The sequence below is a fragment of the Eulemur rufifrons genome, chromosome 30 (genome assembly GCF_041146395.1).
Source record: "Eulemur rufifrons isolate Redbay chromosome 30, OSU_ERuf_1, whole genome shotgun sequence".
Taxonomy (NCBI): Eukaryota; Metazoa; Chordata; class Mammalia; order Primates; family Lemuridae; genus Eulemur; species Eulemur rufifrons.
This window is the reverse complement of record NC_091012.1, coordinates 36,377,809-36,493,990: the sequence shown is the minus strand read 5'-3', so window position 1 is coordinate 36,493,990 and position 116,182 is coordinate 36,377,809. Positions and strand designations below refer to the sequence as shown.

Here is a 116,182-nt window from a genome sequence, read left to right as displayed (position 1 = left end):
TATTCGTTAGGTTGTCTATTTGCAAGTTTTCTGTCTTTTTGATATAGGCATTTATGGATATGAATTTTCCTCTCAGGACTGCTTTAGCTGTGTCCCATAGATTTTGATAAGTTGTATCTCCATTGTCATTTAATTAAAAGAAACTTTTGATTTTCATCTTGATTTCTTCCTTTATAGAATAATTGTTCAGGAGAAAGTTGTTTAGCTTCCATGACTTTGAGTAGGAATGAGGGTTTCTGTTTGGGTTCATTGTTACTTTTATTCTGCTGTGATCTGAGAAGATGCATGGTATAATTTCTATTTTTTTAAATTTTTTAAGACATGTTTTATGTCCTAGGATATGGTCAATCTTAGAGAATGTCCCGTGAGCTGATGAGAAGAATGTATATTCTGTGGACTTTGGGTAGAATGTCCTGTAGATGTCAGTCAGGCCCATTTGTTCTAGCATTCTATTTAAGTCCATTATGTCTTTGTTTATTTTCTGTTTAGAGGATCTGTCCTGTACTGTCAGTGGGGTGTTAAAGTCTCCAGCTGTTACATTATTGTTGTCTATCATTTGGTTCAGATCAAGTAGGGTTTGCTATATGAATCTGGGTGCACCTAGGTTGGGTGCATATATATTGAGTATAGTCATGTCTTCTTGTTGAATTGTGCCTTTAACCAGTATATAGTAACCATCTTTGTCTTTTATTACTTTTGTTGGTTTGAAAGCTAAGTTATTGGAAATTAAGACTGCCACACCAGCTCTCTTTTGGCTACCGTTTGCTTGAAATATCGATTTCCATACTTTTATTTTCAGTCTAAATGCATCTTTGCAAGTTAGGTGAGTTTCCTGAAGACAGCAGATACTTGGTTTGTGTTTTTTTATCCATTGGGCCAGTCTATGTCTCTTGAGCGGGGAATTCAAGCCATTCACATTTATTGAGAGAACCGATAAGTGGGACAGATTTCTGTTCAGCTTGTTGGGTAGAACTTCATTGCTATGTTTTCTCTCTTGAGCCATTGTGATATCTGGAATTTGATCTTTAGCTCTTGAGTAGTTTTACATTCATGGGTCTTTCTTGTGCTGATCCGTGTGTAACTCTCTTTTGACTACTTCTTGGAGGGCTGGTCTTGTCTTGGTGAATTCCCTCAGCCTTTCTTTATCTGAGAATGTCTTAATTTCTCCTTCATATGGAAAACTTAGCTTAGCTGGGTACAAGATTCTAGGCTGGGCATTATTCTGTTTCAGAAGAATGAGAATGGGGCCCCAACCTCTTCTTGCTTGTAAGGTTTCAGTTGAGAAATCTGGCATAATTCTAATGGGCTTTCCTGTGTATGTTACTTGTTTCTTTCTCCTTACAGCTCGAAGAAGGGACTCTTTAGTGGATATTTTGGTCAGCCTGATGACTCCGTGGCATCGTGTTTTCCTATTTGCTATGAATGTCCCAGGGGTCCATTGAGCTTCTTGAACCTGTATGTCTAGAGTTTTAGCAAGGCCTGGAAAATTTTCCTCAATTATGTCTTCAAATAGCTTGTCCAACCCTTGCTTATTATCTTCTTCACCCTCAGGAATGCCAATAACTCTCACGTTAGGTTTCTTCACATAATCCCACATTTCTTGAAGACTCTGATCATTTCTCTTATTTCTTTGTTCTATCTCCGTGACTGACTTATTTAGTTGGAAAGAGTTATCTTCAATCTCTGAGATTCTTTCCTCTGTTTGATCTACCCTGTTCTTGAGACTTTCCACAGTGTTTTGTAGCTCTCTGAGTAAATTCTTCATTTCTAGGAGTTCAGTTTGGTTTTTCTTCAATATTTCAATTTCTTTAGTGAATTTTTCTTCCACATTCTGTATTTTTTTTTTTGTGGTTTCTTTGTGTTGGTTATCCATTGTTTCTTGTATATTATTCAGCTTGTTTATAATCCATAATTGAAATTCTTCCTGTAACATGTTGGTATTTTGAGTCTGGTTTGTGTCAAATGGTTGAGAGCTGGTATTTCTCTTTGGGGGTGAGATTTCCATTTGATTCTTTGTGCTCCCTGTGTTTTTTCACTGGGCCCTTCCCATCTAGATTTATCGTTGGATCTTTTCTTACAGTTTTAGTCTGGTTAACAGCACACTTTGTACTCTGTTCTTAGGCTGTGAAGCAGTCTCGGTATGTTGCTTCCTTTGTCAAGAGGGGGAGACTGTTCTGTATTGTTTAGAGTTTTTTCTACTTCAGTTGGGGGGCTGCTTCTGGTGGGTCCAGCCCTAGGGGATTGGAGTGATCCAAGACCGCTTTGGCGAGTTATGACACTGTGTTGTGGTCTTTCAGTAAGCAGGCAGGGTCCATACTAGTTGCAGACAGAAATTCTCTCTGTTTGTTTGTTTTTTGTTTTTTGTTTTTTTTTTCCCCTTTGGTTCTTCCTCTATAGGGGTGGTTTCTGTCTCTTTCCGCAGGAAAGATACTAGCTACGGGGAGTGGATGGTGCCCTTGCTTGCTCAGCGCCCCAGCTGCTGCAGCTCCCACGGGCAAATGTCTGCCCTGGCCCAATGACCCCGGGGACCAGGCTCCACACTCTCGCGTTTGGAGAAGTACTCAAGGGCAGGGCCCCTATAGAGGGTCCACGGACCAGGGGAGGGAGCCGCCTAGGGAGCCTCCTGGCACCCTATGGCTCTGCAGAGGCTTGGCTGTGGGCCCCAAGATGGTGATCGCATGCCTGCAGATCGCCAACGCTGTGGGTGACTGCTCAGGGTCCGGCAGGTACCAGAGCCGGGCGCCTGGCGAGTTCTGAAGCCCGCCGTGGCTCCTCGGCTCAGACTCTTCTTGCTCTGTGTGTCCCACGTTGATTCTCCATGGATTCACACCACTGTTCTTGTGGGGGAGCAGTCCTCTAGCATTGTGGTAGGTCCGGAGCCATGCCTTCCTCTCCAGGAGCATGAATCCAGGCATTCACCACCACTCCGCCATCTTTTCATGATCCAGTATTACATTGTTTTTGATACTATGGTTATTGGAATTGTAGTCTTCATTTCGTTTTCTTTTTTTTAGTTTTTTTTAAAGTATTTATTGATTGATTGATTGAGACAGAGTCTCACTCTGTTGCCCGAGTGAGTGCCGTGGCATCAGCCTAGCACATAGCAACCTCAAACTCCTGGACTCAAGCAATCCTCCTGTCTCAGTCTCCAGAGTAGCTGGGATTACAGGCACATGCCACGATGCCCAGATAATTTTTTGTTTCTAGTTTTCGTTGCTCAGCTAATTATTTTTTCTATTTTTAGTAGAGACAGGGGCCTTGCTCTTGCTTAGGCTGGTCTCAAACTCCTGAGCTCAAGTGACCCTCCCGCCTCGGCCTCCCAGAGTGCTAGGATTACAGGCATTAGTCGCTGTGCCTGGCCCTTAATTTCATTTTCATATTGATCATTGCTCATATACAGAAATACCACTGATTTTTGTATATTGTTCTTGTATCCTGCAAACTTGCTTTACTGCTTTATTAGGTCTGATAGCTGTTTTGGTGAATTTCTTAGGATAGTCTATATACAGGATCATGTCATCTACACATAAAGACAGTTTTAATTCTTCCCTTCCATGTGGACAACTTTTATTTGTTTTCTTGCCTTATTGTTCTGGCTACAAGCTCCAGTACTATGCTAAGTAGAATAGGTAGGCATGGACATCCAATTGATCTCAATCTCAGAAAGAATATATTTAGTCTTTTATCGTTCAGCCTGATGTTCACCAAAAGTTTTTTGTAGATGCCTGTGATGGTGAATTTCTTTTCTTTTTTTTTTTTTTTTTGAGACAGAGCCTCACTCTGTTGCCCTGAGTAGAGTGCCATTGCATTAGCCTAGCTCACAGCAACCTCAAACTCCTGGATTCAAGTGATCCTCCTGCCTCAGCCTCCCAAGTAGCTGGGATTACAGGCACATGCCATGACACCCGGCTTATTTTTCTATTTTTAGTAGAGACGGGTCTCCGTCTTGCTCAGGCTGATCTCAAACTCCTGACCTCAAGAGGTCCTCCCGCTGGGCCTCCCAGAGAGCTAGGATTACAGGTGTGACCCACCATGCCCGGCCAGAGAAGAGAAAATCTTATTGCTGAGGTCAGATTTGAAAAGCAAGAAAGAACAAAAGACTATTGTGTTACTTAGAAAAAGATTGCTGTACATAATTAGGATTTCATATTTTGTTACCAGTTTAAGTATCCTTGCTAAATTTTTGGTATTTATGAAACTTTAATAAAGTCATATACCCCTTTGATAAAAAGTTGATATTGATGCAGAAATCTCAGTCCTACACCCCACGGTGTCAAGGGAAAAAATGAAAACTCTCCACTCTCACCATATCATAGAATATATGAATGATGAGAACAATACTGAAATGGAAGACTTAACCCTCAAAATGTTTTTTTTTTTTTTTGAGACAGAGTCTCACTCTGTTGCCCAGGCTAGAGTGAGTGCCGTGGTGTCAGCCTAGCTCACAGCAACCTCAAACTCCTGGGCTCAAGTGATCCTCCTGCCTCAGCCTCCCAAGTAGCTGGGACTACAGGCATGCGCCACTATGCCCGGCTAATTTTTCTATATATATATATTTAGTTGTCCATATAATTTCTTTCTATTTTTAGTAGAGACGGGGTCTCGCTCTTGGCCAGGCTGTAACCCTCAAAATGTTAAGCCTATGAAATCAAGCTATTCAATGGCTGCCTGACTATATGAAAGTGATAGATGTGGATAGAAGGGGAAGACCCAGAGTTAACAATCGACCAATGGGGCAGGCAGACGGAACTATAATACACTGTGATAAATGACAAGTCAGAGGTACACATAGGGTATGGGGAGCGTATATACCAGCGTCACTTAATCCAACTCTGTATGTGTGTTGGGGGTGTATGTGCGGGGTCGGGGCGGGGGACTGTCAGGGAAGGTTTGCTGGGAAAAGTAACTTCCAAATTAAGAGCTGAACTACACAAGCAAGTTTTCAACCAAGAGAAAGGCAGGAGAGGGGGTGGCAGGATCGGCAGAACATACTATACCCAAGGAACAGAAGGATCTTCCTTGTCCAAAGGCTAGAGATAATGGCTCCTTAGTGTAACTGAGAATCATTCTCTGGAGCAGGAACAGAGTGGAGTATAGGAGTGGAGCCTCCGCCCAGCATCCTCCCACTGCCACTGAAGTTTGATACCAGAGAGGTGTGTGTGCATAGCGGGTGAGGTCATGCAGATCTTCCTAAGCAAAGGTAAAGAGTTTGGACCTAATCCTTAGGACAATGGAGAGCCAGTAGAAGACTTTTTTCAACTTTTATTTTGCAACAATGGTAGATTTACAGAAACAATGCACAAACAGTACAGAGAGGTCTCTTATACCCTTCATCTAATGTGAACTTCATCTAATGTGAACATCTTACATAACCATGATATGATGATCAAACTAAGAAATCAACATTGGCACAATACTATTAACTAAACTACAGGCTGTATTCAGATTTCACCAGTTTTTGCATTAATGTCCTTTTTCAGTTGTAGGATCGAATCCAGGATCCCACCTTGCATTGAGCTGTCTGTCCAGTGAAAGATTTTAAAGAGGAGAGAGGCATGATCAAATTTGTACTACCAATTTGGGAGAAAGTTATTTAGATATGGGGGATCTGGGGGGAAAAAGTGAGTCAAGGCAGGAAGCTCAAGGGGTAAGCTAAGCTAGTCTGGCCCTGTCAGCACACAGCATGAAAGGTAGATGTGCTCTGGAGCTGGCCTACTTGGCCTACCATGGCACATTAATTCCCTTTTTGAGGTTCCAATATGCTGATTTAGAAATGTGGCTTAAATAGAGCATGATTTTGCTGGATCACAGTATGCCTTTGTTCTACTACTTAATTTTGGTATGTACATATTGAAATGAACTGGAAAGAGGATGGGAACTGTACCCTGGACACCTCTAACTCCAAATGATCAGAAACTTGAAAAAATTAACCATTAAAAACCTAGCAGTTGCAATTGTGTTTTATAAATTTTCTTTTCTTTTTTTTCTGTTTTTTGAGACAGAGTCTCGCTCTGTTGCCTGGGCTAGAGTGTCGTGGCATCAGCCTAGCACACAGCAACCTCAAACTTGTGGGCTCAAGCGATCCTCCTGTCTCAGCCTCCGGAGTAGCTGGGACTACAGGCACGCACCACCAGGCCTGGCTAATTTTTTTTTTCTATTTTTAGTAGAGACAGGGGTCTCACTCTTGCTCAGGCTGGTCTCAAACTCCTGAGCTCAGGTGATCCTCCTGTCTCAGCCTCCCAGAGTCTAGGATTACAGGCATGAGCCATTGCACCTGGCCTATAAATTTTCTTTAATGTGGCCCAAAGTACCTACTTTTGTAAAGTGCTATTCCTTGTTTTTCTCTCCTTTGCAAAATTGTTTGAGTGACACTATGTGTCATAAATTTCATGGTTAAATCTCTCTAGGTATCATTCTCAAAGGTATTGCTTAACTTAAGATTCATATACTTTACTCAATCTTTTACTTGACTGCTTCTGAAATATTCTTTTTTTTTAAAAAAAAATATTCTTAATTGATATAGTTAGAAATTTAACAGCTAAGCCGGGCACGGTGGCTCACGCCTGTAATCCTAGCACTCTGGGAGGCCGAGGCGGGGGGATTTCTCGAGTTCAGGAGTTCAAGACCAGCCTGAGCAAGAGCGAGACCCCGTCTCTACTAAAAAATAGAAATAAATTATCTGGACAACTAAAAATATATAGAAAAAATTAGCCAGGCATGGTGGCACATGCCTGTAGTCCCAGCTACTTTGGAGGCTGAGACAGTAGCATCACTTAAACCCAGTAGTTTGAGGTTGCTGTGAGCTAGGCTGATGCCACGGCACTCTAGCCTGGGCAACAGAGCGAGACTCTGTCTCCAAAAATAAAATAAAATAAAATAAAATGAAATAAAATAGAAAAAGGAAATTTAACAGCTACATCATAAAAGGAGTTTATTTCTTTTTATTATCAAACACTTTATATTTCCTTTTAATGCCATTATATTCAAGAACTACATTAGGGTTCAGAGGAGGAGGGGGAGGAAAAAAAAAAAGAACTGCATTAGATATCAGGAGGACTGCTTTCTAGCCTCAGCTTGGTCATCTTTTACCTACATGACCTTGGACAAGCAAATTAACTTCTCTTTGTCTCAGTTACCCCACATAAAATGGAGAGATCAATAACTAACCTGCCTATCTGACATGATTATTGGGAAGATCACATGAAACAATGAATGGGAAACTTTGCAAACTACACTACTACATTAAAAGAAGGGGTGAGTATTATTATCTTTGTCATCTACACATACTCTCACCATTTGATTGCATCCTTTCTTGATTTCTAAATGAGGTAAAATATACAAAAATGCCCATGACAGTGCAAGTTACATGGTGTTCATTCATTCATCTTTTAATTTATTTTGAATCCATGTATTGTGCTATTAGTAAGTTCCTGGGTCTGCACTAGGGATATGAAGACAAAGAAGAAATGCAGCCTATGCTCAAGAAGCTTACTTCCAATGGAGGGAGACAAGTAAGCAAATAAAATGAATAAAATATTTTCCACTCTTCCACCAAAATAGCCCTAATGGTACAGCAGGGGGAACCTATGTCTCCCTAGAGTTTGGGGCATAGCCTACATTAATAAATTAATTTCTTTGAATGTTATCATTCAGAAACCTTGCAAGTTTTGCACTCCACACCACAATATAGGCCCATTTGTTTTGTCATTGTTTTTGTTTTTCTTTCTTTCTTTCTTTTTTTTTTTTTTTGAGACAGAGTCTCACTTTGTTGCCCGGGCTAGAGTGCCGTGGCATCAGCCTAGCTCACAGCAACCTCAAACTCCTGGGCTCAAGGGATCCTTCTGCTTCAGCCTCCCGAGTAGCTGGGACTACAGGCATGTGCCACCATGCCCAGCTAATTTTTTTTTCTTTCTCTATATTTTTAGCTGTCCAGATAATTTCTTTCTATTTTTAGTAGAGATGGGGTCTCGCTCTTGCTAGCCTGGTCTCGAACTCCTGACCTCGAGTGATCCTCCTGCCTCGGCCTCCCAGAGTGCTAAGATTACAGGCGTGAGTCACCGCACCTGGCCTTGTCATTGTTTTTTACACAACAATCAACCAAGTGAGGTTTATTCTGGAAAAACAAGGCTGATTCAATACTTGAAAATCAATGGGAAAAAAAGAAAATCTATGTAATCCATCATATTAATAGTCTTTTTTCTTTCTTTCTTTTTTGAATTTTATCCATTTTTTTACATCAACTGATATGATAATGTTTTGTCTTAATACTATTAATATGGCTGGGCATGGTGGCTCATGCCTGTAATCCTAGCACTCTGGGAGGCCAAGGCAGGAGGATCGCTTGAGGCCAGGAGTTCAAGACCAGCCTGAGCAAGACTGAGACACCATCTCTACCAAAAATAGTAAAATTAGGCAGGTGTGGTGGAACGTGCCTGTAGTCCCAGCTACTCTGGAGGCTGAGGCAGGAGGATCACTCGAGCCCAGGAATTTGAGGTTGCAATGAGCTATGATGACTGCACTCTACCCTTGGAGATCAAGCTAGACCCTGTCTCAAAAAAAAATGTTCACTGTAGCATTATTAATAAGTATAGGAACATATAACACATATTTCCACCCCCTAAATTCAATATCCAGTGTTGATAAAAATTTTCAGCAAACTGGTAAGAGAAGGGAACTTCCTTAACCTGATAAAGGGTGGCTACAAAAAGCCTACAGTTAATATCTCACTTAATGGTGAAAGACTGAATGCTTTCCCCCTAAGATTAGGAAGTCCACCCTTATCATTCCTACTCAAATATGGTATTGGAAATCCTACCCAGTGCAACAAGGTGAGAAAAAGAAACAAAAGGCATACAGATTGGAAAAAAAGAAATAAAAATGTCCCTATTTGCATGTAACATGAGGTGTACAGGGCTGGTCAGAGGTGGCAGGCGGGGAGGGTGGTACCTGTCCTTGCCTGTCTCACAGGCCTTGGTGTTGGGGAAAACCGGATCTGCCCAGTGGATGACTCACACAAGGCTGCCCAGGGGCTCATGTATCTAGCAGAGGGGTGAGGGGGCAGAAGATGAACATGGTTAGGATGGGCCTATTGACGAATTCCTAGAGCCCCCGAAGCACACAAAATAGGCTGGAATGGGCCACCACACTTCTGGAAGGTGATTGTATCACCCACATCAGCTGAGTAGCCCATGGTGGGTGCATGATTCATGTGGATGGTGCACAATGCCTGCTCCATCTCTGGGCCCAGCTTGGTGCCTAGCAGGTGGCTGAAGCTGGTGACAATGATATACTGGTGTCCCCAGGAGAGTGGCATCTTGCAGCCTTCGGTGATGCTTCAACTTCTTGAGGTTGACAGGCCAGTGGAAGTGGCCTCCCACAGGGAGCCTTAATGGAGGACCTCAATAGCACTGTTGGAGTTTCTCACTAGCAGTGGGCTTAGGGGAGGAGGCCAGCGTCCTGGAGGTGATGGTGGAGGTTGCGGGGAGGGATGGGAGGTCACCCTCTCTGGGAGCATCTGTTTCCTGGTAGTTTGCTCACTTGGCAACCCAGGCCTGGGAGACTGGCGGAGCCTCCCGTTTATTTTATTTTTTTGAGACAGAGTCTTGCTCTGTTGCCCGGGCTAGAGTGCCATGGCATCAGCCTAGCTCACAGCGACCTCAAACTCCCAGGCTCAAGCGATCCTTCTGCCTCAGCCTCCCGAGTAGCTGGGACTACAGGCATGTGCCACCATGCCTGGCTAATTTTTTCTATATATATTTTTAGTTGTCCAGCTAATTTCTTTCTATTTTTTTTTTAGTAGAGACGGGGTCTCGCTCTTGCTCAGGCTGGTCTCGAACTCCTGAGCTCAAAGGATGCTCCCGCCTTGGCCTCCCAGAGTGCTAGGATTACAGGCGTGAGCCACTGCGCCCGGCCCAGCATATTTTAATATATACACTTTTCATCCAAAGGCAGACCGGAGAGTGGAGGTATTTAAATTCTGGTTACTTCCAGCCCATGACCACTCTCAAGCTTCCTAGTTTCCCTTTTCCCGTTCCTCTTCACAAAGGTGGTGTCCTTCTTTATTTTTTTTAAAGATTATTTTGAGCTGAAGGCGGTGTCCTAATCATGCTATTCTATCCTCCAAATCTTTACCTGGTCTCTCCAGTTCTCTTGGTCAAGTTCAATCTTTTCGCTCTCATAATTCCCTTATTTCTGATCATTCGTACATTTTCTTTCATTTCTCCTACAACTTTTCCTTTGTCTCTAGTCCTAGAGTTAACTCGCTAAATTTCTACACGTCTGGGCTAGCGGCCAGCTCGCTGCCTTTGTTCTGTCTTGAATCGCGACCTGCCAATCACCAGAAGACTCAAACCTCTTGGAGAGAGGAAACTTGGGCAGAAAGGCACTTGGCAAGGCGCACACGTCTCAGCATAACCAAATGACCTCTTGTTCTCCAAAGCTTTTGAGACACAAGGGAGGAAATAGTAAGCTCTTTCACCATCTTTGTCCTGTGATACCTACAATTTTCTCTTGGTCCAAATGCAAGGACTTTACATTATAGGACACCACAAGGAGAAGAAGGTAAGAGTCACAAGGATTCTTACAGAGGTCGCAAAATAAGATCGCCACTGCTAAGAGAAAGACTTTCTTCCAATAGCCTAGAGCACACCCCTCTACCCGCTCCCTTCTCTTTAGTTATTTCCCCTTCCTTCCTCCATCCCTAGACCAGCGCTGTCCAATAGAAGTATAACGCAAGACGCATACTATGAAATTTTAAATTTCCGAGCAGTCACATTTCAAAAAAAGACAGCAAGCAGGTGAACTTAGTCTTAGTAATGTTTTGTTTGACGCGAAAGACCGCAAATGTTATCATTTAAATGTCATCAATAGAATTAGAGATATTTTACATTCTTTTTGTCTCTGAAGCCCCATGTGCCTTTTATACCTACAGGACACCAAATTCGTACCAGGTACATTTCAAGTGCCTATAGCCACCCTCCTGGACCGCATGGCCCTAGAACGCCGCACCTTCTGAGCCCTGTAGCCAGAAATGAAGATGGCGGGGGCGGCAACACTGCTGGTTTGGGACTGAGAGGCAACCTCGGGAGGAGGCGAGCCCCTGCGACGGTGAGACCTCTCAGACCTCCCTGGCCTGCGTCCCCCTTCCCACCCCCCCACCCCCGCCACCCGGAGCCCAGCGAGGCTGCACCCGGAGCAGAGCGCGGGACCCCGCTAGAATCGCGGGAAAGGGCGGGCGGGCGAGTAGGGGGAAGGGGGAGGGTGGAAGGCGCGGCAGGGACCCGCACGCACGCGTACTCCGCTTGCTCACAAACCGCGCCGGGCGCTCTAGCAACCGGTTTCCAAGCCAGTGTCTATGCGGACTAAGTGACCTTCCCTTGAGTTCTAGTCCCACTAGGTGGTCTCGGCTCTTCCCTGTCACTTCCCTTTCTCCCCTGCACGGGTTCTGATCTCGTCCATGGTGTGTGTCCCTGGGCTCCTGAGCCGGCTCCTAAAATGAGTACTCGTGGTTTCCGCGTGGAAAGCAACCCCTGACTCCCGTGGCCCTCCCTGTCTGGGCTGAGGTGGCTGCTGGGGCTGGGGATGGTTCTGGGGCGTCAGTCGGCTCGCTGCACGGCTTTCTACCTCCCTGGGTTGGCTCCTGTCAACTTCTGCGAGGCGGACCGAGTGACCGCATTCTGCCAGGTAAGGACCAGAGGGAGGGAGTGAGATGCGAGGGGAAGGCTTCGGGTAGGGGCTTGGGGCAGACTGGGGCCGACAAGGGTCGGGAGCTGGTTGAGTCGGACCCGAAAAGCCAATGCCCTCTCTGTGGGTGTGTCTCACGGTCTCTCAATCTCTGAGCTTCCCACTTGGCAGATCTGGGTCTCTTTCCTCATCCTCTTTCCCGCCCTCAAGATTTCTCCAGCTCCCTCTCAGCATCTCCTCCTTCCTCACAGCCCCTCCCCTTCCCCTTGTCTCTTGGATCCCTCCTCCTCTTTTCTCCAGGCTCCACCCCCTCATATTGGCCCCCCTTCGCTTTCCTCCTTACCCCGTCCCTTTCTGTTCTGCCAACCCTCTCGGCTCCTCCTCACTACATTTAGACTCCACCCCGCATCTTGCCTCCTTCCCCTCTCCTCCTTCCCTGCTCTGTTCTTTTCTGTTCTGCCACTTCCCTCTCAGCTCCTTCTCTTACCCTCCTCCAGGCTCCTCTCCCTACCCCGGCTCCCTCCTTCACTCTCCTCGTCTTCCTCTCAGCTCCTCCTGGCCTCTTCCCCTCTCCTCCTCATTTCCCTTTCAGCTCTTCCTCCTCCCTCTAAGGTCCTCTCCCTCCTCCCTCTCCCCTTCCCTTTGGGCTGCTTCTCCACCTCCCTCCTAGCTCCTCTCCAGCCTCAACTAGCGCCTCCCCGTCCCCCACAACCCCCTCCTTTCCCTCTCAGCATTCACAGCGCCCCCCACCTCCTCCCTCATTCCCTTCTTAACACAATCTCCCTTTCTGGACCCACACTTGTGTTCTTTCTTAAATATATCCCCACCACGCGTCTGTCACCCTTCACTCCTATGGTCTTGCACTTTTACCCCCTTATTTCTTGTTAACGCTCTTTGGCCCCTGGGTCCTCCCTCTGCAAACACCAAGATAATATTATTTACCTCTAGAGACTTGTGAGAATGCAATGAGACAATGCATGAGAAGCACAGCAGCACCTGGCACGGAGTAAGCTTTCAATAAGTGATAACTATTATGGTCATCAGTTTTCTTAAGCCAGAGATTTCTGGCACAATTCCTCTTCCATGTGCCCCCCCCCCCCCAACCCCTAATAATTTCTTGGCTCCCTTCCTTAGTAGCCTTTTTTTTTTTTTTAATCGTAAGCTGACTCAAAAAGATATTTTTTTTGCGGGTAATCAATTCAAAAGGTATTAATAAATAAGGCTTATTTTCTGACCTCTAGTTGCCTAATCTAGTGTGTGGGGGAGTGTTCTGGTAGAAGGCACCACAAATGCACTACAGAGTTGAGGACAGTGCTGAGTGTGGTTTGACTAGACTTAACCAAGTGGAAGTTTCTAGGGGTTTATAGAGACTAGCTCTAGGTGCAGCATGTTTACTTTTGAAACCTGGAGCTTGCATTTTCCTGTGAGAAGTATTGATATTAATATTTTGAGCCAACATCTTGCCAAACATGTGTAATTTAAGAAATAGCATTCTTTTTATGTTTTACATCAGCCTTTTCTCTGTTGATAGCTAGTCTTGGCTCCTCTTTATTCCTTATTTCAAGAGGGCTTCCTAGTAAAGAAACAGAATCACTAACCATAACAAATATCTGGAATTTCTTTTCTGTAAGCTCTTTTCTTTCTAGATTATTACTTTCATCTATAAATGTGCTCCACTTTTTATTCTTAGATTGCACCTCCTGTCTTTTTTTTTTTTTTCTTTTTTCTTTTTTTTTTTTTTTGAGACAGAGTCTCGCTCTGTTGCCCGGGCTAGAGTGAGTGCCGTGGCGTCAGTCTAGCTCACAGCAACCTCAAACTCCTGGGCTTAAGTGATCCTACTGCCTCAGCCTCCCGAGTAGCTGGGACTACAGGCATGCGCCACCATGCCCGGCTAATTTTTTGTATATATATATTTTAGTTGTCCATATAATTTCTTTCTATTTTTAGTAGAGACGGGGTCTCGCTCTTGCTCAGGCTGGTCTCGAACTCCTGACCTCGAGCGATCCACCCGCCTCGGCCTCCCAGAGTGCTAGGATTACAGGCGTGAGCCACCGCGCCCGGCCTGCACCTCCTGTCTTTTAACAAGTCTCTCATTTTTATGTTTAACACTCCAAACTTCCCTAATTCAGTAGTGTCCAACTGCGGGGAGTTAGCTACGCTCCCCCGCAAAGAGGTTTTTTCTCTTCCGATCAGGTCTCTCAGGCAGGGGTCATCGCAAAGGATGAAAAAATAGTAGGAAACAGAAATAAAAATAAAATAAGGATAATAATACACAGAGCCAAAGATATAGTTTATAAAGTAAAGGTTTATGAAAATAGATATAAGGAGGATGTCCGAATGGATATATTTCTTCCTGCAAAAATATATCAAAGACCGAAACTCCATACAGGTATTTTATAGGGTAGATACAGGCTCCCGTTGCCATTTACATACTAACAGGCAGTTTGCTTTAGGGTCAAAGTCTTCTAAAAGGCTACTACAGATCCTTTAACTAACTCTATCTAGGGGAACAATGAGTTACAAAATCTTCTTGGGGCAAACTTCTAAGTTTTATGATAAGGCTATTACTTTAGGCCAGGCGCGGTGGCTCACGCCTGTAATCCTAGCACTCTGGGAGGCCGAGGTGGGTGGATCGCTCAAGGTCAGGAGTTCGAGACCAGCCTGAGCAAGAGCGAGACCCCGTCTCTACTAAAAATAGAGAGACATTATATGGACAACCAAAAAAATATATATAGAAAAAAATTAGCCGGGCATAGTGGCGCATGCCTGTAGTCCCAGCTACTCGGGAGGCTGAGGCAGGAGGATCGCTTGAGCCCAGGAGTTTGAGGTTGCTGTGAGCTAGGCTGATGCCACGGCACTCACTCTAGCCTGGACAACAAAGTGAGACTCTGTCTCAAAAAAAAAAAAAAAAAAAAGGCTATTACTTTAGCAAAAACAGAGACATCTTGGCTCCGGTGATTGTGTTCTTGGAGACAGAGATGATCTCAGAAGTCAACATGAGCTGTGCTTTGTGTTAATTACTTTGGGCCGGGCTTGGGCATTAGCATATCTATCTGATCAGCTAGGAGAGGCCTGTCTTGTCTTTCAAAACAGGTGAGAACCATAGGCCCAGTTTACAGCTGTCTCTTTGAAGTGCAGCTATTACTGACCAACGAGAAGTCCTCCTGAGACGAAGCAGCTTTTGAACTAACACATTTATTTTTTCTTTAAGGCAAAGCCTTATTTGACTTCTGAAATCAAATCTTGTCTCCAGAAATACAGGGGGCATTTCTATAACTCAGTATTCTTAGGCTCAACATTCAACTCCCTGATTGTTTCTTTCATTTTTAAACTTTTACTATTGCAAAAACAATAATGTGCATGGTGGAAAGTTAGACAATGCAGATAGGCAAAAATAAGAAAAAACATTTCTAACATCTAGAGAATTACCACTGCTGATATCTTAGCATGTATTCTAATTTTATTCTATACATATTTATACTCACATGCATTTATTTTTATTTTTTTCTAGGGTAGAGAGACAGGGTCTCACTGTGCTCAGGCTGGTGTGGAACCCCTGAGCTGCAGCTATCCTCCTGCCTTGGCCTCCCAGAAAGCCAGGATTACAGGCATGAGCCACCATGCCCGGCCATAATAGACTTTATTTTTTAAAGTTTCAGGTTCACAGCAAAATTGAGCAGAAAGTACAGGGAGTTCCATGTACTCCTTACCCCCAATTTTACCCACTATTGACATCCTGCACCAGAGTGGTACATTTGGTATAATCAGTGAACCTACACTGACACAACACTATCACCAAAAGTCCATAGTTTATATTTCACTGTTAGTGCTGGACATTCTATAGTTCTGAACAGATGTATAATGACATGCATTCACCATTATAGTACACAGAATAGTTTCACTGCCCTAAAAATCCTTTCTGTTCCTCCTATTTATCTGCCCCTCCCCCAACCCCTGGCAACCGCTGATCTTTTTGCTGTCTCCATAGTTTTTTACCTTTTCCAGAATATCATACAGTTGGAATTATATAGTATGTAGCCTTTTCAGATTGGCTTCCTTCACTTAATAATATGCATTTAAGTTTCCTCCATGCCTTTTCATGGCTTGATAGCTCATTTATTTTTATTTATTTATTTATTTATTTGAGACAGAGTCTCACTCTGTTGCCCGGGCTAGAGTGAGTGCTGTGGCATCAGCCTAGCTCACAGCAACGTCAAACTCCTGTGCTCAAGTGATCCTTCTGCCTCAGCCTCCGGAGTAGCTGGGACTACAGGCATGCACCACCATGCCCGGGTAATTTTTTCTATATGTATTTTTAGCTGTCCATATAATTTCTTTCTATTTTTAGTAGAGACGGGGTCTCGATCTTGTTCAGTCTGGTCTCGAACTCCTGAGCTCAAATGATCCACCTGCCTCGGCCTCCCAGAGTGCTAGGATTACAGGCGTGAGCCACCTCGCCCGGCCTAGCTCATTTATTTTTAATGCTGAATAATATTTCACTGTTTGGATGTACCACAGTTTATCCATTCACCTACTGAAGGGCATCTTGGTTGCTTCCACGCATTGGCAATTGTGAATAAAGTGTCTTTAAACATTCATGTGCAGGTTTTTGGGTGGACATGAGTTTTCATGTCAGTTGGGTAAATACCAAGGAGTGTGATTGCTGGATCCTATAGTAAGAATATGTTTAATTTTGTAAGAAACTGCTAAACTGCCAAAGTGGCTGTACCATTTTGCATTCCCACTAGTAGTGAATGAGAATGCACATGCACTTTTAAAACCAATATAAAATCACAGTATACATGTTATTTCATTACCTGCACTTTACTGCTAACAACTCCATCTTTCTGCATCAACACATTTATCTCATCTATTCCCAGTTCACAATAAGATTTCCCCAGCTATGCCCAGAATATCCAGACCAGAATCCATTCTAGAGCCACAGATTACATTTGGTTGCTATATTATTATGGACCTTTCAATCAAGCACGGTACCCCTGGTTTCTTTTTCTTTTTTTTCATTTTTATTATTAATTTCTGCTGCTGCTTGGGTCAAGACCCCGATTTTCTTTTCATTACACTGAATTATAAAAGGGACCAGTCTGATTGTTCTGTGGAATGTCCCTCCTCCTGGATTTGTCTGTTTTCTCTCTTGTGATGGCATCTAGCTTGGTTTAATGGTTAAACTTCAGTTCTTTGGGAAATAATTTGAAATATGTATCAAAGTCTACAAAAATATTCATCCCTCTTGATTGTGGTGATTCATTCCACTTCTTAGAATAATATGCAAGGGCTGGGCGTGGTGGATAATGCCTGCGATCCCAGAACTTTGGGAGGTGGAGATGATAGGATCGCTTGAGGCCAGGAGTTTGAGACCAGCTTTGGCAACATAGTGAAGCCCTATCTCTACAAAAAATAACATAAAATAAACTTAGCTAGGTATGGTGGTGTGCACCTGTAGTCCCAGCTACTTGGGAGGCTGAGGCTGGAGGATCCACTTGATCGCTTGATCCCAGGAGTTGGACGTTGCAGTGAGCTATGATCACACAACTGTACTCTAGCCCAGGTGACAGAGTGAGACCCTATCTCCAAAAATAAAAAAATAAATAAGGAGAAGAAGAAAAGAAAAGGAATAATATGAAAGGATTCAGGCAGATGAGAGGTTTTCTCTGGGAATGTCTCATCTACATGGGTCCTTTATCCTCCCTGGAGGGCACCAATATTATCCGTTTCTTCTGTATTATAGGGATTTTATGAGTATACAAACAAATATGTATTTATGTGCTTTTTTCCTCCTTTTTTTTACATAAGTGTTAGCATACTCTTCTCGTCTTCATATACCTTACATTATTCATTTAACAACTGAGCTTTAAGATTGTTTTATATTATTGCATAAAGAACATCCTCATTTTTTTAAATTTCAAAATATTAAGGGGCTACAAATGTACCCCTTTGGTTACATGGATCACTTTTGTAATGGTTGAGTCATGGCTATAAGTGTGCCCATCACTCAAATAGTGTTCATTGTACCTGTTAGGTAGGTTTTTGCCCCTTCCCCTTTCCCCCCTCCCCTCATTCTTTTTTAATGGTTGTGTAGCATTTTCCATTATATGGATGTACTATAATTGATTTACTGAGTCCCTTATTTACGTGTTTAGCTTGTTTCCATTCTTTTCATCTTACTAAACACTGCTGCATATGGGATTATATCTATAGAACAAATTCCTAGGAATTGGAATTGCTGGGTCAAAGAATATATGCATTTAACAATTTTGATATAGCCAAATTGCTCTCTATGTACATTGTACTAATTCACACTCTCACTAACAGTGTTTGAGAGTACCTGTTTCTCCACAGCTTGAGGACAATGTGTTATCAAGCTTTTAAATCTTTGACAATCTGATAGGTGAAAAATTGTGTGCTGTAGTTTAAATTTGCATTACTTTATTAGGAATGAGATCGTGAATCTTCTCGTATAATTAAAATGCATTTGTATTTTATTTTCTGTGAATTATCTGCATATATTTTGCCATTTTTCTAGTAGGTTGAACATTTAAAAAATTGATTTGTGGGAACTCTTAACGCAGGAAATTAGTTCCTTGTCTGTGATGTGTGTCAAATGTATTTTCCAAGTTTTGCAGTTGTCTTTTGGTTTTGTTCATGGTTTATTTTTTGCCATTTAGGAAATTTGTTTTTTATTCTAATTTATCAAGTATTTTTATAGCTTCTAAATATACCAGCCAAGATCATAAAATAATTATCCCATGGTTTCTTCTACTATCTTTATGGTTTAAATTTTTAACCTTTAAATAAGATTAATATTTCCTATATGAAGTAAGGATCCAACTTAACTTTTTTCCCAGATCACTGGTTGTTAGGTCCAGAGACGAGAGAGAGAGAGAGAGAGAGAGAGAGAGAGACAGACAGGAAGCCTCAGGTGTAAGAAAATGCTGTTTATTTTGAGCACCTGGGTGCAGACTGCTGGAGGCAAAAAAGCATCCACCCCGAGGGAGGGGAAAGGCTTGGGTTTTATAGAGGGTTTTTCCTGGGTGGGGGGCGGGGAGTGAGTAACACCTGCAGAGATAGAGGAGGGGGTAGCTCTGTCCTTAGGAGAGGGGATAGGGGATAAGAGTGCCAGTGACCATGCTGTAGCTGTCTGTGGTCCTGCAGCTGTCTGTGGTTGAAGTTTATATTTATAACCTTGGACTCTCCAGACTCCTTTGGCTTTTATTTCACAGGATTTATGATCACTAAGTATTATGTCCTATACTTACTTTTCGGGGTCCCACTCTAAGTAAACCTAACACTGGTCAGTTGTCATAACACCATTTATTCAATAAGCCATCTTTTCTCCACGTCATTTGAGACATCATCAAGGTTCTTTTAAATATAGTAAGCTCCAAATATACAGGTTTTTTTTTTTGTTTTGTTTTTTTTTGTTTTTTTTTTTTTTTTTTGAGACAGGGTCTTGCTATGTCACGGTGCCTGGCTTGCATTTTAAAATATAGTTCAATTCTTATGTTACTTTCCAGTAGTACTTTGTCAGTTTTGGTGGTCAAGATGAGAATTGCTATCTTTCTTTTTCTTTTTTTTTTTTAATTTATTTTTTGAGACCGAGTCTTACTCTGTCACCCAGGCTAGAGTGTCGTGGCATCAGCCTAGTTCACAGCAACCTCAAATTCCTGGGCTCAAGCGATCCTCCTGCCTCAGCCTCCTGAGTGGCTGGGACTACAGGCATGCGCCACCATGCCCGGCTAATTTTCTGTTACTGTTTTTAGTTGCCCAGCTCATTTTTTTTTCTATTTTTAGTAGAGATGGGGTCTCACTCTCTCTCAGGTTGGTTTCGAACTCCTGAGCTCAAGCAATCCGCCCACCTTGGCCTCCCAGAGTGCTAGGATTACAGGCGTGAGTGCTCCCGGCCGAGAATTACTATCTTTCTTAATTATCTGTGTTCCTTTTAGAAACTTTTACCTAGTAACTTTTATAAGACTATAACTGATATAGGTTGTAGTTGCTAAGTTTCTGATTAGATTGCACTAAGTGCAGATACAGTTCTCTTGTTTTACGAAGTTATAGTAAGGCCATTTATATTTGTTCCCAAACTAGATAATTTTTTACATACTCTTCTTTTTTTTTTTTTTTTTTTTTTTTTTGAGACAGAGTCTCACTCTGTTGCCCGGGCTAGAGTGAGTGCCGTGGCGTCAGCCTAGCTCACAGCAACCTCAAACTCCTGGGCTCAAGGGATCCTCCTGTCTCAGCCTCCCGAGTAGCTGGGACTACAGGCATGCACCACCATGCCCGGCTGATTTTTTCTATATATATTTTTAGTTGTCCATATAATTTCTTTCTTTTTTTAGTAGAGATGGGGTCTCGCTCTTGCTCAGGCTGGTCTCGAACTCCTGAGCTCAAACGATCCGCCCACCTCAGCCTCCCAGTACATACTCTTCTTTTGAAAAAAAAAAAAAAAAAACTAAGCATATGGTAAAGCTGATAAAAAATGTTTAATTATTTTAAAAGCAGCATATGGAATTTTGAAAAAGAATAAAGTGATTACCCAAGTTCTGCTATTTTAGTGGTTTACAAAATCCAATCTGGTAAACTATCAGAAATATAGCTGAGATCCGTGGAATAAGCAAAAATGTCCCATGAAGAGCCAGAATAGATTTCATAATGTTCATGCACTAAATCTCATGCTTTGGGATACTCTTTTAGATGTAGTTTTAATTAATCTGATTATTTATTCCATAAATGGAAGGCCTACTCTCTAGCAGATTAGGGGGGAAAAAGAAGATGGAGAAGAAGGAAAAGGAGGAGGAGGAGGAGGAGGAATAACCACAGCTGACAGCCCAAATGAAAGAGACGTAAAAAGCTTACAAATATTGCTTTATGTTCTATTTAAAAAAAAATGGCTGGGCACGGTGGCTCACACCCGTAATCCTAGCACTTTGGGAGGCCAAAATGGGAGGATCCCTTGAGCCAGGAGTTCAAGACCAGCCTGGGCAACTTCTCTACAAAAAATAAGAAAAATTAGCTGGGCATGGTGGTGCATGCCTGTAGTCCCAGCTCCTGTGAAGGCTGAGGCAGGAGGATCACTTGAGCCCAGGAGTTTGAGGTTGCAGTGAGCTATGATGACGCCACTGCATGTTATCCCGCTCAACAGAGCAAAACCCTGTCTCAAAAACAAAAACAAAAAAAGGGCTGGGCGCGGTGGCTCACGCCTGTAATTCTAGCACTCTAGGAAGCTGAGGCTGGAGGATCGCTCGAGATCAGGAGTTCAAGACCAGCCTGAGCAAGAGTGAGACCACCATTTCTACTAAAAATAGAAAGAAATTAGCTGGACAACTAAAAGTATATAGAAAAAATTAGCCGGGCATGGTGGCACATGCCTGTAGTCCCAGCTACTCGGGAGGCTGAGGCAGGAGGATCGCTTGAGCTCAGGAGTTTGAGGTTGCTGTGAGCTAGGCTGATGCCATGGGACTCTAGCCCGGGAAAAAGAGCAAGACTCTGTCAAAAAAAAAAAAAAAATGAGAAGACACTCTACAGAATGGAAGAAAATATTTGCAAATCACATATCTGATAAGGATCTAGTATCCAGAATACATAAACTCTTACAACTCAACAATAAAAAGAAAAGCAATCTAATTTTAAAATAGGAAAGAGTGAAGAGTATTTTAGAATGATTCTTGTGAAAATGGTTAAAATAATAAGAGAAAAGCACTTAACACAGGTAGCTTTAGTTTTCTCAAGTTCTTAATCTGCGTTCCATGGACTCCAGGTGCTCAATGAAGCCTCTTAAAACTGGGCAGAGAATTTGGTGAATATGTGCATTTTTCTGGGGAGAGCAGCCACAGCTTTCATCATTTTCTCAAAAGTTCTATAATTTAAAAAGGTTAAGAATGGCTGAGGTATCTTAAAAATTTATGTATTCAGAGAACCCAATGATGCTAGATAAATGAAATGTTATGAATTTATAGCTATATTGTATTAAAAATTTATAATTGTACTGAGTTATAGATTTATAACTTAGTTATAAATTTATTACTATACTAAATTACACATTTATAACTATATAAATCGATGGTAGCAATAAGCCCAATTACTTCTCATTTACTTCATTATGTATTTTGCAAGTGCTACCTTATTTTACTTTGTGTTATTAATTAATGTTCTTTTTCCTTCTTTTAGTCATCAGTAGCACTATTTGTAAATAGATTGGATTCAGTGGAATCTGTGCTACCTTATGAATATGATACGTAAGTGTGGCATGATATAATTGTGTTAAAATGTGCTTTAAGCTTTCGAAGATAATGAATGAAAGCCCTGGGTATATTAAGAAACATGGTGATAATTCTGTAATAAAGGTAACAGGAAAAAAATGATTAGAACAGAGAGGTTTCATTGTGAGACAAATGCTTAAAATTAGGAAGTTGTTATACTTCATTTTTTTTCTAAGAAAAGCAAATTATAAATTTACTACACTTTGGACTTTGAAAAAAAATATCTTTGCAGAGGTGTAGCTTATTTTTCAAATATGGAATAGCCAGGTGCAGTGGCTCACACCTGTATTCCCAGAACTTTGGAAGGCCAAGGAAGGAGGAATACTTGAGGCCAGAAATTTGAGACCAACCTGGGTAATATAGTGAGACCCCATCTTTACAAAAAAAAAAAAAAAAAAAGCAAACTTAGCCGAGCATGGTGGTGCATGCCTGTAGTCCCAGGTACCTGGGAGGCTGAGGCAGGAGGATTGCTTGAGCCCAGGAGTTTGAGACTACAGTGAGCTATGATCACACCAATGCACTCCAGCCTGGATGACAGAGCTAGACCTTGTCTTAAACAAACAAAAAAGCACATAGACTATGTTGCGGCCCGATTACAGAACGGGGGATGAACACATAAACATACATACAGACACACAGAAAAAACACACGGACACACATGGACGGTAAAGACTGCAGTACGGAAAGCAGCAGTGGCTTTATTTTTATACTCCTTTTGTCCAGCAGCTACTTCCAGGGATGTGATTATCTTTAGAGCCCTGAGGCGACATGTTCCATTTCTTATGGAAATTGCTCAAGGGAAGGCAAACGTTTGCATCTTAACCTTTGGACCTCATTACCTGCCTGCAGGACAATGGGACACACCTTGGCTATTTGCCATAGGAAACAGTTTGTCTATTTCAATAGGCCATTGACCTTTAGCTCCAAGAAGCATTCAGCAGTCAATGGGCCCTGTCCAGACCCATTGACTTCTGGCCTCAAGGAGCGTTCTGGACCCATTGACCTTTGGACCCAAGAAGCACGTCCAGCTTCGCTGACGCTGGGCTCAAGCCAATTCTTGCCCACGGACGATCCCTACAGAATAGGTAAGGTTTATACTAAAGTTTTTAATGGATGAAGGTGCTTAGTTTGGGAGTGAGCAGTTATTATATGATCATGATTAAGTATGATCAATCATTTGAGAATAACAATAAATGATGTACTTTTTAGAAAAAATGATTGGGGTCCGGTGTGGTGGCTCACTCCTGTAATCTGGCAGAAGGCCGAGGCGGAAGGATCCCTTGAGCTCAGGAGTTTGAGACCAGCCTGAGTAAGAGCGAGACCCGTCTCTACTAAAAATAGAAAAGATTAGCTGGGCAACTAAAATAGAAACAAAAAATTACCCAGGCCTGGTGATGGGCACCTGTAGTTCCAGCCACTCAGGAGGCTGAGGCAGAAGGATCCCTTGAGCCCAGGAGTTTGACGTTGCTGTGAGTTAGGCTGACGCCATGGCACTCACTCTAGCCCGGGCAACAAAGCGAGACTCTGTCTCAAAAAAAAAAAAAAAAAAAAAAAAAAAAAAGAACTGATAATTATATAATAGTTTCTAAATGTCTCAGGTTAGAATTAGTACAGGCTTTAAACTATTGTTTGCTTATTTTTATGTAATTTGAAGTTTAAGTCTGAAAATCCTGGTTTTTTTGTTTTTTTTTTTTAAATTGTGATCACCTACATTTAAAAAGTAAAGAGCAGCAACATGGGCATTTTATTTATTTTTTATTATTTTTTTTTACTTTGAATCACTTTTCATTTTATTTATTTTTTCTTTATTTCAGCTTATTATGGGGGATACAAAAGTTCAGGTTACATACGTTGCCCATGTACCACCTGTCCCCCCAAGTCAAAGCTCCAGGCGTGACCGTTCCCCAGACAGTGCGCATTGCGCTCATCATGTAGGTATATATCCATCCCCTCCATCCCCCTCCTCCCCGAGTCAGCACCTTCAAGCGTGACCATGACCATTCCCCAGACCGTGCACAATGCACTCATCATGTAGGCATACACCCATCCCCTCCCCCCACCCCCCACCTCAGTCTGATATCCGATTGGTATCATTCCCAGATGTGAATTTAGGTGATGATCAGGGAAACCAATTTTCTGGTGAGTACATGTGATGCTTGTTTTTCCATTCTTGGGATACTTCACTTAATAGAATGGGTTCCAACTCTCTCCAGGAGAACCATAGAGATGTCCTATCTCCGTTATTTCTTATAGCTGAGTAATACTCCATGGTATACATATACCACAGTTTACTAATCCATTCATGTATTGATGGGCATTTGGGTTGTTTCCACATCTTTGCAATTGTGAATTGTGCTGCTATAAACATTCGGGTACATGTGTCTTTGCTATAGAATGACCTTTTTTCCTTTGGGTATATGCCCAATAATGGGATTGCTGGATCGAATGGTAGGTCTACTTGAATCTGTTTAAGATACCTCCATAATGCTTTCCACAGGGGTTGCACTAGTTTGCAGCCCCACCCAGCAGTGTATGAGTGTTCCTGTCTCTCCACATCCACGCCAACATGTGTTGTTTTGGGACTTTTTGATAAAGGCCATTCTCACTGGAGTTAAGTGATATCTCCTTGTGGTTTTGATTTGCATTTCCCTGATGATTAGGGATGTTGAGCATTTTTTCATATGTTTGTTAGCCATTCTTATATCTTCTTTTGAGAAATTTCTATTCATGTCATTTGCCCACTTTTTGATAGGGTTGTTTGATTTTTTCTTGCTGATTTTCCTGAGTTCTATATAGATTCTTCTTATCAGTCCTTTATCTGATGTGTAGTATGCAAAAATTTTTTCCCATTCTGTAGGTGGTCTGTTTATTCTCGTGACTGTTTCTTTGGCTGTGCAGAAGCTTTTTAATTTAATCAGGTCCCATTCATTTATTTTTGTTGTTGCTGTGATTGCCTTAGGGGTCTTCTTCATAAATTCTTTGCCTAAGCCAATGTCTGTAAGAGTCTTTCCTACATTTTCTTCTAGAATTCTAATCGTTTCACACCTAAGGTTTAAGTCTGTTATCCACCGTGATTTGATTTTTGTGAGAGGTGAAAGCTGTGGGTCCTGTTTCAGTCTTCTACACGTGACTATCCAATTTTCCCAGCACCATTTAGTGAATAGAGATTCTTGTCCCCAGAGTATGTTTTTGCCTGTTTTGTCAAAGATTAGGTGTCTCTATAAGGATGGTTTTATATTTGGATTTTCTGTTGTGTTCCACTGGTCTGTGTCCCTGCACTTGTGCCAATACCAGGCAGTTTTAAGAACCACAGCCTCAACATGGGCATTTTAAATAATCAATTCATAATTTTCAGGGGTTAAACAATCTGAACAGCAATTATATATATATATATATATATATATGTCTACAAATAATAATTAGGTACTTCTGGGTCATCTTTTTAAAAGCAATACCATTAACAGTGGAGAGGCTAGATGAATTACAAAGACTGATTTCTTTGCTTATGTTTTTATTTTACTTGAACTTCTCCTCTTTTACCTTTGACTTCTGCCAAGACTCTGGAAAGCAAAGACCTTCTGAAAATCTTGGACAAGTACTATTTGGAGAACAAATAAATCATCTCCTTATAAGGTTATTCAACTGACATTAAATTTAAGATATTATTAAATCTTATTTTAAAATGAATCTTTTGAGAAGATTCAAAACCAGCTACTTAAAATTACAGCAAAGAGTCTTTGGTTTTTTTTTTTTTTTTTTTTTTTTGAGACAGAGTCTCACTCTGTTGCCCTGGCTAGAGTGAGTGCCGTGGCATCAGCCTAGCTCACAGCAACCTCAAACTCCTGGGCTCAAGCGATCCTCCTGCCTCAGCCTCCCGAGTAGCTGGGACTACAGGCATGCGCCACCATGCCCGGATAATTTTTTCTATATATATATATTTTAGTTGGCCAGATAATTTCTTTCTATTTTTAGTAGAGACGGGGGTCTCACTCTTGCTCAGGCTGGTCTCGAACTCCTGACCTCGAGTGATCCACCCGCCTTGGCCTCCCAGAGTGCTAGGATTACAGACGTGAGCCACCTCGCCTGGCCAAGGGTCTTTGCTTTAAGAGGAGGTAGAGAAAAGGAAAAGGAGGTAGAATCTGGTATTGCCAGAAGACTACACTATAATATGGTCTCTAAGCTATCCACAATTTAGTGGTTCCACAGGAAGGTTTTACCTTTCAAGTTTTATTTTTTCTTTATAAAGAAAAAAAGTTAAGGCTGGGTGTGGTGGCTCACGCCTGTAATCCTAGCACTCCTCGGGGAGGCTGAGGTGGGAGGATTGCTCGAGGTCAGGAGTTCAAGACCAGGCTTAGCAAGAGTGAGACCCCCGTCTCTACTACAAATAGTAAAAATTAACTGGGTGTGGTGGTGCACACCTGTAGTCTGGCTACTCAGGAGGCTGAGGCAGGAGGATCACTTGAGCCCAGGAGTTTGAGGTTGCTGTGAGCTAGGCTGATGCCAGGGCACTGTAGCCCAGGCGACAGAGTGAGACTCTGTCTCCCCCGCTCCAAAAAGAAAAAAGAAAAAAAAAAGAAAAAAGTTAATTTATTGTTCTCTGCATACTTTGGGTAGGGTGATATAAACAGATGTAATTGGAGCCTCAGTGTCTATTGATATTGCCTTAAATATATCGATATGGGGATAGAGTAAAGATGTTTTTATAAGCAGTTATAATTATGAAGGCATTAACCATTTTTCTTCTTTTTTCCAACTTTGTTGAGATGTAATTGAGGTACAATAAACTGCAGATATTTCAAGTGTATAGTTTCATCAGTTTTAATATACGTATGCACTTGTGAAACCATAAGACATTAGCTTTTTTGCTTTTCACTTTTCCTCCTCAATTTCCTTCATAAGGGCATTAGCTTTTTAAAAAGATAATTTTGAAATAATTTTAGATTCACAGGAACTTGCAAAGAAAATGAACAAGGAGGTCCCTTGTACCCTTCACCCCGGTTCTCCCAATGGTAACATCTTGCATGACTATAGTGCGATATCAAAACTGGAAAATTGACATCGGTACAATGTGCAGAACTTATTTAGATTTTCCTAGTTTTACCTGTGTGTGTTTCGGGAGGAAGGGGCAGGAGATTCTTTGCAATTTTATTACCTGTGCAGATTCATGTAACTACTACCGCAATCAAGATAATCAAGATACAGAATCGCTTCATCACCACAAGGCTCCCTGATGCTTCTCCTTTTATAGTGCCCCCTCCAGCATTTCTTACCCCTCACAAACACTCATCTCTTCTCCGTTTCTACAATGTTGTTATTTCAAGAATGTTATATGAATGGAATCATATAGCGTGTAACCTTTTGGGATTGGCTTCTTTTTTTTTTTTTTTTTTTTTTTGAGACAGAGTCTCACTTTGTTGCCGGGGCTAGAGTGCAATGGCGTCAACCTAGCTCACAGCAACCTCAGACTCCTGGGCTCAATCGATCCTCCTGCCTCAGCCTCCCGAGTAGCTGGAACTACAGGCATGCACCATATATTTTTAGCTATCCATATAATTTCCTTCTATTTTTAGTAGAGATGGGGTCTCACTCTTGGTCAGGCTGGTCTGGAACTCCTGACCTTGAGTGATCCACCCGCCTCGGCCTCCCAGAGTGCTAGGATTACAGGCGTGAGCCACCGCGCCCGCCGCTCAGGCTGATCTTGAACTCCTGATCTCAAGTGATCCTTCCGCTGTGGCCTCCTGGAGTGCTAAGATAACAGGCTTGAGCCACCACACCTATCCTCTATTTTTATTTTAAAGATATTTATTTTACATATATATTGATCTCTTCCTCCCTCTCCCCCCCCCCCCCCCCCCCCCCCCCCCCGCTGCCGCCGCCTTACACTTGCAATTTGCATTGCAAATTTAAAGCCTCAGGCAAATTTCAGAAAAGCTGTTTATAGTGTTTAGAGTGTCATTGATCATTTTGGTGAGAATAATTAGACCAGCTATTCTCAAAGTGAGGTGTGGGGATCTCTGAGAACTTTTCAGGGAGTCTACAAGGTCAAAACTATTTTCATAATAGTACTAAGCTGTTATTTGCCTTCTTCACTCGTTCTTTCATGAGTGTACAGTGGAATTTTCCAGAGGCTACATGAAGTGTGATGATCTCATCACTCTGAGGGCTAATGGAATTTATGCTTCTGTATTTTTATGTTTTAAAAATGTCTCATTTTAAGATCAAATACAGTAAATGTAGGTAGATAAAACCTACGTAAACAAAAGCTCCTTAAAGTCTTTAATAATTTCTTAAGGGTTAGGGTTCTGAGACTAAAATGTTCGAGAACTGCTGAGTTAGATACATAGAATCAAAGTGGCAAATATGGTTGTCTGACCAAGAAAAAAGGTTTTTCTGCTTTTAAATTCTTTAGGCACGTTTACATTGTTGTACAACCATTGCCACCATGATTTGATTTTAATAAAAACCTATGATACTTTTAAAGTCGATCACAATTTAAAAGTAAAAAAACTCCTTTTTTGTTCTAATAAGTTAAAAGTCAAGTTTTGATAATTTCTTAGAACTACTAGAAAAATGAATAATAGCACAGAGCAGTGGTCCAGAATAGAAAGTCCAGAAAGAGACCTAAATATTTATGGCAATTGGAGTTTATCATAAAGGTGGCAATTCAAATCAGCAAAGATAGTTCAATAAATGATGTTGGGATAAACAACTGTTTCAGGACAGAAAAAAGTGAGCTGGGTCCTTGCCTTAATTCTTATACCCAAATGAACTCCAAGTGGATGAAAGCTTTAAACAGTGTGAAGACAGAAGAAAACGTGGAATGAGGAAGTAAGATATTGTACAAGCTCCAGAAACAATAAAGAAAATAATTGATGAAATGGACTATGTAAAAGTAAAAACAAAAATAAAAACCTTCTACATAGCAAATAAAATAAATACCAAAGAAAATATATCAAGATATTGATATATATCAATATATCAAAATATCAATATATCAAGACAATATATCGATATATTTACTGGTATATCAAGAAAAACTAAGGCCGGGAGAGGTGGCTCATGCCTGTAATCCTAGCACTCTGGGAGGCTGAGGCGGGTGGATCGCTCAAGGTCAGGAGTTCAAGACCAGCCTGAGCAAGAGCGAGACCCCGTCTCTACTAAAAATAGAAAGAAATTATATGGACAACTAAAATATATATAGAAAAAATTAGCCGGGCATGGTGGCGCATGCCTGTAGTCCCAGCTACTCGGGAGGCTGAGGCAGTAGGATCGCTTGAGCCCAGGAGTTTGAGGTTGCTGTGAGCTAGGCTGACGCCACGGCACTCACTCTAGTCCGGGCAACAAAGTGAGACTCTGTCTCAAAAAAAAAAAAAAAAAAGAAAAAAGAAAAACTATTTGCCATATAGGCAATGAAGGGTTGATTTCTTTGATTTCTTTCATCCACAGAGCCCTCATGCAAATCAATCAGGAAAAGGCAAATAGTCCAATAGAACAATGGGCAAAACCTGCAGCCTGTTTTACAGAAAAATAAATGCAAATGGCCTGCAAACACGAACTGATACTCGACTGCAGTCATAATTAAAGAGATGCAAATTAAGATGACAAGGAGAAGTGATATTGTTTATCTATCAGAGTGACAAACGTGTTAAAGGGGGATGCCTAGTGCTTGCTGAAATGTAGGGAAACTCACACATTGTCTTACAGTAAGTTGACAGTCTTGCTGGAGGACATTTGGCTGTAACTAGTAAAGTAGATATGTGATGTACGTAGTAATATGCAAAATTTGTGAAATAACACACAATAATATACATAACAAAATAAAAAAAAGATACATATATTTTGACCTAGTAATCCCACTGCTAGGAATTCACACTCCAGATAAACCTGTAAGGGATTGCCAATATGCATATCCCATGGGTGTGTTTCATTTCAGGGAGAGAGCTTTTGGTGAGGATCAGTTAGTGGAGAGTCCATTGCACTGTGTTGTGTTAGCAGGATAGCGTGTGTAGAACAGTAACTAGGTTAAAGGAAATCTCTGCTTGTTTCTCTATCTTGATCATGTACTGCCTTAGTGTATAGAATTGTGCAAATACAACTTCATTTTGTGTATGCACTTTGATTTACCATTTCTGTGTTGTTGTTTTAGCACAGTATTGGAGGTAGTTTCTTACAAAATTCATACTAACATCAACAGCTTCATCTTTAAGACATGATCAGTGCAAAAATTTGCATTTGCTCATGCATTCACTCATGTCTGTTATTTCTTGGCTGAGGAAATGGAAATGTTTCTGGGGATCTGAGATGCTAAGATGAGGATTTTTTAGGCCTACAGCCATGGGACCTACTTTTGTTCTGTCGTGGCCTACCATGCTATGTAGGTCTCTGGGTGTTTGAGTCCTCCCCTACTCCACATCTCTTTACCAGGGAACATATTATGGTTTTTATAATCACAAGAGTAATACATGTTTGTAAAACCTCATATAATAACAGAGGTATAAAGGGTACTAAGTGAGAGTCTTCCCATAATTCTTCCCAATTTTTAAAAATTTGTTTTTATTTTTTTCTGCTAAGGAAACTGACATACCATTCCCCAGTTTTAAGAGATTCCTTTTGTGTATACTGTATATGATTTTTTAATCTAAGTGAGATTATAATACATATGTTTCTGTAATCTGCCTTTTTTTGTCTTTAACAAGTTTATGGTGAACTTCATTCCATGTTAATTATATATACTCTATCTCTATACTTATTATTATTATTATTATTTTTTTTTTAGACAGAGTCTCACTTTGTTACCCAGGGTAGAGTGAGTGCCGTGGCATCAGCCTAGCTCACAGCAGCCTCAAACTCCTGGGCTCAAGCGATCCTCCTGCCTCAGCCTCCTGAGTAGCTGGGACTACAGGCATGCACCACCGTGCCCGGATAATTTTTTTCTATATGTATTTTTAGTTGGCCAGATAATTTCTTTCTATTTTTAGTAGAGATGGGGTCTCACTCTTGCTCAGGCTGGTCTTGAACTCCTGACCTCGAGCGATCCTCCCGCCTCAGCCTCCCAGAGTGCTAGGATTACAGGCATGAGCCACTGCACCCAGCCTATACTTATTATTAATAATGCTGCAGTGGACCCTTTTTTTTGAGACAGGTTCTCATTATGTCTTCCTGGCCCAGTCATCATAGCTCACTGCAACCTCAAACTCCTGGGCTTCAGCGATCCTCCTGCCTCAGCCTCCCAAGTAGCTGTGACTACAGGCACATTCCACCACACCTGACTAATTTTTCTATTTTTTGTAGAGACAGGGGGTCTCACTTTTGCTCAGGCTGTCCTGGAATTCCTGGCCTCAGGCAATCCTCCCACCTCGGCCTCCCAAAGTGCTAGGATTACAGGTGTGAGCCACTGCACCCGGCCTAAAGTGGATCTTTTACCTCTGTGAGTCTCATCTGTAAAATGGGATTAAGAATAGTGTATACCACATAGGCTTGTTTTTTTTTTTTTTTTTTTTTTTTGAGACAGAGTCTCACTCTGTTGCCCAGGCTAGAGTGAGTGCCGTGGCGTCAGCCTAGCTCATAGCAACCTCAAACTCCTGAGCTCAAGCGATCCTCCTGTCTCAGCCTCCCGAGTAGTTGGGACTACAGGCATGCACCACCATGCCCAGCTAATTTTTTCTATATATATTTTTAGCTGTCCATATAATTTCTTTCTATTTTTTTAGTAGAGATGGGGTCTCGCTCTTGCTCAGGCTGGTCTCGAACTCCTGAGCTCAAATGATCCGCCCACCTCGGCCTCCCAGAGTGCTAGGATTACAGGCGTGAGCCACCACGCCCGGCCCACATAGGCTTGTTATAAGGATAAATAGAATAATACTTGTCAAGTGCGTAGAGCAGTGTCTAATACATAGTAGGCACTCAATAAATAATAGCTATTATTGTACAGCTATCTGTGTACTTATCTAATTATTATTTCAGGATAAATTCATATGTGTAATTTCTGGGTCAAAGGATATGGACATTAAAAAAAATTTTGTTGTAAAATACAGATAGGAAAGCCATGCAGAACAGATACAGTGTTTAATGAATTATTTTAAGTGGAACACCTTTGTAAACCCCAACCAGGCCAAGACATAGAATTTGGCCAGCCAGCCACCTCAGAAGGTTTCCATGTGTCCCTGCCAATTCACCACACCCCTCTTTCCTTTGAAGTAATCACTACTATCCTAACATTTATACCAATCACTTCCTTGAGTTTCTTTTATAGTTTGTAACCCAAGTATCTTCCCTAGACATTATAGTTAAACTTGATCATTTTTATATGTCTTTTGTCAACATTTTATTATGAGCATTTTTAAACTCACAGGAAAGTTGAAAGAATTTTATAGTGGACACTCATCCACCCAACACCTAAATTCTACAATTAGCATTTTGATGTATTTGATTTATCACATATCTATCCATCTGTCCATCCTTGTATCGTTCAGTCCAATCCATTCTGCATATTCCTCTGTTCCCTGTTTTCTGCAAATCGGCAGCTGGATCCAGCAGCTTGATTAGATTCAGATTTGGTTTCTTTCTTTTTTTTGAGACAGAGTCTCACTCTGTTGCCCGGGCTAGAGTGCCTTGGTGTCAGCCTAGCTCACAGCAACCTCAAACTCCTGGACTCAAGCAATCCTACTGCCTCAGCCTCCCAAGTAGCTAGGACTATAGGCATGCGCCACCATGCCCGGCTAATTTTTTCTATATATTTTTAGTTGTCCAGCTAATTTCTTTCTATTTTTTAGTAGAGACGGGGGTCTCGCTCTTGCTCAGGCTGGTCTCGAACTCCTGACCTCCAGCAATCCTCCCACCTCGGCCTCCCAGAGTGCTAGGATTACAGGCGTGAGCCATCGTGCCCGGCCCCAGATTTGGTTTCTTTGACAAGGTAAGGTGTGGTGTGTTCTTTCATTGGGAGGAATATGTCTTTTCATGTCTCTTTTTGTTGTAATACCTGGAGCCATTAATTCATTAGAGGTTGCCGCAAGCTTGAGAAACAGAAGCTTGTGGAGAGAGCCAGCACACATTAACCAGGAAACAAAAGGCTTCCCTTTGCAATGTCCATCCAGCGCCCTCTACTGACAAAGCTTCTTTCAGTGCCAGTTTGTAAACTATTTTAAAAGGCTCAAATTATTTTCTTTTTTTTTTTTTTTTGAGACAGAGTCTGACTCTGTTGCCCGGGCTAGAGTGAGTGCCGTGGCGTCAGCCTAGCTCACAGCAACCTCAAACTCCTGGGCTCAAGCGATCCTCCTGTCTCAGCCTCCCGAGTAGCTGGGACTACAGGCATGCACCACCATGCCCGGCTAATTTTTTTCTATATATATTTTTAGCTGTCCATATAATTTCTTTCTATTTTTAGTAGAGGTGGGGTCTCGCTCTTGCTCAGGCTGGTCTCGAACTCCTGAGCTCAAACGATCCGCCCACCTCGGCCTCCCAGAGAGCTAGGATTACAGGCGTGAGCCACCGCGCCCGGCCTCAAATTATTTTCTTGGAGAGCAAAAGCTATGAATTTGGAGATGAGAGGCAATATATCAATAATGGGCATACCTTACATGCATATACTGATCAGATAAGGAGAACCCTCTACATATCTCCAGAAATTTCTCCATGTACAGCTCTCTGGTACTCTGCCTCACAAATTCTAGCCCTCTTTGGTCTCCCTGGACTTTGAACTTTGTCTTCTCAACTCAGAGAGACTTCCAGAGTCTGCTTGGGTACCCTTTTTCTGCACTGCAGCCTGGATATTCTCTTTGGCAAGTAAGCTGGAGGCAATAGCGGGGCTTACCTTATTTGTTCCCCTTCCATAGGTGATCATTCTCTTATACTCCTTGTTCAATGTCTGAAAACTTGCTTCATATATTTTACCCATTTTTTTTTGGTTGTTTAAGGTGGGAGGGTAAATCTGGTCTCTTGTTATTCTATCATGTCTGGAGGAAGAAGTCCAAATCCTTTACTTTCTTTTTGTAAAATTTATTTTAATTTTTAAATTGATAAAAATTATACTTACGGTGTACAGCACGTTTTGATATATGTGTGCATTGTGAAATGACTAAATCCAGCCACCTTGCCTTCTTTTCTGTATGTGTTTGCTTGGTATAACTTTGCCCATCCTCCAATTTTTGACTTTTGATAATCTCTTTGTTTTAGATGTGTCTCTTGCGTGCAACATATTGTTGGTTTTATTTGTGATATTTTCTAAAAATTATTTCCCCTTAATAGGTGAATTAAACCCATTTACATTTATTTTTTATAACCTTTGGTCTCAGTTCTGCTGTATTATTTTATGCTTTGTTCGCTATGTTTACATTCCACATTGTGTCCAATCCGTTACCGAAAACTGGGCACTTGTCCACGAGGCCGAATCAGAAGAATGAGGAAAAATGTTTTGGGGAGGAGGAAGGAGGAGGAAAGACATTTACTTTGCTGGCAAAGGAGGAAACATGGCAGACCTTCTCTTCTCAAAATCCAAATTTCCTGAACATTTGCAGAGATACGGAGTTTTTAAAAGATGGATTCTCAGCTTCAGGCAATTACTGTTCAATTGCAGTTGATGATTCTGATCATCCCATTTCTGCTTAAGACAATCTTATGACCTTCGCCCAGGACCTCCCTTTAGGAGGTCTGGGCTGGGCCATCTCCGGTGCACAAATACACAAAAGACTTACCCTGCCCCTCCCAACCACTGGCCTGAGGCAGGGATGCAGGCTTTCATTCTTTTTTTTCCTTTTTTCTTTTTTCTTATAAATAAAATTTTTATATGGAACACTTCACGAATTTGCGTGTCATCCTTGCGCAGGGGCCATGCTAATCTTCTCTGTATCGTTCCAATTTTAGTATATGTGCTGCCGAAGCGAGCGCAGGCTTTCATTCTCAAAAAAGAGTGGAGGATGTTTTAAAGACACAGAAAATATTTTTGCCGTTTTTTCCCAGGCCATTCCCTCTGTTACAATTCTAAGACTCAAATTTCTCCATATTTTAACATTTATGATGCCAGGATGTGTCTTCCAGTCAATGGCATGTCAAAGTTTAACTGGCAGTCTAGAAGGTTTTAAAGGGTTGATGAGTGCCTGTCCACCTCCAGTCCTGTCTGGCCTAAAACATTTAATTGGCTGTAAGCCCTTTTGGCTACTCAGTCCTCTTGGCTACAAGGGTTCTGCTGAGGGCCTGGCTGGACCTGGGGCAGGTGGCCACACCACCCAGGCAACGGATGGAACGAAATAAGACTTTGGCCATTGATGCTGCCTCTGACAGATCCTGGCCAAAGGAGGGGAGAATTGTTAACTAAAATAAAATCTTAAGGCTCCCCCTACCGGCTGACTGAATGGACCCTCTCTTGGCCAAGGGGATACCCTAAAACTGAGTTACTAGTCATGAGAAGAGAGGTCAGACATACCTCATCATACCTTCCTCCCTTCTTGGAGACATCCTTTGTAATTCATTAACAGGCCTAAGGCTATGCAGAACAAACCTGTTGGTCCTCAATTTACACGACAAAGATGTGGCCAGTAGCTTGTCTCTGATTAACAAACTTCCTTAACACATCCCAAGCCTTTAGACAAAGCTTCATTTCTTTAATCAATTACAAGTCAGAGTCTTTTTTTTTGTTTTTGAGACAGAGGAGTCTCACTCTGTTGCCCGGGCTAGAGTGCCATGGCGTCAGCCTAGCTCACAGCAACCTCAAACTCCTGGGTTCAAGCAATCCTTCTGCCTCAGCCTCCCCTCCCCGAGTAGCTGGGACTACAGGCATGTGCCACCATACCTGGCTATTCGGCTATTTTTTTTTCTGTATATATTTTTAGCTGTCCATATAATTTCTATTTTTAGTAGAAACGGGGTCTCACTCTTGCTCAGGCTGGTCTCAACTCCTGACCTTGAGCGATCCTCCCGCCTCGGCCTCCCAGAGTGCTAGGATTACAGGAGTGAGCCACCGCGCCCAGCCAAGTCAGAGTCTTTAAACTCATCTATAACCTGTAAGCCCCTGCTGTGAGATGCCCCACCTTTTCCGGCCAAACCAATGTATGCCTTCCATGTATTGATTTATGACTTTACCTGTAATTCCTGTCTCCCTGAAATGTATAAAACCAAACTGTAACCCAGCCACAGCGAGTCCACTTGCTCAAGGCTTCTTGGGCATGACTCCTGGCCATGGTCCTCAAATTTGGCTCAGAATAAACCTCTTTCAATAAAAAAAAAAAATAAATAAATGTTTACCTGGCAGTGTTTTTTTTTTTTTTTTTTTTTTTTTGGAGACAGAGTCTCGCTCGCTCTGTTGCCCAGGCTAGAGTGCCGTGGCGTCAGCCTAGCTCACAGCAACCTCAAACTGCTGGGCTCAAGCAATCCTCCTGCGTCAGCCTTCCGAGTAGCTGGGACTACAGGCGTGTGCCACCATGCCCGGCTAATTTTTCTATATATATATTTTTTAGCTGTCCATATGATTTCTATTTTTAGAAGAGACGGGGTCTCACTCTTGCTCAGGCTGGTCTCGAACTCCTGAACTCGAGCGATCCACCCGCCTCGGCCTCCCAGAGTGCTAGGATTACAGGCCTGAGCCACCCCGCCCAGCCCTGGCAAGTGTTTTTGTTAGCAGTTCATAAAATAATGGTGTTTTAGACTCCATGAAGTATGGTCTTTATATTTATTTATTTATATTTTTAATTTATAAAGAACAGAAATTTATTTCTTACGGCTTTGGAGGATGGGTAGTCCAAGGTTAAGAGTTTGCATCCAGTGAGGGCCTTCTCGCTGATGGGGACTCTGCAAAGTCCCAAGGTGGTGAAGGTAATCACATGGGCAGGGAGCTGAGCGTGCTAGCTCAGATCTCTTCTTCTTATAGAGTCACCAGTCCCACTCCCATGATGATCCATTAACCCAATAATCCATGCATGGATTAATCCCATCATGAGGGCTAAACATTCAAACCACAGCAGCCTGTATTTAAGAAACTGTACTCAGTTATATTTTGATTTTCACCAATACAAATTTTATAGACATTTCTCTCTGCTTACATAAATAGCTAAATAAGATCCTCAATCTTGTCTCCTGGCCAGCAAAGTCTAAAATATTTGCTCTTTGGCCCTTTATAGGAAAAGTTTGCTGATCCCCACCCTAGAGCAGTAGTTGGCATATAGTAGGTAATCCATAAGTGTCTGATAAAAAAAATATTGTAATAAAAAAGAAATGAATCTAAAACACGTGTGCATCCATTTGCGTAGAAAAAAAATAGGGAGGTATAACCAACCTAGGGTTAGCAATGGTCATTTCAAGAGAGTCAGATTACCGGAGAGGTCCACAGTAGAAGTTTGTTGATTCTGGTTATCTTTCCCCACAATTCACAAGTGTTGGCTTCATCATTTTAGAAGCAAGGTAACTGCACCTTTTAGGAAAGCGCTGTGCCCTCTAGGCCCACAGTTTGAGGTCGGGGGAGGGTGGGGAGTTCCCTTGCCGCAAAGAGTGGAGCGGAAGAAACCGAGGAAGATCTTTTGAATCTCAATATGCCCAGTTCCAATGCCCCCAAGTCGGCTGCTTCCCAGTTCTGCTCCACTTCCTGGCCGGCTGGGGAGGGTGTGACCGGCGCTGCAGCCCCGGGACCTTCCGCTCGCACCTACTCTCGAAGCCTCCTCACTGTGCCCGCGACGAGAAAACAGAGGCCCTGAGACCCGGGAAGGAACTCCCCAGACCCCCGGTCGCGCGGAGACAGCGCCCGCACCCCCTAGCCTACGACGGAAGCCTGTGGGGATGCTGCAGCCGCCGCCAACTGCCACTCGCGACATTCCTGGTGTTCCGCGCCAGGCGCACCTGGTCTTTATTTTTAAAGTCTTTATGTGGTCTGTATTTTTATTGTTGTGATTCTTTTAATATTTAAGAGAGTTTGTATTTTTCTTGTAATACTTTTATTTATACCTACTTCTTAGTTACCTCGTTAGTTTAGATGATCTCATGAAGTTTCATTATTATGTATCCAGTTATGGATTTTTTTTTTTTTTTTTGAGACAGAGTCTTGCTTTTTTGCCCTGGGTAGAGTGGAGTGCAGTGGCATCATCACAGCTCACTATAACCTCCAATTCCTGGGCTCAAGGGATCCTTCTGCTTCAGCCTCCTAAGTAGCTGAGACTATAGGAGCACACCACCACGTCCAGCTAATTTTTTCTATTTTTGGTAGAGACAGGATCTTGCTGTTCCTCAGGCTGATCTTGAACTCCTGACCTTGAATGATACTCCCACCTTGGCCTCCCAGAGTGCCAGAATTATAGGCATGGGCCACCAAGCCCAGCTTGTTTTTGTTTTTAATCCTGTTTGTAATTCTTGGGTTTCCTGCATTGGTGTCTCATATCAGTTCTGGAATTCTCCTGCCATTGTCAGATATTTTCTTCTTTGCTTTTCAGACTGCACTTAAGGCTATGTTAGGGTCAGGCGCGGTGGCTGGGGAACATTATATAAACATGTACATATACTGATCACAATCTGTTGTAAGTGACAACAGAGATATGAGCTGAGTGCTATGGGAGCACAGAATAAAGAATTCTCTTTAGTTATTTAGCAGGTTAGAAGTAGAAGCTGTGGCAGGAGATGACTCTGTAGAGACAGGGAGGATCCAGATCCTAAAGGGTCTTATTTTTTTTTGTTGTAGTTGTTGAGACAGAGTCTCGCTGTGTTGCCTGGGCTAGAGTGCTGTGGCGTTAGCCTAGCTCACAGCAACCTCAAACTCCTGGGCTCAAGGGATCCTCCTGCCTCAGCCTCCCGAGTAGCTGGGACTACAGGCATGCGCCACCACGCCCAGCCGCCCAGCTTCTAAAGGGTTTTTACCTATTATTGTGAGTACTTAATACCAGACAGTGGTTGAAATACTTTTCACAGGTTGATTTAATTTTCACAGCACCCCGTAAGATGAGTACTAGTCTGAGCCAGATATTATATATATAGAAACTGCGTACTGAGCGGTTACTGTTGCTGACCAACCAGGTTCATTTGCCCCGCTGCCCAAGAAGCCAATATGCTGAGTCAGCAGGTTTTGAGGCCGAGAGAAAGAGTCTTTATTCCGCATAGCTATGAGGGGAGATGGGAGAAATTTCTCAAATCAGCCTCTCCAAAAATTTGGGAGACAGGGTTTTTAAAGCCAGTTTGGAGGCAATTGAATCTGCTAATTGGCTGGGTTTGGGGTGGAACCATAGGATTGTAGAAATTGTCTTCTTTGCTGACCAGGTTCTTGGATGGAGGTCACAAGACCAGCTGAGTCAGTTCCTCAGAATGGGCTGCTGGTCTGAGTGGGTCAGCTGTTCCACTAGAATGCAGGACCTGGAAGATAGCTCAGAAACTACCCCTAGGTTTCAAAAAGGTGATATTATCTATGGAGAAATCTAAGAATCTTTATGGACACTAACCAAGGGGAGAAAGTTAAGAATCTTTATGACCACCAGCTGCGTGGCTCTGGAATGGCAATTATAGAGAAGCAAACAGTGGGACAGCAACTAATTATTAGCATTATTTTTAGCTAGACCTTTACAATAGTTCTTGCCTTGTACGCCGTTATTGAAGGGTGATTTCATTACAATGTGGCCAGGCTCACTCAGGTTAGTACAGGACATACCTGAGCTTTGAACCTAGGCAGTTTGACTGTGGATTTGTATCCTTAACCACAATGCTGTGGTTTTTCTGTTTATTAATATGTAAAACAGATGTACTTCCAGACTGGTAAATACAAATCTACTAGCTGCATTTTATTTCGCTGTATGGTTATACCATAATTTCTTTAACTGGATTGATAGACATTTTTGTTTGTTTCCGGTTCTTTGCAATTATGGACAGTGCTACTGTGAGCAATATTTACTCCACACCCCACACTGATTCTGATACCCCCACAGGATCACTCTTACCCTCTCCTTTATCATCACTGTATAAATGATCTCTAAAATTCCTTCAGGGCCATCACCCTCAATTCAGACATTTGCGGAGCCATAATTTTTAATCTCAGAGTTCTATATGTTGTAGATTACTCAATATGGTAATTGGCAAGGCTCATTTATACTGATTTTCTGAGGATTGAAGGCCTGGGTGACATATTAGCTAACATTTATTGAAGACTTCCTATGCCAAGCACTTTACTAAGTACTTTACATATTTTATTTCTCTCAGCAATCCTATGAGCAATTCTATTATATATCCCTTTTTAAAATGGGGAAACTGAGGCTTAAAGAGGTTAAATGATTTGTCTATGGTCATATAGCTAGTGAATGGCTGTCTGATTGCAAAGCTTATATTCTTAACCCTTTTATTAGTGTGCCAGGACTGCTGTAACAAAATGCCACAGACTGGGTAGCTTAAAACAATAGAAATTGGTTCTCTCAGAGTTCTGGAGGCTAGAAGTCCAAATTCAAGGTGTCGGCAGGGTTGGTTCCTTCTGAGGGCTTTGGGGGAGAATCTGTTGTATGCCTCTCTCCTAACTTCTGGTGATGGCCAGCAATCCTTGGCGTTCCTTGGCTTGCAGCTACATTATTCCAATCTCTGCCTCTGTCATAATATGGCACTGTGTGTCTCTGTTTTCACATCATCTTTTCCTTTTCTTGTAAAGACACCAGTCATATTGGATTAGAGCTAATACTAATGGCCTCATTTTAACTTGAGTATATCTGCAAAGACCCTGTTTCCAAATAAAGTCACATTCACAGGTACTGGGGATTAGGACTTCAACATGTCTTTTTATGGGATACAAGCCAACTCATAATAACTCTTTTTTTTTTGAGACAGAGTCTCACTCTGTTGCCCGGGCTAGAGTGAGTGCCGTGGCGTCAGTCTAGCTCACAGCAACCTCAAACTCCTGGGCTTAAGCGATCCTACTGCCTCAGCCTCCCGAGTAGCTGGGACTACAGGCATGCGCCACCATGCCCGGCTAATTTTTTGTATATATATATTTTAGTTGTCCATATAATTTCTTTCTATTTTTAGTAGAGACGGGGTCTCACTCTTGCTCAGGCTGGTCTCGAACTCCTGACCTCGAGCGATCCACCCGCCTCGGCCTCCCAGAGTGCTAGGATTACAGGCGTGAGCCACCGCGCCCAGCCTCATAATAACTCTTATTGCAAAACTTCCCCCAAATCTCCATGGAAGAATAGTTGTTCACTCTTCCTTAACCACTCCCACCAAAAAAGAGCAGTCAAAAATGTTCTTTCTTCTGGAGTAGAGCAGTGGTTCTCAAAGTGTGATCTGGGACCAGGAGCACTGGAATCACCTGGGAGCTTATTAGACATACAGAATCTCAGGCCTCACTCCAGATCTAGTGAATCAAAATCTGCAGTTTAACAAGATCCCTGGGTGATTTGTATGAACTTTAAAGTTTAAAAAGCATTGATTTAGGAAATTTGGATAATTATCTTCAGAGTTGTGACTACCAGGGAATAAACTGCCTAACACTTGGCTGGTAGGGAGAATTAAATTCACTTTTTGTCAGTTTGATGCTTCTGATTATAAATTTAAATATATCCTCATATATTTAAAATTGGAAAGTACAGAAAAGTATGAAGAAACAACAGGAAAATTATTGACTATAACCTCACCACCCAGAGAAATCACTGTTAACATTCTGAAATGTTTCCTCCTATTTTTCATTGCTTCTTTACTTTTACTGGAGATAAATTCTTGATATGCTTAAAGTTTATATACTGATAATACTTTATTAGTTAATTTGTTATACTTCACACTTTTGTGTGGCTAAAACCCTGGAAAATTTGTGCATTTATGAATTTTACAATTTTGCAGTATTATTCCTTTGTAACAACTATTTAAGACTATAGAATTAACTAACATCTTAATTATAGGCCAAATGCTCATGGTTGCAGTTTTACTCTTATAAAAAACACATATATTCTTCAGTATGCTTAATTTATAGCTTAATTTTCTTAGAAATAGTATATCTCATTTTTATTCCATGATCAGATTTTAGATTTTTAGTTTCTAGGAAAAGCTCAAACTTTAAAATCTCTTTATTGCTTTGCAGTCTGAAGTCAACAAAAAGAATACTTTCTACCTTTTCAACCACGGTGACATTACTATTTCATATCCCAGGGAAAGTGATACAAATTGGGTTATTGCAAGATTGGTAACTGCCATACTTGACCCCAAAAGGTGGTATTACAGAGTTTCTTCTTCATTAGCTCCAGTGATTTAAAAATTAATTTTTTTGGGGTGGGGGGTTTCCAGTAAGGACTGGAAAACCTGCTAGACAAATTCTAAAAGAGCTGTAACACTTAACAATTAATTAATTTTTTTTTATTATTATTTTTTTAAGATCCATCTTGTGTTGGCCGGGAATCAAACCCGGCACAATTAATTTAAAATGTAGAAATTCTCAATTAGAAATTTCACATTTAGGACACCTGTGTGATAGAACCTTAGACATACATTTTGAAAGATCAAATGGGCAATTTTACTACCTTTTACCTATAGTAAGCATCTGGATACCGTGTACTGTGAGGAAGAACTGACAGGTCTGGGAGAGAATAGACTTAATGAGGGTATCCTAACTATCTTCATTTAGTTGCTGTCATATAACAAAAGGGTTAGGTATAGATTTGTGTTTCTTCAGAGGACAAGTCTAGTACCAGTGGAGTCTATTAGGAAGGTATCAGCTAAGTCTGCTAATGACTGGAGCCCTCTAACAGTTGAATAAACAACCTCAAGGATTAGTGAGTACTTTATCTGTGGACATATGGTAGGAAGAACCTGGACAACTCAGCTCTTAGTGATGGCACAATTAGACATTGGGCATAGTGCCCGGTTTCAAGTAAGTGCCCAATGAATTGTAAAGGGCAATTCTGCTTTGGGTAGGAGATCGGACAGGTGACTGTTAGTGTTCCAACTGTAGGATTCTTTACACTATAGGATAAGATTAGTACTCTTCAATTAATAAAGGTAAGGAGGGGAATATATCACACAATGTATAAAATCATGATTCATTATGGGCAAAGTATTATAAAACCTGAAATATTAGGATGGAGGAAATTATCCCTTGAAACTTAAGTGAAGCATATTAAAGGAGCAGGTGTGGTACAGTTTTCCGACCACAGAACAAGGAATTAGGAAATTTGGATTTTACTCTCATTCCTGCTGGTTTCATTTCAGAAGTCAACCCCAAATTTATCAAAATGAATCAGACTTCACTGTTTTAGGCTTACCGTCCTTTTTTATTTTAGCCCAGGTTGTTCCATTTTTAACGGCTGATGGCCAAAGGGAAAGAACAGTTAGAGAATGTATCGTGCCAAGCTTTTGATTATGGGTAGGTTAGCTTGATCTTTCACAGCCTTAATTTCCTCATCTGTAAAATGAGAAGGCTGAATTAGGAGTTTTAAATGTGGAACCTGATGAATCAACTCCTGGAAATTTTTTTTTTTTTTTTGAGACAGAGTCTCACTCTGTTGCCCAGGCTAGAGTGCCGTGGTGTCAGCCTAGCTCACAGCAACCTCAAACTCCTGGGCTTAAGGAATCCTTCTGCCTCAGCCTCCCAAGTAGCTGGGACTACAGGCATGCGCCACCATGCCCGGCTAATTTTTTTTTTCTATATATATTTTTAGCTGTCCATGTAATTTCTTTTCTATTTTTAGTAGAGATGGGATCTCGCTCTTGCTCAGGCTGGTCTCGAACTCCTGAGCTCAAGTGATCCTCCCCCCTGGGCCTCTCAGAGTGCTAGGATTACAGGCGTGAGCCACACCATGCCCAGCCCTGGAAATTTTTATTCATAAGTATTTTTCTGGGGGAAAGCGTCCATAGATTTCATTAGATAAACAGGCCCCAAATGGTTAAGAACACTGGTACTTTCCAAGTCGTTTTTTATGTCATAAATTTCTTTTTTCCCAGTAAAACTTTTAAAAATTGTGTATATTTAAGATGTGGATGATATTTTGATATACATATACATAGTGAAATTATTACTATAGTCAAGCAAATTAACATATCCATTACCTCATATGGTTAGCTTTTCTGTGATAAGAGCACCTAAAATCTACTCTCCTAGCAAACTTTCAGTGTGCTATACATTACTAACTATTGCCCTCATGCTGTACATTAGATGTCTGCACTTACTTACCATGCATAACTTCAAGTTTGTACCCTTTGACCTATATCTCAACATTTCTTCCCCCTCCCTGCCCCTGGTTACCACTGTTTTACTCTGTTTCTATGTATTCAACTTTTTAAACATTCCGTGTATTAGTGAGATCATGCAGCATTTTCTTTCTGTGGCTGGCTTATTTTGCTTAGCATAATGTCCTCCAGGTTCTTCCACGTTGCTAAAGGCCGCAATTTTTTCTTTCTTAAAGCTTTTTAAAAGGCTGAATAATATTTCATTGTGTATGTGTGTATGTGTATGTATCACAATTTCTTTATCCATTCATCCGTAAATGGACACTTAGGTTGTTTCCCTATCTTGGCTATTGTGGATAATACTTCAATGAACGAAGGAGTGCAGATATCTCTCTGAGATATGGATTTTGTTTCCAGATATATACCCAGAAGTGGGATTGCTGGATCATATAGTAGCTCTAGTTTTAGTGCTTTGAGGAAGCTCCATAGTGTTCTTCAGATTGGTTGCATTAATTCACATTCCCACCAACAGTGTACACGGATTCTCTTTTCTCCACACTCTCACCAACACTTGTTATCTCTTGTCTTTTTGGTAATACTCATTCTAACAGGTGTGAGGTGATAGCTCAATTGTGGTTTTGATTTACATTTCCCTGATGATTAGAGATTTCCAATTCTGTTTGATCTTAGTAAAAGGATATTCTTTTGAAATTAGTGGCTATGTTAAAAAATTTCAAACTTCTTTATCTCTACAAGGTGTTGCAAATAGGAAAGAAAAGAGGAATTAAAAGGTTTAGGGCATATTTATGAATAACAGGAGTAAACATAGCTATTAAGAGAGACAAGGAAATACCTTACTATCATCAAGGACAATGACCCATGCTTTTTATGTCACTTCTGATATCTGGAAACAGAATTTAAGATGATGAACTCTGAGTTCTGACTCAGGATGGCTGTTCATGTTTGAAGTGATTTGATTAGAAACACAGTAAACATACAAAGTATTATCATACAGGAAGCTAATCTCATCAGCTATATGAAAATTAAACTTAATACTTTATAGTCACATCTCATATTCTCAGTCCCAGATAGAAGAAAAAAACAGGACAATAATTTTTTAGAGTTGTATTTATTCTACACTGCCCACAGTAATAGCTTATGTGTGCATATGATAAGACTTTTATCTAATCCCTGTAAAGGTCATTTATGTGAGCCCCCTGAGGACAAGGACTGTGTTATAATTCATCCTTTGCAGAATTAAACAATCCTGCCCAGTGTCGTAGAAGTGAGTTAGACCGAATTGTTTTCTAGGCCTACAGTCTTGTGTTTCCTTTTAGGTACTGTGCCTGGCTAATTTCCCTTGCTGTTACGTAGTTGATCATCTCTTTTTCTTTAAAATACTTGCTTTCTCTGTCTCCTGGGCAGTGCCAGGGCCTGTGGCCCCCGGCGGCAAAGGAGCAGTCCCCCCAAAAATTTTAATAAAAAATAAAAAAAAAAAGAAAAGGAAAATACTTGTTTTCAGTTGGCTTTTAGGTTACCATACTTTCCTGGTCTTCTCCTGTCTCACTGGTCACTTCTTAGTTTCCTCCTCATTTTCCTAACATCTCAATATGGGAAGGCCCCTAGACTCAATCTTTGAATGTTTTCTCTTCTTTATTTATGCTCACCTTGGTAATCTTATCCTGTTGCATGGTGTTACCATGATGGCTCTTAGATCTCTAGACTTGTATATATAGCTGTCTATTTGACACATCCACTTGGATGTGTTTTTCCTATTGCCTTCTCCGTTTCAGTAAGTGGCGACTACATCCTTCCAGTTGCTCCGGCCCCAAAACCATGGCATCACTCTTCACTCATACCCCATATCCAATCCAATCCTTTGGCAGACCATGTGGTTGTTTCTTCAAAATATATTGGGCCCCTATATATGCTGAAATAAAAAAAATATATATTCGGAATCCACCACTTCCTGTCATCTTTACCACTATCATCTGGTCCAAGACATCATTTTCCCTCACCTGGATCATTGCAAAATCCTAGCTGGTCTCCCTGCTGCTACCCTTGTCTTCTAGCAGTCTGTTCCCTATACAGCATTCAGAGCATTTCCTTTGAAAAGTCAGTTCGTTTCAATCCTCTGCACAGAACCCTCCATTAACTTTCTTTTCATCTCACTTAGAGTAAAAACAACGTTCTGAAAATGGCCTTTAAGGGCTTATGCAGCCCATGTGTAAAGCCAGTGGTTTAAAATAGGGATTCCACTTTGGTTAGAGCTCTTAATTTTTGCTGCGTAATGTCTCTCATATGAAATGCAGACATTTTCTGTACTGGATTCAAGGCCTGTACTTACACGATAAACCTTGATATGCATTATCATGGAGTAATTTAATTGTTCTCGTTAGTGTTAACTTTTGATCTGTAGCCTTAACAATTGTTATTTCTTTAATTTATAGCTGCTTTAAAATGTGTTTTAGCTCTAAATAGAATTCATTCATTCTACAAGCACTATAATGCTTGTAGAATGTATGTATGTATATATACATAATGTATGTATGTATATATACATACATATATTATGTATCAGATACTAGGGTTTTAAAAATAGAAAGAGGTATGCATCAATAATCTTCACAACTGTGAGCAAATAGTTTTATTGTTCATATACATGTATAGACAACAATACCATAAGGATTGCATATTATTCATTAGATGGAAGCCAAGGGATAAACTGTATGCTGAGTAAATAAATCCAAAGGGAAGCATCACATTTCTCCTTTTGATTTTTCTCCTATCTCCCCTCCATTCCTCTTTTACTCTTTGAGAAATAAGAGTCTTCTTACCTCTGACCAGGCATTTGCTAGCTCTATCAGTCCTGTATAGTTTCATACTTCTCTGTTTTTTTCCTATTTTTAATAATTGTTCTCTTTTTCAGATAAAAATGTTCAAATAGATTATATTCTCAGTATCTTTCATTACTAAGGATGGTGCTTTATACACAGTAGGCCCTCAAATCTCTGGGTGCTTATAAATATGATTTTTGCTTTATTTATTTAATTCTCTAGCCCTACAGCTAAGTTTACAAAATAGGTTATTTAGAATATTGAAGAGGGATGAGATGAAAGATAAAAAATAAAGCCATTTGCTTATAGAAGGGTTTTTTTTGTTTGTTTTTTCTTTTTATCTGTAGGCAAAAGGGAAGTTCTTTTTAAGTATTGAGTTTGGGGTAGTATATTGAATCTCATTTGAGTTTTGGGGACATTTAGAAACAAAAGCATTTTAAATCATAAAGACTTTTAATGCAGAATATAACAGGAGGCCTGTTTTTTTTAGTCTACTATTACATGCCTGAATAGCCATGAATTGGAAATTTTACAATGATGGTTTTATATAAAATTGTCCTTCCCGTCCTTTTTTTTTCTTTTATTAGCTATAAGCATTCAGATGAAAACTACCTAACTTGTAATGGACCCCCTATGGAAATTCCTGGAGAATATACAAATAAGTTGAATGTGACTTATTCTGTGAAATTTGAAGTAAGTAGTCCATGCTATCATTAATTTTTTTCCAAGTCAAGTATATAAATATCATATACTTAATATTAAAGCTTAAATTTTCATCAATTTAAAGTTATATAACACAGCTAAGAGCCCAAGAAAGCAGGTAAATTCTTTCTGTCCAAACAATTCAATGGATAATCATTAAAGGAATTATTGTATTAAATCTACTACATTTCAGATACTGTGCCAGGTACTTTACTTTCTCTTCTTATTTAGGTTTGAAAGAGGTACTTGGGAAACCAGGGGGACATCTCCTGGGGTTCGCAGGCTGGCTGGCTGCTCAAGTGGGACTTTAAAGGAAGAATATATTATGGAAGAGACACAGAATGGTGTAGTGAAAAAGAACACAGACAATCGCAGACAGACCTGCGATTCAAATTCAGGCTTTGCCATTTACTAGCTGCGTGGGCTTAGGTAAGTCACATGATCTCTGAGTCTGGGTTTTTTCTCATGCCATTTAATGCACATTTTCAGAATATGTAAAGCCCTTAGTGTAGTGCCTGATACAGAGTAGGTTCTCAATAAATGATGTTCATCATTGTTTGCATGTCTAGATTTTTTTCTTTCATAAATAGCTATTTTTATAAAGATGGTGTGTATTTCTGGTAAGAAAATAACTATAGATATATTACAAACATTCTGGTGAATATTCTACTACCTCTGTGATGCTCGTGTTTCCCAAAGGGTTTTCTGTTAACTAGTTGCTTCATATTTTCTTTTATATATTTTTGCTTTGTATTTTAAAAGGTAGCATGTGAAAAAAGGATTCTATGGTGAGGTTATTTTGGGTAATGGTATGGTAAACGAGATTAAAACAATGGATTTAAGAGTATTCACTGTGTTAAAGGGCATTGTGACTTTCCAAAAGATGATTGATTATAATTTGTAGCATTTCATAGATGATGGAAGAACTTATGAGAATATAATGTTCTGTAGAATATACAAGGGCAACAACTGCATGTGGTGCTTAGAAGTATACAGCTTTGTAGAAACGGGATTCTACTACATGTGCTGTTTTCACTTCATGTGTGTGTCATGGGTATCTTTCCATGTCAATAAACATAGAACCACATCCTTTTTATTGACTACATAGTACATTTCATCAACTTATAAATGAGGCCATAATTGACTTATTTAGTGCCCTATTGATGAAAACAACCCAAAAGTCTAATTTTTAATTATTGTAAACAATGCTTTAATGAACATCTTTACATTTTTACTTGTGTAATTATCTCCTAGGGTTAAATTCTTAAAAGGAGGACTATATAGGTAAAAGGGTGCATACATTTTGATAACATTGCCAAAATCTTTTCCAAAAGAATTTCTAGGCCTGAGGATTTGCTGTTTCCTTGAATACTCAGCAATATTAGGTTTTTGTTAACCTTTTTTGTTTTGCTTTGTTTTGAGACAGAGTCTGGCTCTGTTGCCTGGGCTAGAGTACTGTGGTGTCGGCCTAGCTCACAGCAACCTCACACTCCTGAGCTCAAGCAATACTGTTGCCTCAGCCTCTGGGGTAGCTGGGACTACAGGCATGTGCCACCACGTCCGGCTGATTTTTTTCTATTTTTAGTAGAGACCCATCTTGCTCTTGCTCAGGCTGGTCTCAAACTCCTGACCTCCCAAGCGATCCTCCCGCCTCGGCCTCCCAGAGTGCTAGGATTATAGGCATGAGCCACCATGCCCGGCCTAACCTTTTTTTTTTTTTTTTTTTTTAAGCATTTAAGTGTGAAACAAAATTTACTGAGGAAGGGCAAGATAGTTTTATAGAGCAAGAGCGAGATACATTCACCACAGAATGACGAAAGGAACCCTCTGTCGTAACAAAAGGGGCTCTGATTATGGTCTGGGGTCTTGTTTTATAGTGTCTGGATTGGACTCTTCTCGCAGTTCAGATGTCACCACTGAACCACTTTGATGGATAGTTAACGACATGATAATCAGCCTTAGGTTACTCCAGGTCACTTTCCAAATTCTATTGTGCCTGGGTTGCCTGGCCTGCATTCTTTTGCAGATTAGCGGGGATTTCTCCTTCCCCTAAATGTGGCAGTTGCTCAGAGTAGGAGTAAGGCCAGGCAGCACCAAGAGGACCCTTGTCTTTCTTCTTAGGTGGGGCAATTGCTTGAGGTAGCACCAAGGTAAGGCACCCACCTTTGTCCCTACAAGCCAAGCAGGAATCCCTGTCTACTTAACAGATTGATTAAGAAAATAAGAACATACCAGAAATAAAATATGTGACAATACCATAGATCCTGAAGATAGTAAAAAGATAATGATAAAATACTATAAACAACTTAATGCCAGTAAGTTCTATTGTTTAGGAAAAATGGACAAATTCCTTGAAAGATGCAAATTACCAAAACTGACTAAGACAAAATATAAAATCTAAGTAGTATTTTATTAAAGAAATGGAATTTGGTTTCCTTGGTTATTTTGATCATTAAAGAAGAAATTTTACCAATTGTAAAAAAGTTACTTTAGAAAATACTGGAGACAGGAATAATTTCAATACATTTTTTGAGGCCACTATAACTTTAATTGAAAAATAAGACAAGATGTAGGTAAAAAAAGTATAGAGCAATATTTCCCATGGAAAAAGATGAAAAAAATTTAACCAAAATTTTAACAAATAGAATCCATCAATATATACAAAGATAATACACTGAGATCAATTTGAGTTTATCCCAGGAACCCAGGACCAATTTAACTTCCAAAAATCAATATATTTAACTATGTTAACAAATGAAAAAGAAAAAAAAAATTATCTTGATGGAAACACAGAAAACACTTAAGAAAATTCAATACCCATTCATAAAATTATCAGCAAATGAAGAAGGTAACTCCTATTGTATTTAGAAAATGTTAAGAATACTGCAATTCAATAATAAAAAGGCAAACAACCCAAGAGAGAGTTAGTAAAAGATTTAAACAGACACCAAAAGAATATGTGCAAATGGCTAATATGCACATGAAAGGTGCTTAATATCTTTACTCATCAAGACATTGCAAATTAAATATATCTTGAGATATCTACCTACATACCTACCAGAATGCAAGTTATAAAGTCTAAAAAAGAGAAAACACCAAATTTTTCAGAGGACATAGAACAACTGGAACTCTCATACATTGGTAGTGGAAATGTAAAATGGTACCACTTTAGAAAACTGTCAGTTTCTAAAAAAGTTAAATACCCATCTACTCTATGATTCAGCAATTTTACTCGTAATATAGATTCAAGGGAAATGAAAACATTTGTCCACAATAAGCTTTGTACAAAAAAGTTCACCTCGGCCTGGTGCGGTGGTTCATGCCTGTAATCCTAGCACTCTGGGAGGCCGAGGCGAGTGGATCGTTTGAGCTCAGGAGTTCAAGACCAGCCTGAGCAACAGCGAGACCTCGTCTCTACTAAAATAGAAAGAAATTATATGGACAACTAAAAATATATATAGAAAAAATTAGCCGGGCATGGTGGTGCATGCCTGTAGTCCCAGCTACTCGGGAGGCTGAGGCAGGAGGATTGCTCATAAGCCCAGGAGTTTGAGGTTGCTGTGAGCTAGGCTGATGCCATGGCACTCTAGCCCAGGCAAAAGAGTGAGACTCTGTCTCAAAAAAAAAAAAAAAAAAAAAAAAAAAAATTCACATCAGCTTTATTCATCATAGCCAAAAAACTAGAAACAATCTTGATTTCCATCAATAGAATAAGAGATAAATAAATAGTTTTATCCACGCAATGGGATACTTAGTAATAAGAAGAAATTATCTGCTAATACATGCAACAACATAGATAAAACTAAAAAATATGCTCTGTAAGAGAAATCATACACAAAATATGCATCCTGTATTACTGCATTTATATGAAATTCTAGAATAGATAAAACTAACCATACTAGAAGTCACAATAATAGTTGCTTTGTCATGGGGGATTGATAGAAATGTTCTGTATATTGATATATGTCATGGTCTGTTTTGTGCTGCTATAACAATACCTTAGATTGGGTAATTTATAATGAACAGGAATTTATTGGCTTATGGTTCTGGAGTCTGGAAAATCTAAGATCAAGAGGCCAGCATCTGACAAGGGGCTTCTTGATGCATCATGTCATGGTGGAAGGGCAAAGGGGGAGGGAGGGAGGGCAGGGAGAGGGAGAGAGAGAGAGAGAACCTTGTCAAACTTTTTTTTTTTTTTTTTTTTTGAGACAGAGTCTCACTCTGTTGCCCAGGCTAGAGTGCCGTGGCATCAGCCTAGCTGACAGCAACCTCAGACTCCTGGGCTGAAGCGATCCTATTGCCTCAGCCTCCCGAGTAGCTAGGACTACAGGCATGTGCCACTATGCCCGGCTAATTTTTTCTATATATATTTTTAGTTGGCCAGATAATTTCTTTCTATTTTTAGTAGAGATATGGGGTCTTGCTCTTGCTCAGGCTGGTCTCAAACTCCTGACCTCGAGCAATCCACCCACCTCAGCCTCCCAGAGTGCTAGGATTACAGGCATGAGCCATCGCGCCCAGCGCCTTGTCAAACTTTTAAAGTCTTGCTTCTGAATTTTAGTTTTGTGAGCATACCAAAGGGGGATAGATTCATAATAACCTAACTCCTATGGGTCCAATGTATTAACCAGAATACTAATTTATTAGTTTATATGGAGAAATTTCATGTTAGCTGGTTAGGACATCTGCCTGTAATAAAGGTATATGAGAAAGCAAATATAAATAGAATAGAATAAACAGAAAGATTCTTGGTGAGCATAGGACCCCCAGAGCTCATAAAGGTATATGAGAAAACAAATATAAATAGAATAGAATAAACAGAAAGATTCTTGGTGAGCATAGGACCCCCAGAGCAAAGAGAAGTGAGGTATTAAAAGATGATGTTAATGGCCGGGCATGGTGGCTCACGCCTGTAATCCTAGCACTCTGGGAGGCCGAGGCTGGCGGATCTCTGGGCAAGAGACCCCATCTCTACTAAAAATAGAAAGAAATTATATGGACAGCTAAAAAATATATATAGAAAAATTAGCCGGGCATGGTGGCACATGCCTGTAGTCCCAGCTGCTCAGGAGGCTGAGGCAGGAGGATTGCTTGAGCCCAGGAGTTTGAGGTTGCTGTGAGCTAGGCTGCTGCCACGGCACTCACTCTAGCCCGGGCAACAGAGTGAGACTCTGTCTCAAAAAAAAAAAAAAAAGATGATGTTCATGATACTCTAGAGCTATACTTTCTCATGGACCAGATGTTTATGTTCATGGGTTAGGTACTCTTAGCCGTGGGTAGTTTCAGTGGTGCTTCACCAAAAGACTGACTTTGGGGCTTTTCTTTTATAGGGGAAACCTTTTATGACTATGTGGGTCTATGTATTTCTCTTTTTAATTTTTATTAGACCGTATGTCACATTTTTGATTCAGCTTTGGATATACTTGATGTCATATAAGGGTTATTTTTTATAGTTTCAGATGTGCTTTTATAAGACCAAAACCTAATCACCTTATTTGAGACTAGGCCTCAAATCTCAAACATTTACAAATTGTGCTTGGTTTGTGTATTTCTGTGGTTGGCCAGACAGCCATTATAACATGATTCTTCCTAATCTCATTCTGAAAGCAATTCCATGTTGGGGATGTCTTGCTTTTGTTCCTATGTATCACCTGTAATGGTTATCTCCATTTTATAAATGAGGATACTGAAACCTAGCGAGCTGAAGTAATTTTCTCAGGATGATGACTAGCAGGTGGTGGAAGTGATATTTATTTATTTATTTTTATTCTTTTTTTCAGCATATTGTGGGGGTACAAAAATTTAGGTTACGTATATTGCCCTTGCCCCCCCCACCCCCAAGTCTGTCTGGCACCCAAACTCATAGTTTTTCCACTATACCATTGTGGCTTTTCTGTATTGAGGGTCTGTTATATTTTCTGCCTGCAGAGTTACCGTAAAGAAAATGAGAACCGTTTATGTTAGAAATGTGTGTGTACCTTGAATTATCCAGCAAGAGGTCAGGATTACTTGATTCTGCATCCTCCAGTTTACCCAAACTGCAATTGGGGAAAACAGGCAATTTAGTAGTCCAATAAGTATAGTCCAGTCTTCTAATTTCTGGATGAAATAAATATACACATATAATCTAAGGAAAGGAATGAAATACACTATGAGAAAACTATTCAAAGTCTAAGTTATTATCAGAAGTTAATTGAAGAGCTGAAGCCCTTATACATTTTTATCAGTTATTTATCAGCTATTAAAAATTTGAATGTAGGCCGGGCGCGGTGGCTCACGCCTGTAATCCTAGCACCCTGGGAGGCCGAGGCAGGTGGATCTCTCGAGGTCAGGAGTTCGAGACAACCTGAGCAAGAGTGAGACCCCGTCTCTACTAAAAATAGAAAGAAATTAGCTGGCCAACTAAAATATACATAGAAAAAATTGGCTGGGCATGGTGGCACATGCCTGTAGTCCCAGCTACTCGGGAGGCTGAGGCAGAAGGATCGCTTGAACCCAGGAGTTTGAGGTTGCTGTGAGCTAGGCTGACACCACGGCACTACTGTAGCCCAGGCAACAAAGCAAGACTCTGTCTCAAAAAAAAAGAAAAAAAAAAAAGAGTAAGAACTCTTATATTTACAGTAAAAGCCAAGGAAAAACACATCTAAATTGAAGTTCAGATTCACATCTGGAGCCTGCATGGTATGGGGTTAGTGGTCTGTTTATCTTGTCAGGAAGCAATTATAGCCATCAAAAGAGCTGAAGTGGAAGTTCAGATGCAGCCATACCAAATGGTGGAGGCCGGGCGCGGTGGCTCACGCCTGTAATCCTAGCACTCTGGGAGGCCGAGGCGGGTGGATTGCTCGAGGTCAGGAGTTCGAGACCAGCCTGAGCAAGAGCGAGACCCCGTCTCTACTAAAAATAGAAAGAAATTATATGGACAACTAAAATATATATAATACAAAAAATTAGCCGGGCATGGTGGCGCATGCCTGTAGTCCCAGCTACTCGGGAGGCTGAGGCAGTAGGATCGCTTAAGCCCAGGAGTTTGAGGTTGCTGTGAGCTAGACTGACGCCACGGCACTCTAGCCCGGGCAACAAAGCGAGACTCTGTCTCAAAAAAAAAAAAAAAAAAAGACCAAATGGTGGAATTTGGGGAATCACCTTATTTGGGGTTAGTTCTCAAATCCCTGTCACTCAATAGTCAAGTCTAATCCTGGAAGCTATTCCAGAAGAGAGAATTTTCTTTTCCCACTGAAACTTATTTGATGTGCTTAGAAGGCCCTTAGCTTCCAGAGACATTACACTGGAAAGAACCAGACATGCTGGAGTTCGTATCTTGGCTCTGCCATTTACTAGCTAGGTGAACTTGGTTAAGCCATTAAGCCTATATTTCCTAATCTGTAAAATGGGGATAAAATATTCACCTCATGTGATTGCTATCAGAGTTAAGTGAGCCAACATCAAATACTTAGTGCAGTGCCTAGCCAGTAGTACACATAGACAATGTTTCCTTTTATTTGTGATTGTTTCTTTTTGTTTGTTTGTTTTTCACGGAGGACCTAGGGAAGACAATGTTTCCTGTTCCTCAGATGCAGGTTCTCCCAGATCTAGGGGCAGTTGAATTACAAATGTCTTGTATAGCTCATGAATACAGAGAGTGGATTAGGCAGTGAGAATGTACCAAGCCACGATATTCTTTATCTGAATGCCAAAAAGTTGCTGTCTTAGTTGGGGCAATGATGCAAGGAAGAGTGGTGACATATGTCTCTGATGGTGCTCTTTCTTTATTTTCTTGTCTCGAGTTGAAAAATGTGTTTTAAGCCCAGTGATAAGGGTGTGCATCAACATTTCCCAAAGTGCATTCCCTAGAACATTAGTCAAATAAGTTTGGAAAATGCTACTGCCTCCTTTCTCAGCTTCACAAAGCACATTAGTAAAATATTTAAAAGTCTCCTAATAAAGAAACCTCTTGACTGAGTTTAACTCAGCATTTTACGCATGTATTTGACTCTAGAGTACGCTTTTGGAGTAGCATTTATATCCCACTGTGGAGCCCACTTTGGCTATCCCAGATGCAAATGGTTGTTGCATCTTAGAGTAGCTCACAAAATCCTACCAAACCCACATGTAGCTCAAACTATCAGTGGACAAATGAGAAGCAAAACTTCATATGTTAGTGACTGTAATTATAAAAGAACTTAAACTACTGTATGAGTTATAAAGGGTTTTGTCAACTAGCTGGGTAACTAGTCATCATTTACTGAATTGGTTCAGTGGAATGCTAGAATTTGAAAATCACTAGTTTTTCAACCTCCAGTGAAGTAATTGATTCAGGTCAATATGATCAATGAGTTAAAATTGTAAGTGAATGAGTACTGGGGAAACTGGTTATTCTTACGGTGACAAAGTATCTCCACACAGATTTTTTTTTACTGGACAGCTTTATTCAAATGTATATGTCCACGTTCTTACATAGTTCCTAGTTTCTATATTTGTGAAGGTCTCCAGAGAGACAGACAAAGCTGTGTGTTTGTGTCTGCTTGTTTGTGTGGGTTGAGGGTTTTTTTCATTGTACACATACATTTTTTTTTTTTTGAGACAAAGTCTCACTCTGTTGCCAGGGCTAGAGTGCTGTGGCGTCAGCCTCGCTCACAGCAACCTCAAACTCCTGGGCTCAGGCAATCCTACTGCCTCAGCCTCCCAAGTAGCTGGGACTACAGGCATGTTCCACCATGCCCGGCTAACTTTTTCTATATATTTTTAGTTGTCCAGCTAATTTCTTTCTATTTTTAGTAGAGACAGAGTCTTGCTCTTGCTCAGGCTGGTCTTGAACTCCTGACCTTGAGCGATCCTCCCGGCTCAGCCTCCCAGAGTGCTAGGATTACAGGCGTGAGCCACCACACCCGGCCCACATACATTTTTATTTAGCAATATTATGCTGTATACTTTTGAATATATCCATATATCTAATTATAGGTATTATGCATATTTTTGTGTAGGAATAAATACATAATGTATATGTATGTGTGTGTGTCTCTCTTTGTACTGTTAAAGGAAAAAGACCCAAAACCTTAAAATAATTTAAAGAGGTTTATTCTGAGCTGAATGTGTGTGACCAGCTTAGAACACATGGCCTCAAGAGGCCCTGAGAAAATGTGCCTGCGGTATCTGGGTTACATTTTGGTTTTCTACATTCGTGGAGACAGGAATTACACATAAGCTCGCCACACAGATTGCTTGCTAGTTGCTAATGGAAAAATATAAAAATAAGTGAATAAGTAAATAAATAAATATGACTTCACACAGTATCTCTGACTGTAATCCAGCACCACTGCATTTATTGTAGCCCTCTCCCTATGTTTATTTGTAACTTCTTTTCCTGAAAGTGAGAAACGTGGCTCTCACCATCAACAATATATTGACTAATGTATTCGATCCTAGCATACGCACAGTTTCAGAAGTGTTAACTGATTTTCCCATGAGAAACAAATTTATCAACTAGAGTACAGTGTTTATATAGCACCTTTTGGGTACAGAAGTTCTTATATTCTTTTTTTTTTTTTTTCGTGTACCACGTCTGGTATGTATTTTATACTTGTAGCTCATCTTACTTAGAACCAGCCACATTTCAAGTGCTGAATAGCCACATGGTGACTACTGGCCGCTGTATCGGCACAGATCTAGACTGCCTCACATGCAGCACCTGTCCCCTTGGGTCTGTGCTTCTGCATGTTTTTGTCCTTCTGCTGCTTCTTATTCTCAATACAGAAAATTTCACCAGATCCTGTGACATAGATTGATTCTAGGCTCTTGACTGAGTGAACTACGCTGTCTTACTCTCCCGTAGTAGACTGTGGAAGCCTCCCGTGTTCCTCTGGTGCACAAAGACATTCACCACAGGGGGATGGGATAGGAGCAGTTCTTCGTGGGGTTGGGGCCAGGGGACCTGGACAGGAAGCCGAACTCTATGCACACGTTGAACCACTTCCAGATGTTAGTGCTGTGCAGCAGCTGTGGCTCCTCAGCCACCTGGGTCATGGCCTCAATTCTCCTGCACCTGCCTTTTCCACCACCTTAGTACAGCCACCTGCCAACTGCTGTTTGGACTCAGAGCCTATCATGATTAGCTGAGCTTGTGAATTTGCGCCCCTGACCAAGCAGATACTAGACACAGAGAAGATCAGAGGCAATATAATAATTTTTAGTTTTAGAAGTTTTGTTATTTTGCTTTTTATTATTTTTTTATTTTATTTCAGAATATTACAGGGGTACGGATTAATAAAATGTAGTATATATATACCATGGAGTACTACTCAGCCATAAAAAATGGTGAACTATTTTAATAATACCTTCTGTATTAACATGGATGGAACTGGAGCACATTCTTCTAAGTGAAGTATCACAAGAATGGAAAAACAAATATCACATATATTCATCATTAAATTGGAACTAATTGATCAACATTTATGTGCACATATGGAAATAACACTCATCAGAAATCAAGCAGGTGGTGGGGGGAGGATGGGATGGGTGAATTCACACCTAACAGGTACAATGCACACTATCTGGGTGATGGGTACACTTAATAACTTTGACTCAAAAGGTACAAAAGCAATTTATTTTGCTTTTTAATTAAGCATCTTGCAAATGCACTTTAATGCTTTTGGAAAATGATACATGTTCCCAAATGGATGTAAAATTCGGAGTTTATAATAAATTGTTCAGAAGGAGGGATGAGTCATAAAAATTAACGTTTGAGCGAAGACCTTTTGTTTATCCATTTATGTGACAAATATTTATTGAGTGCCTATTATGAAGTTATTGAGTGCCTATTAGGAATTATGAAAATTGAGTGCCTATTATGAATTATTGAATGCCAGGCTATGGTGTTTCTATTCACCGTGTTCTCACTTTAAGAATTTACTGCTTTTATGTCTCCAACAAAAGGCTTTTTTGTATCATTTTGATCACAATTCTATTAATAGCTATATATTTGAGTTATATAAGCTTTATTTGTGGTCTGGTCTAGGACCCTAGCTACATTTATAGCATTGTTTTTATTGGAAAATGAACTTCTGATTTTCAGGCAGTATGGACCATAACTGAATTGAGAATCAGAAAATCTTGTGCTGGCTTGCCTCAGACTCATACCAAGACCTTGAGCAGGTTCATTTTCCTCCCTGGACCTCAGTTTCCCCATAATAAAAAGAGGGAGTAGAACTGGATCAGCAGTTCTCAACCCCGTCAGATTAATGTCCTCTTCTTTTTTTTTTTTTTTTTTTTGAGACGGAGTCTCGTTTTGTTGCCCGGGCTAGAGTGAGTGCCGTGGCATCAGCCTAGCTCACAGCAACCTCAAACTCCTGGGCTTAAGCGATCCTCCTGCCTCAGCCTCCCGAGTAGCTGGGACTACAGGCATGTGCCACCATGCCCGGCTAATTTTTTCTATATATATTTTAGTTGGCCACATAATTTCTTTCTATTTTTTTAGTAGAGACGGGGTCTCACTCTTGCTCAGGCTGGTAATGTCCTCTTTTAATAAAAAATGTTTTATAATGTTTCCTTTTACTATTCTAAAATGATACTAATAGGTAAGAGAGAATGAAAGTTGTCTATCCATATAATTTCAATAAAACATCAATATATTAATAAAACCCTAACTACAATATAAAGAAGAAATAAAAGTAACTTTTAATCAAATATGTATTTAGTATATATTTAAGTCGTTGTCAGATGCTTGCACCTATGTGTATAAGCATTGTAAATGTGACAATAGATGGATATAAGAATATTGTACATTGGTGGTTCAAATACCAAATCTTTCCAAATAATGCCTTGATTTTTCTGAAATGTCGATCAATTTTGGTAAAGTTCCAAGCCAAGCATAGTACCATTTTCCCTCGATTTACTTGGTAGTTGCATTCTTGGAAAAAAAATTAATGTATATTAAAACCATGTAAAAATACTTTATGTTTATCTGTAAAAGGGAGTTAGAATCTAGGTGTGGATCATCATAAGCAGTTTTACACTCACATTAATGTTGAATGGGGCATTTGAAACAGGTGTAGGACATGGTACATTTCTTTTCAATTCTTTTTTTTTTTTTGGACTTCTCAAATGGAAGAAGTTCTTCTCAGTTCTCCATTGTGAGGGTCTCCCTGTGCACCGCAGGACATCTGGCATTGTACTCTGCTTCTAAATACCAGTAGCATTGCCACACATTTTCATCATGCCCCCAGGGGGTGCTGCTTCCCCTATTGAGAACAACTGAACTAGATGATCAAGTTGCCTGTCAGTTTGATTCTTTGAGTCTCTGCATGAATTTTTATTGAATGAGACCCATCATATGGTATTGTGTCATGGATCAATAAGTCTTGTCTTTGTTTCTACCTTTGCTGCTTGTGCCTCCATCATTACCGACGTTAAAGATTGTTTACCCTGCAATTTTATGAGGATTACTGTCTTATAAAAGATTTCAAAACTCTAGGAGGTAAAGATGCAGAATAATTTATTCATTTTAAATGGATGAAAAAGTAGGTTCCACCAATTAGTTATCTTTTTGCATTTGTCACTTTGTTTACAAATGTTCCTTAGGCTTTCTAAATAAATTCTTACTTAGGAAAGAGTAATGTGTGTTATGGTCTGTTATTTCCAGCAGATGGCAATGTTTGGTGCAAAAAAATGACTTGGTGTAACAACTGCAGAACCTCCAACACTGTCTTTGTATTTAAAATCCAAACTTCATAGTGTGTATTTGAAAGTATCGCTCTTTTTTAAAAGACTTGATATGAGTTAACTCAATGAAGACAATGGATATTGACTGGTGAAGACATGTGGGTAATTCAAGTTTTGACAAATTAAGCCACGTTTTTCCATTGCAACAATATTTTAATAGATGGCTGAGATAAATCCTTTCATGAAATAATTATCCTTTGATTTATCAGTTCTATAAATGATGGTTTTCTTATGGGTTTTTAAAGATAGTTCATTTTGAAACAGTTTCAGACTACAGAATAATTGTCAGAACAGTACAAAGAACTCCTGTAGTCGCTTTAACCAGATGTCCTGATTGTTAACATTTTACCTCATTTGCTTCTTTTACCCTGTTCACTCTCTGTGTGTCCATTATCATTAGTCTTTCTCTGAATCTTTTGAGAGCTAGATATTGCCCGATCACTCCTAAATACCTAAAGGTGATTCTTCTACATAAATAGCATACAGCCCTTCAAATTAGGAACCAATATTGGTACATTACCATCCAATTCACATCCATCCATTCAAATTTTACTAACTGGCCAACAATGTCACTCTTTCCCTTTCTGGTTCACAATTCTAACCAGGATTATGTGTTGCATTTAGTTTTTGGTCTCCTCCCATCTGGACCAGTTTGTTAGTCTTTCATATTCCTGAAATTTTTAAAGGGTATAGACCTTACATTCTGCAGGAGGACTGTCAATCTGAGTCTGTCTGGTGTTTCTTCATGACCAGACTCAGGCTATGCATTCTTGGCAGGAATACCACAGTAGTGATACATCACATCAGGAGGCACGTGAGGTTAACCTGTCCTGTCACTGGTAATGTTAACCGTGATCACGTCGTCATCAGATTTTTAACTGAAATTCATTGTTGAATTGAAACCCATTTAAATTAATATCTATCACTTGGGTTTTTATTTTTTTAAAGCAATGTATAGTGACTTTCTTCATATGCACAAACTTCAGAAAAAATATATAAGGCTACCCAATTTTAAATAATAAGTCATTTCAAGCATAGCTTGGTCAATTTGTGCCAGTGTTTTCCTTTTGCTAAGAGCATGCCATTGATTTGAGGGGTAAAACATTGCATTAATGGCTTAAGTGTTTAGTGGGGATTATCATTTAAGATCATCATCTGTTGGTGATATTTTAAAAGAAAACTATGGACAAGTTGAATTTGATCACACACCGGAAGAAATGACTTCATTCATAATTATGTTTTCTTGTGTTTTATTCAGTACCAAAAACTATAATATTAAACATCTTTTATAAGCTTGAAGCTACAACATCCCAAAATACTTAGCAAATGAAATGTAAAATATTAGAGTATTTGATAAGAAAAGATGGTTTAAGTTGAACAAGGTTCTATAATCAACCCAAATACCCTAATAAACCTATTTGCAGGGGTGAAGTTGATGAGTTGCAGTGAAGCAAGTTGTCTTTTAGGTTACGTAGTAATATTGATAATACTTGTATATGTGTATATGGTGGGGACTTCAAACCATACAGAAAAAGTGTAAGTAAATTTCCCCCTTCCTTTACCCTCCAATTCCTACTCTTTCCCTCTAAAAGTATAACCATTGTTTTTTCTTATTTATCCTTTCAGAAAAATGTTTGTATCCACAAGATATGTATATCATTTTCTTGGGGAAAAATGGAATCTTGCTATACATACTTTTCATCTTTCTTTTTTCACTTAATGCAATTTAATGGACATATCATCACCTATAGATGCACACCATTTCTTTTAATGGTTATATAGTATTTGCTAGTATGGATTACCATAGTTTATTCTCATTGTGATGGGAATTTTTGCTTGTTTCTAGGTTTTAAATTTATAAACAAAACTACAGTGACTCTCATTATGTATATCTGTATGTACCTTTGCAAGTATGATATGAAGTTGCAATGAAGACATACATGTGGTCAGGACAAAGGGACAAAAGGAAATAAGTATGAGGTGGATTTAGGGTTGTGGAAAAATAATACCAAAAAGGTGCTATTTCTGGTGAATGGCACCTTTTTGGTATGAGCAAAAATTATTTTCTTCCTGGTTCCTTTTTGAAATGAGATAGAATATCAGTAAATGAAAATAAGAAAAAAATGTCAAGGTAGGCTGGGCATGGTGGCTCATTGTCTGTAGTCTTAGCACTTTGGGAGGCAAAGGTGGAAGATTGCTTGAGGCCAGTAGTTCAAGACTAGCCTGGGCAACATAGCAAGACCCCGTCTCTACAAAAAATAGAAAAATTAGCCAGATGCAGTGGCGTGCACTTGTATTTCCAGCTACTAGAGAGGCTATGAGGCAGGAGGATCACTTGAGCCCAGGAGTTTGAGGTTGCAGTGAGCTACGATGACGCCACTGCACTCCAGCTTGGGCAACAGAGCAAGACCCTGTCTCATCAAAAAAAAAAAAAAAAAGTCAAGGTAGATCACATGATTCCATGAAGTTAGAAGTAAAGAAATGGAGGAAGCACATGCAAAATAGTTTTTTGTCTGTTTCAGGATTATAACCAGCAAAAGGTCAGTTAAAGTTTGATCATATGATTTATATTTTTGTTTTAGGAAAACAAAAATGTCAAGTAGGCCTCTAGATGGGATTATATTTTGGAGGCTATGCCTCATACCAACATTTAGTGGCTTTGGTAAGCTCTTCCTGAAATAAAGTAGCTTCAGGGTAGGAAATGTAAATATATATTTTTATTTTTATTTTTTCTTTTTTTCTTGCCCAATATATATTTATAAATTAAGATATTTTGTCACCTCAAATGATCTTGGGAGACATATTTTTCTTCTCCGTGGCTAGTTTCCCCTCTCCTCCTCTCTCCTCACCTCACCACATACACAATGAAAAGAAAAAAAGTGATTGTATTTTATTTTATTTTTTATTTTTTTTGAGACAGAGTCTCGCTCTGTTGCCTGGGCTAGAGTGCTGTGGCGTCAGCCTAGCTCACAGCAACCTCAAACTCCTGGGCTTAAGCAATCCTTCTGCCTCAGCCTCCCAAGTAGCTGGGACTATAGGCATGTGCCGCCATGCCCGTCTAATTTTTTTTCTATATATATATTTTTAGCTGTCTAGATCATTTCTTCCTATTTTTAGTAGAGACGGGGTCTCGGTCTTGCTCAGTCTGGTCTCGAACTCCTGAGCTCGAGCGATCCTCCCGCCTCGGCCTCCCAAAAGTGAATGTATTTTAAAGATACATTTATATTTATGCTGAAGGGAAAGAGAACCCTGAAATGTCATGGAGACACTATGTCTGCATGCGAAAAACACTGGAGTGGAGAGTAGGCAAGATATGACTGCAGAAGCAGATGCTATGAAAGAGATGCAAAGCAAACAGAGAGAAGCTCCTTTGTGGGTTCAGAGGGTCTGAGCGTGCTAGAGAGTAAGGAAAAGCCATAACCAGGTGGGGCAGAGGAAGGTAGGGATGTCATGAAAAACTGGGAAGAGGGCGAGAGAAAGGTAAAAGGATTACATATCACAAACCAACAACTTTCAAGTGGCCATTTAATCAAGGTGGATCATAGGGAGGAGACGACTGTGTGGGGATGATGTCTGCCAGTGAAGGACCATTTGTGCCATGGCTATTCTTTTTAGTCCCTGTTTTGATGCCAGACTCTGTGGTAGGCTCTGAGATATAGCAGTGAGTAAGGCACACGGGGCTGCTCCTTGCAAGAAGCTTACATTCTAGTGGATTCAGAGTGAAAGAATTTGATTCCTCAGGAATGTTCAACAGGATCAGACCACAGCGTTAGAAGTCTGTGACTGTGGAAGGGGTTGTTTCAACGTGGAATTGAGGGCTGGACCATCTGAGAACAAAGTGATTGGGGTTGTGATCAAGTGCTAAGAGTGGGAGTAGGGTTAAACTAATAACTCAGGGGACTGGGCAGAGAAGCTGATCAAAAAGAAATGAATGTGTATATATAGTATTTTGTTCCCTGTTATCCCTGTATCCTGTAATAAAGCCATTTGGGGTGGAAGAAGACTACAAATGTAAAAAGTAAAAATCAAAGTAAGGAATGGTGTGATATTATGAGTATAGTTTTCTAAAGTGATGATTCTCCTTATACTCCCACTGCCTTTAAAATGAGAATACCCTCCCCTCCTTTTCCTATTATTCCTTCTCCTCTTTCCTCTTCTACTCCTCCGCTTTTTTTTTTTTTTTTTTTTTGAGACAGAGTCTCGCTTTGTTGCCCGGGCTAGAGTGAGTGCCGTGGCGTCAGCCTAGCTCACAGCAACCTCAAACTCCTGGGCTTAAGCGATCCTACCACCTCAGCCTCCCGAGTAGCTGGGATTACAGGTATGTGCCAACATGCCCGGCTAATTTTTTCTATATATTTTTTAGTTGTCCAGCTAATTTATTTATTTATTTATTTGTTTGTTTATTTATTTTTGAGACAGAGTCTCACTCTGTTGCCCGGGCTAGAGTGCCGTGGTGTCAGCCTAGCTCACAGCAACCTCAAACTCCTGGGCTCAAGTGATCCTCCTGCCTCAGCCTCCCGAGTAGCTGGGACTACAGGCCTGCGCCACCATGTCTGGCTATTTTTTCTCTATATATTTTTAGTTGTCCATATAATTTCTTTCTATTTTTAGTAGAGATGGGGTCTCGCTCTTGCTCAGGCTGGTCTTGAACTCCTGACCTTGAGCGATCCTCCCGCCTCAGCTTCCTAGAGTGCTAGAATTACAGGCGTGAGCCACCGTGCTGGCCCTCCTCCTTCTTCTTATGGTAGCTTTTCCAGAGTGTTTTCTGTTTGGGCAACAGTCCAGATCCCATTTTGTCACTCCCCAGAAAAGATTTATTTGAATGGTTTCTCCAAAGGAGTTGTGAAAGTGAAGGGCCTCTAGATAGGTTATGGAGGCTAATCTCTAGTAGTATTAATATGTATAATGTAAAAATGAATGTACTGTACTTTAGGTTCTGTCATGAGCGAATTTACTTGTAACACTTAACATTTTAGACATCATTTGTCCTATTGATATCTCACTAAAATAGTGCCGGCGTTTTCATAGATAGATTCTGATGAAAGTTTTTTCGTGTGTATGGGTTTGGGGGTGTGGGATGGCAGAAGGCATTGGTTTTGATTTGGGGATAGTTTTTAAGTTTTAATTTTAGAAATAATAAGTAAGAGCTGGTAGATAAGTGGTTCTTGGGGGTCTTTGCCCTGAAGCTCATTGAGTGATATATTTAAAAGACTATGGCCGGCCGGGCGCGGTGGCTCACGCCTGTAATCCTAGCACTCTGGGAGGCCGAGGTGGGCGGATCGTTTGAGCTCAGGAGTTCGAGACCAGCCTGAGCAAGAGCGAGACCCCATCTCTACTAAAAAAAATAGAAAGAAATGATATGGACAGCTAAAAATATATATAAAAAAAAAAATTAGCCGGGCATGGTGGTGCATGCCTGTAGTCCCAGCTACTCGGGAGGCTGAGACAGGAGGATCGCTTGAGCTCAGGAGTTTGAGGTTGCTGTGAGCTAGGCTGACGCCACGGCACTCACTCTAGCCTGGGCAACAGAGTGAGACTCTGTCTCAAAAAAAAAAAAAAAAAAAAAAAAAAAAAGACTTTGGCCTTGGTCCATTGGCTAAGAAGTCATTGAGTGATATATTTAAAAGACTATGGCCTTGGTCCATTGGCTAAGAAGTCATTGAGTGATATATTTAAAAGACTATGGCGTTGGTCCATTGGCTAAGAAGTCAGTCAGCCATAGTTCAACCTGTGACTCCTGAACTTTCATTCCCAGTTCCATGCTCTAGAACTAATTTTGTGTTACTGCTTTTATTCACTTCTCCTTATTTCTCTTTGAGAATGTACTCTTAAAAAATTTAAAAATAACCTTAAAAATAGTGTTGCTTCTATTACTTTTGTAATATAGCTTTAAATTCATTTAATATATGATGCATTCAGTCTTTGATCTAAGTTTATCCTTAGAAAATTGATTGAATGCCTTTTATATGCATACACATTTTCTTTTTAGTGTTCAATTAAGGAATTTGAGATTTACCTTCTCTCTTTATTTTCTTTCTTAAATTTTCTAGTATTATGAATTTCTTTGTTATTTTTCTTATCTGAAATGTTGGCTATGATTACCTTAAAGATTCTCCATAGAGATATTACCAGATATAATCAGATGAATTCTGTAAGTAAAAATGTACATATTTGATTCAACAAATACTTGAATGCCTACTTTGCCCAGTTCTCAATGTTTTATTTCTATTTAGAGCACCTTGAATACAACACATTTTTGATGCATAGTAATTTTGTGTGTTATACCAAATCAGGCACACGTGGGCACAGAGGGAAGTAGAAGTCATTGGAAATCAAGAAAGGGGGAGGAGGAGAAGGGGAGGAGTAAAAACCTACCTATCAGGTATAATGAACACTATTCAGGTGATGGGTGGACTAATAGCCCTGACTTAAGCATTATAAAAGCTGTCCATGTAACAAAAACATTTGTACCCCCCTTAATATTTTGAAATAAAAAAAGTATAGAGTTGTGTAGATTTTTAAGAAGTACAGGTAAATTTATTAGACAGTTGTTTGTTATCAACTCTTTGACTATATAATTTGTATGTGTTTCTCATGGCTGGGCCCGGTGGCTCATGCCTGTAATTGTAGCACATTGGGAGGCTGAGATGAGAGGATCACTTGAGGCCAGTAGTTTCAGAGGGTGCAGTGAGCTATGATCGTGCCACTGCATTCCAGCCAGAGTAATAGAGCGAGAGCCTGCCTTTAAAAAAAAAATTGTATGTGTTTCTGAACTCTGAAAATATCATTATTAAAGATTTTCATTGCTTTGAAGCATGAGATAAATATACCAAACATTGCAAAATATTATAATTTAGGTTATACTGTTTTGACTCTTGTAGTCATTTGTGTATTGGTGAATTTTTAATTTCTATAACATTGGTCGAGTTTCTTTCTTTTTTTTTTTTTTGAGACAGGGTCTTGCTTTGTTGCCCGGGCTAGAGTGAGTGCCGTGGCGTCAGCCTAGCTCACAGCAACCTCAAACTCCTGGGCTTAAGCAATCCTACTGCCTCAGCCTCCCGAGTAGCTGGCACTACAGGCATGCGCCACCATGCCCGGCTAATTTTTTCTATATATATTTTAGTTGGCCAGATAATTTCTTTCTATTTTTTTTTTTTTAGTAGAGACGGGGTCTCACTCTTGCTCAGGCTGGTCTCGAACTCCTGACCTTGAGAGATCCACCCGCCTCGGCCTCCCAGAGTGCTAGGATTACAGGTGTGAGCCACCGCGCCTGGCTGAGTTTCTTATGTAAGTTAAATCATTTTACTTTCTTCATGAAAAGCAATACAGTTGTGTGTTTTATATGATTAACACACTCCCTCCAATGCAAAACTTAGAGTAAGGGAATGATTCATTTATATGGTGGGATCATGTACCTTCCAGAGACCTGCTAAATTCATAATGAGCCATTGGTTTCCAGTTAATGTGTCTTTAGAGGAAAGTTGCATTTCATCTAACTTTCAGAGCTCTTGTAACTTTCTGTCACAGTAAATTTTATGTTTATTAAAGACTTTCTCATGTGCAGGAAGATGCCCAGGAGTTTGGTTGGAAGCTGGTTCATGAAGATGTATTCAGGCCCCCAAAGAATGGAATATTGCTGTCAGTCTTCCTGGGTCAAGGAATACAAGTTTTGATTATCACATTTATTGCTTTATGTGAGTAGGCTCAGATATATCTTAAACATTCATAGTAAACTGCTGACATATGTTAAACTTTGATTCATGTGTACAAAAGGACTTTGAAAATTATACCCTAAAGTGTATGGAAATTTGTGTTTTATAGTAGTTACATTTCTGTCTTCTCAAATTAAGGATATGAGTTGATGTTCCTATATCAAGAACCTTCCATAGCTTCTTTAGTTCTGAATAGCTTCTTGTAAACTCCAGTATACATATTCCTTGTTTTGCAAAATAGATACATTCTTGACAATCAATATGTGAGTAGAATCATATTTTTAGTGGGCTAAGGGAGTTCATGATCCAAAGGCTAGCATTTCAAAATACTATGGCAAGCCTAAGTGCTTGTCTTTAAGTGTGTAAACAGAATGGAAACTTTAGTGGGCTCACAATGGCTGATGAACCCTACCTGCCTTCATTTATAAGCTAAAAATGGTGCTTGTCAGTTTTTGATAGCCAGGTAGTGATTTTCGTAAACAAAGCTGTTGTAAAAGATGGCTTATTAGGTGTTTCAGATGTCAAGATAATTTCAAAATTCAGCTCTTAAGGTTATATTTTCCTGAGATCAAGTCTCACTTTGATTTTTGTTATTCCCCATTTTGAATATAAGGAGACAGAAGGAAATTTGTGTGGAAAAAAATGATTTGCTGTTTTGGAGTGACTACTAGATTAGGGAAGGGGGAGATATTTTGTTTAATTTTGGTTTTCACAGTGAAAGTAAAGACTAACTCAACTTGAAAACTTACTTCCATTTACTTTAAATTGAAAATCAGACCTTTTCATTAAGAAAAAAATTGTGAAAGACTTAGCTAAGTGAATAAATAACGTTTGCTTGTAGCATCCCTTAAGCACACTCCCATTAGAGAATTTCCTTGTGTGCTATTTCATATAATATGTCTTAATAAGGTTGTGCTTAATTTCTCATAAAGTCCTGTGTACTTTTGAGACTATTATTGTCACTGATTTCCTATTTCTTTTTTGTGCCTTTAGTTCTGGCCTGCTTTGGTTTTCTCTCCCCTGCCAATGGAGGAGCTTACCTGTGCCATTGTGTTATGGGTCCTTCTGGGAACCCCTGCCGGATAAGTGCCTGCTAAAATGTATAAGAGTAAGCATTACAACAGTTATTATTCCAGGAAGTTGGTGTGTTAAATGTAGAAATTCAAAGGCTGTAAAACAAAATAAAAAAAAGTAGCATGGGGAATTTTAGCCGACCTATCAAAATGTAATTGTGCCTTGGTTACTCTAAAGTATTTGTAAAGTGGACTAAATGAAGTTGCTACAGTCACTATTCTGTTTTTTACTTCCTCAGCATTTAAAGGTGTTAAGTGGAAGACAAATTTTTTGCTGACGGCACTATTATGTCCTGGATTAGTACCTCACATTCTCTTTTCTCTATGCAATTATACTCTTCCTTCTACTTCATCTTGGAAAAAATCACTATACACTATAATGAAGAGGAGGAAGGAGATGAATGACCACTGTGCTTTCTGTAGATGCAGTATTTTCTTTCTGTTGTATCTGCATTCTTTTCATCTTTTTGTACATTTTAACCTCTAGTACAAGGAGATGGCGATGGTGCTGCGGTATTTGATTTTGATCTTTGTTTTTGAAGCAGATTTCATAAATGCTCCTCTCACTTATACATCTTGCATTGTATAGCATGCTAGAGTGGCAATTTGTACATGACATTTTGTTTTTCTCCTTGTCGCTGCCTTCAGTGACTGTTTCTTCCTGTCTCACCTAGAGTAACTGCAGTTCCGAGGTGCAGTCACAGTCAAAGTGAGAGTGGGGGTGATGCTGTGCAGTGGCTGTGATAGTAGCTCATCCAGTGTCCTGATTATACAGATGCAGAATCTGTGGCCAAACCAGGGAGCAACTTGTTCCAGGTGACACGTGAAATCAGTAATGGGACCAGGCTATATATAATCCCCACACATCACCTCCCCTGCATCCTATCCATTCCGCTTCCCACAGTACTTCACTGATAAAGTGCTGAATTGTTTAGGGTTTTACCTCTAAATTTCTTGATATATTTTTGTCTCAGTCAGCTTGGACTGCCATAACAAAATACTATAGCCTGGGTGGCTTAAACAACCGAAATTTATTTTCTTACCATTCTGGAGGCTGGGAAGTCCAATCAGAGTGCTACCATAGTTGGGTTCTGGTGAGGGCTCTCTTCCTTGCCACCTTCTCCCTGTGTCCTCACGTGACACACACACACACACACACACACACACACACACAGAGACAGAGACAGAAAGAGAGAAGTGAGCTCTTTCTCTAATTGTAAGGGCATTAATTCTATCATGGGGGACCCACCCTCATGACCTCATCTAAATTTATTAATAATTAGGTCCCAAAAGCCCCATCTCCAAATACCATCAGACTGGGGACTAGGGCTTTAAATATATGAATTTAGGGGGGCCACAATTAAGTCCATAACATGTTTCATTCGTTCATAGCAAGGAAAAATTCTCCCCTTGATATGTTCTGAAGGACAGTCTTTTTGTTTTATTTTTAAGGAAATAGTAATGGATTATATCTTAATTATTATGTAGAAGTGTGTCACAATAGGGAAAGAGATCCTATACTGAAAGTTTTAGAATAAATTCAGTTACATGGACATTATATATTGATTAGTGACAAAGTGAGAGTAGATGAATTAATAATGTTCTGTGACTGAGTATAATACCATAAATCATGCAATTCAGTAATATATTCAGTAGACTGATAATCTTTTATCTTCATGTGGCTCGTTTCCCCCTAAACTCCAGCGGAAAAGATAAGATCGTTGAAAGAGTCGAACATTACGAGTTTTCATATCAAGTATATATACCTCAGAATTTTTGACTTATTTAAAATGAGCATAATGCATCCCCTCCATCTTGAATAGAGCCATCTGCTTTTTCTATAACTCTTTTCAAGAGAACTAGAATGGGAGGTGGTCTTTGCTGAGGTGAGTCCTTTAACACATTTATGTAAGAAAGCGAGGTCCTTGAGAATTTTTCAGATATTTGTTGCTTCAAGTTCAAGACTCAGATTAATCCCAAACTGAGTATGTTTGGCAACAAAGTGCCATTGTGCAAAATTCATTATACTGCATTGTAATACAAGGGATATCATATGCAAGAATCAGCCAGTAAGTCATCTACTACTCTCTGCATTAGTTACTCACTCAGTATGCTTATTGTGGGTTTTTTGTTTTTGTTTTGTTTTTATTTTTACTATATTTAAGACATAATGCTAGGCACTTTGGAGGAAATATAAATTGCCCCTGAAACTCTGCCTTCAAATAATTTATAATCTAGGGAGTTGTGGGGCAGGAGGATGAGATGATAGGATATGTAAAATAGTAACAATTCTATCTTATAGTAAGAACTAGGAATTATCAGAAGGGTATGAATAAAGTGATATCAGGGTTTAGAGGAGGAAAAGGCAGTTTTTAGTTTGGGTCACCTGGGAGGGCTTTGTGAAGGTTGTGATGCTTACTCTATGATTTGAAAGATACTTAGAACTTGGCCACTTCTGTACTTGATTCTGTTTCCTTTCATTTCTTTTATAGCTTTGTACAATCTGTTACTCTTCCCTTGCACATCTACTTTACCTCTCCACTGAGGCCCTCTTTTATGCTTATAAATATACTCAGATCTTCTTTTGAGATTGTTTTGGATATTCTAGTTCCTTTTTTTCCCTATAAATTTTAGCATCATGTTATCAATATGCACAAAAAATCCTGTTGGAATTTTGATTATGATTGCATTAAATCTATAGATCAATTTGTGGGCCACTGATAGCTTCATAATATGGAGTCTTCCAATCCACCAATATGGTATATCTCTCCATTTATTTAGATCCTCTTTGATGTCTTTCATCAGTGTTTTGTAGTTTTCAGTATACAGACCCAGCACATATTTTGTTAGCTTTATACCTACATATTTTTCTTCCTTCCCTTTCTTTTTATGATGCTATTAATGATATTTAAAAAACAAATTCCAACTATTCATTTCAGGTATATAGAAACATAATTGATTGTAATATATTGCCCTTGTAGGCTCTCACCTTGCTAAACTCACCCATTAGTTTTGGGAGATTTTTTTGTAGAGTCCTTAGGATTTTCTACATAGACAATCATATCAGCTGTGAATGGAGACGGTTGTATTTCTTCCTTTCCAATTTGGATGCCTTTTATTTCTTTGTGTTGCTTTATAGCACTGGCTAGACTTCCAACACGACGTTGAAAATTGGTGAGAGTGGTTATCTTTGCCTTGTTCCTGATCTCAGTGGGAAAGCATCCAGTTTTTTTACTATTAAGTATGATATAAGCTGTGGGTTTTTCATATATGCACTTTGTCAGGTTAAGGATGTTCCCTTCTATTCCTCCTTTGCCGAGAACTTTTTATCAGGAATGGATTCTGGATTTTGTCAGATGCTTTTTCTACATTTATTGAGAAGATCATATGGTTTTTCTCTTTCTGTCTGTTAATATGGTGAATTACATTGATTTGATTTTTATTGTTGACCAGCCTTGCATTCCCAGGATTAATTTCAATGCCCATTATCATTAAATTTTCAATAAAACTCTAAAATTAATATCACGTGAATTGGTACTTGAGGGTATGTAACATAATGTAAATATAAGTAAAGTGTTTTATCTGAATGACTGGATCATGATTTCTATTCTTTTTACGTATTACTAGATTTGATTTGCTAACACAGACAATCCTTGACTTACAATGATTTGACTTACAATTTTTTGACTTTATAATGGTGCAAAAACGATATGCATTATGTAGAAACCACACTTTGAAGCTTGAGTTTTGATCTTTTCCTGGGCTAGGGATGTGCTGTATGATACCTTCTCGTGATGCCTGGAAGTGGCAGTGAGCCACAGCCCCTAGTTAGCCACGCAATCATGAGGATAAACAATGCATACTCTACAGTGGACTGTGTTGCCAGCATTTTTGGGATATCATGTTTTGTGTTTTTTGCATCTTATCATGTCTACAAAGTGCCCAGGCTAGTCTAAGCTATGATGTTCGGTAGTTTAGGTGCGTTAGATACATTTTCAACTTAAGATGGGTTTGTTGGGCTATAGCCCCATCATAAATTGAGGAGCTTCTGTATTTTGTTGAGGACTCCAGGACCGTCCTCTCAATTTCTCATTTTTTCTCTTGTATTTTTTATATTTTGTCTTTTTGCTCTTCTTTCTAGATTTTGAATTTTTCTATGGATTTTTTTTCGTTATTGCTATTGGATTTTAGCTTCTTAGAGTTCTTTTTTGTTTTTTGAACGTTCTTTTAAAAAAGCATCTTGTCAATGTTCCATGAGTACAGTATCATCCTATACTTCTCTTAAGTTATTGATTGATTGATTTTTATTTTATTTATTTATTTTTTGAGGCAGAGTCCCTCTCTGTCACCCTGGCTAGAGTGCCGTGGCATCAGCCTAGCTCACAGCAACCTCAAACTCCTGGGCTCAAGCAATCCTTCTGCCTCAGCCTCCCAAGTAGCTGGGACTACAGGCATGTGCCACCATGCCCAGCTAATTTTTTCTATATATTTTTAGTTGCCCAGCTAATTTCTTTCTATTTTTTAGTAGAGACGGGTCTCGCTCTTGCTCAGGCTGGTTTCGAACTTCTGAGCTCAAACGATTCGCCCACCTTGGCCTCCCAGAGTGCTAGGATTATAGGCGTGAGCCACCACGCCCGGCTCTCTTAGTTTATTGATGATATGTATGTTTTTTTTCAATGCATAGTGTCATTTCCTTCAAGTTGATTTTCCTTTTTTGTTTTGATCTCTATCTTCTATGCTGCAGTGTTTCCTCAAAGGTATGACAATTGTTAGCTATATGTATGCATATGATTAAAAGTGTGGGAATAAAATACTAAATGAATACTATGAGCATGTAGGGAAGCTTATAGACTTGGAGCTTCACTATAGGGTGATCTGGGTGCAGTGTTTTCTGGAGACCTCCTTATGTCAATATCTTTAGGGTTTAGGGAGGATGAGGCAGGAGGATTGCTTGAGCCCAGGATTCTGAGGTTATAGTGAGCTATGATCACACCACTGCATTTTAGCCCTGGCAACAGAGTGAGACTCTGTCTTCAAAAAAGAAATCTATATATCTGTATATCTATATCTATATATATCTTTAGGGTTGAAGCCTTGGGCTGGTCACTTTCCCTGGAGAAGTGTCTTCCAATCTCCTCTGTGGAGGGTTAATATCTGGCTGTTAGCATTCTGGGAGGCATATGGGAGAAAGGGGCTGAGTGCCTTGACTTGTAACATTTAGGATGCATATGGTCACTTAAATACCTCTGCTTTAAGTATAGTATCCAAGCCATTAACCATGTCTGGTGTCCTCCAATCCAGAGAATAAACCTTTAGACATCTGCTGTAGTTTACAGTGAGGAAGGTGATAGGGGTATCTAATTCTCAAAAAGCTTTCACAGGCCGGGCGTGGTGGCTCACACCTATAATCCTAGCACTCTGGGAGGCCGAGGTGGGAGGATCGCTTGAGGTCAAGAGTTCGAGACCAGCCTGAGCAAGAGTGTGACCCTGTCTCTACTAAAAATAGAAAGAAATTAGCTGGACAACTAAAAACATATAGAAAAAATTAGCCGGGCATGGTGGTGCATGCCTGTAGTCCCAGCTACTCGGGAGGCTGAGGCAGTAGGATCGCTTGAGCCCAGGAGTTTGAGGTTGCTGTGAGCTAGGCTGACGCCAGGGCACTCACTCTAGCCAGGGCAACAGAGTGAGACTCTGTCTCAATAAAACAACAAAACAAAAAGCTTTCACAGATTTCTCTTCCTTTACTCACTCCCCTCTCCTTCCCTTTACTCATAGAATACCTGTTGCTGCCAGTTTTTGAGCCTTTTGTGGATTCTGTAGTGTAAATTGGGTTGTTTGTCAGCTTTCTCAAGTGCCTGCATAGTTTCTGTCTCCCTTTTTTTCTCTGTTATCTGCTCTGTGTTCTCCCTGTCTGTGTAGATTTTTAAAAAGAAATGCTTTTTATAGTTTTACTGGGGTTTCAGAACAGAGCAAGATTGGAAGTGTGTGTATTCAGTTTGCCATTTTAACCTGAAAGTCTCTATTTTAATGTTTATTTTCTTCCCACCTATAATAATAAATTTTTTCAGTAGAACATTTAGAAATGCAGAAAAGTATACAGATTAAAATAATAATAATTTTTATTCCCTAAAATCCCATCTTTTTGAGAGAACCTTCTGTTATGTTTTCAGTCTTTTTTTTCTACGTATATAAATTTTGATCACCTAATGTATGCAATTTTGTTTCAGCTTTATTCACTTAACAATGTGTTGTTAAATTTCAAGTCTCAATATTTTATGTAATCATTGGAAATTCTCTGATATCATTTTTAACAATCACAAAATATTCTACTGTATTGATAATAATAGCTCACCTTTATATAGTGCTTACAATAGGTCAAGTATTGTTCTAAATGCTTCAAAAATATTAACCCATTTAACCTTCCCACCAATACTATCAGATAGATAATTGTTACTGTCCCATTTTATAGAAGAGGAAGTAAGGCACAGAGTAGTATTGCTCACTCAGCTAGTAAGTGATAGAGCCAGAATTCAGACCCAAGCAGTCTGGCTCAAGAGTCTGCTGTTGACCGCTATACTAGACAATGCTTCTATACTTGCATAATCATTTGATTTTCATGTATTATTAGATAGTTTAAGTTGTTTATATTTTATGTTAATTATGAATTATGCTTTGACAAATATCTTTTTGTGTCAAGTTTTGCATACTTCAGTTTATTTGCTCTTGTCCTTGCCCGTCCTTTTTTGTGCCTGTCCCATTTCTCTTCCCCTTCCAACCATCTCTCTTCATCTTTTTGACCCATTCTCCTTAATACTAGCACTTTGGGTCTCTCTTCTGAAATATATTCTTGAAAGTTGACAGATGACATTCTTTCTTGCCAAATTCGTTGTCTCTGTTCTTATTCTCTTTGATCAGTCTGTAACATTTGACAGACTATTAACTAACTGTACTCATCTTTCTGAAATGCTCTTCTCTCTCGCTATTCCTGTCATTGTATTTTTCTAGTTCTTTTACCTCTTGCTTCCTTTTTTTTTTTTTTTTTTTTTTTTTTTGAGACAGACTCTCCCTCTATCGCCCTGGGTAGAGTGCAGTGGCATCATCATAGCTCACCGCAACCTCAAACTCCTGGGCTCAAACGATCCTCCTGCCTCAACCTCCTGAGTGGCTGGGACTACAGGCACATTTTACCACACCCGGCTAATTTTTCTATTTTTAGTAGAGATGGGGTCTCGCTCTTGCTCAGGCTGGTCCTCAACTCCTGAGCTCAAACGATCCTCCCGCCTCGGCCTCCAGAGTGCTAGGATTACAGGCATGAGCCACCATGCCCAGCCTCAATTATCATGTTTTCAAAGTTTATTTATATTGTAGCATGTATCAGTACTTCATTCCTTTTTATGATTGAATAATAATTCATCATAAGGATATACTACCATTTGCTTATTCATCAGTTCACAGATATTTGGGCTATTTTTACCTTTTGGAAATGAATAATGCTGCTGTGAATATTAGTGTACTGAGGGAACATATGCTTTCAGTTCCATTGCATGTATACCTAGGAGTGGAATTGCTTGATCATATGGTAACTGTGTGTTTACCATTTTGAGAAATTGTCAGCCTGTTTTCAAAACTGGCTGTATCATTTTACATCCTTATTAGCAATGTATGAAGGTTCCAGTTTCTCCACACCCTCACCAACATTTGTTATTTCTTTTTTTTTTTTTTTATAATCAAATCTTTTTTTTTTCTTTTTTTTTTTATTTAATTTTACAGAATCAAAGAGTCTAACAGTATATCTTGTTAGATACTATTTCTTTTTTTTTTTTTTAATGCTGAGTGTGTGAGTACCCAAATTTCTTTTTTTTTAATTTTTTTTATTGATACATAATAATTATACATATGTATGGATTACGTGTTACATCTTGAAACAAGCAAACAACATACAATGATCCAATCAGGGTAACTAGGACAAGATTCAGCTAAAACATTCATCATTGCTTTACGTTGGGAGCTTTTGAAAACTTCTAGCTATTCTGAAATACAGTAAACTATCGTCAACTGTAGTTGCCCCACTGTACCACTGAACATCAGAACTCCTTCCTTCTATCAAACAGAATTACCCCTTCTCCAACATCTCTTCATTACCCCATCCCACCACCCTGACCAATCTCTAGTAGCCACCATTCTATTCACTACTTCCTTGAGATCCATTTTTTTAGGTCCCATATTTGAGTGTGAAAATGAAATATTTGTCTTTCTGTGCCTGGTTTATTTCACTTAAAATAATGTCCTCCAGTTCTATCCATGTTTCTGCAAATGACAAAATTTCCTTCTTTTTTCACGGCTAAATAATATTCCTTTGTGTACATACACCACATCATTTTTATCCATTCATCCCTTGATAAACCCTTAAGCTGATTCCATAATTTAGCCATTGTGAATAATGCTGCAATAAACACTGAAGTGAAAATATCTTCTGGTTACATTTTATGACTTTGCCTCACCCAAGCGAGGTTTAGAGGCATGCCCTTCCCCTCTACAATGCTCACTGTGTCTGTGACCCTCAGTTGTGAGTTTGTCCCCCCAACCCCCCAATCCCTGGAGAATATTACTACCATGTGAGCACCATAGTGTTGATCAGTTAGTACCAATTTGACAGTGAGTATATGTGTAGACTAGTCCTCTGATCTTGTGATACCTCACTGTGGATAATGGGCTCAAGCTCAATCCATGAAAATATAAGTGGTTCTAGATCACTGTCATTTCTTATAATTGAGTAATATTCCATTGTAAATATATACCAAATTTTAGTAATCCACTCATGAATTGATGGGCACTTGGGTTGTTTCCAGATCCTTGCAATATAGTGAATTGTGCTGCCATAAAGATCGGGTGCAGATGTCTTTATTATAGAATGTCTTTTGCTCTTTTGGGTAGATGCCCAACAGTGCTATTGCTGGATCGAATGGTATTTCCACTCCCAGCTCTTTGAGGTATCTCCAGATTCTTTTCCACAGAGGTTGCACTAGTTTGCAGTCCCACCAGCAGTGTATGAGTGTTCCTATCTCTCCACATCCTCGCCAGCATTTGTTGTTTTGGGATTTTTTGATAAAGGCCAGTCTCACTGGGGTTAGGTGATATCTCATTGTGGTTTTGATTTGCATTTCTCTAATGATTACAGATGTTGAGCATTTTTCTATATGTTTGCTGGCCATTATTCTGTCTTCTTTTGAAAAGTTTCTATTCATTTCCTTTGCCCATTTATTGATGGGATTGTTTGATTTTTTTTCTTTTTTTGATTATAGCCATCTGAGTGGGTATGAAGTGGTATTTTGTAGTTTTAATTTGCATTTCCCTGATGACTAGTGATGTTGAGCATCTTTTTATGTGCTTGTTGGCCATTTATACCCCTTGTTTGGAAATGTATCCATTAAAATCTTCATTTTAAAAGTGGATTATTTTTCTTTTTATTGTTGAGTTTTAAGAGTTTGTTGATGTATTCTGAATACTAGATCTTTATCAGATATGTGATTCGCAAATAGTTCCTTCCATTCCATGGATTGTCTTCTCAGTTTCTTTTTTCTTTTCTTTTCTTTTTTTTTTTTTTTTGAGACAGGGTCTTGCTCTATTGCCAGGACTAGAGTATAGTGGTGTCATAGTAGTTCACTGCAGCCTCAAACTCCTGGGTTCAAATGATCTTCCCACCATAGCCCCCTGAGCAGCTGGGACTACAGGTGCACACCACCATGCTCAGCTATATATTTTTTTAATTTTTTAAGATTTTTTATAAAGAAGAGTCTCGCTGTGTTGCCCAGGCTGGTCTCAAACTCCTGGCCTCAAGTAATCCTCCCACCTCAAAAGTGCTGGGATTATAGGCATGAGCCACCATGCCCAACCCTCTGTTTCTTGATTACATTCTTTAAGGCACAAAACTTAAATTTTGATGAAGTCCACTTTATCTTTTCTTTAGTTGCTTGTACTGTAGGTGTCATATTTAAGAAAACATTGCCTAATCCAAGGTCACTAAAATTTGTTCCTGCATTTTCTTGTAAGAGTTTTTATATTTTTATGCCTTAAATTTAAGTCTTTGATCCACTTCAAGTTAATTTTTTCATATGGCATGAGGTAGGGTTCTGACTTCATTCTTTTGTATTTGTATATCCAGTATATCCAACAGGTGTGTTACATCACCTGTTGACAAAACTATTCTTCCACTATTGAATGGTCTTGACTCCCTTGCTGAAAAACAAATGGTTATAAATCTATGGATTTATTTCTAGACTCTTAATCCTATTTTATAGGTGTATTCTTGTATGTCAGTCCTTAGGCTAGCATCACCTAGTCTTGTTTATTGTAGCTTTGTATTAAATTTTCAAATTAGGAAGTGTGAATCCTCCAACTTTGTTCTTTTTCAAAATTGTTTTGGCTATTCTGGACCTTTGGATTTTCATATGAATTTTAGGAAGAGCTTTTCAATTTCTTCAAAAAGCCATCTGTGATTTTGATAGGGATTGCATGGAATCTGTAGATCAATTTGGGGGAATATTGCCATCTTAACAATATTGTTGTCCAATTCATGAACACAGGATATCCTTCCATTTATTTGGTCATCTTTAATTTATTTCAATTATGTTATGCTTTGTATGATTTCAATTCTTTTTAAGTTTATTGAGACTTGTTTTATGGCCTAACGTATGTTCCACCCTGGAGAACGTTCCATGTACACTTCAGAAGAATATATATTCTGCTCTTATTGGGTGGAGTGTTCTGTAAATGTCTGTTAAGTCTAGTAGGTTTTTGGTGTTGTTAAAATCTTTCATTTTTCATTCCCTTGTTGATCTTCTGTCTAGTTTTTCTATCCATTTTTGAAAGTGGGATATCGAAGTCTCCAACTATTATTATTGAATTGTCTATTTCTTCCTTTAGTTCTGTCAGTTTTTGCTTCATATATTTTGGGGGCTCTGTGGTTAGGTACTTGTATATTTATAATAGTTATTTGTTCTTGGTGGATTGACCCTTATATTGCCATAGAATGTCCTTCTTTGTATCTCTTAACACTTTTTTTTTTTTTTTTTTTTTTGAGACAGAGTCTGGCTCTGTTGCCCGGGCTAGAGTGAGTGCCGTGGCGTCAGCTTAGCTCACAGCAACCTCAAACTCCTGGGCTTAAGCAATCCTGCTGCCTCAGCCTCCCGAGTAGCTGGGACTACAGGCATGCGCCACTATGCCCAGCTAATTTTTTCTATATATATTTTTAGTTGTCCATATAATTTCTTTCTATTTTTAGTAGAGACGGGGTCTCGCTCTTGCTCAGGCTGGTCTCGAACTCCTGACCACGAGCGATCCTCCTGACTCGGCCTCCCAGAGTGCTAGGATTACAGGCGTGAGCCACCACGCCCGGCCTCTTAACACTTTTTGTCTTAAAATTTATTTTGTTTGATAGAAGTGTAGCTCTAGCTCTCTTTTGGTTATTGTTTGATACATACACACATACATATTTTATACTTTTACTTTCAACCTATTTGTGTCTTTGAATCAAAATTATGTCTCTTGCAGACATAATATATATATATATTTTTTGAGACAGAGTCTCTCTTGCCCTGGCTAGAGTGCCATGGTGTCAGCCTAGCTCACAGCAACCTCCAACTCCTGGGCTTAAGCAATCCTTCTGCCTCAGCCTCCCGAGTAGCTGGGACTACAGGCATGTGCCACCATGCCAGGCTAATTTTTAATATATATTTTTATCTGCCCAAATCATTTCTTTCTATTTTTAGTAGAGACAGGGTCTCACTCTTTCTCAGGCTGGTCTCAAACTCCTGACCTCGAGCGATCCTCCCGCCTCAGCCTCCCAGAGTGCTAGGATTACAGGCATGAGCCACCACGCCCAGCCAGACATAATATATTTGGATCCTGGTTTTTTTGGTCTATTTTGCCAGTCTCTGCTTTTTAATTGAAATATTTTATCCATTTACATTTAAGGTAATCATCGATAAGGTAGGACTTATGTCTGTCATTTTGCTATTTTCTTTCTATATAGCTTATGTCTTTTATGTTCCTCTGTTCCTTCATTACTGCCTTTTTTGTGTCAAATAGATACTTTCTAGTCTGCCATTTTTATTGCCTTATCATTTATTTACTGTTTTTGAGCTGTTTTCCTTCTGGTTGCTTTATGGATTGCAAATTAGTGTCTTAATTATAACAGTTTAGTTCAGATTAATACCAACTTAACTTCAATAGTATATGAAAACTTTGCTCTTTTATAATTTTTTTTAAGAGACAAGGTCTCACTCTGTTCCCAAGGCTGGAGTGCAGTGGTGCCATCATTGCTCACCACAGCCTCAAACTCCTGGGCTCAAGTGATTCTCCCTCCTTAGCCTCCCAAGTAGCTGGAACCACAGGCAGGTGCCACTGCACCCAGTCAATTGAACTTTGCTCTTATGTAGTACCTTTCCCTACCCTTCTTTTGTGCCATTATTGTCATACAAATTACATCTTTATACTTTGTATGCTCATCAATATGGATTTATAATTATTGCATTATGCAGTTGTCTTTTAAATTAGATAAGCAAAAATAAAGTTTCAAACAAATTATACTAATCACGGGACCTTGGGCAAGTTCCTTAACTTCTCTAAGCTTAGGTTTCCTCGTGTGCGGCATAGAAATAACAGTATTATTTACCTCATATGGTTGCTATCAGGATTAAGTGGGATAATGTATGTAAAGCATTTAGAATAGTGCCTAGCACAGAGTAAGTGCTCAATAAATAGTAGCCGTGGTTATTAGCTACTATTTTCTTCTACCATCATGCCTTTGCTCATGCTGTTCCATCTATTTGTAATCCCTTCTTTCCAATTTCTCTATACCAATTTTTTATTCATTCTTTAAGTCTCAGCTCAAATACCACCACTTCCATGCTCTCAACTTGTACAATGTCTATTACCATTATTACAATACTTATCATAGTCTTCCTTAGATTGCAGTTATTTGCAAAAGGTCTTATTTTTCATTCTTTATCTTAAAACTCATGAGGATGAGTACTATGTCTTATTCATCTCAGTATCTTTCACAGTGTGTAACTCTGTGCATTATATATGAAGTAAGTGCTTTGTAAGTGTTTACCGTATGATTGAATAATGTGAATAATTTAAAAATGCAAAACAGATTCTATTTCCTGGGTCTGTTAGTGGAACTGAATACAATTTTAAAGCAATAAACCAGGCATGATGCAAAAGGATGTATTTAACTTAAGTGGCTTATGGGTTCTCTCAGGTAGATGGGAGAAAGAATCATCATAAGGTACTGGGATTCTTATTTCTCAAAATGTGGTAGGTTGAGAGAGAATTTCAGTGCCTCACAGTATATAAATGGACTTGGATTTAGATGGACAATTAGGCTAATAAACATATTTGTTCCCTAAAAGAATTTAAAGATGATAAAGTTATTAAACAATGTGCTTTTCCTCCATATAACCCCAAAAGTGGTGGGTAGGGAAGCATGATTTGATGGGCATGCACCGAAATTTTAAAATCAGAAGAAGAAAGTTTGAATTTTAGCTCTTAGTATTAGGCGAGTGACTTTGGGTAAGTCCTTTCACCTTTCTGATTGTCCATGCCTTGCCTGTAATGCCTGTGTCACAGAGTTGTTTGGAGAAATAAATGAACTACTGGGTTCTGAAATTTTTTGTGAGCTATAAAGCATTTTTGGTCACTCTTTTCTTCTGGGTTCTTACTGCTCTGTTTTCATCATTCTGCTACAGCATTTCCCATGTTGTAATTTGTTTATTTATGTATCCTACTAGATTGAGCTTTTTCAGAGCAAAGATTTTTGTTTTATTTATCTTTGAACACCAGGGCCTAACACGTAGGTGCTCAGTAAATGTTTGATGAATGTGTGAATAAGTGTTTCAGGTAGGAGATGGCCCCAGGTGACCTCTTAAGTTTTCTTCTAGCTTTGCTGTTTAAGATTCCATGAAAAGGTCTAGAAATAATTAGATATCAACATAGGAAGAAATATTTAGAATGTAAAAACATAAAGTTGAAGGACGGTTACAGATTTGTTAAACACATATTAACATTCTAGAGTGTACTTTCAAAAGGAAAATTGTTGAGACAGGTTAATTGAGTTTATGTATAAGAAGGGAGGTTATGATTTGTCAAGTGAGAAGTAATTTTTCTAGCCAAGGAATGATAACAGCTGAAATGAATCTCTCAAAAGCTAGGAAATTTGGCAGAGGAATATTGTGGCTAAACAAATTCATTAGAGCAGAAAGGTATTAAAAACATTTTGAGAAGTGTGGTTAAATCATGGAAAACCAGACACCCTTATTAAGATGCCAGAAACTGAGACATAAGGTAGAGGTTTTGTTGTTGTATTTGTTGTTATTTGAAAGGACTTGAAGCTACATCAACAGGAACAGAGTATGAGCCTCTAAAGAGCAGGGTAGATATACCTACCGGAAAAGGTGTTAATAGAAGAGATCATAAACACAAGAGAAAAAGGTGAAGTAGGAATAGTAAAATGAAAGAACAAATGACTGAAGTTGATTGATAAAAGACCAAATCACTTATGAGAGATATGAAAGCATCTAAAACAATTATCCTAAACAAGAAATTGAGAACAGATGGCAAATAGGAAGGCAGCATTAGAATCTTAGACTTGGAGTGGGCCTTGAGAGAACTGAGAGCTGAAGAGCTAAACCAGAGATTCCCTGAACAGTGTACCTCAAAGCCTAACCTGGTAGATCATGGAGTGGCTGTCAACAGATTCTCTTTCTCTGGTCTCTGACAGAATGCCCAGGAGAAGAGAAGATAGCTGTGATTGGTGGGGTGGGTTCAAGAATATTTATCTCACCATTGAGGCTTTTCTTTTATAGCATATTGGAATGGGAAAAGCTTGCTCTTAAAAAATCAGACAAGCCGGGCACGGTGGCTCACCCCTGTAATCCTAGCACTCTGGGAGGCCGAGGCTGGAGGATCACTGGAGGTCAGGAGTTCGAGACCAGCCTGAGCAAGAGCGAGACCCCATCTCTACTAAAAATAGAAAGAAATTAGCTGGACAGCTAAAAATATATATAGAAAAAATTAGCCAGGCATGGTGGCGCATGCTGGTAGTGCCAGCTACTGGGAAGGCTGAGGCAGAAGGATTGCTTGAGCCCAGGAGTTTGAGGTTGCTGTGAGCTAGGCTGATGCCACGGCCCTCTAGCCCGGGCAACAGAGCGAGACTCTGTCTCAAAAAAAAAAAAAAAAAAAAAAAAAAGGGTTTTAAAAATTTAAAAAAAAAAAAAATCAGACATACCTGAATTGGAATCCCAGCTCTGCCTCTTATCAATTGTTTGACCTTGGGCAGAGGACTTAATATCCCTAAAAGACAATAATAAAGAACTCTGTCTCCTCCCATAACTCCTAGTTTTCAGATATCTGGGTTGCTCATCTAATTTCCTATGTATTTTTTGCCTGTTTTTCATTTCTTTTTTTTTAATGCTGCTTTCTAAGACATTTTATCAGCTCTTCCAATCCTTTTATTGAGGTTTTAATTCCTCTTGTCATGTTTTTAATTCCCAAGAGCTCTTTCATTTTCTCAATAGTCCTTAAAATTTCTTCTTCTTGTTTTATGGTTGCAATATCTCCTCTAATCTCTCTGAGGATGTCAATGATAGATTTTCTTTTTTCAAGTTTTCTTCTGAGCTTCAGGGATCTTCCCCAAGAGAACTGACCTCTAGTCTTCTGCTAGGGTTGGGGAAGGGAAGTTAGTTGGTTCTGCAGAGTAGGGGAGGAAATCTGCAAGTCTATCAGCATCTTAGGCTGACTTACAACCAGTCCTCCTGGTTTTAGCTACTCCTTAACTCCTACTTACAGAGGTACCTGGCACTATAAATTCCAGACCCTTCTTGGAGTTCTATGGATAAGTTGACTTGCCTCTTAGCTTTTGCTACTGATGACTCGGGATGAAGGTTTTTCAGTTTTACTAACTCAACTATCTAGTTTCCAAAATTTGTTGCTAATGTCTTCTCTCTTCTGTCCCCCAACCTTGTGTATTTATACCCTTTTAAAATTTCTTTACTATAATTTTATCTTGGTTTTAATGAGGTAGCAGAGCTAAATGTGAGTTAAATCTGTCATCTTTAACCAAAAGTCTCTTAATTCTTCATGTTTTTTATATCCATGTCTTTCCATTTTAGCTATCACATTATACAGATTCTTACCACTTTAGAGCTGGGCTTCTTTCTTAAATCTTCTCCTTCTTTAGGTCTATCCTCTGCAATGTTGTAGACTTGCCTTCCTGAAAAACTGCACCGTGTATCACAGTGTTGGTTGTAAAAAACTCTTCAGTTGTGTGCTTCCTGATGCTGACAGGAGAAAGTCTACATTGCTTAACCTGACATTCAAAGATTTCCACAGTGTAGCCTCTATCCACCTTTTCAACCTCATCTTTTGGGCATTCCAAAACATCCACACCCATACCCACCTGTAGCTTTGGTCAAACTTGTCTGGAACAAGTAGGGGCACAATAGCTGGGCTTGCCTGGTGATGTATCTGGTAGACTCAGCAGTTGACTTGTTGATCTGGAGTAATCAAATTAAAAATCTTTGTTTTAAATGAATACCTGTCTAACTTGAGGCATCTTAGGGCCCATTTCAGCCTAGGATTTGAAAATCTGTTTTTCATATATGCTATTTCCTAATGTGTTCATTATACTGCATATTGAGTTTTTTTCATGGTATATTACTTCACAACTTATTTATTTTCTGCTAGACTCTGAAGGTGCGAAGATGAGTAGGATGTGGAAATTACATCTTATAATAAACTGTTATCTTATTATATTGTATACAGTTTAAGCCCTAGCTCAGTGACTCAGTTTATACATTGTAATTTAATATTCTTCTAGGGTTTAACCTTGTAATTTATTATATTGTTCCCACCAAAAGCATGTTCTGACATTCATATCAAGTATGTTTATAACATTTTCCAGAAAGTATATTGTTTTCTAAAGACTTTTTTACCCCTCTGAATTATCTTTGCTGATCCATTCATTATGAATCTAATTCTTTGGTTGGAGGGATCATCAGCTGCCATCTCCTTTGGTTCTCTCATAGGTATCCTTAACATGTGGTTTGGAATTTCAGTACCACATACATTTTTTGGTGTATATTTGGAAGCAAGAAAAAGGTAAACTTTTAAAATGCTGCTTTTGACCATTGAGTGATGCCTGAAATAATACCTCACAGTGTACATGGAATGAAAAAGTACCATTGGAGGAAACTATAGAGAATAATCATTTTGAGGCCAAGCATGGTGGCTCACGCCTGTAATCCTAGCACTCTGGGAGGCCGAGGCAGGAGGATCGCTTGAGGTTAGGAATTTGAGACCAGCCTGAGCAAGAGCAAGACCCGGTCTCTACTCAAAAATAGAAAGAAATTAGCCGGACAACTAAAAAATATATAGAAAAAATTAGCCGAGCATGGTGGCACATGGCTATAGTCCCAGGTACTCGGGAGGCTGAGGCAGGAGGATTGCTTGAGCCCAGGAGTTTGAGGTTGCTGTGAGCTAGGCTGATGCCACAGCAGTCTAGCCCGGGCAACAGAGTGAGACTCTGTCTCAAAAAAAAAAAAAAAAAAAGGAGAGAGAATAATCATTTTGAAATAAAAGGTATTTAAAACATTAAGTAAAAGAGACAGTAACACTTCCAAAAACTCTATTTAATGTAGTTCCCACATTATAAATTGTTTATATTTCCTTTTATCTGTGATGGACAAAATTAAAAGAACATATTGTAGGAAGACTGACATTAGCTGACTCAGAAAAATAATAGGGTTATACAGTGGGGAAAGAAAGCCAAGAAATGGGGCTATTCAGTTGACAAATTTGAAGTTAGCCTATTCCATGTATAGGAAAAAGGTGCAGGATCCCAAAAAGTCTAAATGAGACCACATGGCAAAAGAATTGTATAAGGATATAGCATGAGATTGCAGGGGAGAAGTTAGAAAAGACAACATGGAAGGTGATGTTCTGCAGAGAGCAGACAAAAGAACATTTTCTGGAAATTAATTGACAAATTCTTAGGCAAATTCTAAGAGAGGACTTTTTTGACATTTTAGATTATTTCGTGTTGGAATAGTCACTAGTAAATCTTGTCCAATCTCTCCTTTGGAATTTATAAAAAAGGATAAACATTGTTGTTGGTTGCCCAGCTGTGTGCCATCTAATATGGTAGCCACTGGCCACATGTGGCTGTTGAGCACCTGAACTGTGGCTGGTCTGAATTGAGATGGGTTATAAGTGGGAAATACACACCAGATTTTGAATACTTAGAACAACAAAAATGATGTAAAATATCTGCTCAATAACTTTTATATTGATCACAAGTTTCTTTTTTTTTTTTTGAGACAGAGTCTCACTCTGTTGCCCAGGCTAAAGTGAGTGCCGTGGCATCAGCCTAGCTCACAGCAACCTCAAACTCCTGAGCTCGAGCGATCCTCCTGTCTCAGCCTCCCGAGTAGCTGGGACTACAGGCATGCACCACCATGCCCGGCTAATTTTTTTTCTATATATATTTTTAGCTGTCCATATAATTTCTTTCTATTTTTAGTAGAGATGGGGTCTCACTCTTGCTCAGGCTGGTCTCGAACTCCTGAGCTCAAACGATCCGCCCACCTCGGCCTCCCAGAGTGCTAGGATTACAGGCGTGAGCCACCGCGCCCGGCCTATATTTCTTTTGCACAGCACTGGTCTAGCTCCTGCCCACATGACTGCTCTTATAAATATTCCATGCTCTGTTCAGATTCAAGATTCTGTATTGTGATTATGATTGTAATCATATTAAAAAAAATCAGATTTTTTTTCAATTTCATTTCATTCTGATTCTCACTTCATTTGTTTTCGAGCAGTTTAGGTGTCTGGTTCACACAAACCAGATCTGCCATCAGATTCCTCAACAGTTTCTTAAACAAAACCACTTCTTGGCATCATAATTGGTGGCATTTTAACATTTGGCTGTATTTTTATTCAATTATTTTTCATTCTAAACAGTATTTGGTGAGTATTGTATCTTGATAATCTCAAACGTTTTAATTTTTAGTAAGTTAACTTTACTATATTTTAAAGAGGTTAAATTCTGGTGTGATAATACTTCATTTACCCCCACTTTATCCAAGAAATAGCAATCTGACCCAGGGGGATTTCCTAAGGAACTGAGACTTAATTCACAACCTTTTAACGGCACTTTTTGATGGAAAGAAATCTCTATAAAGATTTCCTTTTTAGACTCTTTTTTTTTTTTTTTGAGACAGAGTCTCACTCTGTTGCCCAGGCTAGGGTGAGTGCCGTGGCGTCAGCCTAGCTCACAGCAACCTCAAACTCCTGAGCTCAAGCGATCCTCCTGTCTCAGCCTCCCGAGTAGCTGGGACTACAGGCATGCACCACCATGCCCGGCTAATTTTTTCTATATATATTTTTAGCTGTCCATATAATTTCTTTCTATTTTTAGTAGAGATGGGGTCTCGCTCTTGCTCAGGCTGGTCTCGAACTCCTGAGCTCAAACGATCCTCCCACCTCGGCCTCCCAGAGTGCTAGGATTACAGGCGTGAGCCACCGCGCCCGGCCAAGATTTCCTTTTTAAAATTAAAAATCTCTTGTTAAGACTTTCTGAATGACTTAGAGAAGTTGGTCTCAAACAAGCTGTTTTAGGGGGTGGGAGTGGGGCGGTCCCATGGAGGGAAGTGCTTAAAGATGGGAAAGGGGCAGCTCTGATTTTTGTCTGTTTTCTATACTGGCCTTCCACGTGAGATTTCATTTAGAGTTCCTCTGCTAAAAACTATTTCAAGACGTCTGACTTTGGGTCTTCATGTGTACTGAGCTGTAAGTAATGGTTTTCTGTCTTCTTCCTTTCTGTCAACTGTTAGTTCTGGTATCAAGATGCCTGCTCCTTATATCTTTCCTCTTTTTATTTGCTATTTTTAATCTGTTGTAGTTTAAGAATTCTGATAACAAAATAGTTAGAAATGCATGTAAATTAAGAACTAGTGCTCTGTGATTAAAGTGCAGCAGCTTTAGTCCCTAGCTTTGTGACAGCTATTGCAGTTGTTCTGCATCCCATTTTTCTTACTTCCTGATTTTTTTTTTTTTAGACAGGATATCACTCTCTTGCTCAACCTAGAGTGCAGTGGCATCATCATAGCTTACAGCAACCTCAAACTCCTGGGTTCAGTCTATCCTCCTGTCTCAGCCTCCCGAGTAGCTGGGACTACAGGCACGTGCCACCACGCCCGGCTAATTAAAAAAAAATTTTTTAGAGACGGGGTCTCACCATGTTGCCCAGGCTGGCCTTGAACTTCTGACATCAAGCAATCCTCCTGCCTCAACCTCCCAGTGTGCTGGGGTTAGAGGGGTGAGCCACTGCGCCTGGCCTCTTCCTGATTCTTGACTGCATTCAGGTTTCAGGAACTGGCCAATTGGGGTGTTATCGTGGAGGGAATTTTAGAGGTGGGCAAAAATAAATAAATAAATAAATAAATAAATAAAATTAAATGCAGTAGCCAACTGTGTGTTTTTATAACGGTTTTGTCTCAAAGCAATCTTTCAGAAAAAACTTTCAAGTCCTCAAAAATTAGGCTTAATCATGTACATTAATTACTCACTGTTTAAACAACATTGTGACAAATTTGTTTGAAAGATAAGCAGTGAAATCTGTTACCTTGTCAGCAACTAAATATTTGACATGCTGCAAAATAGATTATAGTAACCATTTTCCCAGAAGTTTTTGATGGGAAAGTAATTCTAAAGCGAAAACTAAAAGGTTCTTTAGATGAATTAATTTTCATTTCAATGAAAAGCAATGTGCTTGTTGTATACAACTTCGTTATATATTTGTTATCTATAGAAATGATTTTCCCCATCCCCTGTCCCTCATTCTCACACCTAAGTGTTTATTTTACATGAAATTTTAAAATGGGATATTGATTGGTTCATCAGTTTCTTATCTCCAGAAGGCTTTTGAAAATAGACATTGATCATCCCAATTTAGTCAGCTCAGCTCTGTAGTAATGAAGGGAATTACTTCATTCCTTCAAAGTTTGACCTAAATGTAATCCACACACAGATTTTTTTAAAAGATGCATGTTTGAAAGTATATTTAATAGAATTATGTGTGCTGTGCTATGCAGGTATACTTGGAGAGGCTGCATGTCAGCAGACCTTCCAAGGCAAAGTGGTGTTTGATTCTGTGATTTTCTGTTTTATGATGTAGTTGCTGGTATTTATGGCATTTACAGCCTTCCATTTCTAAAGAGAAATCATGTTTTAAAATGTGTATAGAGAAAATTATAGATATTGATGGCTCTCAAGTGAGAACTAATTAATATGAATAGAGAAACATGGGCAAATAGCAGCACTGGTTCTGACTGCAGAAGGTATGACCAAGCTCTGAAACTACATAGGTAAGGGAATATTATTCTGATACTAGATGGAGAGATGAAGGTTTGGAATAAAGACTTAGAAGTTTAGAAAAAAAAGGTTTGGAGAAGTGTGTGACAGTCTATTGTATAAATTTGGATTGATCTTCCTGTGTGTACTGTGAAGTTAAAGTTTATTTTAAACCTCTTCTTTTTATTTTCAGATCTCATCAGATGTACTACATGTTTGGATTTCTTTTCTTAGTCTTTATAATTCTTTTGCTTACTTGTTCAGAAGCTACAGTTTTTCTGTGTTATTTTCATGTATGTGCTGAGGTGTAAAGACATAAGAAACTAATGTATCTTAAGCTTTCTGAACTTGTATTATTGGAATTAGAAGTCTGTTTTTAGAAAGGAATTAAAATAAATGTGAACTGCATGGTTTCTACAACTTGGGATCGGTTTTACATTGTGTTTTCCCAATGACACATTTTGACTTTGATGCGGCCATCAAGTTAATGCTATTTTGATGGGAAATTTAAACAGAAAGAAATTTCTGTCTGCCTGGTTTCTATAATTGCTGTGTAATATTCAGTTGACATATAGGGGACTGATTTGATATTTAGACATCTAAAAGATCTGGTTCAGGCCGGGCGCGGTGGCTCACGCCTGTAATCCTAGCACTCTGGGAGGCCGAGGCGGGTGGATCGCTCGAGGTCAGGAGTTCGAGACCAGCCTGAGCAAGAGTGAGACCCCCGTCTCTACTAAAAATAGAAAGAAATTATATGGACAACTAAAATATATATATATAAAAAATTAGCCGGGCATGGTGGTGCACGCCTGTAGTCCCAGCTACTCGGGAGGCTGAGGCAGGAGGATCGCTTAAGTCCAGGAGTTTGAGGTTGCTGTGAGCTAGACTGATGCCATGGCACTCACTCTAGCCCGGGCAACAAAGCGAAACTCTGTCTCAAAAAAAAAAAAAAAGATCTGGTTCAATAATATTTTCTTTTTAACAATTAAACTTTTCTTTGCAGCTTAGGCTAGGATTGTATTTTGTGGGTTTGAGATTGCTGCTCAAGGCTCTTTTTCTTCCTTTCAGTGCCTTTTGGTTACCATGTCATTCTGGATAACTGAGGTGGTAGTGTACATTGTTCTCTTAAATCCCCAAATCTATCTTATTTTGGTAGTTATATATGACTCTCTAAAGGTGACAATAGAGGGTTGAGAGAATGATTCTTACATGCATGTTGTTTTGGAGCATTTTCTTTTTGTGCTATATAGGTATAGGGGTTAAAATATAATTATGTATTATTCTTAGCTGCTCATTAATTCTATGGTACTTTTTGTCATAAAGAATCTGCAACCATCATTAATGATACAAGCATATAATGAGTATTTTAAAATTATTTAATTATTTTATTTTTAATTTTAATAGATTTAGGGGGTACAAATTGAATTCCATTACATGTATATATTCTATAGTGGTGATGTCTGGGCTTTTAGTGTACCCACCACCTGAATAGTGTACATTGTACCCCAAGTATGTTTTTATTTCTTAGAAAATGTTTTAGGGGTCCCCTAGGCCACCCACATGTTTGGTGACTCACTAGAACTCATGGGACTGAGCATACAGATATACACATGGCTAGGGTTTATTACAGAGAAAGGATACACAACAGGATCGGCCAGGGAAAAAGGACTCAGGTGAATCCTGGAGAAATCCAGGCACAGTCTTCCTATGTTGTCTCCCTCCCATTAGGGAGCGCACCAAGTGTGCTCCTTTCTCCAGCAGTGAAAATTACAGTAATAAATGTGCAATGTTTCTCCCCAGGGAAGCCCATTAGAGACTCAGCATCCAAGGTTTTTATTGGAAGCTAGTCACATAGGCATACTCTGCCTAGCAACTACAAAAAGTCTAGACTCCCAAAAGGAAAGCAAGTATTCACCATAAATCACATTGTTTGTACAGTCTTGGTATAGCAAACCAGTCTTCTCGGTCAGGGAATGATTAAATGCCAAATTCCCAGATGCAAGCCAAGGGCCAACTTTGCAAGCAGGCCCTTCTAAAGACAGTAGCTTCAGACCTGCTATGCTAATTCTTTTTTGCACTGTCCATCCCCTTGGCCTTTGGCCCCAATGTCTTTTTTTTTTTTTTGAGACAGAGTCTCACTCTGTTGCCCAGGCTAGAGTGAGTGCCGTGGCGTCAGCCTAGCTCACAGCAACCTCAAACTCCTGAGCTCAAGCGATCCTCCTGTTTCAGCCTCCCAAGTAGCTGGGACTACAGGCATGCACCACCATGCCCGGCTAATTTTTTCTATATATATTTTTAGCTGTCCATATGATTTCTTTCTATTTTTAGTAGAGATGGGGTCTCGCTCTTGCTCAGGCTGGTCTCGAACTCCTGAGCTCAAACGATCCGCCCACCTCGGCCTCCCAGAGTGCTAGGATTACAGGCGTGAGCCACCGCACCCGGCCCCCAATGTCTTTATGGTAATGCATCAGTAGGAGTCCATGGTGTAGGGTGAGGCCAACCTGCACTGTTGACCTCAGTCATACATCCATGGGTCCTGAATTTAGCCAGTTAAAGCAAATCTTATTAACCACAAAGTTTATCCTAAATTTCTATGTTACTCTCTCTTTTTTTTTAACACTTAGTCTGAGGCATCAATAGGCACAGCACAGCTCTGGCCGGTATGTTGAAGCTGAACTGAATGCCTTTCAGGGCTGAGACAATGTAATGATAGGGTGTACATATTGTAAGTCCAGTCCCAGAGGGCACATGTGGTACCCCTGGAAACAAAGAGTTTATAATTGTTAGGACACCCCAAGCAGGACATACATTATATATTTTATTAAATTTCTTATAAAGGTCAGACGCAGTGGCTCACGCCTGTAATCCTAGCACTCTGGGAGGCCGAGGCAGGAGGATCGCTCGAGTTCAGGAGTACGAGACCAGCCTGAGCAAGAGCGAGACCCCGCCTCTACTAAAAATAGAAAGAAATTAGCTGGACAACTAAAAAGATATAGAAAAAATTAGCCGGGCATGGTGGCACATGCCTGTAGTTCTAGCTACTCGGGAGGCTGAGGCAGGAGGATCGCTTGAGCCCAGGAGTTTGAGGTTGCTGTGAGCTAGGCTGACACCACTGCACTCTAGCCAGGGCAAAAAGAACGAGACTCTGTCTTGGAAAAAAAAATTCTTATAAAACTTTCCCTTTTACTTTTTAAATCCATAATCTTATCTATTTTATCTTATGTTCCTTGTTATTATAGTAATTACTAATCCATCATTTACAGTTATAATTTCAACTGAAAAGTCATTTTGTTTTTGTACTTCTTTTTGCAGGATTAACATTGGTGGTGGAGAGCCTTTTTACCAGCAGCTTTATAGCTGTTTATCTTTTTACTTATGCAGTTCATTACTTCTTTGCCAAACTTCAAATCACAGGCATTGCAAGCACCATTTTGTACTTTGGGTACACAATGATCACAGTGTTGATTTTCTTTCTTTTCACAGGTAACTGCGGAGTTACTTAGTATATTTCAGACTCTCTAAAGAGTCTTGGAGATAGCCATAATGTAAAAAGCATCAATTAACAATTAGTGGAAGGAATAGGGAACAAAGTCATCATGTTCATTTTTATTCTTTGGGGATAAAAGATTGCGAAGCCTGGAGAACTGGAGGGACCATATGTACTTAGCTGCAATACTGTCCCTTGTGAATGTTTTTAGAGAGGGATGTGTTCCAAAGCACAGAAAGGGTTATGTGTAATCACCTTTGAACAGCCTCCAAGCATACAAATTAAGTGACTTGAATAAGTTTTAAATTTGTCAAATTAGATTAATTAAATGTATGTTCATATAAGCAATTATATGCAAAGGACAAGATATATACTTGTCAGAATTACTCATTTGGGGCTGCTGTTTGGATTCAGATATTATGGGAACTTTTGTCTAGATTAATGTCTGAAACAGGTGAAAAAAATGGAATGTTGTATAAAATGCTACAGTTAGAGAAATAATGAAGATGGGGAGCTTTGAGATCTTCTGACACAAGGGAAGCAGCATTTCTGCCTGCCTCACGTCAAGTTCTGGTTTTAACTCAACTTATACCACTTGGGCAGGTCAGATTGGAAAGCGTCCAGTATTTTCTCAGATTTTAACTCTCACGTTCAACAAATATATAAAAATTAGCAGTGGAAATTTGTCAGAAATCAAGGCTTTCAAACAAATGTAAACATTATCAGAGAAACTGGGCATCTTGGCAGTGGCTCCTTTTATATATATAAAATATAAAATATGTATTACTTCTTATGTACTGCTGGTCTCAACTCCTCAGTAAAGAAGAGACCAGGCAGGCCTCCTCTCATCTTTCAGCCACCAGAAGTTCTATTTACAACTGGAGACCCGAGAGTTCTCACCATTCTAGCCTATGCAGCCTCCTCGTGTTTGATTTCTTTTTTTAACTTTTTATTGAAACATGCATACAGAAAGGCACATGGCTTGTAGGCGTACACCTTAATGAGTTATCACAAAGTGAACACACCTTTGTAACTAGCACTCGCATCAATAAACAGTACACGATCAGCAGCCCTAAAGCCACTGTTGGGCCTCTTTCGTTCACCTGCCACAAGGGCAACCACTATCCTGACTTTTAACAGTGTAGATTAATAACTAGGCCTTTTTTTTTTTTTTGAGACAAAGTCTCACACTGTTGTCTGGGCTAGAGAGCAGTGGCATCATCATAGCTCACTGCAACCTCAAACTCCTGGGCTCAAGCAATCTTCCTGCTTCAGCTTCCCAAGTAGCTGGGACTATAGGCGAGTGCCACCATGCCTAGATAAGTTTTCTATTTTTTGTAGAGACAAGGTCTCATTCTTGCTCAGGCTGATCTTGAACTCCTGACCTCAAGCGATCCTCCTGCTTCGGCCTCCCAGACTGATAAGATTACAGGCATGAGCCACCACACCTGGCCAGCCTGTGTTTGAATTGTATGTAAATTTACATACATACATACATACATACAGGATGTACTTTTTTTGGTCTGGTTTCTTTAGTGACTGATTTCTTTCCCTTAACATTGCTTGTGGGAACCATCCTTATTACTGTATGTTGATGTAGTCTGTGTCCTTCATGTTTTTGTTTTGGATCCCCCTCCCACCCTGCCCAGTGAGTTACTGGCTTTTATATTTGTGTAAAGTGCATTGGATATATGGAGCACAATGATTTCAGGCTTCTGTTTTCTTCATTACCTAGCACTTTGAGTTAGGTTGCCTTTTTCTGGGAGTCTTATATTACAACAGCTTCTTTCAAAACAGATGTAATCCTGAGTGGTCACATTGCCCACAAAAATCTTTTCCTATCGGTTGGCTCCACCACCTACATTCTGGATTCTGTCACCACATCACATTGAATACTGTCTCTCAAAGGTTGGTAGTGATCTCTTGCCAAATCTAATGGCCTTTTCCTAGTCTTCACCATCCTTGCCTTCTTTATTTAATACTACTCAACATCTGTTTTGTGAAATTCTCTCAACATCATTTGCATTATTTTCCTTGTACCACTCTGTGCCTTCTCTTGTTTTCCTTCCTCTTCCTGTCTCCTGATGCTAGTTTCTATTAGCATTTCAGTTCTTCCTTTCTACACTCTCCCTTTTAGAGCTCATTCAGTCCCATGGCTTCACTTACCTCCTCAGTGCTGACTGCTCCCCAACCTGTATCTCTACCCATAACCTCTGTCTAGCTGTATTCTGAAAATTTGCATGTCCCACTGGGACTGCAAACTCACCATGCCCCCAAAATGAAGTTAGTACTTCCTTTTCTCCAAACTCACTTATCTTAATTGCTTTCTCTCTATGACCATCATCACTAAGCTCTGATCTTTTTGGCCTATTTTGAAGAAACTCTTAATATAGCCCTTCTATGATTTATAAATTCAGCACAACCTCCTTATTATTCTTCATAGGAAGTTTCTTATTGCTGTCTATTCCTTTATTTTTCTACTCCTATAGTCGTAGTCTAGGCCTTTATTTCCTTTTGCCTTCAATACCTTCCTATTTGGTTTGTCAGACGCTAGTCTATCTTTTTCTTTTTTTTTCCAGACAGGTCTCACTCTGTTGGCCTGGCTAGAATGCAATGGCATCATCAGAGCTCACTGCAATTTCAAACTCCCAGGCTTAAGTGATCCTCCTGCCTCAGCCTCCTGAGTATCTGGGACTACAGGCATGCACCACCACACCTGGATAATTTTTCTATTTTTGATAGAGATGGGGGTCTCGCTCTTCTTGCTCAGGCTGGTCTCGAACTCCTGACCTCAACCAATCGTCCCGCCTTGCCAGAGTGCTAGGATTACAGGCATGGGCCACCATGCCTGCCCAACATTTTGGATTTCCCTAATTACCCTGATCTGATCACTACACATTATATGTATTGAAACATCACTATGTACCCCATAAACATGTACAATTATTATGTGTCAATTAAAAACATTAAAAATAAATAAAAATAAAAAAAAACTGTACTTAGGAAAATGTACAAAGTTAAAATGTTTTATTATTAAAAAGAAAAAATACTGAATGTAAAAAATAGGGTAGTATATGATAGGGGAGTAACAAATAAATAATTGTTGCCTAGTAACCATAACTAAAGATTTAGCATTAGCAAAAATGAAATAGAGTTGAGTAAATAAATCACCGTCCAGCCACTTACCCTAAAAAATTTGTTTTTAATAGTATCATACTTCCTTCTCTTTCAAAGTCTAAACTCACCTTAGTGTTCTCTCTCTCTCTCTCTCTCTTTTTGGCAGAACATTTCTCACTGAAAAACTCATCTTAGTGTTTGGGGTCCTCCACAGTGTGGTCTTGCTCTGCTACTCAATGTATTTTCTAAGCCTCTCAAAGCTGAACCACTTACTAAGTTCAGGCTTGTCTCCTCTTGACTTTTTGAGCATGTCTTCCCAACTGGATTGGAATCTCCTTGAGAACAGGGACTATGTCTTCCACCTATTTCGTGTCTCTCAGAGTACTAAGCATCATGGTATCATGTTTCCATAGCTATTTTAAAATTAAATCATGAGTATGAGAAAACTCCAAAGTAAATTCTGGTTACCGTTCATATCATGAAAAAATTAGTAAAACCGTGAAGTATGTTTTTGACATCTGTTTTCCAAAGCTGTTAGTTAAGAAGCCCTGTCTTCTTACAGACTCTTAGATGGCATCTCTTTACATTATATTATTATATTTTGAGGTTCACAGCAGGAAGCAAAGATTATAACCTATTTTCATGTGGTTTCACTTGGGAGGAAATAGTCCTTAATTAGATAATTATCCTTGAGAATACAGTTGTACACAAAAGTAGTTATTAATTGCTGATTACTCTTTCTTGCTGTAGACAAATATTTCTAAGAATGATGTTTTTAAATGACAATTTTAAAATTAGCAATACCCACTCGTAAAAAATGCTAAGGAGTTTCACACTTATTCACACTTTAGAATGATTATGCATTCGTCTTCAAACTCTTCCTTGTGGTTGGTCGCCACATTCCCCTTTGGTGCTTGAATTCATCCGTGGCATCACAGCAGAAGTACAGGACTTTACAACTGTCACTTTTCTTTTTTTTTTCTTTCTTTCTTTCTTTTTTTTTTTTTTTTGGAGACAGAGTCTCACTCTTTTTACCCTGGCTAGAGTGCCGTGGTGTCAGCCTAGCTCACAGCAACCTCAAACTCCTGGGCTCAAGTGATCCTCCTGCCTCAGCCTCCCAAGTAGCTGGGACTACAGGCATGTGCCACCATGCCCGGCTAATTTTTTCTATATATTTTGAGTTGTCCAGATAATTTTTTTCTATTTTTTTAGTAGAGATGGGGTCTCACTCTTGCTCAGGCTGGTCTTGAACTCCTGACCTCGAGCAATCCTCCTGCCTCGGCCTCCCAGAGTGCTAGGATTACAGGCATGAGCCACCGCGCCTGGCCTGTCACTTTTTAATATTGAATATTGTGATGCTAGGAAGACACTATTTATATACCAAGTACTTTTTCCATGTTGCTACATTGCCTTCATATCATTTTTATGGCTGCTTAATCCATCAAGCAGATTAGTTTTCTGAACTGTTTCTTCACTATTGAATTTGTTTTTGCCCTATTTTGGATTATTTCCTTAAGATAGTCTGTGAAGTGGGATGACAGGGTCAAAAATCATGAATTTTTATGGATCTTTGTGCATTTCTGCCATCAGCAGAGTGTACTGGTTTTACTACAGTCTTGGCTGACATCGACTATTATTTTTAAAGATAAACAAAAAAGCAGTTTTTTTGTTCATACAGTATGTCTAAAATGACACCCCCTTGTTTTCTACCTTTCATTTTTGGAGCCAAGGGAAGTGATTTGCATTGCAGCTGGTGTTCCTCTACCCAATTTTCATTTGGTAGCACACTTTTTGTGTAATGACGAGTTGAAATAGGACTCAAGAGACAAGGAAAGGGAGGATAAACCACAACAGACCGAGAAAGGGTACCAGGAGTGAAATCTTGTATTTTTATAGATAAAGGTAAATGAATTTCAGTTAAGGTTGGATGGCTTGCCCAAAATCCTAGCTAGTTTTATGGCTGGTTAAACTAGTTTAAAAAAAAAGTTACTGTGCATGACCAAGTATTATGCTATGATCCCTTCTGACTTGATTGTTTTATTAAGATCTCTAATGGATGATCATGGTTGGCACACTTATAGATACTTGATCTTGATTGGAGGATAGTGAATTTTTATTTGCATCAAGTTTTACTTTAGATATCAACAAATGAGTTAAATTCTTAAGAAAATTAATTGAAATAATGCATTTCTATATTGATATAATGGATGGAAGATCACACAACCAATTAAGGTCTAACATTTGAGTTTCCTTGTCTTAAAGTCTAAAATGCTGTCTTGTATTATAATAATAGAGTTTATAGCTTAATATAAACTTTGGCTGCCATTGCCTTTGGGTGGTACATTAAATATTTTATACGATGACATATTTTAGGCAAGTAGTTAAAAATGTTTGCATTTAGTTACAATCTATTATTCTAGAGCAGTGGTTCTCCACCAGGGGTGATTTTGCCCCCTCCCCCTGGGAATATGTAGCATATCTAGAGACATTTTTGATTGTCATGACTGGGAGGGTACTAATGACTGACTTCTAGTGGGTAGAGGTCAGGGATGCTGCTGAACATCCTGCAGTGTATTGGACAGCTCCCACAACAAACAATTACCTGGTCCAAAATGTCAATAGTGCTGCCGCTGTCAAGAAACCCTGGTCTAGAGTGAACTATTAAGGTTATTAAGTATGGAAAATCCAATTTCCTTAAATACTAAGTTTGACAGTTGATATCTCTGACATTTCACTTTGACACTTCTTTTTTATTGTGAAGGTACGTCCTCAGTCTTTCAAACGCACGTTTTGGCTTCCCATTATCTTTCAAAAATTATTTTAGAGCAATTTTTGTGAAACCATGGATAAGTCAAAATTCATATTATTTTTTAATATGAGTTCCGTCATGGAACCAATGCAACACAGACAGCTTGAAATATCAACAAAGTGTTTGGGAAGGATGTGGCTAAGGAACACACAGTATGTTGGTGGTTTGAGAAGTTCCATTCTGGTGATTATAATCTTGAAAATGATCCAGGTGAGTGACCTGAAACCAAGGTGGATAATGATGAGCTGAAAGCTGTAGTGGAAGCGAATCCATCTCAACCTACGCGTGAATTAGCAGCAAGGTTTGACGTTACTATTCCAATAATATTGAACCACTTGAAACAAATCAGCAAGGTACAGAAGCTGAATAGATGGGTACTGCGTGAATTAAATGAGCATCAGAAGAGAAATCATCTCGAAGCTTGCCTTTCTTTGCTGTCACGGACATAAAGGAGAACCATTTCTTTTTTTTTTTTTTTTGAGACAGAGTCTCACTCTGTTGCCCAGGCTAGAGTGAGTGCCGTGGCGTCAGCCTAGCTCACAGCAACCTCAAACTCCTGGGCTCAAGGGATCCTCCTGTCTCAGCCTCCCGAGTAGCTGGGACTACAGGCATGCACCACCATGCCCGGCTAATTTTTTTTTTTTCTATATATATTTTTAGCTGTCCATATAATTTCCTTCTATTCTTAGTAGAGATGGGGTCTCGCTCTTGCTCAGGCTGGTCTCGAACTCCTGAGCTCAAACGATCCGCCCACCTCGGCCTCCCAGAGTGCTAGGATTACAGGCGTGAGCCACCACGCCCGGCCAAGGAGAACCATTTCTACACCATATTGTTACGTGTGATGAAAAATGGATTCTTTTTGACAATCTCAAGCGTTCAGCACAATGGTTGTATAAGGAAGTGCGGAAACACAGTCCAAAACTGAATATTCATCAAAAAAAGCTAATGGTGTCTGGTGGTCCAGCGCTGGTATTATCTATCCACTACAGCTTTGTGAAACCTGGTCAATCAAGTACAGCGGATGTCTACTGAAACCAATTGAATGAAATGATGAGGATGCTTGCAATTAAGCAGCCAAGATTGGTCAATAGAGACAGGCCAGTCCTCTTGCAAGACCATATGTTGCAAAAAACAATGCTGCTCAAACTACAGCAGCTGGACTTGGAAACTCTCTGTCATCCACCACGTTCACCAGACCTTGCACCAACTGACTACCACTTCTTCCAGGCTTTGGACCACTTCTTTCAAGGAAAAATATTCAATTCTCAACAAGCTGTGGAAAACACCTTTCACGATTTCGTCACCACTCACTCTCCAGGCTTCTTCGCTGTTGGCATAAACAAGCTACCGTTAAGATGGCAAAACTGTGTCGATAGTTTAGGCACATACTTTGATTAATTGTACTGCTTCTTGTTTGAAATATAATGAACTAAACTTTTGATTCGAAATCAGACATTTCATATTTAATGACCTAAATATTTTTGAACCTCACATTTACTTGGGAGTTAATGCTATTTTCAAAATACAGTTTTGATCATTTTGAGAGATTATGTTTAGAATCTGAGACTCTGAACCACCAATCACTGGGCAGTGGTTGAAGCCAGCTCTTACAAAAAGCTTTTAAGACGAAAAGAACTATGAGCCAAATGCGGAGCACTTTTTTGTTGGCTTTCTCACCAAATGTCTGTGCTTTGAATATATTTTTATTCATTAAAAGAAGCTAATGAAGTTCAATATGTTTTGAGAGAGTCTACTGTGCAATATTTTATCACTAAATTAAAGTGAAGAATCCATGTTCTCACACAGAACAAGATGAAATATAGTATACTAAAGGAAATGTCCAATTATCTTAACACGCAAATGTTAGCGATAATGGACCTTTTGTGTTTTATTATACCAAGTTGTTGCTGGCTCTACCTTATTTAAATATTCAATTCTAACGACCGAAAGATTAAAAAGAGACAAAGATGTATTACTGCTTATCGTTAACTAATCAATAAGTATTTATCAAGCTTCTATGGGCCTGGCAATGTGCTAATTGGGAATATGGAAACATTAAGATATTAAATAATACTATTTGTTTTTTATTGAGTTGATGATGTGCCAGGTATTTGCATACATTTATCTCACTTAATTTTCACAATTGCCTTGAAACGTAGGTCACAATGGGATTACTCCCATTGCATGGATGAGGAAACCAAGGCCCAGAGAGATTAATTGACTTATTCAAGATCACTCAGCTAGTAAGGGGTAGAGCCATGATTCCTTCAAACTCAGGTTGGTCTGACTCCAAAACTCATTTTCTTAAATACAACTCTCTATGTCCTCCTCAAGAAAGAGGCACTTTCTTTGAGCTGGAGCCAAACCAACAACCAAAGGATGCCCATGGAATCTGCTCTGTGGTCCTCTGTTTGACCAAGTGGACTGTTCTTAATTGGAGGAACTAAGACTAGTGATGTAAAGCAATATAATGTCACTCTTAGGAATATATGATGACAATACAATATCTCTAGTCTTTCTCATGCCCCTTCAACCCTTCTTTAAAAAAAATAGAGGCCTATCCTTTCTGTTTTTCTACATTATTCTAGGATAGAGGGGGTCAATGCTAGTGTGACCCCTAGAATAATTCCATTAGCTCTTTAATTCTAGCTTATTTTGATTTCTGCCTACATTTATGAACAAAAGAAAGTGCTAGGTTCTATAGGGGACAGACCTAGTCATCTCTTTTCTCAACGATATAGGAAAGGAAGTATTCCAGAAGCTGCGTTTTTTTGGCATTCTTTTTTTAAGAGACAGGGTGTTGGCTGGGTGGCGCGGTGGCTCATGCCTGTAATCCTAGCACTCTGGGAGGCCGAGGCAGGCAGATCGTTTGAGCTCAGGAGTTCAAGACCAGCCTGAGCAAGAGTGAGACCCGTCTCTACTAAAAAAAAATAGAAATTAGCTGGACAACTAAAAATATATATAGGAAAAACTAGCCGGGCATGGTGGTGCATGCCTGTAGTCCCACCTACTCGGGAGGCTGAGGCAGTAGGATTGCTTGAGCCCAGGAGTTTGAGGTTGCTGTGAGCTAGGCCAAAATAAATAAATAAAGAAAGAAAGAAAGAAAGAAAGAAAGAGACAGAGTGTCTCTCTGTTGCCCGGGCTGGAGAGTAGTGGTGCAATCATAACATTACAGCCTGCAACCTCAAACTCCTGGGTTTAAGTGATTCTCCCACCTGAGCCTCCCAAGTAGCTGGGACTACAAGCATGCACCAACATGCCTGGCTAATTTTTTTTTTTTATTTTATCAGAGACACAGTCTCACTGTGTTGCCCAGGCTGGTCTCAAACTCCTGGGCTCAAGAGATCCTCCTGCTTCAACCTCCCAAGTCCCTGAGATCACAGGCGTGAGCCAACATGCCTGGCTGGCATTCTTGTATTGTGCAGTTTACATTCTCTGGTATCTCATTCCTGGGTTGGTTCACTGCCCCCCCTCCACCCCAAAGTTTTCCTGTCCAATTGCTGTTTGTTCTTTGAAGTCTTTCTGTACAAAGCTGTTCCTGGTCACCTCAACCCATATTGATATCTCCATCCTAGAACAATCAAGGGCAGGATTGGCTTTGAGTCCCAGCTTATTGTGCTGCTTATTGGCTTTGTGTTGTAAGGCAAGTCATTTCACCTCTCTGAGCCTCTGTTTCCTTATAGAAATGGGAAAATGATAGTACCTGCCTCAGAAAATTCAACTCAATGTCATGGCACATGTGAAGCCTGTAATCGGAGGCAGGCATATAGTAAGTATTTAGTGACTAACAGCTGTCATCATCATCTTCTTCTTCATGAAATGCAAATTTGGTCATCTCATTCTCTGGCTTATGTGTTTTTCCTGGCTCCCAGTTTCTTCCATCATCAAATCTAAACTCCTTAACTTGGCATGCATTTTCTGGCCCTCATCTACTCTTGCTGTCTTTTTTCCTATATGCTCTCTTTAATGCTCTCTCTCTTTTTTTTTTTTTTTTGAGACAGAGTTTTGCTCTGTTGCCTGGGCTAAAGTGTAGTGGCATCAGCCTAGCTCACAGCAACCTCAAACTCCTGTGGTCAAGCAATCCTCTTGTCTTAGCCTCCCAAGTAGCTAGAACTACAGGCATGTGCCACCATGCCCAGCTAATATTTTCCATATCTTTTTAGTTGTCTAGATAATTTTTTTCTATTTTTAGTAGAGACGGGAGTCTCATTCTTGCTCAGGCTGGTCTCGAACTCCTGACCTCCAGTGATCCTCCTGCCTTGGCCTCCCAAAATGCTAGGACTACAGGTGTGAGCCACCACGCCCTGCCTGATGCTCTCTTAATTCTCTATCTCACACCCTTAATGTTCCAATCCCTTTGCCATAGTTCTCACTAGTCCTTAAAACTTCCAGGGTTTTGGTTGGTTTAGGCCTTTATGGGAACTTTTTCCTCTGTTTGGAATAGCTGTCTCCCATCCTCGAATGCTTCTGAACCCAGCTTTATGGCGCCTTCCTCTATGATGTCTTCTCTAAATTCCTGCCATTCATTCCTTCAGTAAGTATATATTAAACATCTCCTGTGTGCCAGGCACTGCCATAGGGGCTGGGGCTTTAGTGGTGAGCAAAACTATAAAGGGATAAATATCCCGATCCTCACGGAACTTATGTTGCCAAACAGTTAAACAGTTCAATTTAACAAATATGTGTTGTCCACCTACAATGTGCCTAACACTATGCTAAGCACTGGGAGTACAAAATTGAGTTATGACTTACTCCCTAGCCTCAAGGTTATAGTCTGGAGAGAAGAGATCCTGAAACTGATCATTTCCATGCATGTGGTAAGGAGTCTGATAAAGTTAAGCCCAGAGTTTTGTGAAAGCACAGAGAAGTGGCACTTATCCCAGTCATAGGGAAAGGGAGAAGGGGGAAGGCTTTTCTGGAGAAAGTGATAGAGCTGAGTCTTGAGGGAAGGCGAGTCTTCCAGGTAGAAGGCACAGTTGACAACTGAGCAAGACATGGTGTATGGACAACTGTGGGCAATTTGGGGTTGCTGGAGTTTAATGCTTAAGGTGTAGAGTGGCAGGAACAAGGCCTAAAGAAATAGACCAGGGCCAGATTTAGAGGACATTACGTTCCAACACTAAGGAGTTGAAATTTTTATCATATATAGTCATTTTCAAACCTGGGTGCGCATCAGATTCACTTGTGGAAATTATTTAAAACCAACTGAAACCAGTAAATCTGATGCCCAGAGCCCTGGGTCAGAATCCTTGCTGATCTGTATTATTATGAGCTGACTAGGTTTCTAATACACTACAGAGCTTGAGTACTTTTGCTATGAGGAGCTATTAAAGGTTTTAAAGTAGGGGCATGACAATCAAATTTTGTATTTTGGAAGTATCACAATCATGCTGACAGAGTGGAGAATGAATTTGAAAGGAAGACTGGAAGTAGGGAGATGAGGCAGGAGTCAGGTTTTTAGATGAGAGATGATGACAGAGTGGTTTAAGATCCAGTGGCTGTGGAGATGGACAGAGGGATGGAGGAGATGGATACAAAAGCTATTAAGGATTTGGAATTTGCAGGACTTAGTGACTGACAAGATGTGGGTTGCAAAAGAAGGAGGAGCTAAGGGTGACTTCCAGGTCTCTGATTGTGACCTCTATACTACTAGTGATATGTATAATAGTATAGCCACCAACTGAAATTATTCCCTACAAAATCCCCTTTTTCTTTTCATCTATTTTTTATTTTTATTTTTTTTGAGACAGAGTCTCGCTCTGTTGCCCGGGCTAGAGTGAGTGCCATGGCGTCAGCTTAGCTCACAGCAACCTCAAACTCCTGAGCTCAAGCGATCCTCCTGCCTCAGCCTCCCGAGTAGCTGGGACTACGGGCATGTGCCACCATGCCCGGCTAATTTTTTCTATATATTTTTAGTTGTCCAGATAATTTCTTTCTATTTCTTAGTATAGACAGGGTCTCACTCTTGCTCAGGCTGGTCTCGAACTTCTGACCTCGAGCAATCCTCCCGCCTTGGCCTCCCAGAGTGCTAGGATTACAGACGTGAGCCACCGCACCCAGCCAAAAGCCCCTTTTTCTATCCCTCACGCTATGGAGAGAAACTGCTTAATGACTGCTGAATCAAGTGTGGTTGAAGGGAGTCAAGGCCCCCAAGACCCTCTTCTCCAAACAAGCTTTCCCTTTACTCCTTTGTGCGATGGCTGAAATTCCAACTTTAGGAAAATCTTTTTTTGCGTGTCTTATTTACTGCTGCAAGTTCTTGGAATTTAACCTCCACAGAGGCTGTGGAAAGACTCTTGAAATAGTTGTCTTTTTTTTTTTTTTTTTTTTTTTTGAGATGAGGTCTTGCTATTTTGTCGAGACTGGCCTTGAACTCCTGGGCTCAAGAGATTCTTCTATCTCAGCCTCCTGAGTAGCTGGGACTACAGGGGCTCACCATCACACCCATCCAAAAGACTTGTTCATATTGAATGGAAAGTGGTAGGCTTTCAAAATGTTTTATTTAGCTAGTGTCTTCTTTTTTAAGTGTACACATATGACCGTGGGAAACCCTTTGCAGAAACATGCATTGGATGCCTTTCCTAGGATCAGACTGTAAATTGTTTTCATTATAGAATTGCAATTAGGGAAAGGAAAAGAGGAAAATGGGCTTCTCTGGTTGTCTTGGGCTGCCTCATTCAAGATCCTGTGGTTGGATTGTCTTTTGGTTATGTATCACCTGACCTGATGATAAAAGGTTACGAAGCTTACAAAGAAACTAAGGCATTTCTAACATTGGTTTAGTGCTTTCCCTGACCTGAGGCAAAAGTAAGCAAAGACACCATGGGGATAATTCTCCCTCTTTTCCTCCCATCTCCCGTTTTCTTCCCTCTAGTTGTGGCATGAGCAATTGAGCTATAGAAAAAAAAATTCATTTCTCCAGATTCTTTAAGTTGCTTTTAACTTGCGTGGTTCAATGGCCCTTAAAAGAGAAATTTCTCAGGAAGACAGGGAAGCAGATTAGTTGAGAGGTTCTGAACCCTGGCTGCATGTTACAATCAGACTGCATCCTAGATCAATTATTAATAAATCAGAATCTCTGGGGCTGTGACCCAGGCAATAGTAGCGGTTAAATCTCCCCCAGGCAATTCCAGTGTGCAGCCAATTTTGAGGATGACTACACTAGTCAGCTAAACCCCATGTGACCATATATTTCAAGCCCCAAATCAAAACATCAATGATAGCTATCATTTCTTAAGTGCTTACTCTGACAGGCATTCTAATATATCTTATCCTTTTTCTGTCAGGAAAAGCCTTAGTTGGTTTGGGGTATAGTTCTTTTTCACATATTAGGAACAGAGGAGGAAGGTAGCTTGTTCTACATCATTATAGCTAAGTGTCTGCTTGACTCCAGTCAATAACGTAGAACAAGAGTCTTTAGCTCAGCTGACTATTGAACAATGTGAGGGTTGATGGATTTTTGTGTTTTAGGTAGGAGAAAATTGTGTATTGTAGGTAGAGCATCAAAAAATTGAGAATTCATAAACATTTCAATGATCTATGGGGGGAAATAGGCAGCAGATGGAAATCAGGGATGATTTAAATTTAGAGACGTGCGTTAGTTATACATCTGTCATCTCCTGAACCTTTGAAGTCGTTGGATTCAGGAAAGGAAGTCTAGAGTAGGAATAGGTATTATCATCACCACTTTTCAGCTGAGAAAACAGGCTTGGCAAGATTGTCACTTGTCAAAGGTCAGACATCTAGTAAACTAATGGAGTAGATCTATGTCACTCTGTGGTCTTAATCCACTATACCATACTGGCTCCTGATGAGGAGCTTTTTTTTTTTTTTTTTTTTTTTTGGTTTGTTCGTTTTTTGTTTGTTTGTTTGTTTTTATGAGACAGAGGCTCACTCTGTTGCCTGGGCTAGAGTGCTATGGCGTCAGCCTAGCTCACAGCAACCTCACACTCCTGAGCTGAAGCAATCCTTCTGCCTCAGCCTCCCAAGTAGCTGGGACTACAGGCATGTGTCACCATGCCCAGCTAACTTCATACATATATATATATATATATATTTTTTTTTTTTTTAGTTGTCCGTATAATTTCTTTCTATTTTTAGTAGAGATGGAGTCTCGCTCTTGCTCAGGCTGGTCTTGAACTCCTGATCACAAACGATCCACCTGCTTCGGCCTCCCAGAGTGCTAGGATTACAGGCGTGAGTCACTGCACCAGGCCAGACGAGGATCTTTGGAGGATAGAAGGAAGTGGTATGATGATATGTTGGATGGAAAGTTATTCTAAGTTTGGAAGCTAACAAAGAAAAAGGTACCAAACCCTGCCTAAAACTTTCTGTGATCTTCTTATTGAATAAAATGTTTTTCTAGATGAATTGCCTTGGGGTGCACCATTAGACTCTGCACCATTAGAATCCGCAAATCCTTTTAGAGTTTTCTTCGATTAAGTCATTGAACCTTAATATCATCTGAAAATTATTTTTTTTTCATTTTATTTTTTTTTGAGACAGAGTCTCACTCTGTTGCCCAGGCTAGAGTGAGTGCCGTGGCGTCAGCCTAGCTCACAGCAACCTCAAACTCCTGAGCTCAAGGGATCCTCCTGTCTCAGCCTCCCGAGTAGCTGGGACTACAGGCATGTGCCACCATGCCCGGCTAATTTTTTCTATATATATTTTTAGCTGTCTATATAATTTCTTTCTATTTTTAGTAGAGATGGGGTCTCGCTCTTGCTCAGGCTGGTCTCGAACTCCTGAGCTCAAACGATCCGCCCACCTCGGCCTCCCAAAGTGCTAGGATTACAGGCGTGAGCCACCGCGCCCGGCCTGAAAATTATTTTTGTAATATGAACATCAATGAAAACATATTAAAGAAAAATTTGCTCATAATTATATTATCCTAAAATATAAAGGTATTTTCTTATGTCCATGTTCTGCTGGCTTTAGTCCACCTGTTTATGCTTATATAGTGTTTACCCTTGTATAGTGTTCACACTGGTGTGATGCCAGGGAATCGTTTAAAGTCTGGCTGTTTTCACCTAACACCATATTATAAAGATTGCCCCATGCTACTATATAGTTTTTATATTCATCATTTTTTTTTTTTTGAGACAGTCTCACTCTGTTGCCCGGGCTAGAGTGAGTGCCATGGTGTCAGCCTAGCTCACAGCAACCTCAAACTCCTGGGCTCAAGCAATCCTACTGCCTCAGCCTCCCGAGTAGCTGGGACTACAGGCATGCAACACCATGCGCGGCTAATTTTTTCTATATATTTTTAGTTGTCCATATAATTTCTTTCTATTTTTAGTAGAGACAGGGTCTCACTCTTACTCAGGCTGGTCTCGAACTCCTGAGCTCAAACAATCCGCCCTCCTCGGCCTCCCAGAGTGCTAGGATTATAGGCGTGAGCCACCACGCCCAGCCTATATTAATGATTTTTGGTGGCTATATTTTTTAATTGAGCACTTAGGCCATAATTTAGCTAGTCACCTATTTTGGGGGTACTTGGTTCACTTGTAATTTTTCTGTATTATAAATCATAATATTATGATCAACTTTTTGTATATAATTTTTTTTCTTCTATGGGGTCATTTCTTTAGGATAAATCCCAGATGTAGGATGTTTTTCAGGTTTAATAATACAAAACTTTGATTTAGAAAACTAATATATGCTCTGGGTATGCAAATAAACAGATTATTCCCCTTTTGCTATGTATAATAATAATGGTTATTTACATTTTCTCAATTGAAGCAAATTATAAGAAGTTTTCTTGTATCAGAAGCTAGCCTTTGGCCAGGCATGGTGGCTCACGCCTGTAATCCTAGCTCTCTGGGAGGCTGAGGCAGGTGGATCATTTGAGCTCAGGAGTTTGAGACCAGCCTCAGAAAGAGTGAGACCCCATCTCTACTAAAAAAAAATAGAAAGAAATTAGCTGGACAACTAAAAAAAAAATATATATATATATATATATATATACACACACACATATATATATATAAATTAGCCGGGCGTGGTGGCGCATGCCTGTAGTCCCAGCTACTCGGGAGGCTGAGGCAGGAGGATCACTTGAGCCCAGGAGTTTGAGGTTGCTGTGAGCTAGGCTGACGCCACGGCACTCTAGCCTGGGCAACAAAGTGAGACTCTGTCTCAAAGAAAAAAAAAAAAAAAAAAAAAAAGCTAGCCTTGGACCTCTTTGTATTCTTTTTGAAATGGAGAACTTAAGCTTCTCATTTTTATTTTTTAATTTTTTTTTGACTTTGGTTACAGACCAGAATTCAATCAGATGGATTCTCACACCCATTTGCAAGTGACTGCCTCTGGCCCTGTTGCTCATCCTGTTTGCTCAGCAAGAGAGCCTGGTGATTTTTATTTGATAATGTTCAAGTCTTGAGATTTGGAGAATCAGTAGCCCACCTCAAAACTGACATGCTTTGTGTTTTTGAGAAAGCTACTTTCATTTGATATGACGTGTGGTTAACAAAGATCTTTTTCATTTTGTTTCAGGAACAGCTGGATATTTCTCCTTCTTCTGGTTTATTACTAAAATCTACAATGTGGTGAAAGTGGAGTAAAGAATTTTCCCAAAGGCGTCCAGACACATCATCCTTGCTTTTGAATATCTATATATCTATATGAACATCTATATATATACACATATGTATATGTATGCTCCCAATTACATAAATTTTAAGTATATATAAATATAAAATCTCATTGTCTGGTCTCAGTTTGTATGACACAAAATATTGATTGTATGGAAAAAAACAGGTTGGGAAAATACTCTAATTCATGTTTTCCTAAGAAGATACCATAAAACGATTTAATTTAAAGCAATTAGAGCAAGGGAGGCACATTTCTTTTAAAAATTTAAGTTGAGTACACTGTTCTTTCATATGAAAAAGTTTTTTCTTTTCCTTTTTTCCCCTCATATTATTCAGAGCATCTAACTATTCTATCGGAATTATTGTCAAATAAATCTTATGTAAAATCTGCATTTTTCTAACTGAAGTTGATTATATAAACCATATTACATCTTTGTGTCTGGGTGATCATTTAAAAATGTACACTGGTTTAGCATGTAGAGTTAGTGAAATACCAGATACTGCTGTCTTATTACTCAATTAAGTCTGTACATTTCTGGTTTTTAGTTGTCTATTTCTGTTTGCTGTCCTTTGGAGGTTGAGAATGTTCAAGTTTGACTTAGTTGTGTGTAGATAATACATCTTTGGAGTCAATTTTATTGGGTTTATTTGCTTTGTTTTTTTTTTTTTTTTTTTTTTTTTTTTTTGGAGACAGAGTCTCGCTCTGTTTCCCAGGCTAGAGTGAGTGCCGTGGCGCCAGCCTAGCTCACAGCAACCTCAAACTCCTGGGCCTAAGCAATCCTCCTGCCTCAGCCTCCCGAGTAGCTGGGACTACAGGCATGTGCCACCATGCCCGGCTAATTTTTTCTATATATATCTTTAGTTGTCCATATAATTTCTTTCTATTTTTAGTAGAGACGAGGTCTCGCTCTTGCTCAGGCTGGTCTCGAACTCCTGACCTCGAGCAATCCACCCGCCTCGGCCTCCCAGACTGCTAGGATTACAGGCGTGAGCCACCGCGCCGGCCTATTTGCTTTGACTAAACAATAGTCAGGTGTCACAACTCCCAAAATGTTGGGAATTTATATTGCAAATATTTTTCAAGCTTGCAGTTTTGGGGAGTAGTCATGAAAACCATATATTTTCTATAATAAATTTTTTTTTGGAGACAGAGTCTCACTCTGTTGCCTAGGCTAGATTGCCGTGGGGTCAGCCTAGCTCACAGCAACTTCAAACTCCAGGGCTCAAGCAATACTTCTGCCTCAGCCTGCTGAATCGCTGGGACTACAGGCATGTGCCACCATGCCTGGCTAATTCATATATATATATATATATATATATGCATATATATATATATTTTAGTTGTCTGGTTAATTTTTCTTTTTTTAGTAGAGACAGGGTCTCGCTCTTGCTCAGAGCTGATCTCGAACTCCTGACCTCGAGTGATCCTCCCACCTTGGCCTCCCAGAGTGCTAGGATTACAGGCGTGAGCCGCCATGCCCGGCCTCTATGATAAATATCATTGATAAATAGAGGTCTCAGTTAGGAAAACATATGAAAAATGTCTACATGTACCCTTCAATGCATGAGCATTCTCAAGCCATCCTTAAGCTGAGGAGTACTTGTGTGTACACGGATCAAAGAGGTTGTGTTGCCCTTGGAGGGGAGATTGGAATGAGGAAGGACAGGGTCAGAGAGCTGCATTCTGAAAGAGACTGTGGGAGTGGGAGTAGGAGTTGACTAGTTCCCTCATGGAGGAAGAAAATAATTCACTAGCTGATAGTGTGCCTTTGTCTATATCGGAGGGTCAGGGCTACGACTGGTGGCAAATGGGTCTGGGGCCTAGAGCAGCATGGTGGGGGACGGAGTGGCTATGGAAGGCTACAGAAAGTCTCTTGACAGTGGAGTGAATTTTCAGATCCCCTCAACCCTCTTCCGTTCAGTCTCATAACCTAGGGCTGGGCCCTTAGCCCTGCCTGAGAGAAGAAGCTGCTATTATGAGGCCCATTGGAACCATTTCAATTTTTATCTAAATACTCTGAAGTGCTATATTGAGCTTCAGGGAACTCTTCCCACCGCGTTGACTGCCTGATAGTTTTATCTGAGCCCCCAAGCCCACTTATTTGCATTGATAGTAGTAGTTTGCTAGAAAGGCACATTTAATTCTGCAGCAGGAAAAAGTCATCGCCTGGATGGGGATCATAGATGAAGGTGAAGCCAGCCACTTGCAGGTCTCGTGGCAGCCATCTTTGAACATCTTGAAATAGTGTGTAAGTTAGGATTTAGCTTGATTTTGGAGTGAGAAATGGAGAAGAGCACTTTGATTGAAATGGGGCTAAATAGCTCCCTGAGCCTCCCAGTGTGGGCCATGAATACCACTTTGGAAGCATGGGGCGTGCAGTTCCTTGCACCACTACTGATGAGAGTATCAGACGGGGAGCTACTAGTAGGTCAAGTACTTCGTCTCAAGAGGAACTAGGGACTCTTAAGTTTTAGATGTATTTGCCTATCTCATCTGTGTACTGTGTTTTCACGTGCCATGGTTGCTTTAGAGATATAATCATTTTCTGAAACTGGGGCTTGGAACATGCTCCTGCCCTCCTGTTCTATAAACCCTGGCAAGTTGGGGCTGAACTGAGGTGAGAGTGAGTCCTAGGCCAGACTGGGGTGAGTCGTGCAGAGGGAAGTGGTCTGGGCCAGACTAGTAGGGCAGCAGAGGCTGGAGCCCAGTGGCGGTGACCCGGGTGCTGGGCAGTACTGTTTGCTAAGAACAAAGGCCATTCACTCCCCTTCCTCCTGCTCAAACCTCATTGCCTTTGGGGTATAGTTTGGCATTGGAGAGTCCCACAGACCATCTGGCCCCAGGTTTCCTCTCTGCCCTCCTACCTCCCTTTGAAATCATTTTCATTCATAGAGGACCAGGCTAATGTACCTCTTCCAGCAAGCCCTTCCTGATGACCATTCCCTCCTTCTCACTGCGTAGTCTTTATATTAGAATACTGGAATGTGAAATATGGGAGCCTGTATGTTTCATTCTACTTTGTAATGCAGTTAGTTGTGTATCCCCTGCCTCCATTCAAGCAGGAGAAGGGATGGAGGTCTAGTTATGTGTCTCCCTTGCTGTTTTCTCAAGGAGCTCAGCATAATGGCCAGGTACACACATAAATTTCACTTTATTTAGCATATTTAAGAACAATATAACAATGACAGATTAACAGCACCTATTTAAGAAACACAAACATTACTTAATAATACTTAGTTAAATTACAAACATCTCTGCATTCCCCAAGCAGGAGTCCGTTATTCCTGTACAGCAAGAAATTGCATTGTAACCATTTTAGAAAGGATCCAATTAAAGCCAACCCATATATGAAATCTTGGCCTTGGGCAGAGTCTCTGGGACTACTGGCCCGTGTAACAGTATTGATTTATGAATTTGATTGGGGTGTGAGGGGGTTTATCTTCTTGCTGAGGGGAGGAGGATAAAGCCCCCCCTTTCTGTGCACCTGAAGCTAAGTTGTGCCAATGGAAACTGGGCCCCAGGATTGTAGTTTGACAATCCTTTGAAAAGGCACTTTTAAATTACAAATCCTTTTTTAAAAGGAAAAGGAAACTTTTAAATCGAAATTTTAAAATATTAAAGAGAACTGTTTATTGACTGAATGCAATTTTCTATTGTTTTCAGTCTCAAAACAGCACATAAAATTTGGTATTAAAGGCAGTTTTAGAAATGATTTGATGAGGGTGTGTATATATATATATATATATACATTATCTAGTTTTCTAATTTAATATTTTGTTCTTAGGATTTAATAAAATCATCTCTTGGTTCTCTTCTCTTATCTGATGCAAATACCATTGAGATATAATTGTAATTCTCAAACTTCTTAGCTGCGACCCCCAGAGGAGTCCCACTACCTCTCTATCTAGTTACCCATCCCTGCTCCATCTTATCTCTCAGACAACCAACCAGAGAAAAAATCAGAGAAGCCTTTTTCTGGGTTTTGATACTGCTCCAGGAGGGCAGGGATGGTCACATTGTGGATCTGCTAAATGCAAATCCTGTCAGTTCATGGTCAGGGACTGGTTGGGTCTTGAGAGTGCAGTATGCTTTTCATCCTACTAACTGGACTCCAATAGCCTATCCTGGGGTCCTTGTTTTTTAATGGGGAAAAGATTGTCTTCTTTGATTTTGCATTCTATCCATTGAGTGAATGGAAAACAGGCATACCAGTGCCAAATTTGTTGTGGAAAACTGCCAGCGAGGACTTCAGCCAAGATTAGTTCACATGAATGACCAACGTACCAGAATAAGTTCTCACGTGTCATACATTGTACCAGGGATTTAAGGAATGAAAGGCACCATTTGCCACCACCTCACCTTGGAACCATCTTGCATATCTTGTAGTATACACTTTAAAAATGAAATTTAAAAAACAAATGTACTATGTTCTACTTCAGAAACTGACCAAGGTGTGGGTCACATATAGAATTCTGCATGCATTTTATTAACTAACTTTACATATACATACTACCCATTTTTTTGAGGATGACACTATCTATGAACACATACAATCTAATATCTAGCACCTTATCTCCAAGAACACTTACATTTTATATACAGTTACATTTAGGAGAACTACTACAAAAGGAAATACACCACTAAAACAAGACAAAAATACCAATTTTTTTGACATTAAAGTTATAACAGATGAAAAGGGGAGAAAATCCACTCAAATTTGAAGCACTAAACTAAAACCCATCTTGTTTTTGTCTATATTTTAGAACAAGAGACATTCAGTAATTAATCCTCAGACATAGCAAACCTTTTGCAGAGTGTACACCTTACTGTGGTTTCCCCTTGGTGTGTGTACTCGAGATATGGAGGCTTTGGGAGGCAATGATGGAAACGCCCGACGCCTATTGGCAACCTTCATTTATCTTGAGGATTCTTTACTTACCAAAGAGCAGTGAACTTGCCAGTGACCTGGCAGTCAGTGGCCAAGTTCAGTGGATTTTAGCTTTCCTCTTTCTTCCTCCAGCCAGTTTAGTTGCTTATAGCAGAAGACTGCTGTAAGCAAGCTGGGCATTTGCCATAGAGGAAGAGATCGTTCCTAAGTAATTGGAAAGAATTTATGACAAGGGTTTCTCCTCTTTTTGAATTTTAGGCTACAGTCTGCTGTTTCCAGCTCGTTGCTTCTCTCTCTTCATGCCTAAGCTTAGAAGGGCTTTGAGGGGCCGAGAGTACCAGTCCGGCCCATAGGAAATAAGAGAGAGACAGAGATAAGGAGGGAGAGGGTTAAAAGCCATGACTGACCAGATTTTCTCTCCTTATCTTGGCAACTGGCTAGCAGCCAACTGTTCCTGTAATCTTTTGTCTGCTCTAGAAGGAAAGGACATGTTGCTTAGAGAAACCTGTCCTGACAGCTTAGGGTTTGTCTTAAAGAGGAATACAACAGAAAAGACATTGAGAAAGGTAAACACTTTTGATTTTTTTTTCCTCAAAATATGGGGGAGGGTGGTTACCAGAGAAAATACAGTCCAGTCATTTAAATTGTTACTTTTTATTTCATCCCAACAACCCCTGAGGGTTTTATTTTAGAGAGTTCAAATTACCAGATGAGGCATAATTTTTTTTCTCTTCTAAATGATGTGTTTCAGACACTTTTAAGAGCTTTTTGGCAAAGTCTAAGAAAGA

General features: G+C 39.8%; 2 non-coding genes and 1 pseudogene across 2 annotated transcripts; 1 reads left to right on the top strand and 2 right to left on the bottom strand.

Moving 5' to 3' along the window:
• Window positions 1-11,580: 11,580 nt before the first annotated feature.
• On the top strand, window positions 11,581-110,475 carry LOC138378855 (transmembrane 9 superfamily member 2-like; annotated as a pseudogene).
• Window positions 34,735-34,841, bottom strand: LOC138379238 (U6 spliceosomal RNA). The gene has a single exon (XR_011232021.1). It is a non-coding gene; the product is annotated as a U6 spliceosomal RNA (small nuclear RNA).
• LOC138379316 (U7 small nuclear RNA) lies at window positions 42,161-42,222 on the bottom strand. Its single transcript, XR_011232085.1, has one exon. It is a non-coding gene; the product is annotated as a U7 small nuclear RNA (small nuclear RNA).
• Window positions 110,476-116,182: the final 5,707 nt, after the last annotated feature.